The 141,503-nt window shown below is 38.2% G+C and overlaps 13 protein-coding genes, 3 long non-coding RNA genes, 3 other non-coding genes and 2 pseudogenes across 26 annotated transcripts in view; 9 read left to right on the forward strand and 12 right to left on the reverse strand.

Annotated features, from left to right (window-relative positions):
- The first annotated feature begins 3,967 nt into the window (after window positions 1-3,967).
- Window positions 3,968-4,701, forward strand: LOC114821524 (putative ripening-related protein 1). Its single transcript, XM_029093966.2, has one exon. The coding sequence runs from the start codon at window positions 4,015-4,017 to the stop codon at window positions 4,579-4,581; it is 567 nt and encodes a 188-aa protein (XP_028949799.1). The 5' UTR covers window positions 3,968-4,014; the 3' UTR covers window positions 4,582-4,701.
- A 15,970-nt stretch (window positions 4,702-20,671) lies between these two features.
- Window positions 20,672-21,407, forward strand: LOC114821529 (putative ripening-related protein 1). The gene has a single exon (XM_029094040.2). It carries the CDS (start codon window positions 20,717-20,719, stop codon window positions 21,281-21,283), a length of 567 nt encoding a protein of 188 aa, XP_028949873.1. The 5' UTR covers window positions 20,672-20,716; the 3' UTR covers window positions 21,284-21,407.
- Window positions 21,408-22,747: 1,340 nt separating this feature from the next.
- LOC114821545 (kiwellin-1-like) lies at window positions 22,748-23,317 on the forward strand (annotated as a pseudogene).
- Window positions 23,318-24,401: 1,084 nt separating this feature from the next.
- Window positions 24,402-28,945, reverse strand: LOC114821533 (AT-hook motif nuclear-localized protein 9-like). 2 transcript variants are annotated; one of them, XM_029094069.2, is made up of 6 exons: window positions 28,220-28,945; window positions 27,239-27,769; window positions 26,621-26,688; window positions 25,924-26,055; window positions 25,202-25,363; window positions 24,402-24,829 (listed from the first exon to the last, which is right to left on the reverse strand). In XM_029094069.2, exons 2-6 carry the CDS (start codon window positions 27,657-27,659, stop codon window positions 24,599-24,601), a joined length of 1,014 nt encoding a protein of 337 aa, XP_028949902.1. In that variant the 5' UTR covers window positions 27,660-27,769; window positions 28,220-28,945; the 3' UTR covers window positions 24,402-24,598. The 2 variants fall into 2 exon arrangements, with proteins under 2 accessions (XP_028949902.1, XP_028949930.1); XM_029094097.2 differs by having other exon boundaries at window positions 27,239-27,732; window positions 28,220-28,811.
- A 4,770-nt stretch (window positions 28,946-33,715) lies between these two features.
- Window positions 33,716-37,887, reverse strand: LOC139197609 (uncharacterized). The gene is made up of 12 exons (XM_070825453.1): window positions 37,665-37,887; window positions 37,253-37,328; window positions 36,701-37,075; window positions 36,529-36,634; window positions 36,101-36,220; window positions 35,899-35,992; window positions 35,446-35,595; window positions 35,165-35,232; window positions 34,967-35,029; window positions 34,667-34,840; window positions 34,398-34,531; window positions 33,716-34,103 (listed from the first exon to the last, which is right to left on the reverse strand). The coding sequence occupies exons 1-12, from the start codon at window positions 37,885-37,887 to the stop codon at window positions 33,716-33,718; spliced, it is 1,971 nt and encodes a 656-aa protein (XP_070681554.1).
- Window positions 37,888-46,035: 8,148 nt separating this feature from the next.
- LOC114821554 (uncharacterized) lies at window positions 46,036-47,852 on the reverse strand. Of its 2 annotated transcripts, XM_029094205.2 has the most exons (4): window positions 47,688-47,852; window positions 47,512-47,573; window positions 47,025-47,171; window positions 46,036-46,669 (listed from the first exon to the last, which is right to left on the reverse strand). In XM_029094205.2, exons 1-3 carry the CDS (start codon window positions 47,743-47,745, stop codon window positions 47,049-47,051), a joined length of 243 nt encoding a protein of 80 aa, XP_028950038.1. In that variant the 5' UTR covers window positions 47,746-47,852; the 3' UTR covers window positions 46,036-46,669; window positions 47,025-47,048. The 2 variants fall into 2 exon arrangements, with proteins under 2 accessions (XP_028950038.1, XP_028950001.1); XM_029094168.2 differs by lacking the exon at window positions 46,036-46,669 and having other exon boundaries at window positions 46,737-47,171.
- A 1,317-nt stretch (window positions 47,853-49,169) lies between these two features.
- On the forward strand, window positions 49,170-51,124 carry LOC114821565 (uncharacterized; annotated as a pseudogene).
- Window positions 51,125-52,450: 1,326 nt separating this feature from the next.
- LOC103455251 (serine/threonine-protein kinase BSK3-like) lies at window positions 52,451-80,432 on the forward strand. 3 transcript variants are annotated; one of them, XM_070823674.1, is made up of 12 exons: window positions 52,451-53,013; window positions 53,194-53,396; window positions 53,481-53,701; window positions 54,048-54,183; window positions 54,700-54,833; window positions 54,923-55,028; window positions 55,165-55,250; window positions 55,609-55,797; window positions 56,338-56,487; window positions 56,604-56,717; window positions 57,081-57,356; window positions 80,084-80,432. In XM_070823674.1, exons 2-11 carry the CDS (start codon window positions 53,315-53,317, stop codon window positions 57,333-57,335), a joined length of 1,473 nt encoding a protein of 490 aa, XP_070679775.1. In that variant the 5' UTR covers window positions 52,451-53,013; window positions 53,194-53,314; the 3' UTR covers window positions 57,336-57,356; window positions 80,084-80,432. The 3 variants fall into 3 exon arrangements, with proteins under 3 accessions (XP_070679775.1, XP_028950237.1, XP_070679780.1); XM_029094404.2 differs by lacking the exon at window positions 80,084-80,432 and having other exon boundaries at window positions 57,081-57,543; XM_070823679.1 differs by lacking the exon at window positions 80,084-80,432 and having other exon boundaries at window positions 52,519-53,013; window positions 56,604-56,631; window positions 57,076-57,543.
- Window positions 57,726-58,251, reverse strand: LOC114821618 (uncharacterized). The gene is made up of 2 exons (XR_003769253.2): window positions 58,064-58,251; window positions 57,726-57,900 (listed from the first exon to the last, which is right to left on the reverse strand). It is a non-coding gene; the product is annotated as an uncharacterized lncRNA (long non-coding RNA).
- Window positions 63,907-66,257, reverse strand: LOC114821610 (uncharacterized). The gene is made up of 3 exons (XR_003769238.2): window positions 65,842-66,257; window positions 65,064-65,109; window positions 63,907-64,318 (listed from the first exon to the last, which is right to left on the reverse strand). It is a non-coding gene; the product is annotated as an uncharacterized lncRNA (long non-coding RNA).
- A 644-nt stretch (window positions 80,433-81,076) lies between the features above and the next one.
- On the reverse strand, window positions 81,077-81,613 carry LOC139197614 (receptor-like protein EIX2). Its single transcript, XM_070825485.1, has one exon. It carries the CDS (start codon window positions 81,611-81,613, stop codon window positions 81,077-81,079), a length of 537 nt encoding a protein of 178 aa, XP_070681586.1.
- A 1,145-nt stretch (window positions 81,614-82,758) lies between these two features.
- LOC103433887 (uncharacterized) lies at window positions 82,759-83,976 on the forward strand. Its single transcript, XR_011582127.1, has 3 exons — window positions 82,759-82,897; window positions 83,043-83,114; window positions 83,846-83,976. It is a non-coding gene; the product is annotated as an uncharacterized lncRNA (long non-coding RNA).
- Window positions 83,977-87,263: 3,287 nt separating this feature from the next.
- LOC114821593 (serine/threonine-protein kinase BSK3-like) lies at window positions 87,264-90,256 on the forward strand. Its single transcript, XM_070823682.1, has 6 exons — window positions 87,264-87,419; window positions 88,220-88,355; window positions 88,904-88,988; window positions 89,127-89,229; window positions 89,362-89,446; window positions 89,677-90,256. The coding sequence occupies exons 1-4, from the start codon at window positions 87,345-87,347 to the stop codon at window positions 89,158-89,160; spliced, it is 330 nt and encodes a 109-aa protein (XP_070679783.1). The 5' UTR covers window positions 87,264-87,344; the 3' UTR covers window positions 89,161-89,229; window positions 89,362-89,446; window positions 89,677-90,256.
- Window positions 90,257-91,607: 1,351 nt separating this feature from the next.
- Window positions 91,608-94,827, reverse strand: LOC114821571 (receptor-like protein EIX2). 4 transcript variants are annotated; one of them, XM_029094355.2, is made up of 3 exons: window positions 94,383-94,827; window positions 91,973-92,924; window positions 91,608-91,875 (listed from the first exon to the last, which is right to left on the reverse strand). In XM_029094355.2, the coding sequence occupies exons 1-2, from the start codon at window positions 94,660-94,662 to the stop codon at window positions 91,993-91,995; spliced, it is 1,212 nt and encodes a 403-aa protein (XP_028950188.1). In that variant the 5' UTR covers window positions 94,663-94,827; the 3' UTR covers window positions 91,608-91,875; window positions 91,973-91,992. The 4 variants fall into 4 exon arrangements, with proteins under 4 accessions (XP_028950188.1, XP_070679770.1, XP_028950161.1 ...); XM_070823669.1 differs by having other exon boundaries at window positions 91,608-91,872; window positions 94,383-94,826; XM_029094328.2 differs by having other exon boundaries at window positions 91,608-91,872; window positions 91,973-94,748.
- A 6,293-nt stretch (window positions 94,828-101,120) lies between these two features.
- Window positions 101,121-103,880, reverse strand: LOC114821630 (uncharacterized). The gene is made up of 3 exons (XM_029094591.2): window positions 103,551-103,880; window positions 102,214-102,268; window positions 101,121-101,720 (listed from the first exon to the last, which is right to left on the reverse strand). The coding sequence occupies exons 1-3, from the start codon at window positions 103,761-103,763 to the stop codon at window positions 101,401-101,403; spliced, it is 588 nt and encodes a 195-aa protein (XP_028950424.1). The 5' UTR covers window positions 103,764-103,880; the 3' UTR covers window positions 101,121-101,400.
- A 6,693-nt stretch (window positions 103,881-110,573) lies between these two features.
- Window positions 110,574-113,705, forward strand: LOC114821648 (voltage-dependent chloride channel 1, chloroplastic-like). Its single transcript, XM_029094635.2, has 4 exons — window positions 110,574-111,424; window positions 111,865-112,032; window positions 112,308-112,514; window positions 113,236-113,705. Exons 1-4 carry the CDS (start codon window positions 110,720-110,722, stop codon window positions 113,410-113,412), a joined length of 1,257 nt encoding a protein of 418 aa, XP_028950468.1. The 5' UTR covers window positions 110,574-110,719; the 3' UTR covers window positions 113,413-113,705.
- Window positions 113,706-113,866: 161 nt separating this feature from the next.
- TRNAV-CAC (transfer RNA valine (anticodon CAC)) lies at window positions 113,867-113,940 on the reverse strand. Its single transcript has one exon. It is a non-coding gene; the product is annotated as a tRNA-Val (tRNA).
- Window positions 113,941-122,491: 8,551 nt separating this feature from the next.
- LOC114821659 (uncharacterized) lies at window positions 122,492-127,222 on the forward strand. Its single transcript, XM_029094679.2, has 2 exons — window positions 122,492-122,809; window positions 126,438-127,222. The coding sequence occupies exons 1-2, from the start codon at window positions 122,611-122,613 to the stop codon at window positions 127,004-127,006; spliced, it is 768 nt and encodes a 255-aa protein (XP_028950512.2). The 5' UTR covers window positions 122,492-122,610; the 3' UTR covers window positions 127,007-127,222.
- An 11,732-nt stretch (window positions 127,223-138,954) lies between these two features.
- On the reverse strand, window positions 138,955-139,057 carry LOC114826843 (U6 spliceosomal RNA). Its single transcript, XR_003775853.1, has one exon. It is a non-coding gene; the product is annotated as a U6 spliceosomal RNA (small nuclear RNA).
- Window positions 139,058-139,556: 499 nt separating this feature from the next.
- Window positions 139,557-139,629, reverse strand: TRNAK-CUU (transfer RNA lysine (anticodon CUU)). Its single transcript has one exon. It is a non-coding gene; the product is annotated as a tRNA-Lys (tRNA).
- Window positions 139,630-139,792: 163 nt separating this feature from the next.
- The window catches only part of LOC103416220 (F-box/kelch-repeat protein SKIP4), a 2,672-nt gene continuing 961 nt past the window's right edge, over window positions 139,793-141,503 (reverse strand). The window contains exons 2-3 of the mRNA XM_029094887.2: window positions 140,799-141,305; window positions 139,793-140,506 (exon numbers count right to left, since the gene is read on the reverse strand). Coding sequence (XP_028950720.1) covers window positions 139,909-140,506; window positions 140,799-141,280 — 1,080 coding nt within the window. The 5' untranslated portion in view covers window positions 141,281-141,305 and the 3' untranslated portion in view covers window positions 139,793-139,908. The remainder of the gene's footprint in view (window positions 140,507-140,798; window positions 141,306-141,503) is intronic.

The following is a 141,503-nucleotide window of genomic DNA, read 5'->3' on the forward strand; positions in this document are numbered from 1 at the left end:
CACAAGGGTAAAGGAACAGTACCACTGCTGGATAATTGGAAAGTCCATGTGTGTCAACCTCTGTGCCTCGTGGCAAGGTACACTAGCAAACATGCCCAACCTTTACCCACATTCGAGAAAACACTCCCAATAAGATTGCTTGCTCCAAAATCGAAGAGGCACCGTCCTCCGAATCTCGAGAGCCAGACTCCCAACATGACTACTTTCTAAAAAATCGAAGAGAGGGTAAAGGAACAGTACCATTGCTGGATAATTGGAAAGTCCCTGTGTGTCAACCTCTGTGCTTCGTGGCAAGGTAGACTAGCAAACATGCCCAACATTTACTCACATTCGAGAAAACACTCCCACCAAGATTGCTTGCTCCAAAATCGAAGAGGCACCGCCCTCCGAACCTCGAGAGCCAGACTCCCAACATAATTACTTTCTCAAAAATCGAAAAGACACTACTCCCCGAATCTCGAGAGCCAGACCCCCAGCATGATTGCTTTCTCAAAAATCGAAGAGGCATCGTTCTCCGAATCAATCGAAGAGGCACTCGCTTTCTCAAAAGCTGGGCTGCTCAGAGACCACGAGGGCCGATCTCAGAAATCGAAGAGGCACCTACTTTTCTAGCCTTGTCAGCACCTGTCACACGCACACTCAGCTTTGCGGAAATTATGGGCATTTTGTCGAAGACTTCTGGTGAAGTAGAAAGCACATGAATCTTACTGTTCAATCACCCACTTCCCACACGCAACAATAGCTCATGGGTACCACATATAACTTTGCCAAAGTCTCTGCCAAAGTTGAGCACGTGAAGCTTGCAGCTCCCACTACATCACTCTGACCAAGAAAGGTAAAAGAATAGCAAAGAAACAGCACTAACAAAGTTTAGACACATAAATTTTGAAGGTCTAGCTACCATATTATTACCCACAAGGGTAAAGGAACAGTACCACTGCTGGATAATTGGAAAGTCCCTGTGTGTCAACCTTCGTGCTTTATGGCAAGGTAGATTAGCAAACATGCCCAACCTTTACTCACATCCGAGAAAACACTCCCAACACGATTGCTTACTCCAAAATCGAAGAGGCACCGCCCTCCGAATCTCGAGAGCCAGACTCCCAACATGATTACTTTCTCAAAAATCGAAGAGACACTGCTCCCCGAATCTCGAGAGCCAGACCCCCAGCATGATTGCTTTCTCAAAAATCGAAGAAGCATCGTTCTCCGAATCTCGAGAGCTAGATACCACATACCACTAACTGACACAATTTATGGTGAAACACTCACACTCTCAACCTTGGAGAAGAACAACTCTTAGAAACTCTCACTCTCTCACTTGGAGTGGTATGCTTGCTTTTTGCGATGATTCACAATGGTGAAATGCCACCCCTATTTATATGCATGGATGGAACATCATAGTGAGTCCAAGAATTAACTCCACACTATCATTGGAAGTCAAAGCAATACCATTCAATGCACTAGCATTGGAACTTCATTTATTCATGCACCACATCGAATTCCTATGTTTGGTTAGGGTAATACTAGGAATGCCAAATTTTTAAACTAAATTTTGTAAACCAAATAATGTGGATGTTAATTATTAGATTATTACTCAAGTGTTAATTAACGTGCTTATTTCTTATTTGTGACACATCATTTAGTTTGAAATTTAGTTTAAAAATTTGGTATCCTAGCATTATCTATTTGGTTAATGCCATTTGCAATTCCAATGTATAAGGTAAATGAACCAACCATTACATCCTTTGAATGTAGTATTCTCCAATGCATCATTAATTCGCTAAATACTTGTAGAGATTCCATGCCATCCTTCATCAAGGGTTGGACCCGTGGTATGCTAACATTTTGGCGTGAGTTAACATTCTCGGTGTAATTAGTTGGATTTGCTTCCTAATTGTTTTCTTGTAATTAGGGTAGAATTAAGGCTAATTTGGTATTGTTGTACTTTAAAAAAAATTGCATCTATTGAACTGTGAGAATAAACAGCTATAAAAAAATATAGATATAAAAAATTAAAAAAAACAGTAATGTTTGGTAAACTTTTATATAAATTGTTGTGAATATGTTAAATGATTAAAAATGATATGATATTTAATATGATATAGTAATTGACAAAGACAATAAGATCGGTGATGTAAGAAGGCCCTATACCAAGAGAATGTCCCTATACCAATCCTTATCCTGACCAAGAAGATCGGTGATGTAAGAAGGCCATCGAAGCGTAGATCGAGACTGAAAAAAGTAACGAGTATTAGCGCTTCTCCGGAATGTGTTGGAACGTGAAATTCGGATAAGCCCAGTTCGACGTGATACCATTCGTTCAGGCGTTCGAAGCAGAATATAATACAGACGGAAGTATGAGTGAAATTGCAGAGACCAATTTGGAAATGCATGATGATCTCCTTCCACACCGGCAACAAGGGGAATCTCAACACCAATCGAGGTAACAAGGATGGATCTTAGTGCAAGGACGAAGGGGATCAATAGGTTGGTGATCACATCATCACTATCTTTCCACCAGACACGACACCCGTTGAGAAGGTGGCTGTGACTGCAAGAAAGCTTCTTCCTTACCCTTGTTACAAACCCTGACCATAGGGCTTCAGGGTTATCCAGAACAGCAAGTTGGGCAAAAGAACTGGCGGCTGTGATTTCTTTTGAATACAAGAAGGCTAACAACGACGAATGTAAAATTGAAGTGCTCTTTGGATGAGAATGGAGATTTGGGAATTCAGGAAGAGAGTGAAGGCAGTGGTACGACAGATATTTAAAAAAGATATTTCGAATCATCTTACCGTTAAATACGGACCAGTTCGCCTCGAGATTAACGAACTCGACTGTTGTGTCTTTAGAGGTAGGATGCTAAATGAGAATTCTTATTTTTTGTGCGCACGCAACAGACAGGACACATCATCATTACAAGGTCTTAGGTGCGGAGTCTAAGATAGCCCACTCAAGATTGAAAGAGCAGCCGCTTCAAAGCCAAAAGTCTGATAGGAATACAGTTGCCTTAGAAGTCCAGTCATGAACTCACCAGCTCTAAGCGGAGCTCTATCAGCAGACGGAGTAGCGATGCCACCATCACTTAACTTCGGGGCACTAGGCGGAGTCCTAGTGACTTCGCTGGATAACTATGCTTGTTCCGGAAGACACACGATTTGACTCGGATATGGACACAATCAAATCTTATAAATTTTGGAGTTCCTACAACCTAGGGATTGACATGCACTGCAATTAATCGCAACTTCTAAGAGGGTGCAATATCTACTTCTAGATATCCTCTAGGATTTTCCCATCCCAGAACGAGGATTCTATCCTAAAATAGGTCTCTCTTCCCCTGGTGTAAATACACTCATCTAGGGTTCATCTATGATAACGCAATCTAATAAACACTTCAATTCTCTTGCCCACTGCTTTGAGTCTAAATTCATTCACTAACTTGACCGTCAGAGAGCCTTTGGCCTTGACACACTCCCCCTCCCCCAGTCTTAGGCTTGCTCACGACTGTTTACTATTTTGTAGGTTACCCAAGTTTATTTGAAGGTTTGTTTCAGATTTGTGTCCAAGTAGGCTAGTTTGCTATTTTGTTCTCTAAACATTCTCCTCCAAGAAGAATTAAAGAATTCCAAGTGCATTTGAGATTAATCAAGAATTCTGAAATTTAACCCTAAAACTTTTATTTTTAGAAAATGCACATAATTAAACAGGATTTGGAAAATTTGAATACTTAAGTAGTGTGTTCCTTCAAAATTATTTTTACGATGCCGTTCCGTTAATGGAGTGTGTATAATATTATTATGTTGAATTGCGTTCTGGCAAAATCAAGTTGTAAAGAAACTAATTAGCTTTCTTCAGTGTCAGAATTTAATTTTGTCAATATTCAGCAAACATCCAAGGATAATATGGTTCGAAAGTTCCTATATATACCCCCACCCACAATGTCTTTTATGCATCAAACCAAGCATATTCATCACAAGAGCACAACTAGAGAGATAGAGAGAAACAGAGAAAATGAAGAGTTTCATTTCCAAAGAGTCCATTGTCCTACTAGTAATTCTTCTTTCGGCAATATGCTTGGTCGCTGAAGCTCAACAATGTCGTCCAAGCGGCAAAATCAGAGGAAGGAAGGCTCCGCCTGGACAATGCAACCAGGAAAATGATTCTGATTGTTGTAAGCCGGGCAAAATGTACCCAACCTACACATGTTCACCGCCATTGTCTGGGAGCACCAAGGCCACCCTCACCATTAACAGTTTCGAAAAAGGTGGAGATGGTGGCGGTCCATCAGAATGTGACAACCAATACCACAATGACAACACACCAGTTGTGGCTCTGTCCACTGGATGGTATAGCAACGGAGATAGGTGCCATAAACAAATCAGAATTAATGGTAACGGACGTAGCGTGTTGGCCATGGTGGTGGATGAATGTGACTCTACTGAGGGATGTGATGCAGATCATGATTACCAACCTCCTTGTCCTAACAACATTGTTGATGCCTCAAAAGCTGTTTGGAAAGCCTTGGGTGTGCCTGAAGACCAATGGGGTGGCCTAGATATCACTTGGTCCGAAGCTTAGTTACATTAATTAATTTCTGTCTTGCTTTGCGTATATGATCATTGTGGATTGTATTCTATAATATGTTACAAGTACTATACTATTTAAGAAGTCAATATATTTAAACTTGTTTTTCTTATACTTTGTTTATTGTAAATTATAAAGTAATATTACATAATCATATACATATCACTCGACTTCTGTTTTGTTTTAGTTCGTTTTCTAGGTCTTATCTCATACCTTCAAGCAGCTGTCTTTTTGGCTCTTCTTTCTTTGGTGTCAGGGCATACTTGCCTTCTTATTACAACAAGTTTTTAAAAAAAAAAGTGAGAATGTGTAAGTAAAAGAGTCTCACAGTGATGAAAGGAGAAACCTTATAAGAACTTATGAGAGGTTGGGGTATTCCCCATATTGATAATTGGTTTTATGGTAGAACCCCAATTTCTTCCTGGTTTCAGAGTATTATATCCCACGTGTGAAACCAAACTGCCACACGCGTTCCACGATACCCCATTGTGTTGTTCACATGTTAGGCTTGAAAATTCGTCACAAGTGAAGGGGCGTATTGAGAATGAATTCCACATTGATGGATGGAGGAACCTTGCATGGGCTTATAAGTAAGTTGGACTACTCCATATATTGTCAATTAGTTTTACGATGGAATCCTAACTTTTTTTATGGTCTTAGAGTAGCTTTGTCCACGTGTGAAGCCCAACAACCAAACGTGTTACACATCAATTCGTATTGTCCACGTGTTTAGCATGAAAGTTCGCCACACGTGAGGGGGTGTGTGAGAATGTAATGTTAAAAGAGTTCCACGTTGGTGAAAGGAGAAACCTTAAAAGAGCTTATAAAAGGTTTGGCCACTTCCCATATTACCAATTGGTTTTATAAAGGAATCTCAACAATCTTCACAAAAGACAAGAAGGTAAAATCTAAATTAAGCATGTGGTTCAATATCCTAATGGCTAACATGTTAGTTTTCTACCCATGCGTCCGGGTTGAAAACTTTCTCATTTCCTAAGTTATTATAATAGTTTCAAACCTTCTCCTTTCCCTTAATAATAGTAATTTAAAAAAAAATCTAAATCAAGGTGTACTAATTAATCAAAAATCTCCAAAATGGGCTTGTTGTCGTAACACATACAAGCATCATTTTTATTTTTACTGTTATGCTCCTAATTTGAATTTATCCAGATGAACTTGGTTGATTCCTGTACTAGAAAAACCCTTTATCATAAAAATATTTCTTAAGATGTTCAAAAAACAGTTATAAAAAAAAAGAGACGAAAAATGAGCCTAATCAAGCTAAATAAGAGACCTATTAATGCTTGGAACTTTATAATACAAAAACCATTTTCATTGGTATTAAAATTCACAGGAGCTGGCATTCAACTGTTCAGAAGATGGTACCATATTTGCAATCATGAATAAAGATGATCCTTCTAGTACCGGCTTAGGTGTCACGGTCTGCTGCGTTCCAAACTTTGATTATTCACCATCATAGTGTTATATAATTAACTTGCTTATAATTGCTTATGAGTTATTAGCTCCTTGGAGTAAGACGATGTCACGCTAGCGGCCCAATTTGGATTAAGTCATATTATGAGTCCTAACCTTGCTATCCTTGAATGGAAAATCAACTATAGATTCCCTATGCCGTTGGATTGATTATTACAGAGAAAACTATGAAAAATTATTGAGTAAGTAGACTGGACATCTTTGTATTCCGAGAAACAGTTCATGGTAACATATTTTACGAATTGGTAATGTCACTCTCAGTATGTCCCATTGGAGGGATATAATAATATGGATTATCTTTAATTAATTAAGATTTTGGTGCTTCGCATAATTGGGAAGGATTTAATTTCAAGATGATTCGGGCAGTGGACTTTGATGGAGTGTACAACAGCTTGCATAGCAAAATATTTTTATTGAATGTTGATTGTTATTTTTTTTCAAGAAAACTAATGAAAATAGTTTGAAAACTTTGAGTTTTAATAATAAGAACAAAATAAATGGTAAAGTGAATAGTACCAGGATTGACTTTTTAGTGTAAAAATGTGGTTTTTCGTTAAAGTGAACAGTATCAGGTGCTTTTCGTTAAAGTTCCCTTTTTTCCAAGTATATAGCTATATTATATATATATATATATATATATATATATGCCACCCTCAATTGCTTTTAGTAGGCCTGGCAAACGGGTCGTGTCTGTCGTGTTCGTGTCGTTTTCGTGTAACACGAGTTATTTTATCGGGTCGTGTCGTGTCACACCCGTTAAGAAAAAAAAAATTCTTAAATTTGCACATACCACACATTGCCACATAAATATTACTTCAAAACATTAAAACACATTTGTCTAGAGGTATTTTTCTCTAGAGGTATTTTTCTCTAGAGGCCAAAAAGATGGTATTCACAAGAAATCGTTGTGAATGGGTACTTGTATCCTCTCATTATTATTGTTGCTAGCCGACATCGTATCATCGTGAGGTGGGTTTGGTAATAGTGAGCCTCCCATAACCCGCTAGGAGCTTTCTTTGAAATCTCCCGGATTCCATTTTGGGGGATATGGAATTTGCCAAAAATGGTGGGTGGTGTCATTCGGTTTAAAGACCCGAATCGTTTGACTTAATCAACAATCAATCTAATTATTTTATTGTTTATGTATATAGATATGGTTGGAAGCACACTCGCGAAAATACTCGACAAACATTGCCTAGAGGGGCACAATTTCCCATCATGGTATCGTAATGTCAAGATTCTCCTAACCTTGGAGAAGATTGTTTACGTGCTAGACAAGGCTCCACCTCACATACCTCTTGGCCCAAACGCCACTGAGGATGAACGTGCTAAGTATGACAAGCACGTGGAGGATGATACACAAGCCAAGTGCTATCTATTGGCTTCCATGAATGAGGAGCTACAGAGACAGCACGAGGGCGTGGACAGTGCATCTTCCATAATACTCCATCTTACGGAGTTATATGGTGAAGGGACGCGCAATCGTCGCTTTAGCATTGTTTGTGAACTTGTGAAGACCAAGATGGTCAAGGGGGCTCCAGTGCATCAACATGTACTGAAGATGATAGGATTCATTGAACAATTGGAGAACCTTGGTACTCCACTTGACGGGGAATTGGCCCAGGACTTCATATTGGCTTCTCTTTCTGATTCATTTGCGCAGTTCGTAATGAACTACAATATGAATAAGATGGATAATACTCTCTCTGAGTTACTAAATATGTTAGTAACTGCCGAGAAGACTATGAAGAAAGAGAACGTTGTAGGGACTGCTGCAGTAGCCTACAACAAGCCATCCTCTTCCAAGGCCAAGCCGCAAGGCAAAGGCAAAGGGAAGGAGAAGAAGTCCCCCACTCCTAAGCCGAAAGGAGGAGTGAGGAAAAAGAAGGCAAAGGAGCCCAAGGGGACTTGCCACCACTGTGGAAAGGAAGGGCATTGGAGGAGGAATTGCAGGTTATATCTTGCAAGTCTTAAGGACAAGCCACAAGGTATGGTTTATGTTCTTATCTTCAATTATAAATGTTAGATCTTCTAAATATTTATATTTGATATAAAGAGTTAATCACTTGTATAATTATATATAGGTGGAGAAGCCAAGTAGAAGAAGGACAAGCAAGATAGAAGTGGAGAAGTGTTCGGCCACTATATTTTTTGCTTATTACTTAGAAGTTTGTTAGGCATTAAAGATTGTCTTTAAACTTTCTTATTTTGTTAAGAACTTATTATGTGGCTTCATATGATGGAAGACCACTATTAGTGCCTAAATGTATAAAGGTATTTATATTAGTCTCTAAATGTATAGAGCTAATACTTTTTGTATTAAACATTATGAATGTTTGAATTATCATATTAATGTAATATGAAGAATGCCTTTTAATTTACTATTTCCTTAAAGTAGTGTTATGAATTGAAAATTGTCTTGTTGTATCCTAGATGAGATACAAGAGTTATATCACTTATTATAATGTGATAACCAAACTTTAGATTTATCAATTATGGATAGATCTCACATGTAGGACATAAATGGATACAATGAATCTTTAGATTTGGTTCCAATTGTCTACCTATGAGTCCTATATGAATTGACAAAAGTCTAGAGATTCCTTTCTTGAAGAAAAGGAAGATCACATTATAATGATATAAGGAAATAGAAAAACGTTTCTTATATGGTTATCACTTGAAACACAATGATCAAGATCACTCTTGATTCAATTAGTAATTTTGAACAACTAATTGGGCATTCTTTAAAAGGTTTTAAAATGTCAATTATGTTAGTGATTAAACCAAGAAAGAAGTATCTAAATCTATAAAAGGTTTAAAGATTTTAGCTACTTAAATAACAAGACATTAAACTTAGTGAAGATTGAAACAAAAAGGCTTGAAATGTTTTAAAGCTACTACACAATGTCTTCTACCAATATAATCCACTTTTATACATTTTGTATGTATGAAATGATTTCTCAGTAAAGTCATAAGAAATAGTGGGAGGTGTGAAAATGGATATAAACTTGAATATGATTGGTTTATAGTTGTCTAAAGAGTAATAGTATTTGACTATTATTAAGAGTTTGCAATTTTAATTGTTAAAAGACTCAAGTTCTTCAAAACGTTAAAATTCTATGTTGTGTGACATTCTAAAGAATAGTCTTTGAATGTTGGTTTCGTCAACCTAGCATAAAATGGTTATATGTTGGGAGTTGTCCATAATTCTCTTTTATGAGAACAAGCTAAATTACCAAGCATATGGACAAGTTGATGAAACAAAAGGGAATAAGTTTCAAAATGAGTCACAACATATGGTTTAACAACAAGACAAGCCAAATTCAAACATCTCATGTAACAATATTGCTCTATGTAGTTTTGATAAAGAATTATATCAACCACCTAGAAGGAATGGTTGAGTTTCTATACCCTTAGTAGGAGCCATGCTTCCACTAAAGACTTGGATAATTCTTATATGATTACATTAAAGGTCTTGGTATGACTAAAACTTGAAGTATGGTGTATGACACCATATAATTTAAATGAATAAGACTTGATAAATCAAGTCACACATTTCAAGGAATTACTTGAGAAGGAATTCTTTTGTGTGTGATTCATTTAAGTTAGTGGGAGCAATATGCATTCAAATCAAGAAAATATAATTGTTATTTTTGAATGAATTCTAAGTTACAACAAGGCCAGTGGGAGTGATGTCACAATTTGAGCAAACAAGATGTGAATAAAGTCTATTCGATAGACTTGATAAAACATAGATGTTACTCGAGAAATGACAAAACATGACACGGTTAATTTTGAAGTAAAGACTTGAAATTGGACTTATTGATATAGCAAGGCTATCTCAATAATGTTATATGGGAATTAAATCTCAAATGTTGTAGATTTAAGAAAGCATTTTCCTATGTGATAGTAAATCACTTTCATAACCCTTATAATGAATGTGCCATAAAATCACAAAAGGGACACATGTATTGACTTGTGAAGTAGATATCCAAAGGTGAAGAAACCACTGAGTTTATCACTTTAAGATGTTACTATATCCCAGGATCAGAACCAAAGCAACTGATAGAGTATTATTGCCTTTAAGAAAGAAACATCAGAGTGGGACTCTGGAAGCGTGCATTCACTTAGGTTGTTAACCAAAGTGAAAATAAGTCATTTTAACAAATGGAACTTCATAATGGATGAAGTACTAATCATATGAATGAATTGTTAGTATTGTACTACAATGGTCTCAAGGTTGAAGCAAAGTTTGTATAAAGTATACAAACGAAATATATGTCGATATATAGTTTTAGAAACTGCTTCAAAAGGTGTTTTGAATGGAAGGGGTTCTTTTAGAACCAATGATTGAATCCAAACCATAAGGTCGTTAGTAGGGTACTACGACGTAATGGGGCGATAGCTCAAGCCATGGAATCAATGTCTCATCAAAGTATTCGAACACAATAAAGTGACATCATCAAATGTTTTGGAAACATTTGATAAGTAAATCCCTTTTAAATAATGAAAGGGATTAATACATAACCAAGTTAACCTACGAGCATAAGCTCTCTCAACTAGATCTATAAGATATACTAGTGATTGACTTTAGTGCAAGTGGGAGATTGTTGGAAATATGCCCTGAAAGTCAATCTTTGGAAGAAACCTTTCAGGACAAATGAATGAATGTATAGATGATTCTTATACATCAAATGGCAAAGACACGAGTTAGGACTATCTCAATAAATGATATATGTCTTAAATCGTGTATCCATGGACAATGGATCGATTGAAGAAGTAATCTAATGATGTTAGACTACAGAGACCTTTTTCACATAACCAAATGTCCAAAAAGGTTCCTGGTCATTAGATTGTCGGAGGGATACTGACAATGCTTAGACCGGTACATACTGTGTCTGCTTCAAATAGAAGGATGGAAAGTCTCATCCCATTCGTGTTGTGACACTAAGACAAGTATGTAGGTGCTCATTAAGGGAATGAGTTCACTGAACACAATCGAACGAGAGTACTTGCATGGAGGTCTACTCACATGTCAAGCAAGTAACTCAAATGGTTGGAATAATGTAAGTAGTCCTTTGACCTGAGACATCGTCGTTGTCTTGTGGTTAAGTACTTAATCTTTGATTATGTCAAACGTCACTCTATTAGAATGTCAACGGCATAATCGGGGTTAAGCCACTTAGTCATGAAGGCAAGTGTATGTGCAACAAGGAATCTCTAATCCTCGATAAGAGAGGAAGAATACTCTAAGATATGATTCGGGAATCTTCGGCCGAAGTATCGAGTGTATTAAAAGGAAAGTGTTCCTATACGACTCAAAAGAATCATATAAGAAGGAATAATCACATTAGGGGTTTGACATAACATATCCATACCCTAGTAATGTGATTGAGAGTATTGTATTAGAGAATGATCGAATTACATTGCAATTCCAACTGAATAGGTTCTCCGAATAAACTTCTACATTAGCTTGGGTAGCTATGACATATGGTTAGATGTCACTCATAGCTTGTGAGATCTTCTAGATGATTAAATGTAGTCATCAAAGAAGAAGATGAGTTGAAATGAAGTTTCAATTCACTAAGTGATTGAATTAAATTTAATCAAGTAGATTGGTGCCAATCACCTCACTGCCTTGCTAATTAGAACCTAAAAGATTGTTCACCATTACACTATTGTAGTGAGTAATTAATGGATGATGGAAACAATTAATTGGATTAATTAAGTGTTGTGATTAATTTGAGTCTAAATAAATCATAAAAGCGATAAAGATCGTTTTGGGCTTAAAGAAACGTTCGGGTTTAATTGGGCCCATTGGGCTTTTATTCAAGCATTGGATGACTTGAAATAAATGAAAGCCCAAAGCCCAAAGCCCAAACAACACAAAGAGGGCCGGCCACTTTAGATGGAAATGGTGAGATATTTAGCCAAGTTGTTGACTAGGTTTCTTTTGTCTATATAAGGAACTTTATAGAGATATTGTTCATTAGGGTTTTTGTGTGTTAAAACAAAAAAAAGAGGCAAAAGAAAAATAGCTCTCTAAACACATCAAAGGCCGGCCACCTTGGGGTGATTTTACTAACACATCTTTCACCCTTTGGTTAATCCTTCATCCTTCTCACTACACTAGTGGGTGAGGATCTTTAGAGGTTTCCTACTTTGGAAACTTGAAGAGAACCTAGGAGCACTCATTCTAACAAAGTGGAGGAGGCAAGGAGGGAAGCTAGGCGCAAGGCGTTCAAGGAACAAAAATCTTGAAGGTGGTTCATCCTTGGTCTCAAGTCTAGATCAAGAGGTAAAAGACTAAACCTTCACTTTGTTCTTCTCTATTAAATGTTTTGATGCATTATATATAAACCTATGAACCTTGAAGGGGATTTGCATGACTATAGTTTTGATTATTTGGTATATTGCTTCCATTGCTCATGTATATATAAATTTTGAATTGTATATGCATGCTAGTCATTAAGAAATCTCATTCATGAAACTCATAAATTTCCCTTCAAGGCAGTGGGCAATGGGCTTCCGTGGTGATTTTGGGTAAAACGTTCAATAAAACGGAGAGGGTTTAGGCGGCACTAGACGGTGCTAGGCGGTATGGTAGGCAGTTCCTCGTCTCTCTGCTCTGTGACTGTGCAAACTGCAAATCCAGAATCACTAGATGTCTCTCGTCGTACTGCAAACCCATGACTTTTGTGCATGAAAACGGAGAAGTGCGGTGGTGGATAGAGGGAGATGTGCGGTGGAGAGATGAAGGGATTGAGGGAGTTGTTTTAATTTGGAAGGATAGAGGGAGATATTTTCGATGTTTGATTTGTAGTTTTTTAGGAGAGAAGAAGATGGAGAGATAGAATCGGAGAAGTCTTCGATGTTTGATTTGTGGTTTTTCAGGAGAGAAGAAGAAGAGGGATAGAAACGGTAAAGACCACAAATCAGAGATGCTTAGTTTGGAGTGAAAGAGCGAGTATGGGCAGAGCAGGGAAACTTGGAACGTATGGAAAAGATGCCTAGTTTGGTGTGAAATCCACCAGCCTTATCATAAAATAAAGGGATAAACAATAATTACCCACTATCCCTTAATAAATAAATTACATAAATTATTTAGATAATATTTTATTACTTGTTCTTTTTAAAACAACATAATATTATACTATTGCATTATATTACTTTATTATTTTTCTTTTTAAAATCAGAATAAGATCAGCCTATATTATACTCTTATGTTAGATATGTATTTTTTTTTTTTAAATAACATATTCCTCAATGTTTAATCATCTACTATAAAATAAATTTAACTAATTTATATGGATTTCATACAAGTATATTTTTTTGTAAGTATCAGTATGCACTTATTTACAAGATATACAAGAAATTTACCTAAATCCGCCTAGACCCTGCCTAGCCGCCTAGGTGCTAGATGCTAACCCACCGTCCGACTAGCGCCTAGCATTTTTTAGAACCTTGGAATATATTGACAGTTTCTTACTCAAAAGTGTAACTGGTTCTATAGTTTTTGAGTGACAAAGAATCTTTAGTTTCTTTCCTTTGTCAAAACTCATGAATCTTCGAATCAAATCATGTCGGACAGGTTTTAACATGCTTAATCTCATGAACATTGAGAAGTTGAATAGGAATAATTTTAAGACATGGAAACAACAAAATGAGATGCATCTAGGTGTGCTGGAATTCAACATTGCATCTTCGTATGGATTAACTCTAAAAGATCAATACTTCTAGTTGAACTGGTTTTTAACGAGTAATTGTTTTCCCCTAAAACAATCAACATAGTTTTCAAAATCATTGAAATTTAGACTTGGTAACACCCTTTTCACCAATCCCGCCATTCTTTCCATTGAGATGTGCCACAATCGTCTATGCCCTAATTTCCACACTAGGTTGGCCGAGAGAAACACTACTACAAAATTATCTATAATTGGCGGTTCAAAAACTGACAAAAAACGTATATTACTGTCGGATTTTAAGCAAAATCCGACAGAAAATGGATGCAGTGACTGATATAATAAGGGACAGAATTGCCACTGGCCCGATCTTTCTCAACCTAGTAGCTATTAGCGCCGGTTCCAACTGCCCCATCACTGTTAGCTTTTGGTCTCTCGCATCCCAACTGGTCGAATGAACCCCTGCTCATCCAAATCACCCGAAAAATGAAGTGTTGTAAACAAAACTAGGCAAGAAAGATTAGAATACCCTTTATGGCGTGGACAACTTTCATGACTTCAAACCAACACAAACCAACAAGTTCAAAATTTCAACTTCAAACTACAAGTTTCACCATGCTCAATGTACAAAAAAGCAATCAAAAGATGCAAATTTCGAGTAAAAACTAAGTGATGAAAACATAAGCAAAGCGTACCTCAGGAGCAGGGTTCTCAAAAGTAATGTTCTCTGCAATAAAATCCTCTCCTTCCACTATGCAAAGTTCATTAAAGATTCTAGATCTCTATACTCCCATTCAAGAAATAGTTGTGTTTTTTAACAAATGGAAGAGATGGATCATGCTTCTACCGATCATACAGTAGTTTTGTCCATCCCAACAACCATTGCATCAAACAGTTCATTTACACAGCCATAAAGAGGTCCTTGGACAACAAGATACCACACAAGACATTGAACCAGTTCTCGTTTCTCAGGAACCTTTAGTTCAGCAACTAATACCAGTTCAAAATGAGTCTAAAGTACCATTAAATCCTACAGTAGTTGTCCCACCAGTTGCATCACTCAGAAAGTCACAAAGAACCAGAAGGCCTACACTGTCAAGTGATTATGTGGCTTATCTTACTGAAGTGGATATGACTTTGGTGATGATGATGATCCAACTAGCTACAAATAAGCCATGGAAAGTTCACAAGCACCACTATGGTATGTTGCCATGCAAGAAGAATTAAACTCAATGGAAAAGAATGGTGTTTGGAGTACATTAGTTGAAGGATCCAATAACATGAAGCCTATAAGGAACAAATGGGTTTACAAAACCAAACGAGACTCAAGTGGAAAATATTGAGAGACATAAAGCCAGATTATTGGCCAAAGGTTTCACACAGAATTACGGTTTAGCTTACACAAAAACTTTTTCTCTAGTATCAACCAAGGACTTTTTCAGAATCATCATTGCATTTACAGCTCATTTTAATCTTGAATTGCATCTAATGGATTGCAAAACTGCCTTTTTAAATGGCAGTCTTGATGAAATCGTTTACATGAAACAGCCACAACGATTCACTGAAAGGGGTAAGGAAAGTTTTGTATGTAAATTCAACAAGTCTATATATGGACTTAAGTAGGCTTCTAGACAGTGGTACAAGACATTTGATCAAATAATGACTTCATTTGGCTTCATTGAGAATAAAATTAATAACTGCATCTATTTGAAGATGGTAAAATCAGGTCTCATTTTCAAGGTACTATACGTTGATGACATACTTTTTGCAAGTTCAAATGTCCAATTATTGAATGAAACCAAAGCATCTTGCCCAACAGTTTTGACATGAAGGATTTGGGTGAAGCACATTTTTTCTTAGGCATTGAAATTGTAAGGAATAGTTCAAGAGGAACCATTGGTTTGCCCTAGATTAGACATGGCTTTTGCATTGAGTGTCTTTAAGAGATTTCAATCGAATCCTGGTGGGGCATATTGGAATGTAGGAAAGAAAGTTCTAAGGTACCTAAACAAGATCAGAAGCATTGAGGCTAATGGACATCAAATATCTGAAAGTTCAAGACAAAGTTAAAGAGAATGTGTTCGGGCTAGATTGACCCTCGCATAACTCCCCTTGTCTTGCATATCAGGCAAAGTTGCTTGGTTTTCTGCATTATACGTTTGTCATTAGTTTGAATGGTGCCTTTGTGAGGCCTTTTTTAGGCCTTGAGGCTTACAATCAAAACTAATATAAGTCTGAACGTGCCACTGTTCTCTTTATTGAACATATTGTCTTCTTGGTTATTAAATTAATTGTTTACTTGGGCCACAAATCACTTAAACTCTTTAGTTCATAAGGATTGTTCACAGATAGGTTAAGTCTATACTAAATTCTTTTCTTGCCTTTTGATCAAGGACTTTTATTTATAATACCATATGTTCATTTATAAAGGAATTCAAGGTCATTCAAGTTAGTTCCTTAGTTATCAGTTTGAGCTAACAATAAGGAAACAAGAGTGGTTAGTTTGGCAAGATTAATGATGGACAAAACTTGAATGAAAGTAGTTGAAAAAGATATAGATCTAATTAACGATGCATAAACGACAAATCTACTTTATATAAAGACAAATAAAGGAGACTCAGGCAAGATTACAACCTTGCCAGGCAAGGTTTGTCTTCTTGCAGCCACTTCTTCTTATATTTTACAATGACAATAGTCTTGGAAAATGAAATATAAACAAGGTTTACTAGAGGGATTCAATACTACAACAAAGGGAAAGGTAGCAGAGTTGTTGTACTTTTATGTGCAAACGAAAGCGAATTCTAACAAAGTACCAATATCAATGTCGTAGGCGTTAATACAAACAATCTCAAACTAACACGAGATTTATGTGGTTTGGCGTAAAGCCTACATCTACGGGCAAAGCACAGTGATGAATTTTCACTAAACAAACGGAGATTACAAAAGAGTGTTTAAACTCTCACAACCCAAATTCCACAAATTACAACCCTTAAATCGAACGATAGAGAACCCAAAACTAAAACAAACCCTAAACCAAACGAGTAGAGAACTCAAAACTAATGGAGAAGATTTTCTCAAATTGCTCTCTAACTCACAAACTCACAAATTGACTCTCACCAAATTGCCACACGAATGAGCCACACAAAATACACTAACCCTAAACTCCTATTTATAGTGCATAGGACATAGGTTACAATAAGAATCCTAATAGGAAGTAAATCCAAATCCTAATCAAATAGCTAATTAACAAAATCTCTCCACCAAGGAAACAAACTAAGAAGTCAAAATCCAAACCCAAATAGGACACCAAAACCAAATAGGTAACACAAACCTAAGTTTTTGCATCATCCTAATTTTGAGCCATAAACCCCAACAAAATCCACCTAGGCGAGATATTAACAAACTTCCAAATCAAATACAAACTTCAAATTTGGGATACCAAAATACAAACGCAAACGTGCACCAAATTCTTTCGAAACTGATCTCCACCTAGACTCAAAAAATCCAAAAGTCTTCAAACTTGAAATTTCCTCCAACGCCTTCTCCAACAAATTATATCACGGAAACTAACAAATACGAAACAAAATCCAAGCAAAAGCTTGAACATATGAACAAAAAGTGCGAATTACACTCCACCCAAGGAGCTTAAGTACTAACACTAGCAAAAGACTTATCAAACGGCTTCTTTTTGCCCTTGAGTTTAGGGCAATCTACTTTCCAACAACCCTCCTTATAATAGTAGCTACAAGTGTTCTTTCCAAGTTTTCCCTTTCCTTACTCCATCCTTGAACTACCAAAGCTTCATATTGTGAATCAGACACTTTATTCTTTAGCTTTTTAGAAGCGGCTTTAACATCTTCCAAACTAAGACTTTCTCTACCAAATAGCATGGTATCAACAAAGTGTTCATACGAATGAGATAAAGAACACAACAAAGTTATTGCATAATCCTCATCACTAAATTGGTCGTCCACACTTTTCAAATCCATCATAAGTTTATTGAATTCATCAACATGCTTATGAATTAACGTACCTTCATCCAAACGAAGAGTATGCAAACTTTTCTTCAAATACTACCGTTTAGCAAGAGATTCGGCCATATACAAGCTCTCCAATTTGAGCCACAACTCCGGTGCAGATTTGACATTACCAACTTCAAGCAAGACTTCATTAGATAAAGTCAGAAGGATTGCTCCAAATGCCCACTCCATAACGTCTTCTTTTTCCTCATCAGTCCACGAGTTTGGCAAGGCCTTCACACCCTTTAGCGTTTTCAAAATCCCTTGTTGAACTAACAAAGCATGCATCTTCAATTGCCAAATAACAAAGTCATTGCCATCAAACTTTTCAATATCAACTTTCACCGACGACACAAAAGGCTTCATAAGTGATTGCCAAGCAAAACCCAAGCAGAAACCTGGCTCTGATACCACTTATTGTACTTTTATGCGCAAACGGAAACGAATTCTAACAAAGTGCCAATATCAACGTCGTAAGTGAAAGTTAAAACAAAAAAATCTCAAACTAACACAAGAGATTTATGTGGTTTGGTGTAAAGCCTGCATCCACGGGTGAAGCACGGCGAGTGAATTTCACTAAACAAACGGAGATTATAAAAGAGTGTATAAACTCTCATAACCCAAATCCCACAAATTATAAACCCTAAACCAAATGAGTAGAGATCCCAAAACTAACGAAGCAGATTCTCCCAAATTGCTCTCTAACTCCCAAATTGACTCGCACCAAATTGCCACAAGAATAACTCATACAACATTCACTAACCTAAGGTCATATTTATAGTGCATAGGACTTAGGTTACAATAAGAATCCTAATAGGAAGTAAATCCAAATCCTAATCAAGTAGCTAATTAACAAAATCTCTCCACCACTAAGAAGTCAAAATCCAAACCCAAATAGGACACCAAAACCAAATAGGTAACACAAACCTAATTTTTTGCATCATCCTAATTTTGAGTCGTAAAACCCAACAAGAGCTTCTAAAAACTGACAAAAAAAGGAGCTTTCTATGGTGGTTCTGCAACTGAAAAAGGTAAGGGGTGAACAAACTAGGTTTTGCTTTTGAGTTCTGATTTGAGTGTGTTGAGAGAGTTCTCTACTTGCATCCCTTGCTGCTTGTATAGCCTTCATTAGCCCGAGTGTCCAAGCTTTCCCTTTTGGTGGTGGCTTATAGAGCTAGGTGGGTCATCACTTGCTTTTGTTATTTACCTACTTATGTCATAGAAAAGTACTTTTGCTGAGGGTGAGCTGCCATCTATACCTTGTCACTTTCATTATAGGCTTGCTGCCTATTTAGTTGCCAAGAATGATATTTAAATCCTTCATGGGCTACCGCCTCTTCCAGCCCAATCACAAAAAGACCTTTGCACTCCTGGACTCTATTACATTGAGCCCAATATTAAATATCCACCCAAACAAAAGGTCATTAAGATAGAACATCTTGGTACTTTCAGTATGATAGCAAACCCTTTGACAAAGGCCCAACATGTTACAGCCTTCCAAAGACATGTCACAAGCATGGGTTTGCTACCATGCCTTGATCACGTTTGAATGTGGGAGTGAGGTATGATATCCTTACTCATATTAATGATTCATATTTATGCTTTGATGTAGTTTCAAACATCGTTACAGATATGTACAGTATGCATTTTTTGTTACTTCATGATTTTCATGAAAGGTTTGGTAATGCAGAAGCAATAAAGGATATAGAAATGTATTAAAGGAGACCAAATGTGGGAGCAATGCTGGTAGCCTAGTACCATTGAAGCTCTCTAATGAAGTTCCCTAGTTTACAATGCCAGCAATTGTCTTGGTCAGTTTGTAATTTTGCAGTACTTATACACCATTTCTTATATAATGTTTTCTTGAGTTTAACTAATAAGTTTGTGGTTAATTGTAAGAGTCATTATGATTAACATAAGTCAGTGGTCACCTTGTTTATCTTGACATATGTTTCATATATGGTTTGATTATACTCATGAGTTGTTGAGTTCTATTATTTCCTTTATTTTTGTAATTTACCATGACTAAATTACTACAAGTTCAACATCAATCTTCATTTGTTTTCTACAATATACCCAAAACTATGGTTTATTATAAATATCACTGTGAAAAAAGAAAAAAAAAGGTATAGCCCAACGGCTGCACGTGCTCCATGTTATCCAAATTTGTGTTGCCCACTTATATGGCTTGAAAAATCATCACATGCACATGACGGGGCATTTGGGAGTATGAATCTCACATCAAGAGAAAGAAGGGACGGTACATGTGCGTATAAAGTAACGGACTTAGTCCCCATTGCCAAGTGATTTTATTGTCGAACTCCAACCTCCTTCAGAAACAAGCTTGACAGGTTAAAAATGCTACGTGCCGGTTTCAGATTTCCAATTTGCCAGTTGAAAACTTCTTGATTTTTCTATTCCAGTTAAAAAATTTGTGTTAGTTTCTAAGTTAGTTTTCTGTCTTGTGGACTAAAGGTTTGTTTCGGATTTGTTTCCTACATTCTCCTCCAAGAAGAATTAAAGTATTCCTAGTGCATGTGAGTCTTGTGAGATTAACAAAGAATTCTGAAATTTAACCCTAAAACTTTTATTTTTTAGAAAATGCACATAATTAAACAGGATTTGGAAACTTTGAATACTTTAGTATGTTCCTCCAAAATTATTTTTACGTTGCCGTTATGTTGATGGAGTGTGTATATATATATTATACTATATTGAATTTGAAAAGTGTTGCGTCCTGGCAAAACCAAGTTGTAAAGAAACTAATTAGCTTTCTTTAGTGTCAGAATGTAATTTTGTCAATATTCAGCAAACATCCAAGGATAATATGGTTCGAAAGTTCCTATATATACCCACCCACAATTTCTTTTATGCATCAAACCAAGCATATTCATCACAAGAGCACAACTAGAGAGATAGAGAGAAACAGAGAAAATGAAGAGTTTCATTTCCAAATCGTCCATTGTCCTACTAGTAATTCTTCTTTCGGCAATATGCTTGGTCGCTGAAGCTCAACAATGTCGTCCAAGCGGCAAAATCAGAGGAAGGAAGGCTCCGCCTGGACAATGCAACCAGGAAAATGATTCTGATTGTTGTAAGCCGGGCAAAATGTACCCAACCTACACATGTTCACCGCCATTGTCTGGAAGCACCAAGGCCACCCTCACCATTAACAGTTTCGAGAAAGGTGGAGATGGTGGCGGTCCATCAGAATGTGACAATCAATACCACAATGACAACACACCAGTTGTGGCACTGTCCACTGGATGGTATAGCAACGGAGATAGGTGCCATAAACAAATCAGAATTAATGGTAACGGACGTAGCGTGTTGGCCATGGTGGTGGATGAATGTGACTCCACTGAAGGATGTGATGCAGATCATGATTACCAACCTCCTTGTCCTAACAACATTGTTGATGCCTCAAAAGCTGTTTGGAAGGCCTTGGGTGTGCCTGAAGACCAATGGGGCGGCCTGGATATCACTTGGTCCGAAGCTTAGTTACATTAATTAATTTCCGTCTTGCTTGTTGCATTGCGTGTATGGCTGTTGTGGATTGTGTTCTATAATATGTTACAAGTACTATACTATTCAAGAAGTCAATATATTTAAACTGTTTTTCTTATACTTTGTCTATTGTAAATTATAAAGTAATATTAAATAATCATATACATATCACTCGACTTCTGTTTTGTTTTAGTTCGTTATCTAGGTCTTATATCATACCTTCAAGCAGCTGTTCTTTTTGGTTTTTCTTTCTTTCATGTCAAGGCATACTTGCCTTCTTATTACAAGAGGTTAAAAAATGTGAGAATGTGATGGTAAAAGAGTTTCACATTGGTGAAGGGAGATACCTTAGAAGAACTTATAAGAGGTTGGGGTACTCCCCATATTGCCAATTGGTTTTTATGGTGGAAACTCATTTCTTCATGATATCAGAGTAGATTGCCTCACGTGTCAAGCCAAATGGCCACACATGCTCCACGACACCCCATTGTGTTGTTCACATGGAAGGCTTGAAATTCACCACACGTGAGATGACGTGTTGAGAATGAATCACACATTGATGGGGAAGGGACCTTGCATGGCCTTATAAGAAAAAATATATATGTTATTGGACCCGTGGACCCGATCCGAATCGGCCCGTTTCAAACGGGCTAAGTTAGGTCCGGTTCCAAATTTAAAATTTTCATTATCCAACCCGGCCCGCCCCGTTGCAATTTAAAATGGATCCGGTCCCGTTCCTCCAAATTTAGGCCCAACCCGACCCATGCCCACCCCTAGATGATTGTACACGAATAACTTGGCTTTATGTCCTAAAATAAAAGTGAGGTTTCACGCCATGAAAAGTGAGGTTTTCAGCAAATTATGTTTGACAGTTCATGAAGCCTTGCAAAAAACTGGAGCTTCATCCTCTGAACAATGGCAAACCTGAACAAACAACTAAGATTGTAATTTTCATTTCTCTTCGTAAATACGTGAAGTGATCTTGCGTTCCCCTTTTCTCAGTGTACTCCTCCCTTTTTTTTTTTTTTTGTTCCTTCTAATCTTTGGATTGAATAAATCAAAGAGAGTCAAGTGACTAAAACAAGGATTGCAGAAAAGAAAATGTGGGAGTGTGACAATCACTACCAGACAATATCAACTCTTATTACAATATTGTTCGGAACCATATTAACAGTCATCATTATGTGAAGAATAGTCCAAACAATTAAACACTATTATAGTCATAGCAGTAAATGGGTTCAAAGATTTGTTTTAGCTCTAATTAATTAAGATTTTGATGCTTAAAATGATTCCGTTACGTTTTTGGAGTCTAATACATAACAGCGTAGCAAATCATATGTTGAAGTTTGATTGTTATTTTGGTAATAGGGAATTGCTATATATGCTACCCTCAAACGCTGTTATGCATCAACCATATCCCACACAACAACTCTAGAGAGAGAGAGAAACAGAAAGAAAATGAAGTTAGCGATTCTCTCAAAAGGGTCCATTGTTCTACTAGTCGTTCTCCTTTCAGCAATTTGCTTGCTCACTGAAGCTCAACAATGTCGTCCAAGCGGCAGAATTAGAGGAAGGAAGGCCCCTCCTGGACATTAATGCAACCAGGAGAATGACTCTGATTGCTGTAAGGCCGGAAAAATGTACACAACCTACACATGTTCACCACCACTGTCCGGCAGAACCAAGGCCTACCTCACTCTTAACAGTTTCGAGAAAAATGGTGATGGAGGCGGTTCATCAGAATGTGACAACAAGTACCACAATGATAACACACCAGTTGTTGCATTGTCGACTGGATGGTACAACCATGGAGGAAGGTGCCGTAACATCACCATTAGTGGTAACGGGCGCAGTGTGGTGGCTATGGTGGTGGATGAGTGTGACTCTACTGAGGAATGTGATGCAGATCATGACTACCAACCTCCTTGTCCAAACAACATCGTTGACGCCTCAAAAGCTGTCTGGAAAGCCTTGGGTGTACCCAAGGACAACTGGGGAGGATTAGATATTACATGGTCCGATGCTTAGTTAAATTAGTTTGATGTGTCTAGCTAGCTAGCTTGTTGCATTATGTCTATCTGTGTGTAATGTGTTGTGTAAAATGTTATGTATATTATAGACGTCAATATATAGCAATGACTTCTGGTTTTGTGAACATACCAAATCGTGTACTACCTTATCTTGTTTACGGGAAAGTACGAAACATGGACTTGTATATATAGATATACAACCCTCAAATGCTTTGATAAATCAAACGCTTCCCACACGAGCACAAGTAAACGACAACAAACGGTTGCGGCATTGCCAACTGGATGGTCGAACAATGGAGGAAGGTGCCTTCACAACATCACCATTAGCGGTAACCAGCGCAGTGTGGTGGCCATGGTTGTGGATGAGTGTGACCCGACTGCGGGATATCTGACTTCGATCATGACTACCAACCACCGTGTGCTAACAACATTGTTGACGCCTCAAAGGTTGTTTGGAAAGCATTGGGCGTTGCTCAGAAACAATAGGGTGGCTTAGATATCACATGGTCCGAGACTCCGATGCTTAGTTACTTTTTGTAGCTGTCTACCTAGGTTCATTTGTTCTTATCTATTTCTTCTGTTCTGTCTTATGTCTGTGGTGCACGTGTTTCTGTTTTTCAACCTGTTCCTGTCTGTTTTCTTAGATCGGCAAAAAGCATAACCAATGTTGGGAAAAAGTGGTTTCATCTTTTCTCCGTCGGTGGCCAAAATTTTAGAAAACACATGAAAAGGTAGAAAGGTGAATAGAGGGAATGAAAAACAACACAGAAGAAAAGGTCTATCAACGTAACATGTCAAACTCAAGAAATTTAATCATTGTTCATCCTGATTGAATCAGAAAAGTAAACTTTAGTTACGGAAATGAGAAGATCAACGTAGATCAATGTAAACGTTCCTTCACTACATGAAGCATAAACACTCTGTTGATCAAGAATGTGTGATCCTAATTTACAAGCACGTATGCCAATGCAGGAAAGAAACTTCGATCTGAATCTTGTTTTTATATCGTCAAAGAATAAAAGTTACTATACCTACAGATGAAAGTGAATTGAAATAATCGAAACTACGAATGGGATGAATGCTCAATTTCAAACTAAATTTTGATTAAACTAAATAAATATAGTACATTCCCAATGTCTATCATGGATAAATGAAGTTAGAATCATCGAAGCCCACAATCATCTGGCTTCTGTTTTCCGTCATCGATGCTTCAAAGAAAAATAAATGTAACTAGCAATGAAACTGAAATTTACACACAATGAACATGTAAACGAAATAGTTACCCTCGCATCAAATCAATGTCAACATGACTGTTATGCATATCCAGTGGCTGTGATGCCTGCCACGCGGCCAATGAAGCACTTTGGCTAAGACTTTGATCTGGTTGAATGCTGTTTAGTGCAACTGAATTGTCAACCGTCTCATGTTCCAAGTCTGTGACACCTTCTACAGCTTCCTTTTTCTTGTTCTTTGTCTTCAAACCACCCCATGTGAAGCTACCTAATATCACCTGGAATCATTCACCATGTGTTTCAGCCTCAAATTTAACAAAGGAGGCGAAGGAAGAAAAATGGTAACTCTTATAAGACATTTTCTCGTCTATTTATGTCTACTCCTATTGTTCAGACGACCAACGTGATGTTTTTTGTGGCAGTAGTAATAGCTAAAAATTATGCTGGCATGTTCCTGTTCTGGTGAAGTCACTACTCTATCTGAAGACCATTTACGGTCATGTCATAGTAACAATACTTGTAAAGAAAACAGCACTAACCCCATAAAATTCTTTTCCCGTTGACAATATTAACTACCAATTGATAGGGATGAAAAAGATTTACTGAGCAAACACAAGAACCGAAAGCAAAAGCAATGAACAAGTTACTACCTGAACAGGGGTTGCTGCAATAAGCATCCCTCCTACTCCACCACCAATGACACGACCATCAGGACTAGCAAGGGAGACGCTCAGACCGCCACTTCTGTTTCGGGAGCTACCAATTTCATTGAGCAAGTAAGAACCTGAGAGACATATAATCTCAAACCGTCCCTAAAGAAGTCGCAATCCACAAGAAAAAAAACTGTTTATTATTATCAGTAAAAAAGAAAAAAGAAGTTTCAAAGAAGAAAGAACAGTCAAACATTTTAACTAAAAAGAAAACAGAAGGATAATATGTAGAGCAACATACATAAAATGTGTGTCACGCTGTGTATGGTATGCATACAAGCACACAAAAGTCTGTGTGTAGAATTTCTGGACAAAAATTACCACAAACACAACACACGTTGATTTTTTCTGCAACCTATATTTTCTAAGCTGAATTTTACGATGGCTAACATATATACGAATGGCCTTCGCATTTGCCTCGGATAAACGCCAAGCATCAACCAACCATTCATGAGATGGCTCCGAAGTCGATGATACTAACTGGGCTCAGTTTTCAGGCATATCCTCATTCCTCATAGCTACAAACATTACTCACTCCAAATATACAAGAACATTTAAACCTTAGTGATTCTAGAACCTTCAGAAAGATCAAAAGTCTTATTACTCATCTACTAGACAGCTCATAACTTTGCAAGAATTGGCATATCACAAAGTGTTCATACCTCATATGTGACTGTACCCCCAGAAGTTGAGGGCTGACGAAGTGTCACAGTAGAGACGGCACCATTAGCTGACAAGATGCACACAGCTCTTGGCCCTTGCTGTGAAAACGCCATTATTTTTGTTGCAACGTCCTGCAAGAAAAGATAAAAAGGATTCAAGGCCTAAAGGAACTTCTCTCATTTGAGTAATGCAAGAATTCAATTGATAGTAGTAATAAAAAAATAACAATCACACCAGCGAAAATGATGAACCTTAATTTTTATCCCTTTTTCCCATCAGATTTAGAATTAATTTCGTACAAGTAATGATCGTCATAGTACTTTGGTAGTTCAGAACTCTTTTGAAACTTTGCTTGTCATAGGCTATATTGAAGCCAACCACATAAAAATGGCTACTCTGAACCTACCAAACTCAGGCAGACTCACAAGTATGGCTAATTTGGGTAAATACTATCCATCTACACAATTACTTATACGTAATAATCTAGAGGTATTATGTCTACATAATTAAGCCAACACATGACTCATGAATCAGGCCTCATCAAGCTCGGGATTCAGGACCACTCAATTCGGTTGCAGACCTAATCAGAATCCATGACACCATATCTTGCTAACCGTACTCTTAATGGAAAAAGAATTGAAGATTCATGCATATGTGAATAAATATATATATGTTTGGTGAGATATTAGGGCATACTTCTCCCACTGCAATGCTGATAATATGTGGAGTAAAACCTATCCCAGCCGAACCAGACAGCAATCCGCCTAGCAAAACAATCAACCATTTGCAACATCATTCTCATAACAAAAAGTTTCAATGCAGGGCAAGAAGCATATATTTAAACCATCTATGTAATACGAATCAACTTATTAAAAATGTGGCTGCTTTGCTACATTTATGTTTAAAATCAGCCGGTATAATTCCACATTTTAATGCCCTTGCGTATGTACCAAATGCATCAAAAATTACCAAAATTCTGTTTTGCCGTTAGAATCATCATGTCTGCCATATGTTGCAATAGTTTTGAGACAGTTTACATGAAAGTGGTGGGAATGTCAGTATATTTACTTCTGATACAATCATACAAGCATTTGAGTTATAGGCAAGGATTTCAGAACGCAACTAATCCCAGATAGTCATAGATTGTGAACTTTTAAAAGCAGATTATGTGACAATGTAAAAAGATGCATTACAATATTTAGGCTACTCTAACTCAGCAAACTTTTCTGAGGTTTCTTTTCACTTAAACGAATCAACAACATAAAATAAATAATTTCTTCAACAAGATATGGCAATACAGAAAATAAATTTTACCAAGAGATGCTAATTGTTGCTTCTTCCCAGACCCTGGTGGCCGCCCTCTACCTCGTTTTGGGCTTGATGATACCGTACCAGGATTAGCAGATGCTGCAGGAGACAATGCCAATGAAACAGTCCCATCAGGTCCATATTTTCGAGGCCTTCCTCTTTTCCTTTTCAAAGATTCGCCTGGTGGTGCCACAGTTGGTGCACCCACATTGACACCATGGTATGAAATAGCTGAAGAAGGCTCTACCGGCAATGTTGACCCAATGTTAGTTCCTCCAATATTAGATTGAAATGCTATATTTGGATTAGATAAGGGATGAATGCCTGGCGATCCATGTAATCCAGACAGTGTTCCGGACCCAGTTATTCCTCTAGATGTAAAGTAAGAGGCTGACCCCGACAATGCCATAGGGTCCCTACGATCCATGCATTTATTTCGGTTATCTTTCAAAGGCAATTTTGAAGCCCCAACTTTGCAACTCAATGCAAAATGCCCCCTCCTGCTCTAATACTCACTATTCAGTTCTAGGACAAGCTCTACAGAAACACAAAATTCAGCAGAATGTGAACCCAATTTGCACATACTAGACAATGTTTCTTCAAGGTATCGAAAATTTGAATGCCGAATATTAACACTGAATTACTACAAGATATACATTGGTTACAAAAAATGCAACATTTAACATCTTTTCAGGATTTGAGCATAACAAAACCAATAAATTGGTATCGAATTTCACAGATGAAGCATCTAAACTAGATTTGGAATTTAAAAACCATAACAAAAGAAGAAGAAAACCAACTTCCTAGAATTTCGTAAACAAAACAAAAGCTATGATATTTATATAAAATTGTAACTAAAATTAGAGCAAAAGCCACAAAACTTATAGCAACCAAGAAAGCAAGAGAGAAAAGAAAGTTCAGAATTCAAAGGCAAATAATAATTAAGTTTGAGAAAAGACAAAGATGGAAGCTACTTTTACAGCTTACCAAACCAAGGGAAACAACAAAAAGGCTTCATGCTTAAGGGAAAGAGCAAGAGAGACTGGAAGGAAACAGGTCCACTGTCACCAACTCATTATAAAGCCTTAGACACCAAGCATCTTCAAAGGCAACCCCATAACCATATGCATCCAATCCTAAGCTCTAATCTTTCAAACTCCAATAATTCCAAAAACCACTCTTCAGAAACTTATATTTTAAAAAGGCCACAACTTTGAGTCAATGCCAGTGTTTAAGCACAAACCCAGTTTTTGTTTTGGCACCTCAAAGTGGAGAATGCAAATGAAAAGATAACCCAAGTCAAAAAGACACGGAGAGAGAGAGAGAGTCAAAGTGGCATTTTTTTCAAAGAGGTTGAGAGGTCAGATTTTGTTGAAGAAGTTTGAATTGTGTAGGGGAGAAAGAGATAGAGAGAGAGAGAGAGAGATTTTTGAAGGGGCATTAAAGATCGAACTGTTTTTTGGGAAATGCAGGAAGGAGGTCATTTGGTGAGTGAGATAGAGAGAGGGGTATTTACTACTGGGTCTAGCACAAGTCCTTATCTGAATGCATTTCTCTAGGATGTAGTTCACTCTCTCTCTCCTCCTCTCCCTCTTCCTCTGAGAAAAGCCGTTTATCTTTCTCTGTTCAAAAGCACTACTCTGTGTGTGGCACAAGTGGAAGTGGGTCCTTTGCTTTGCTTTTGCTTCCTTTCCCTTGTTGGACCATTCATGGGATAGAGTTTGAGAAGCAAACAAAAACTTACAGAAAAAGCACTTTTTCTTTGGATAATACCGATTTTTTATTTATTATTTTCCTGGGATTTTCTTTAATTTTGGATATGTATGAACTCTTTGAGGTTGGGTTTGTGAGGAAGTCTATCCAACGCGCAAGTTAGTGATAAATGACGGTGGCACATAAAATTTTCTATACATGAAAATGTTACACGCAACTTAGTTTTTGAGTAAATTGTGTTTATTTTGGTTTTGTTTTAACCAAAAAAAAAAAGTTATGGTTTAAAATTATGTAGAATCGTAATGAATTCATTTGTGAAAAGTAAAAACTAATCTAAACCGACCACTAACAATAGTATAAAAATGATTTTATACATCTTGGTTTAATCATTCTCATTGTTTTAGTTTAATAACCATAAATAAAGATAGGCGTGACGAAAAATGGTGTTTGAAAATCAATTTCTTATTATTATTTATATGTATTACTTTACACAAGTAATTTCTTATTGGCTAATAACTAGGTAAGGATGTTGAATCTGATGATTGATGAAATATTGAAGTTGTTGATTTTTGAGTTGTAACTATATTTATTACTAAGAGGCGTTTTGATAACCTTTGTTTTCAGTATTTATATTTTAGTTATCAAACAAGTTTTCAATTATCAATTAAAAAAATTAAAAACTAAAAATGAAAACAAAATTGTTATCAAATTGCCCATAAATTTTGAATTTTAATGACATGTACCATGAATTTGGTGTACTAAAAATGAAAATATAGGCAACAAATAATGATATTTTAAGAGAAAATTGTAGCAATGGTTCATCAATTTTAACCTAATTTGAGCAATGGTTCCTCAACTAAAAATTCATAATCATCGGTCCTTTAACTCATCAAAACGTGCATCTATAGTCCTTTTCATCAACTCCGTCAGAATTCCATCAAAATAACTCATGTTGGAAGGATTATTGCTACAATTGGGTTAAAGTAGAGGGACAATTGCTCCAACTAGGTTAAAGTTGAGGGACCATTGCTACAATTTTTTCATTTGGTTTTCCATGTTTGCCCCTTGATACAACCTCATGTGTGTGGCACGTGATATTTTGACGAAAATTCTAACAAAGTTGACAAAAATGATCATAACTACACGTTTTAATGAGTTAAGGGAATACTAGATATGAATTTTTAGTTGAGGCACTATTACTCTAATTGGATTAAAGTTGAGGGACCATTGCTACAATTTCGTCATATTTTAATTGTTGTAATTCCTCTAAAATGCTGAAAAAATGAAACTGAAGAAATAATTGAGTTTAGACCTAATCCACTAGAACAAAACCGTTCAACATTAATTTAGTTTGGTTCGGTTTGGTTTTCTTAAAAACCTTAGTCAAAATCAAACCGAATCAAAAATTTAACACTGTATAATCGATTTAGTTATGATTTTGACGTGAAACTCATCCAATCTGAAAAGTCTCAACTGGTACATTATATCATATGCATCACCAATCTTTGGGGCCAGCGCGTGAGATGTATTAAAAGACCAAGTACAAAGGTGACCTCACAGGAAATGGGTTTGGTCCCCGGCCGCGTAGAGGGCGACTGTGCATGTGTGATGCTCATCTCTCTCACCTCACCACTATCCATGCCCGACGGTGGCCCATGCAACAAGGAGAAAATATCTACACAGGACTACTGATGGCACAAACCAATACATGTAGGACAATGCAGGCTGGAGACCTTTCCTGTAAAGTTAATGTACGTTGAAGCCTTGAAGATTTCTGCATAATGTGTGCACACGCGCGTTTAAGGCTTCATAAGTTCATATACATTGTCGGTTTATTCACTAATGTTTTAACTCTTGGGTTAGCCGATTAAACTTTCATATTATGTTTCTTTGTTTCTTTGTAAATGAGAGGTCTTAGATTCGATTCTCGCCAAAGTTGAATTTGAACAACATTATTGATAGCTTATTGTGAGGCTTAGCCTACTTCCGCACTCTCTTAGCATAGATAAATATCGTTTGTTCAAAAAAAAAAATTGCTGAGCAAGAATGCACCTATATATTTCTCTATGTACCCATCTCTATATATATGTATTATGAAAAAATGTAAACTTGATATGCGTTATTGCTTATTTTCTGACAACTTAAATTTCAAGATTAGCGATTGTCTAACTTTAACGTGGATATATCCACACTAATTCTCTATGTAGACCATGCGATATAATAAACCATATCAATAACATTAAGCAACATAAACTAATATCGAACAAAATTTAAATGATTAACAAATTGAGTTAAATATGGGAAATGCACTTTAAGGCCCCGTTTGGTGGGCAAGACAGGATGAGTTACTTACAATTAAATTGGACTTGCAGCCCAACCAATGTTTTGTGAGAAAAAATTGTAACACGAACGGGATTGGCTACAAATCCGAAATCGAGGCATGTTGGCCGTCACGTGAGGGTGACGTAGCTATGTGCACAGTGTGGAAATGATAAGGATGTAAAGAAAGGTGAATGAATAAAAACCAAGCTAACTAATTTACACTAAGGAAACCTAAGTGCAAATATGGTGTTTAGGTATAATTACACATAATCAGAGCATAAGTAGCCTACGTGCAGTCCAACAGGACGAATACTAATTATACAATACCAAGGGTGGTCCTACATTTGTGATAATCTGTCAAAGCTGCCTTGAATTCCTCGTAAGCCACCAACAAGCACTCCTAACTAGAACCTGGAGGGGCAAAAAACAGAAGGTGTGAGTGGGCAAAAACAAAGTTTTTCAAAACCGTTCATTATCAAAAGTAAATAACCCCTCGCCGTAAAACCTATATAATTCCCAGAAGAATATCATGCATATAAATATATCTCAAAACCATGTTTAAGATAGCAAATCCATAATCATGCCATGTCAAATATCTCAGCAAGGAATTAAGTAAGTCAGGTGAAAAAAATCAATATGAGATGGTACGTCAGTCAGAGTCACCTAATATGACATGTACGGCTGGATCTAGAACTTATCAACTAGTTCTCCGCACACAAGTCGGAACCACCTAAAATGGTATGTATGACAGGCTGGGTGTAAATAAATACGCTCAAATGCTACGGTCACATGAAGGCTGTGCGAAGTATCGCAAGTCATCTACGAGTCGGAACCACCTAAAGTGGTCTGTACGATAGGCTGGCACCTGCCTTGGATCCAAGGTGAGCATGTGGTGCAGGAGGTGAACGATCACGTGAAGGCTATGCCCTTCCTCGGGCGGAGTACTAACACCGAGGTGCAGGATAATAAGATCGAAATATATCTCAGCACTATTATACTTACTACCATCACTATCATCAATATACTCACCTGAAGCTTACCTGAGTGTCCGCAGCATCAAGCAACAATATATATAACCATACTAATGCACAATTAAACATAGAGAGCACTTAACATGGCATTTCAAAATATCAAACCATTTAATTAAGTTTTCTGGGAAAAATACCAAGTGTGTGTGTGTGTGTGTGTGTGTGTATTGAAAACTAAAAGTCCTCTCACAAATATGTGGAAAGGTCGTAACCCCCGAGCCTTGCTTGACTGCGCTCGTCCTCAGGATAGGTCTCAGCTATATGTGAAACAACTATTTAAACATTATTTTTGAGCGCATAAACAAAACTAGGTAATAACTTCTCATACATTGCTCAATTGGGGTGTTTGAATATACCACCGAGGCCTACTCAACCTCAGGAATATCCCCATATTTTAAGAAAAATTTTCTGATCACTCACGTGCCATCACGTGCCGGCCAAGGCACGGCCATACGCGCCGCCACGCGCAGGTACATGCCTGGCACACCAAATGTAATCCCTAACGGCGTTAGGAAATATTTTGTTAATTAATGGAATATACCATTAAATATACCTAACGCCGTTAATCGCCGTTAGGAATATTCCAAAAAAGTTGACGGAGTATTCTCCTTCTTATTTCTTGGTTCGCCGGCGCCATGGTGATCGCCGATTTCTGGAAAAACTTTAAAGCTTCATATCTCACTCATTTTTCAACCAAAATCCTTAAAATTTTCACCAAAATGAAGGTTTCAACGAGTAGAACAAGATCTTACCACTTTGGAGTCCTAACTTCGACGAGAAGTAGTCGGAAAATCCCTCGAAATTCCTGTTAAACCTGTAATCCCACTAATGAGCTTATCCCGATGACCAAATTTAACCAAAACTACTCCAAATCACTAAAGAAATAGAGTAAATACCTTTTTGAGTCTTAGAACCAAAGAAAACCTCGACGATCACATCGGGAAAACAGGACACCTCACCGGAGTTCGATAGTTCTCACAATCCCGATGTCTTTTTCCCGTACAAAGGGTATGGCTCTACTCCTGAGCTTGCATGGAGTATGAAAACAACTACCAAAACCCCAATCTGTGATTAGTGAGTTAGGTTCAAAGTTGTCTGTACGGTTGTACGGAAACGACAAAAAATCTGAGAGGGAAGGAGAGAAAGTCAATGGGAGAGTGTGAAAGTGTGAGTGTGTGGTCCAGGTTTTGTCACCAAACAAAACTAACAAATGTCTTAAGTTCCAAATGCTTAGGAAAATAAAAGGATTGGTCCAAATCCAAAGCTTAAACCACACAACACAACTCAACGATTAAAGGGCATAAAAGTAATCTCCACGCTCTCGAAGATAAAATAATATATACATTCAGGAAGGGCTGTCACAACCTACCCCTTTAAGAAAATTTCGTCCTCGAAATTTCACACATTAACATACAAACCACTAATAACCATAAAATAAGCGTGGATACATTTTCTTCATGCGATCCTCGGTCTCCCAGGTAGCTTCCTCCACTGAGTGATTTCTCCACAAAACGTTCACTAAGCGCACAGTCTTATTCCTCATAACCTTATCTTTCCAGTCCAAAATCGTCACTGACTTTTCATCATAAGTTAAATCTGGATTAATTTCCAATGGTTGAGGAGGTATCACATGTGATGGATCAGAAATATAATGACGAAACATAGAGACATGAAAAACATCATGCACTTTAGATAACTCTGGAGGCAACTCAAGCCTGTAAGCAACTTCACCGACTCGCTCGGTGATTTGATACGGTCCCTTGTACCTAGGACTTAACTTACCCTTTTTTCCAAACCGCACTACACCTCTTCACGGTGATAGCTTCAAAAACACCAAATCACCAACTTCATACACTCGGTCAATGGCATGCTTGTCTGCTAGATTCTTTTGACGATTCTGGGTAGCTTTCAAGTTAAACTTAATTACCTGAATATTCTGAGTAGTCTCCTCTATAATCTCAGGGCCCACTAAAACTCTTTCACCAACCTCTGACCAACACAAAGGTGTACGACAAGACTTGCCATAAAGAGCCTCAAAATGTGCCATACCAACACTCGAATGATAGCTATTATTATATGCAAACTCCATTAAATCTAATCACTGCTGCCAGGCGTCGCCAAACTGTAAGACAGAAGATCTTAGCATATCTTCCAGTGTCTGAATAGTCCTATCTGATTGCCCATCTGTCTGAGGATGATATGCCGCACTATAAAGTAATCTTGAACCAAGAGCCTCCTGAAATGCCACACAGAATTTAGAAGTGAATCTAGGATCCCGATCCGAGATAATACTAACTGGAACCCTATGATACTTAACAATCTCCGATATGAATAATTCAGCTAATCGGCTTAGAGAATATTTCTCCCTTACTGGAACAAAATGCACTGACTTAGTAAGCCGATCAACTATCACCCAAATTCCATCATAACCAATTCGTGTACAAGGAAGCTTGTACACAAAGTCCATAGTAATATCTTCCCACTTCCATTGTGGAACGAGAAGTGGCTGCATCAATCCAAATGGCTTTTTCCTCTCAGCTTTAACCTGCTTACAAATGGCACACCTACTCACGTACTATGCAATTTCTCTTTTCATACCCAGCCAATAATAAAATGGTCGAATGGTATGATACATTTCAATACCCCCAGGATGCATTGCATAAGTCGATACATGTGCTTCATCAAGAATTTCTCTCTTTAACTCTGCATTATTCGACACATACATTCTTCCTTCCTGCATAAGCATGCCATCCGATTATCTAATCCTTAGATCTTTCTTTTTCTCATCATTTCTTTCCTGAATTAATTCCTAGGTTTCCTCATCATCCATCTAAGCCTCGAGCACTCGATCAATTAATATTAGCCTGACCTGAAAAGTAGCAAGTAAAGCTTCATCTTGTTCTTCCACCCCTAACTTCACTCCAGTAGACCTCAAATCTGCAAGAAGACGAACATGACAAGCGTACAAAGCATTAATTCTCGCTTGAGGCTTCCTACTAAGTGCATATGTCACCACATTTGCACGACCAGGGTGATACTCAATCGTGCAATCATAATCATTGAGCAATTCAATCCACCTTCGTTGTCAAAAATTAAGATCCCTCTAAGTGAAAAGATATTGAAGACTTTTATGATATCTAAAAATCTTACATTTTTCACCATAAAGATTATGTCTCCAAATCTTCAGGGCAAAAATGATGGCTGCTAATTCAAGATCATGAGTAGGATAGTTCATCTCATAAGGTTTCAACTGTCTCGAAGCATAAGCAATCACCCTACCATGCTGCATCAACACACAACCTAGACCATTCAAGGAAGCATCACTGTAGATCTCAAAATTACCACTATCATCTGGAAGCGCCAAAACAGGTGCATGAGTGAGACAATACTTCAACTGCTGGAAACTTTGCTTACAGTTATCATCCCACTCAAATTTAACATCCTTCCTAGTTAACCTCGTTAATGGTAAAACAATAACTGAAAAATCTTTAACAAACCGTCTATAATAACCAGCTAGGCCAAGAAAACTCCGTACCTCAGTGACGGTTGGTGGCTACTCCCAATTTTCCACAGCTTCCACTTTCTAAGGGTCCACGAGAATACCTTGAGCTGATATAACATGTCCCAAAAATGCCACTTGATCTAGCCAAAATTGGCATTTGCTAAACTTAACATACAACTGGTGTTCCCTCAATTCCTTCAACACCAAAGTAAGATGTCGAACATGCTCTAATTTAAATTTAGAGTACACCAAAATATCGTCAATAAAGACAATGACAAACCTATCTAAATATTGCTAGAATACTCGATTCATCAAATCCATAAAAGCTGCAGGTGCATTAGGTAACCCAAATGGCATCACAAGAAACTCATAATGACCATAACGAGTCCTAAAAGCTGTCTTAGGGACATCCTCACTTTTAATCTTCAATTGATAATAACCAGACCTCAAATCAATCTTAAAAAACACATAGGCGCCTCGAAGCTGATTAAATAAATCATCTATACGCGACAATGGATAATGGTTTTTAATTGTTACCCGATTCAATTGCCTATAATCAATACATAGCCTCAAAGTCCCGTCTTTCTTCCTCACAAATAAGACTATAGCTCATCATGGTGAAGTATTAGGCTGAATAAAACCTTTATCAACTAATTCCTGCAATTGGATTTTCAATTCCCTTAATTCAGCAGAAGCTATTCGATAATGAGTTAAAGATATATGATCTGTACCTGGAAGTAAATCAATGGTGAACTCCACGTCTCGGTCTGGCGGCAATCCGGTAAATCATCAGGAAATACGTCAGGAAAATGCCTGACCACTCGAACGTTCTCCACACTAGTAGGAGTATTATCATTCAACACCACATGAGTCAAATATCCCTAACAACCTTTCTCTAACAACCTTTTAGCCCTTATGGTAGAAATAACATCATGTCTCACACCACTACGCTCACCCACAAATGTAACCTCAAGTAATCCAAGACGATGTAAAGTAACTGACTTCTCGTAGCAATCTATATTGGCACGATTATAATGTAACCAATATGTGCCCAAAATCACATCAAAATCTACAATATCTAACGAGATGAGATTAGCTGGCATAACTACATCCTCCACTAACACGGGACATCCTGGATGTACACAACTAACATAACTTATCTCCCCTCTAGGCATAGCAAACTCTAAATCATACCCTAGAGGTGTAGGATGAGGTTGTGTCAACTGAGCAAACGTATGAGAAATAACAGAGTGCGTAGCACCATAATCAATTAATACTCTAGCAAAATGACCAAGAATATTCAACGTACCTATGATCAAATCAGGATTATTCTAAGCATCTTGTAGTGTCATGTGGTGAATACGTCATTGGGCTTGCTGTCTTTCTCCACGACCTCTGTTAGCTTGATTACTTCAACCTTGCACATTACGCCCATGGCCTGGCTGATTAGACTACCTCAATGATCCCGCACTACTGGAAGCAACCTCTATGTGCTGGGACTGTCCTCCAGTATACCACTGAGACCCACTAACTGAATAAAGAGGATACGACGTATAGTCTTAGGGATACTGAGGATAATCACTCTGATAATATGGATCATGTGGATACTGATATTGCCTTGCAAAATAAGGAGCTACATCGCCCTGGTAATGATAAGCACATCCACGACCCGTCTAAACATAACCACAAGGTCATGAAACTTGTTGGATCGACACTAGTGTTGGCAAAAAAGGCTGCTGAGGCCTCTACTGATTTTGAGGACAATGCATAGCCCGATGCCCTAATTGACCACAAGTAAAACATCATCTACTACCCTGCTGGCAATCCCCAAAATGTCGATTATTACATCTACGACAAAACGGATTACCAGAACTACCAGAATCTCTCTGCCTTTGAAAACGAGGACCTACAGAAAATCTACCACCTTTCCTTAGACCAATGGAACCCCAACTCCCACTGGAAGAACTGGAACTAGCTCCACCTCTCTTAAAGCTCTGAGTCTTGTGAGGTCCCAAATATGATTGACCTTTACCTTTATCACCTTTCTTTTGATTTCCATCATTTTCTTCCTCCTCAGTCTCGCTAGGCATATTCTCTGAATCTTCAATCCGCAGTAAAATCTCATAAAACTCCTAGTAAGTAGCACAGGGAGTTGTGGTTGCCATAGTACGCCATTTCTTCCGAGTTCCCAACCTGAAACAACGAAGCTTCTCAACCGGATTAGCAGCAACCTCCGGGTGATAACGAGATAAATCAGTAAACCTTCTGCAATACTCATTAGCTGTCATATTTCCCTGTTTTAGGTGTGTGAATTCTTGCTTCTTGCTATCTATATACTTTAGAGGAATGAATCTCTTATGAAATAACTGCTTAAAAACTTCCCAATCAGCAGCTTCCTCTGGTGATAACTGATAAGACTCATGTCTCCACCAAGATGCAGGCTGCTTACCTAAAAACCAGGTAGTCGTCTCAACCCACCTATCCTCCCTAAGATTCCCCTGTCTATGCATCAAACGAAAAGTCTTCTCAAGATGATCAATCCATTTCTCTGCTCCTTCAGAGCCTTCATTACCCATGAAATGATTCAACTTCAAATTATACACAGTCTCCAAATGAGTCCTTTGGGGAGGAAGAAACGAAGACTGAATAACATTAGCTATAGCTTCCCCTAACTGAGCAATATCAGGGAAACTAGGCTCAGCTAAAGGACGTGGCTCTCTACGAGGCGGCATAGTTCTAACAGAAGACACCAAAATAATTAAAATATTCATAAAATATGCAGGACGACCAAACCTAGGCTCTGATACCAAACCAACACACCCCGACCTAAATTGAGGCATGTTGGTTGTCACGTGAGGGTGACGTAGCCATGTGCGCAGTGCGAAAATGATAAAGATGTAAAGGAAGGTGAATGAATAAAAACCAAGCTAACTAATTTACACTAAGGAAACCTAAGTGCAAATATGGTGTTTAGGTATAATTACACATAATTAGAGCATAAGTAGCCTAAGTGCAGTCCAGCAGAACGAATACTAATTATACAATACCAAAGGTGATCCTACATTTGTGATAATCTGTCAGAGCTGCCGTGAATTCCTCGTAAGCCACCAATAAGCACTCCTAACTAGAACCTGGAGGGGCACAAAACAGAAGGTGTGAGTGGGCCAAAACAAAGCTTTTCAAAACTGTTCATTATCAAAAGTAAATAACCCTTCGCCGTAAAACCTATATAATTCCCAGAAGAATATCATGTATATAAATATATCTCAAAACCATGTTTAAGATAGCAAATCCATAATCATGCCATGTCAAATATCTCAGCAAGGAATTAAGTAAGTCAGGTGAAATAAATCAATATGAGATGGTACGTTAGCCGAAGTCACCTAACGTGACCTGTACGGCTGGATCTAGAACTCATCAACTAGTTTTCTGCACACAAGTCGGAACCACCTAAAGTGGTATGTACGACAGGCTGGGTGTAAATAAATACGCTTAAGTGCTACAATCACGTGAAGGCTGTGCGAAGTATCGCAAGTCACCTACGATTCGGAACCACTTAAAGTGGTCTGTACGACAGAATGACACTTGTCTTGGATCCAAGGTGAGCGTATGGTGCGGGAGGTGAACGATCACGTGAAGGCTAGGCCCTGTCCTCGGGCGAAGCACTAACACCGGGGTACAGGATAATAAGCTCAAAATATATCTCAACACTATTATACTCACTACCATCAATATACTCACCTGAAGCTTACCTGAGCGTCCCCAACATCGAGCAACAATATATATATATATATATAATCATACTAATGCATAATTAAACATAGAGAGCACTTGACATGGCATTTCAAAATATCAAACCATTTAATTAAGTTTTCTGGGAAAAATACCAAGTGTGTGTGTATGTGTGTGTGTGTGTGGGGGGGGGGGGGGAATACCAAGTATATATATACTAAAAACCAAAAGCCCACTCACTGATATGTGGAATGGTCGTAACCCCCGAGCCTTGCTTGACTGCGTTCGTCCTCGTGATAGGTCTCACCTATATGTGAAACAACTATTTAAACGTTATTTTTAAGCACATAAACAAAACTAGGTAATAACTTCTCATACATTGCTCAATTGGGGTGTTTGAATATACCACCAAGGCCTACTCAACCTCAGGAACATCCTTATATTTTTAGAAAAAAAATTTAATCACTCACGCACCGGCCAAGGCACGGCCTGACGCATCGCCATGCACAGGCACGTGCCTGGCACACCAAACTGAAACCCTAACGGCGTTAGGAAATATTTCGTTAATTAATGGAATATACCATTAAATATACATGACGCCGTTAATCGCCGTTAGGAATATTCCGTCAAAGTTGACGAAATATTCTCCTTCTCCTTTCTTGGTTCGTCGGCGTCACTGCGATCGCTGGTTTCTGGAAAAACTTTAAACGAGTAGAACAAGATCATACCACTTTGGAGTCCTAACTTCGATGAGAAGTCGTCGAAAAATCCCTCTAAATTCAGGCTAAACCTGTAATCCCACTAATGAGCTTATCCCGACGACCAAATTTAACCAAAACTACTCCAAATCACTAAAGAAGTAGTGTAAATACCTTTTTGAGTCTTAGAACCAAAGAAAACCTCGACAATCACGTCGGGAAAATAGGACACCTCACCGGAGTTCGATAGTTCTCACGATCCCGACATCCTTTCCCCGCACAAAGGGTATGGCTCTACTCCTGAGCTTGCAAGGAGTATGAAAACAACTACCAAAACCCCAATCTGTGATTAGTGAGCTAGGTTCGAAGTTGTCCGTACGGTTGTACGGAAACGACAGAAAATCCTAGAGGGAAGGAGAGAGAGAGTCAACAGGAGAGTGTGAGAGTGTGAGTGTGTGGTCCAGGTTTTGTCACAAAAAAAACTAACAAATGTCTTAAGTTCCAAATGCTTAGGAAAATAAAAGGATTGGTCCAAATCCAAAGCTTAAACCACACAACACAACTCAACGATTAAAGGGCATAAAAGTAATTTCCACGCTCTCGAAGTTAAAATAATATATACATTCGGGACGGGCTGTCACATGTTATGTAACTCATCCCTGCCAATCCAATTATATCCCTATGACTCAATCTCATCCAGTCCACCAAACAAAAAGTTCAAATCAAGGATTTGATTTTCCATCTATAAATTAGAATAATGTTGGAAGAGAGATTTGCAATGCTTCATGCATCCAATAAAATATAGTGAGTGAGATTTTGGAAAGTTGCATATAGAATTTTGGAGGTCTCTTTATTTGGTCCAGCATGGGATCATGTCCAAAAATGGAAGTAGATTGAACTTCATTTTTAAGAAAAATTCCAATATTTTATCACAATTTTTTTTTTTGGTGCCTCTCCAATTAAGATTTTGGCCAATTATGGACGGCCAAAGGTTATGGGCGTCGTTGTCAATAATAATCATCAATTTCGAAATTTATAATTTCTATGTCATTTGATACAGTCTAGCTTTTCCCTTTTATCACCAAACACAACACTCTTAAAATCTAACAATGTTAATTTATGTTACTTAGTACTACGGTTTAGTGGTATTTCTCTTCACTTGTAAGTGGGAGATCTTAGATTCGATTCTCGTCAAAGGTGAATTTGAACCACATTATTTCTATCTCATTGTGAGGCCAAGCCCACCCCCTCCCTCTTAGTGTAGATAATATTGTCTCTTAAAAAGAAATCAATAATGTTAATTTGTATCTTAGTACTATTTGCAAACATGGGTTAAACCAATTAGTTAGATTAATGTGCATGCTTGCTCTTTGGCACTTATATCCGCTTCTTCATATTGTAGATTGGAATAGTTTAAAATATCGTCTAGCTAATTAAGAAAGTAACATTTTTTATTGTATTGTAAGAAATGATAGATTTCATTGAATAGGAAAGAACTTTACATCAAAATACTAACTATCACAACCCTCAAATAACAAATTAGAAATACAGTCGGGAAGTTCCTCAAATCAAGAGCAAAAACTATCAACATGAAGAGAATAGCAAGTAAAGGGATGAACAACACCAATAACTTGGCGGTGGACATGGGTAGAAAAATGTCCCTCTCAAACATGAAAGTAGCACTTAAATATCCAACCAAAGAAATTTTCAAAAGAGTAAAGATTTGGATTGCGAATTGTGAAAAGAAAAATCCCTTTTGAAAGGGATTAGCAAGATTGATCGTTTTCCAAAGTAGATTGGTCTCCCGACATGCTACAATTCTTGTAGCTTCTACTAAGCTAGGGATTCGAATGCTCGATAGTTCTTCATTTCAAACTATACCAATTTTTAAGACTTAAGATATCAACCACTCGATCATCTCTCATATTTCATACCATAAGGGATATTGAATTAGTTTTATTAATAGGATGGTCCAATTTCAAAAAATTATAAGCCGCTTTCCTTGAACATCATTCATTATTCCAATTGAAAAGAGAGGAGGAATATTTGAGAAGGACAATGACCTTAAGAGGTAAAAAGCGAAGATTATGTTGGTTGGTGGAGATACCCTCAACCTATAGTTGTTGAACAATAACTTGTACATATTTTCTGAATTTAAAAGAAACAAATACAACAAAAGGAATTATTTGTGCAAGTATTTTAAAGAAGTAAAATACTAATATCGACCACACTAATTCCGTGGCCACACTAATTCTCTATGTTGACCGTGCGATATAATAAACGATATCAATAACAATAAGAAACATAAACTAATATCGACCAACAATTAAAGTGTTAACAAATTGAGTTAAATTTGGGAGATACCCCATTTTCCTTGTTGTAGATAATATTCTTTGTTCAAATAAAAAAAAGAAGGGGAAAGGCACTCGAAGGACCCATTTGGTGGGCAAGAGATGGGATGAGTTATTTCCAATTAAATTGGACTTGTAGCCCAACCAATGTTTGGTGAGAAAAAAATTGTAACACAGATGAGATTGGTTACAACTCCGAAATAAGGGGAAAATGATGGGTTTTGCATCCCAACTACACACATAAGTTATGTAACTCATTCCTGCTAATCCAATCATATTCCAAGATTCAATCTCATCAAGTCTACCAAACAGGAAGTTCAAATCAAGAATTTGATTTTCCATCTGAAAATTAGAATAATGTGGGAAGAGAGATTTGCTTCATGCATCCAATAAAATATAGTGAGCGAGAGATTTTGGAAAGTTGCACATAGAATTTTGGGGGTCTCTTTATTTTGGTCCACCTTGGGATCATGTCCAAAAGTGGAAGTACCTTGAACTCCAATTTTAGAAAAATGCCAATATTTTACCACAATTTTTTATTTGTTTTGGTGCCTCTCCAATTAAGATTTTGGCCAATTATGGAGGGCCAAAGGTTGTGGGTGTCGTTTTCAATAATAATCATCAATTTCGAAATTTATAGTTTGCTAGGTCATTTGATACAATCTAGCTTTCCCTTCCAAAACAACTCTTAAAATCTAATAATGTTAATTTGTATCTTAGTACCATTTGCAAACATGGGTTTAACCAATTAGTTAGATTAATGTGCATGCTTGCTCTTTGGCACTAATATCCGCTTATTCTTATGGTAGATTGTAGTAGTTTAAAATATTATCTAGCAAATTAAGAAAGTAGAATTTTTTATTGTATTGTAAGAAACGATAGATTTTATTGAAGAGGAAAGAACATTACATCAAAATACTAGCTATCACAACCCTCAAATAACAAATTAGAAATACAGTTAGGAAGTTCCTCAAACCAAGAGCAAAAACTAACAACATGAAGAGAATAGCGAGTAAGGCGATGAACAACACCAATAACTTGGCGGTGGACATGGATAGAAAAATGTCCCTCTCAAACATGAAAGTAGCATTTAAATATCCAACCAAAGAAATGTTCAAGAGTAAAGATTTAGATGGCGAATTGTGCAAAAAAAAAAAAAAAATCCCTTTTGAAAGGGATTAGCAAGATTGATCGTTTTCCAAAGTAGATTGGTTTTCCGACATGCTACAATTCTTGTAGCTTCTACTAAGCTAGGTATTCGAATGCTCGATAGTTCTTCGTTTCAAACTATACCGGCTTTTAAGACTAAAGATATCAACCACTCGATTATCTTTCACATTTCACACCATAGGGGATATAGAATTAGTTTTATTAATAGGATGGTCCAATTTAAAAAATTATAAGTCACTTTCCTTGAACATCATCCATTCTTCCGATTGAAAAGAGATGAGGAATATTTGAGAAGGACAATGATCTTAAGAGGTAAAAAGCAAAGATTATGTTGGTTGGTGGAGATGCCCTCAACCTATAGTTGTTGAAAAATAACTTGTACATATTTTCCGAATTTAAAAGAAACAAACAAAAGGAATTATTTGTGTAAGTATTTTAAAGAATTAAACAAATGTTGCTTTTGAGCCTTTGACTAGGAAGTTGTACTTGCTATTTATTGGTGACCATATCCTTTTATTTCTTAGCTAGTTTCTATATTTACACAACAAGAAGAGAATTACTATCCAAAATTGTGAGGAAAATTACCTAATCTTAAAAATATAAAACACAGAATAAACAAATGATTTCGAGTTAGCCATAAGCAGTGTTCTAAAAAATGCCCTAGGCGCCTAGCAACCGAGGCGTTTTTGGGCAAATCAGGCGGAAAAATCGGGTTGGGCCTAGGCGGGCTAGGTGGCTAGACGGGCTAGGCAATCCTAGGAGGTTTTTTATATTTATTTTTTATTAATTGCGTGTTTTTTTCTTTTTTGGTTTCATGGTGGTATACTTATGGAAATGGTGTATCTAATTTGCAAATGACGAATTTACTACAAGTTCATCCAATACTTATGGAAATAGTGTACCTAATTTGTATTTTATCATTATTTTATTATCCATACAAGTATAGTTTTTTTTAGGTGTCAATATACACTTATTTACAAAATATACAAGAAATTTACTTAAATCTGCCTAGCCGCCTAAGCACTAGCCCGCCGCCCGACTAGCGCATAGCGTTTTTTAGAACCTTGGCCATAAGTAAGTATCAAACTTAACACAAATCTTTAATATTTTTAAAACTGTATTGAATTTAAAATCTCTTTTCTTAAATATAAATATTAAAAGTGAAGATAAATATTGAGTATTAATCGATCACAATCAATAGTTTGAAAGTCATCAAGAGGACAATAATTCTCTCCAGATCCTCTTTGTGGGGATCCAAAAATTAATTAATCGTGTTTGTTCATCGTAAATTGTGCAATCAATTTTCGTTAAGTACTATAAAAATTTAAAATGATTTATAATCTCACGATATACGATGAACGAATACAAATGATTGATCTTCCGGATATCTACAAAAAGAATCCGGAAAGGATCCTATTCCGCAGCAAGAGGTCATGATTATCATGGAGAAAATGTCCATCTTCATCTGTACCTTGAAGTGACCTGAGCAGCTAGTCCGTCGGTGCACGATTTACGTTTCCCAAAATGCCCTTACTAGTAGTTTTTATTTCATGAGAATAAAACACTTGGATATAAGTACGAGATTCCCATCTCAATTTCTTTTTCTTTTTTAAACAAGCGACACTTAGAAAAGGAGAAAATGAACGAGAGACCTCATAAAATATCCTAAACTAGTTGAACTACAAATTAGTAGTCATTTCCCATATCCGAAATTCTACTGATCTAGTTCGGTGTATGACATGCACTAGATGAATGAAGAATTGGATGCACGGCCAAGGATTCCAGCGGATATCATACACCAATGCATACTAGAAAATCCCTTCAACTATTCATATTGATAAGAAATTCTTTTAGAAGTAGAAGCAAAGGTCAGACCCCAGAACTCTACAAGATGAGGCTGCTCGGTTTCCCACTGCCCTAAAATTGTTGGTGTCCTAAACGCATACCCTCCATGCTCCTCAATACTCAGACCTACCCAAATCCATGCCCTCCACTACACTCTTGATAATTGAAAACTTATAGCCAACACCCAAAACGGAAGATGTGCCAATCTTCCAATAAGGGCACAGAACCTGTATCTTGCTATATAATCTTTGTTGAGGCAATTGTCAAAGTATTAGCATACAGAAGGAATGATCTTATCATAAATCGACCTAAACCATTAGAGAATTACCAAGAACTAAATACTTTAGAGCACTTAAATTCTAGGAGTCGGGATTGAAAGTGACACCCGTCCAGCCAAAAGATAGTTTTAAGAAAAATACCTTCAAATAAGTTACACAGAAGCTTCTGCAAGAAGAGTAAATTGGTTGATGGCTGAACCATTCAAAGAAGCTGTTCAAAATCAGGCTGTAAACTACAGGTTAATCAACAGTTACAATGAGCAAATTAATGTGAATCAGTACCTGACTCAAATGTTTGCTACTATTTCTAACAAACATCACATATTGCCTATAACAGGTGGTTGAATTGTCCATCAATATGCCTTTCAGACGAGATCAACATTATAAAACAACAGTTTGTTGTATAGTCTCCACTATTGCAGAATCGAAATCACAACCAACTTGGGTTTATTGTTCTTGTGATCACTCGATTTTCCACTCCTAGCTGATCTGACCTTTTGTAGTTCATAAATATACATTTGACACCAGATTCTTGACTGCTAAAACATTGTTGAATATATAGTTTCATCACAATCTAAAGCTTTTGCTAAACTGTGTCAAGAGTCGACCCAAATCAGCCTACACCATGCATCTCACTGAACCTCCTTTATTCCTTTCACACACTTCTACCCAACAAGTCCTGATATAACCTCCCTTTCTTCTTTTCATGCTTGTCTCGCAACAATTCCTTATATGCCTGGTAACTATCTATAAAACATTCCAGTCCAATTATCCTTCTTGGGGATATGCATGGGAAGCCTGTGCAAAAAGTATTCTAATTTAAAACATTGATTTTGAACTGGGTTCTTAGCAAGATCAAAAGGAATTAAGATACTAAATCACAATCTTCACTTTTACGACATACAAGCCATATGTCCTAAGACATTTAATGTCTTTGCTCTATCATCGTCAACATTCTAACTATTAATTAAGCCACAAACACACTGGAAACAGGGTAAGAACAATGTTGTGGCATTGTCTAACAATACGAATTTTCCAACTAAAATTAGAAATTGTACTCGTAATCAAAGGAGCAAAATTGTGACAATGACCAACAACATAAATATCAAAAAGGCAAATTCATAACCATTTCTTTCAATACTTCTTAACATACACATATAACCATTGCGACTGAACCTCATTTGTCAACCTCCATTGCTTGGGCGGCTTTAGCCTTATTCAGCGCCGTCATTTTGGTCTTGAACTTTTTCTTGCCTACTTTAAAACCTCCACCCTTCTTTTTCTTCTCATTACCATCAACCTGTTGTACATAATTTAGTTAAAAACAAACTCTCCACGAAGGTTTACTTCAAAAAAAAAAAAGGATAAATCTTCCAAAAATGACCGCAAGTCTATAATACAACAGAGGGAAAGTTGAATTCACAAACATTCGTTAAAAATTAAAGCAACCACCCAACTCTAACATTGTTCTACTGGGGAACTCTAATTAGTCTCCTACCTACAAATTAATGAAAAACCGCGTAAAATTGAACAATTTCCGATTTCAAAGTTAGAACTTTTCATAAACCCAATAAACCAAAAGTAGCTAATAGTTCAACAAAAAAAAACCCAACAGATTATACAGAGAGGGAAAAACTCACTTTCATCTTGCTCTTCTTTGCCTGAAGCTTCTTTGCCTTCTTTTCTCTTTCTTCTTTCTCTCCTAATTAAATTACAGATAAAATTTGAATATATATATACACAACAAATATATATAGGAATCTAGAGAGAGATTAGAGAGAGACAGAGTGAGAGAGAGAGAGAGAGGGGGGATTACTTTTGAGTTCGAATTCATGCTGCCTTTTTCTACGAGCTAGATCGTTCTTCTTCGACATTTTTCTCTCGCACACCTCTCCCACTCTGAATCGCTGAAAAAACAAAGAACCACCAAACCCTAATCCCGACGGAGGAGAGATGTTTTAAAGAGGGACTATTGAATATTTCAATTACAAATGTACCCGCTCAATTTTGTGCTTCTTCACTTTGGTCCTCCATCTTTTTTTTTTACCCAAATCTTCCATCCTTTAAGGGTATTTTTGGACGGATCGAATTGCAAACAAGGCTTCCAATTTTCATTCTAAAAATTCAGAATTGAAGTAATCTTGAAATTTCGTAACATAATTTGAAAATTCTTATATTTTATAAGTTTTTGAATGTTCTTAAACATTTTTTTATATGCAATTTATTGCTTTTTTTTTCTTCATATTCCGTATGTGCCTTTGTATAATCTAATTAATTTTTTATATACTGATATATTATATTTATCTTTTTAGCATAGTGTATGGTTAACATAAAATAACGAATAAAATACAAAAAATTAATCACACAATAAATAATTTTAGTAAATAAATATAAAAATTCTGATCGAAAATTAGGAATTCTCAAAATTTATAAATAGGTACAAATGCCCATTCCAACTTTTATGAAATATATATTTAGATTCAAAATCTTTTGGGCTCGGATCGAAAATTTTAATGACAGAATCGAAAACTCTATTCCAACTTGTACTCTAGACGAATCAATTTGCGGTGATTGACTACGGGCTTTCTTCTGTGGCCCAAATAAATGTGCAGTTTCTTGGCCCTTAAAATTTTAATTCTCTTTTTGGGCCGTAAGTGGTTTCATGAGTCGTAAAATTATTTTACGAAAATACCACAACCTTCAAGATTATAGTTCTTTCCTCACTGGAGTTCTGAGGCTATTTCAAAAGCTTCCATCTTCCATCCCTCAGCGTGAGGGAGGGAATGTTGGATTGGATCAAGACGCAGAGAGCGGAAGAACCCAGTAAAAGGTTATTAATTTGGTTCAATCGACAAGTTTTAATTTCAGGGTTTTGGGCTTTTGGAATCTGGGTCGTGGGTCGTGCTGTTTCTGTCGATTTCAGCTTCGCCAAGCTGCCTCAGGTGCAAGTATTTGATCTTCGAAGTCCCGGCATTGCAGATGATTGTCATGCAAAGAGAGACTATAATTTTGGATACAGAAATCGGCCCATAGAATTCCAAATTTCTGGAAAAAGTACGTTTTGATTCTGGTTATTGATGAGATGTTTTTTATTTTTCTGTTTATGGTTCTTTTGATTGCATTGAAATGTGGCTGTAATGATCGTTGAATTCCCTCAACCGGGTAGTATCGAATCGTATCGAATTCTGCGTGTATGGACTCTGTTTGAATGCTCGCAAAGTTATGTGGGTATTGGAAATTCAGTTTGGAACTGAGAATTTGGAGTTGTTTTCTATGTCGGTTATGAGTTTGACAAAATATTTGGCCATTTTCTGTACTGAAATCCGATTACCTGAAAGTATCGAATGAGTTGGTGCGCAAACTCCGAATACCTGAACGCACGAAACAATTTGTTTACGCAGTTCGTGAGCCTGAAACTCAGTCTGTAATTTACATACTTTCTGCTCAAAGTTTATCAGAGTGGTCAGCAACGGATGCTGATTGTCTAATTAGGGAGATTAGACCTGATGCTGTCATTGCCCAGGTGGGTCATTCAACCCTGACTGAAATTCAATCCGAAGAAAGTGTATTATGTGATGGTTTTGATAAATCATTTCCCACTTCAACGTTACGAGTTCTCAAACGATGTTTTTTAGAGAAGGTTAACAAGGAGAGGTATGAAGATATTGCAGGAAACTTGGTTTTACAAGAGATTTTTGGGGTTGGTTTTCATGGACAATTTTTGGCAGCCAAGAGGGTGGCTCAGGAGGTTGGATCATCATTCTTGGTGCTTGAATTGCCATTCGTAAAAAGTTCTGGTGCGGAGAATACCCCTGGTGAACTTGAAGCAGTGAGCAAGTTCCAGGGTTTAGTTAGTGGCTTGGTTCCACAGAAAGTGGGTTTAGTTGCTGCGTCAAGTTCGATGAGGTTATACATAACCAATGATTTACAATCACAGATGATCCAATTACGAGGCCCCACAGTTTGCTCAGTCGATTTATCCATTTCTTTTGGATCTACATAATATTTTTTCTGATCTCCCAGCAATGGGAAAGGCTCTAGCTAATGCTCAAAAGATGCTCTACGATGTGAACAGAGGTGAAGCTGTAGATACCAATGTTATATCTGAAGTCTATGCCCTTCGGATTGCAGTCGAGGGGCTGAGAATTTCTCTCAACAATGCTGGTCGCCTTCCCATTAATAAAATAAGGGAGCCGAGCTTAAATCAGGCTGAGCTTTCTGATCTTCCAGTTGAGGACAAGTCACATGCTCTGCTGGTAGAGGCCCTTCGTGGCCAGACTAAGAAGTTCAAGACCATAGTGGCAGTAGTGGATGCTAGTGGCTTAGCAAGTCTTAGAAAACACTGGAAAACTCATGTCCCTTTAGAGGTCAAGGAAATGGTCGGAAAGCTTGTTACTGATTGTGAGGGTGAGGGGGAAATGTCAAATGATACTGACAGGAAAAACTGCTAACTGATAAACCTTTGGTGGCCGTAGGGGCAGGGGCAACAGCAGTTTTAGGAGCATCTTCACTCTCCAAAGCTGCAACACTCAAATTTCCGGCTTCAACCTTGATGAAAGTGGTGACTTTCAAAGTTCCAGCTTCACTTGGCCCCTCAAAAATGGTAGCTCCAGGTGTCAAATCAACAACTTTACTGAAAGCAACTGCTTCTGCTGAGAAGATCCGGGTAGCTGCCCATAGTGTTACAGCTGCTGCAGAGAAGACTAGCTTTTCAGCCATGAGAACAGCAATCTAACAAATAATGAGGAAACAGCATATCCGGAAAATTGGTGTCCTACCGTGGGCTACCTTTGGGTGCAGTATTGCAACTTGTGCCGGATTGGTTGCGTACGGAGATGGGATTGAATGTGCTGCTGAATCTCTACCTGCAGCTCCATCAACTGCCAGTTTGGGTTGCGGGATTCAAAGTTTACACCTCGCATCTCAGGAAATAGCACGGAGAGATAGCATGAAATTACTAAAATCTATTGAGTCCCTCATGTACAGATTGAAGAAAGTCAGAACTCAGTAGTAAGAATGCAATTCTTATCTTATTTGTATACTAGTCGTTTCTCTTTTCAAAGTGGTTGATGGATAAAAGATAAGACTTCATGGAACTTGCTGTAAATGTAGAGTATATAACAATCTTCGTAGAAAACTGAAAGAAAAAGTGTCTAGAGCAGGGGTTATGTGTATCGTCATTTGTGTGTTTTCCCTGTTCTGTATTGGGAATCTGTTTCTAGAAATACATGCCTATACGCAAATTTTGCAGGACCCTTTTCGAGTTTATTGTAAGCATTGTGAGTTCTTTTGGCCAGAGTTAGCTTAAAAAAAATGGCGGTGAATACATTTATATGTGAACAAAGAGTTGTCTCTATATATATATATATATATATTTGAGCAATACACATGCAATCTCACAAACCTAGTACTCCTCTCTCACACGCTTTGGTACTGATCTTTGATTGCAAATTATATGTATTGTACTCTGTAACATATATTAACAATTGTAAAGAAATTCTGAACCTTTAGTTTGAGAAAAACAATAGTGAGAGCTGCTCTCTGGGTCCCAAACTGAAAGTGGGATAACCTTGGAGGAAGTTTGAAAAAGCGTCCAATTCGTTGAAGAAATAGGGGCTTTCAGTCTGATGTTGATTGGGATCTCAGAGAGACTGAAATGGATTCTAATGACATTGACCGAAGTTTCGAAATCAAGGTGAGTTTCACACTGTCGTAGGCTGTATCATTCATTGTTTTGTGCCTGTTTCTCTTTGCTTTACTGTTTTTTGCTCTGTTTTGGGAGATTCATGTGGTGCCTATTAAGCTTATCGTTTCTGTAGAAATATATTTCTCAATTCTTATTTAGTGTCTGGTGGTTGTTTGGCAAGCAGGTGCAGTTCATGTACAAGCAAAGGTGGAGTCTTGAGTAGAACAAATCCATGTAAACACAGTAATTTCCTGCTTATGGTTTAATTTGTGTTAATATGGTGCTTAACAAACACTGTGTTGATATAGTTAAAAGTAAAATCACATTCGTTGGAGTTCATTTATCTTTGTGAACAACTTTTTCGTACAAGTGATATTGGAATTGAACTCAGGAATTTGGGTGCTAGAATCTCGTTTCAGCTTTTGTTTTTTACATGCAGCGCATTGTCGAAGACGGACATCATTCTGGTGGGTTCATGGATTTGTATCTCAACATTTTGTGTCCAAAAGATTCATATATTGACCAACTTACCAACTTCACAAAGATGCTCAATTCAAATTATTTGTATCTACCTGTATTTTCTTTTATTTTTATAGTAATTTTAAGGATAAATCAAGTTTTTTTTTTTTGAACAAATGATATTATTTGCACTAAGAAAATGAATTGAATATGAGACATTTCACTTATAAGTGAAAATAAATACCGTTAGATTGTAGTACTAAGTGACATAATAAATCGAGATTAAATTAAATCGTACGGGCCCACTTTTTTAGTTTTTGGTATAGAAACGGCGCCGTAACGATAGCAAATGATGAAAAAGTCTCAACTTCAGTCGGCCGTTGGCCACTTGGCCCCACTCCCATTCATTCCAAACAACAAGATTCAATTCAAATATCTCACCAATAAACTCCACACCATTGGCCCAGCTAATGTAAAACAAAGGAAATTTAGCAAGCTGGTCAAAATCTTCACAATTAAATAAATACAAGAATGATTTAATTGGAACTTAGTTTAATATCCTTGACTCTTGTGATGTTTTTGATAGATTGATGCTAGATTTGTTTCTATATAAATAATAAATAAAAACAAACAGTGTTAGCAACTCGGATTTTTGAGCCATTTTTTCAACTATCACGTTCTTTTTTCTCTGATTTTTTTTCGATTTGGGTTTTGTTTAGAATTCAAATTCTGGGGTTTGTGAGGCAAAAAGGTTGGATCTTGTGAGGATTTTGATCCGATCAAGAAAGGGAGGATAAAGACGTAGAGTGAAAGTAACCCAGAAAAAGGGTTTTGAGCATTGGAGAAGCAGCTGAAAGGTTTAACAACTTTTGTTTTTGGGTCATCTGAAAAAGTGCTTATTGAGTTTCGGTGCTTATAGCTTTTCTGGTGAGCTGTGAAGGTTCTGCTTTACTGGGTTTTGGGTTTTGGTGTTTTCAGCTTCCCCAAGTTGGTTGAGGTACTGAAAGAACTTTTAAAGCTGTTTCTGGTTCATTTCATTATTTTCTAGTACTAGTTTAGTGGATAGAGAGAAAATGCTAATGCCCAAATATATATTTATAGTCGAGTTTATTTTTCGGTCTTATGATTCTAAGGAAATGAGATTCAACAGATGACTTCTATTTCGATAAATTTTCAGGAGGTTTTGAAGTTTAGTGGGCGAGAAGTCAGAGGAATCTGGATTTAGTTGAGGTTGGTTTTCTTTAGAGGCAGAGATTGAAAAAGGGACTTGTGGTTTAAATTGACACCGTGGCATTGAGATGGGGGGTCAATGCTTCAAATTCATACCATGTTGCTGGAATTCACAAATGAAGGCAGCGGTTCTCGAAACTCCTGACATTGGTGGGTTAAAATATGTCTTTGCTTGGCTGTTTTGATGTAGAAGCAGATCATATCTGATGCTTGTGGATTGTTCTCCTTTAACAGATAATGAGGAGAAGAGCGAGGTTGATAACTTACCTGCATTTCGTGAATTCACATTTGAGCAACTTAAAAAGGCAACATCTGGTTTTGCCGTGGAGTATATTGTGTCTGAGCAAGGAGAGAAGGCTCCAAATATTGTTTATAAAGGGAAACTTGAAAATCAGAAGAGAATTGCTGTTAAGCGCTTCAATAGGATGGCCTGGCCCGATGCTCAGCAATTTTTGGTAGGCATACTTTTATGTATCATAAAACTCTAAACCAGATGCTTTGGTGACGAAAACTAGTCTACATTTTCTGCAGAACTATTGTTTCTATCTTTATGTTTTACACTAATGTAATTTTCTGTTGGGATCTTATGTGGTTTTGCAATTCTGGTCATAGGGTGCTTTTGGCATGTAGAATTCACGAATGCATAGCTGTATTTCTCTATGACTGAAATTTACAGTTATTTTTGGACCAAATGATTCCTCATTAACGTTTTATCTGCTCCACTAAAGGAAGCACATCATTTTCTGTCTTCTCTATTTACAACCACTATTCTGAGATGATTTTCATTTGCCCCAACTGCAGGAGGAAGCAAGATTGGTTGGTCACCTCCGCAACCATAGATTGGTCAATTTGCTTGGTTGTTGTTGCGAAGGTGATGAAAGGTTGCTTGTGGCGGAATATATGCCCAATGAAACACTTGCAAAGCATCTTTTTCATTGTAAGGCTTGCTCCTTATACTAGGTTTTTGGTTAATGAACTATGTTGTACTCATTTTTATGGTTGGATATCGGATCCATTTGGTCTTGCAATTGCCCTGCTTAATAGTTTCATTTTGGGTTTTCATTCGAAAAGGATATATTAGGATATTAAGCATCACATTTATTTTAGAAATGAGGGTCACATATTATATTAGAACTTCAAACTATAAATGTCTCTTTTCTGGTATAATTTATCACTTCTTCACCCTGAATTCCATCGCCAAATTTTACTTAAGAGATGTTGGTGTGGGGATCTACATTGAGACAATGGTTGAGGGTTATTACTCCCTCCCCCCTTTTGGGTGTTAGAAACTTTTGTTAATACCGACTTTCGTTTATAGCACAGGTTCATGTTTGACAACTGAGTGGTCTTGTTTCAGTTTTGCCATCTTCTCGAATTTCGCTAATGTTTCCGCTGATGAGTACTGTTCTTTTGTTTAGTGGAAAATAACTTTACTACCTTCTTGAATCATCAGGGGATGCACAGCCTATGAAATGGGTAATGCGATTAAGGGTTGTGTTACATCTTGCACAGGCTCTAGAATACTGCACAAGTAAAGGGCGTGCGCTTTATCACGACCTTAATGCTTACAGAATTTTATTCGATGAGGTAACTATATTTTGACTCCATCTGTTTGGTATCCTTTCCTAAGTATATTCTAATTGTATTCGTTTACTTTATTCATTATAATTTTTCAGGATGGCAATCCTAGAATATCCACCTTCGGACTGATGAAAAATAGTAGGGATGGGAAGAGTTATAGTACAAATCTGGCATTTACTCCACCTGAATATATTAGGAATGGTAGGTAGATCATGGAAAAAAAAAAAGCGGCGTTTTTGCTCCAAACATCTCATTCAAGTTTATGATTTACTTGACAAGCATCCATTAAGTATGTAGTTCAGCAATTATTATACACTGCATATCCCTTGTCTTGCAGGGAGAGTAACACCAGAAAGTGCAATATATAGCTTTGGGACTCTCTTGATTGATCTTCTCAGCGGAAAGCATATCCCCCCTAGCCATGTAAGTGATTGTTCCAGTGGTGAACGGAACAAAAATGAAGAAAAAACCATATAAATTAGGGAAACTCTTGTAAAGATCTAATGATTACTCTTTTACCTAAGATAAAATATAGTTTACTTTCAATTGTTTAAGTGATTGTTCGAGTGGTGAACAGGTGAAAAATAAAGAAAAAACCATTTGTAGGAAAAGTTAAATTAGGGAAACTCTTGTAAAGATCTAATGGTTACTCTTTTACCTACAATAAAATATTGTTTACTTTCAATTGTTATGAAATCTGCGTGAGAATTTATCCTTCTTAGGATATGTAAACACAAAGTAAGCAAATGTATTCATCTGGTGGTTGATCATTATGTGCCAGGCCCTAGACCTGATTCGGGACAGAAATCTTCAGATGCTGACAGATTCTTGCTTGGAAGTACAGCTTTCTAATGATGATGGTACTGAGTTGGCACGCTTGGCTTCACGATGTTTACAATCTGAACCCCGAGAGCGACCAAATCCAAAGTCATTAGTTGCTTCTTTGACTCCTCTTCAGAAAGAAGATGAGGTTAGTTCTTTCTCCTCTGTTTCTCTAATTAAGCATTCTATTCCCAACTTTACCAGGGGAGCATAGTTTGACTGTTTAAAATCTTCACACAATTGTTTTTAGATCTATATCTTGGGCCAGTCTTGTAAGCAATATATTCATATGTTGTCTTCTTTTCACCGAACTCAATCTGAGCTAATTGTGTAAGCTCGTATCTACTGATTCACTATTTGTTAATACTGAACCTTGTACCAATCGGAAATATTTGAAAAATTGGGAAAGGGATATGACTCTAATTTGTTATTAGTGAGGACTTGAGAGAGTTACACTTTTGTTTAGTGCCTTTCATGGTGAATGATACTCTATAAAATATCAATCTCTTATGCCCCGAAATTGAGGGTAGTTAATTACAAGGGTTTTCAGTGATACCGTACTTGTTGGGTGCCAATTAGAAGCACTCAGATCTGCACCATCGTAGTAGTTTAATCATTTATAGATGCTTAACATGATGCTGGTAGCTGTATCCTGAACTTCCTTTATTCTTTTTGCTCACCTCTGCAGGTTCCTTCTTCTGTTTTGATGGGTATCCCACACGGTACCTCCGGGTCTTCTCTTTCACCGCTTGGCGAAGCCTGCACAAGAAGGGATTTGACTGCTATACATGAGATCCTAGAGAGTATCGGCTATAAAGATGATGGAATGACAAATGAGGTTCTATATTCGCTTAATTAATGGAGAAAACTCTAAGTTGTGTTGTGTGCATATTTAGCCTTCTCAATAGTTTGGTTGTGTTACTGAAACATTTTCTCTCTTACGTTCCACTACAGCTCTCGTTCCAAATGTGGACTGACCAAATGCAGGAATCATTAGATTCAAAGAAAAAGGGGGATTCTGCTTTTAAGCACAAGGACTTCAGAACCACGATTGAGTGTTATTCACAGGTTAGGTTCTTATTATGATACTTGTGGGAAATTCTGAGTAGAGGTTTGATAAGAGTTGCTTTCATGTTCATACCAATATCCAAATTTGACCTTCAATAGGATGTTCTTTATCTGACCTGTTAAAATAAATTACTAGCACAGCTTCGTACGAAGTTTGTTTGGCGTTACATCTTATCTTCTAATTCTTGATAGAAGAAACGAAATTGGTAGTTTAAGGTACCTTAAGAATATCTGAACCTAGTAGCTCTACTTGCATGACCAATAAAAAAGAAAAAAACTGAAAGAAAAAAAAAAATATTAAATCCTGAATTGCTGCTTTCTCTGCATTTGTTATCGTCGCCAACTGTTTTATTTTGCTTGCAGTTCATTGATGTTGGAACGATGGTTTCTCCAACAATTTTTGCCCGGCGTAGTTTGTCTTATCTCATGAGTGACAAGCCTCAGAATGCTATAAACGATGCAATGCAAGCACAAGTAGTTTCCCCAGTTTGGCACATTGCATGTTATCTTCAGGCTGTTGCCCTTTCAGCCCTTGGAATGGACAGTGAAGCTCAAGCAGCACTTAAGGAGGGTACTACGCTTGAATCCAAAAGGAGTAAAGCAGTTGGACAAAAGTGAAAATCTAGGCCGCTCGACCAGGTGCCCAGTTTTCCACTTCTTTTGGTTTAAGACCTTATGAATTCCTTTGACAAAATGGAAAGGAAAAATAGAAAGTTGTTAAAAACAGTGGTAGGGAGGAAATCGTTCAGAAGCTTTATAATTTGTGTACAGAAAGCATATAGGATTCCTACTTGGATAAATAAATAATAATTATTAGTTTTTCAAACGTCGTCTTATGGTTGTCAGACATTGATATAAATTACTACTTGGATAAAAATTAAAAATTAAAAGTTAAAACACTTTGTTCAAAAATTTACGACGAACAAAACAATCATATACAGTCCAGAATTAACTGAATTTCTTTAGTAAATATCATGATACTAAACATATACTGCAAAAAGGTATTGATAAAGTAAAAGTAGCAGTAAACTTCTTACAAACAAGTGACACTAACAAATCATCTGCCAAGGAGATGTAGTAGTAAAGTTCTTTATTATGACAGATCAATACTTGAAAACTTAAAATAGATAAGGCCCGTGAAGCTCTTCCAATGAAGTGAACCTTATGTGCTGTCTCAGAAACGCTGAAAATAAAAATAGACAAGCACACATAATTAAGTTCTAAAAAAGACAGCCAAATTAACCAGAAAAAACTTTATAAAGAGATGCATGCATATAGCTTAATTTAAGAAAGAAAAGTAAAATCACAGCTTAATTGAAGTGCCGCTTAATCGAAATCACCCTCACATAAGGCCAATCATTCAAGACATTCAAGAAGCTGAAGTACTAGTATCTCCATGGCTTGATGAAAATCAGGTTGCCACAAACTCCTCAAAATCCAATAATAAAACCAAGCGCCATGCTGATGTAAAATCCCCATGTTATAGGCTCATCCTTTTCTTCTGCATTGCTTGAGATCACGGTTTCATGTTGATCATCACACATCTTTGGAATTAGAGGTCCGCACAGTTGAGAATTTTCAGCATAATTAGAGGGATCAGATAGACCCAGACGTGTGAGAAATATGCGTTGCACGACAAAGTTAAATCTCACCGTTCGTTATGATCCAAAGGCTGATACAAGAAGAAAATAATCACTGACGGGAAATGTGGACATGTGTCTTTAACAAAACACAAAAATAAAACACCCAGAAATTTGTTTTTGTTATGAATAATGCTAGAGAAAACAAAATTTTAAACCAAATGACATGGTGGAAGATAAACACGGTAATCAAAACTTAACTAATAATCTAATCATTAACAATCCTGTCATTTGGTTAGTAAATTTGGTTTAAATATTTGATCTCTCTAGCATTATCCGTTTGTTATTGTGGGGTGGTTTGTGGTTTGGATTAAGATCCATTTTTACTCCAATAGTGAATCATCATATATTTCTTGGTCACCAAGTAACCAAGAGAACATTTTTGGATTTTGGGCATCCAAATTTTGTTCAATAAATAGTAAGAGACTTGTTGAATACTTAGATGAACACACATTATACGCTTGTTCTCCATATTTTCATTATGTTCTAATACCTTATAATCTATAAGCATGCACTCGTTCATACGTTAATAATAAATTTACTTAAAATCGCCTAGGCGCTAGGCCCAATCCGTCACTCAACTAGCGCTTAACGTCTTTTTAAAACCTTGGCAAAAGTACAATAATTCCCCCATCTTAAAAAAAAAAAAAAAGTTTTTTGATATGGGTCCAAAGTAACTAAAAATTGGACCTATTTCAAAAGTCAAAAGTCGTTAAAAATTGAACCTATTTCAAAAGTATGCTTATAAAATTGGACTTATTTCAAATTTTCCCTAAAAACAATTACAATCAAGATCAAGACGCAGAAACACAATTAATCAAGAATTCATCACCTTTGCCCCTGTTAAGTCTAGTTTTGAAAAGTTAAAATATGTCGAATTTATTTTTCAATCGTGCAAGTTAGTTGAAATTTCGAATGGTAGTGACGTCGCGAAGTCTTTTCATATGTAACAAGTAGGAATGGGCAAATACCCATTGGTTATGGGTAATCACGGTTACCCGCTCATTTAAATTAAACGGTTACGGTTATGGGTAACCGTTTAGATAAATAAACGGTTATGGTTATAACCGTTTACCCGTGAAATTTAAATTGGCGGTTATGGGTATTAACCGCGGTTATAAACGGGTAACTGTTTACCTATTTATTTTATATATGTAAAACTAACACAAACCATGTTCTCGATCCAATAATACTTAGCACCCAATAAATTAGCAAGGAATTCATCTGTCATTCTCTCAATAACACTGCTACAGGAATGATGATTCTCATCATCAAGGAATTGGCCAAATTAATTTAAATTATTTACGGGTAACCGTGAAATTGACAGAAATGCTTTGACAAAAATGTCTTCTAAACAATTTTTGTAACCCAATAATACTTAGCAAATATTATATTTACCTTCATTGGTAACAGTTAAAAATATCGTCGGTAAACTATTATTTCAATTATTGTAATGGTATAAGGACTTAAAAAAATTAAAATATGGAAATGTATTGATGAATGTACCTATAACGGTGTTTAATTGTCAAAAAAAAAGAAAAAAAGAAAATTATGACAAATTTTTTTTAATTTTCAAGTTGTTAAAAAACATGTAGACGGGTGAAAAAATGATAAACGAGTTAAAAAGGATAAATGAGTAAACGAGTATTAAACGGTTACGGTTAAATGAGTATGCGGTTATGGGTATGATTAACCGTTTATAAACGGTTATGGATATGAGTATAACCGTTTAGGCAATTACCCAACGGGTAAACGGTTATGCGGGTATGAGCATAAACGGTTATAGGTAAATAATAGCGGTTACCCGCCCGCCATAACCGTTGCTCATCCCTAGTAACAAGTCTATTAACCTAACCTATGTGATCGGGCAAACTTTTGTAAGACCTGTGTGGAAAATATCAACCATTAAAACCAGATCGTGCGGTCAAAATAAATTTAAACTTTTTTCATTTATTTTCTACGTGCAATGAAACGTCTTTCTTTTGCCGCTTTCTCTTGTTCCTTCATATTCTTTCTTTACTTGTTAATTCGGTTTACTACGGTTTGATTTTTGTCAAAACCGAAGTTAGTATTATTGAAATATTTCACATCAATCGTATGCATGATAAAAGAAGAATTTAAACATCCTAACACACTCCAACTAATACCGAGACCTTTTGTGATAAAACTCCACATCTGACATATTGTGCATGTGATAATTAATTGCCAAGTTGAGAATTATATCGATGTTGCTAAAGTGGGCCTTTGGCCCATCTCTTTGATAGTTCTACATGGTACCAAAGCCAGAGAGCGGGTCCATATTACCACGTGATGGTTGGGTCCCATTGGCCCCACGTGATGATGGTGGGTCCCTTGACACCGCGTGTCAGGTAAGTCCCCTTAGCTCCATGTGGTACTTGTGATCCACAAATTTGGTTCCACGTGAGAGACATGTTGAAATATCATATATCGATCATATTCCTGACAAAATGAAAGTTTAAATATCTTAACCCCACATCTGACGGATTGTGCAGGTGGTAATTACCAAGTTGAGGACAATATCGATGTTTTTGGAATGGGCCTTTGGCCCATTTCTTTGATAATTCTATATGGTATCATAGCCAGGAGCGGGCTTGTACTGCTACGTGATGCTTGGGTCCTCTTGGCCTTGATCAATGATGGTGGGTCCTTTGACCCTGCTTGTAAGGTGAGTCCCCTTAGCTCTGTGTGGTTGTCGATATGTGGATCTCCCACGTGTGACTCGCAAATTGGGTCCCACATGAGGGACGTGTTGAAATATCTCACATTGACCATATCTCTGACAAAAGGAAAGTTTAAATATTCTAACTCCATACCTGACGGATTGTGCATGTGTTAATTACCAAATTTGGAACAATATCGGTGTTGTTGGAGTGGGCCTTTGGCCCATCTCTTTGATAATTCTACAACTATTTGATTCGGTTCAGTTTGATTTTTTTTTATTCATAAAGAATAAATAGAAGTAATTCGATTTGGCTGATTTCAGTGTGGTTTTGATGATGCGACTGTGGTGTTAAGAGCATATCCAAAGGAGATGTTAAAAGATAAATGTCAAATGTTAATTTGATGGCTAACATGGCAATGTCAAATTTTCTCTACTTCCAACCGATATGTTTTTTTGTTATAAATGATATTTGTATGACCCATTTTAAAAACAAATCAATTAAAATAAATTTCAAAGATCTATAATTGGTGTATTAATAGGACCCACAAAATAAAAAAATTAAAAATGATTTGACATCACATTTTTTCATATGTCAATCCACATAGGATTGACATATTGGTTAGAACTTGTTCTTACCTTCAAATTTGATTACATGACATTCCACTTATGATTTGACATCTCCGTTAAGGAGATGATCTAAGATCTAAATTAATATCCCGCACGCACAGTACCTCCTGTTCTTGTCTTCACTACACGGCAAACCACTTTCTATAGCATTCAATAATTGCTATAAAAAGTGTTGCATAGCATTTTCTGCAAAGATATAGTAAGGCAACTAGGCATATCTCCACGACCTAAAAAGATGCATCAACTCCACTTTCTATAGCATTCAATAATTATATGCATAAGCTAAAAAGATGCATCTAAGCATTCTCCGTCGTTTGATCAACTCCACCCTTACTTAAACCCAATCGATCGTTTACAACATTTAAGAACTTGAAATATGCACATCTTCAGGACCTATTGATATCAATTTGCCACAAACGCTCCAAAACCCAACAACAAACCCGATCCCCTTACTCATGTAAAAATCCTCTCTATGCATCCAATGCAAGATTGCAGTACGACCCTGTTCTTTAGAGTCAAATTAAGACCAAGAACCACAATTACTTAGGAAAGCAAAATAATTCCACTTGATAAACTACATCAAGTACCAAGAGCATCTCCCATACCGTCTTCATATTTGAGGATTTTTTTGAGATATTTGGCGATTTCTTATATATTGAGATACTTTGAGACCTCTATTCTGGTTCATTAGAAAACATTTATCCCTATATTTAGGTGATAGGTAATCCTAAGGAGACCAAATTTTTTAAATCAAATTTGCAAATCAAATGATGTAGTTGTTGATGATTGGATTATTATTTAAGCGTTGATTAACTTGCTTATTTCCTATTGATGACATATCATTTGGTTTGCAAATTTAATTTAAAATTTTGGTCTCCCTAGCATTACCCTTAGGTGATATAGGGATGTGAGGACTCCATTTATAGTCCCTATTGAAGATGCTCGTTTTACAATAATTCCACTAGACAACATGATTGATAAAGTGAGACTTTTGGTGCCCCATTGAAGAAGCTCGCATTACAATAATTCCACAAAACTACTTTCTTTTTGTTCACAAAGGTATTGAAAATCCTAGTGTAAAGCCCCTTTAACCTATAAAAATAATTTTAGCAAGACCAAAATTTTCAAAAGTGATTATCTTTTTTAAGTGAACCATTGAATCAGGGATGAAAGTTAATCCCTTTAAAATTGAGGCACTCAACACACGCTTCAGTAGATGTTATGGTTAAAAAATAAATATTATTTGAACAAGTGCTTACACCAGAATCATTGGCCTTGAATTTGGGGCTGCGTCTAACTTTTCTAATTCGAGCAATATTCTAATTTAAACTAAACTATAGGGAAGGAAATTCGAACTTTGGGGGCAAGTTCAAGGGGGAGCATAATGCACTTTGGGTGCAAGTTCAAGGGGGAGCATAATGCTCTAAACAACTTGGCTACACCCAGGTATGGTGGGATGACAAATGGCTTAAGTTAGGGGAAAAGGATCCTCTCCGAATCCATTTTGTGAGGATCCTAAGGATCCCCACATCCTAACTGTTTATCGTACATCGTGCAGACAATTTTCTTCAAATACTATTTATGTTTAATTTTAAATAATAAAAGTCAAATGATTTCTAACCGCACGATACACGATGAATGACTAAGATATAAGGATCCCTAGGATCCCCACGAAATGGATCCGGATGGGATCCAATTCCTAAGTTAGGGACATTTGTTAGATTGTGAATGAATCTGACAATGTCTAGTTGTTTTCCTTACGAAAATAGTGATTCAGTGGACACCCGAGAATTGTCCCTGGGCACCCAAGAATGGTTTATGAACAACTAAGAATTTGTCTTTATAGTTGGGTGTCCGCAGAATCATCCTTGTGCAGAAGAATATATTTACAGAGAGAGGAATATCCAACTTTTGGGGGTCACTGTTGATTGTTAAAAGCCTGTTCTGCAACTGGATCTGCAAGGGAAGGAAACATGGCAGCAGATGGCTTACCTTGGTCTGGGTTTGCATTTGAGACTTGACACACTGCAACTGTTTTAAGTTGATGTCCTAGCAGATGTCTGGTCCGACGTCCGGATAATAGTACCATGTCTCCAGCGAAGATACTACTCAAACAACCTGTCTTTCTGTAATAAAATTGCTGACATAAATTTCAGTTGATCAAATCATTACATCCATTCTAATATTACAAATTTATAACATCCACTTATCCCGCTTGAAGAATCAAGGTGAATAACCATTCTAATAAAATCATCAATGAAATCCCCTTTTTCTTTTATATAATGGGGTAGGATTAATAATTTCTGCTAGCAATCACAGTCTATGGTAACGGTAGGACTACAGAACTGTTTCTTTGCTGCCATTAGCTCAAAATGACTCCTTTGTTATTCCATAGTAGACTGGTTCTTCCCCCACAAATATAATGAAATTCCAGCCAAAAGCAGACCTACCAACAATATATGTCCCTTGAGTCTGACCATCTTCAGCCCGCTGCTTCTCACTGGCTACACCTGATGGAAACTTACTTTCTGATGGCTTCCCAAAAGCCCTTGTATCTTGGGGCTTTTCAGCTGGTGCATTCTTACTTCTTGTTGCCGAAACTTTTTCTGCCGTCATCTGTTGTTTGCAAAGTTCCATCAGAAGCTTCACATCTGCAATTTGCAACATACATGATCATAAGCACATCCCATGATCAATCCATAAAAAGTCACTTTCTACTTGTCTGTCAAATGGCAAGTAACAAACAACATCTCATGCAATTGGCTCCGTCAAAAAGCCTTGAACTCAAAAGTGTCCAAAGGGATACAAAAACTGGAGCAAAGGCATACATGGAGCTCAAGAAACTCAGGACAGAACCATGCGTCAACATAAGAAGATGAGTGAGACAGATATCTCATCGTAAAGGAAGCAAAAGGCCATCAGAATGATACTAACAATATCTAGTATTGGGTGGCCAACAATAAAATTATCACAAACTGAGTTTAAGGGTGAAACTCAATATGATCATTCACATGATAGATTAATAAACCAAGTTAGCATGTCAAGGAACGTCGGAAGTCATAACCATAGCATTAATAAACCATTTGCGTTAAGATTAATAAATCAGGTCAGATTTAATAATCCATCTGAATGCTACTAACAACATTCTAGGATTGGGTGGCCAACAATAAAACTATCACAAACTGAGTTTCAAGCGTGAAACTCAATATAATTATTCACCCGACAGATTAATAAACCAAGTTAGCACGTGAATGAAAGTCGGATGTCATCATAAGCACCGCATTAATAAACCACCTATTTTAATATTAACAAATCAGCTCAGGTTTATCATACAACTCAAGGGATAACTATATGTCATTGTGTGAAAAGATGAAAACAAAATCTTGATGAGCTTACATTCTTGAATTTCTTCGGATGGCTTGCATGTTCCAAAGTGGAGAACCTTCAAGATAACAAAAGACAGCAAGTTACTTCATCCATACTTCAAATAATGTGGTAAACAGACGAAGCAGTTCAAAACAGCAGAATTTAGAGTGATTACATTGACAACCTTGATAGACGAACAATCTACAAACCAAGTTAACACCCAAAGGCCTCCCCAACAGTCTCAAGAGGACCTAATCAACTTCTAAATTCTACCCATGGCATACAGATTACATAATGATATAACATACATTTAACATATTACACTTGGTCTGCAGCCTAAAATAATCGAACACTATCCGAAATGTAGCAAATAAAAACTAATTTTGACAGCTTCACGTAATACAAAATAGAAACACCTCAATTCACTAGAGAACATAAATCATATATGCCTTCATTCTTCACTTAATAGTTCAAATATTAGAATTTTGCAACCGAAAACATTAATTTCAATCATTACTAACAGACATTTCCATCAAATTCATTACTTAGACAAAGTTTTCAATGCAGAGCTACTAAGGGCGCCTAAAATGTAAGTACAAGGCAGCGGAATTACAAAGATTATACATTTATTTAATCTTATTAAAGAAAAATGAAATATCTAGAAAGGTTAAAGACATGCAAATTGTGAATCCAAACAAACCCAAATCCACAATTCAATAAAAAGAAAAACCAGATCACAAAAATCTTCAAAATTTACAAGAAATTCACATATAGATGCAAAACTTGGGACATGGGTTTTTAGCTGTACCTCGAAATGAGGACGCTAGAGGGTGGATGATTTGGAGAAAAGAGCATCATTTTCAAGAGGTCTCTTCTTGGTCTTGGGAGGAAGAGAAGACGGAGGAGGCTATACAGGGAGAACTTCGGCGGAGCTCAGAGGGGTTGGGAGGACTTGGGTAGCTGTGGACTCAGCTGGCTTTGCTTCTTCTTCCATTGGTGCTGTTTGTCTGGGGAGTTAAAGGACTGATGGGTTTTAACTTTTAAATTGCACAGGAGGAATAAAGTATAATGTTAAGGAGACAAAATTGATAAATATAATCACGAACAACGAACTTAAGAAAGCGGACTCTCCTTTATACCAATCTCTTGTAGAATCAAGTAGATGGATTAGGCTCTTCCATTCTCTTTCCTCTATTTTCTAGTGCCCTGTCTTTCTGTCTCCTTAAATTCTAACTTTCAGGCGAAAAAATGAGCTTAATAACGTTTCATGATTTTGCATTCCATTTACTTCAGAAGAGCTTAACACCAATTTATACAATTTGGTTGCTAAAATTTGCAATTGACAAGTTGATGCAATGTGGAGTTTTCTCAAAATCCAAGTTAATCAATATCACTTTTAAGCTAAGCACTTGACCACTTTGTACATCACTTTTAAGCGCATCTTATACTTTCATCATGCTTGTGCTCTCATCATTGTTGTCCTTATTAAATCTATTTTTAAAATTTTCATTATTAGCACTTCAAATTTTCTATATTTAGAAAGAAAAATAAACTTGTAAGTAGGGTGCAACTTGGGCAAATTGGGCGAGTTAGATAGTTGACCAAATCCTAACCCAACATTTCTAATTTGGGTATGGGTTGGGTTTGGGTTCCTAGGGGTTTACTCGAGTACGGGTTTAAATTGGGTTCGGCTTACTCAAGTTAAATTCGGGTTTGCCCAATTTTATCAAATTCAATCTTCTTAACACATTATTTATAAGATAAATCTTAAATTTTGAACCAAATAATGCAACATTGTTTAAAATTCAATTTTACACATCACCATCCGTGATAAAAATAAACCAAATATCATGGAACGCATATCAAAAGTTCCAACCATGCAAAGTTGAAATTAAATGACAAGACAATATCAATGCTTTAACCAAAAATAAAACGTAAAAGCAACTAGGGCCGAGCCGGGCCCAATTTTGAAGGAACTAAACCTTACCCGTTTTAAACAGTAATGGGGCGGGCCGGACCGAGTAGAGGGTTTTTAAGTTTGGGAACCGGCCCTAACCCAGCCCGTTTCAAATGGGCCGGTTAGAGGCGGGTCCACAGGTCCAATTAACTTCTTTTTTTTTCTTTTCTGGTTTTGATACAGAGCTCCAGAATGTTCCACGGTTCCATATTGCTCCCACTGCCAACGAAATTGACGGGTTGGAAGCTACCCACACTAGCAGTTGAACCACCGGTGGTGAATCAGTGAAGGTGGTGGTCCCCGTCTTTCTTGCTTATCTCTCCCAATCCCAAATCAAGGTCTCTGTCTCTCGACTCCGATCGACGACGATGGCGCAAGGCTCCAATCTGACTCAGATCGACGATGGCAGTCTTTTGTATGTACTCCGTGAACTGAACCCTGTTGGCGGAAAACGTCGCTAGCTGCGATGAGGTTTTGGGTGTTGAGCACCATGATTCTGTATGCTTTGCACGACGGCGAAGCCATCGCCTACCAAACAGAAGATGAATTCCATATCCTTATGATAAAAGGCAAAAAGTCCTAATTTTTAATTATGTTTTCCACTAAGATGAAACCTTTTGTCAAAAAATGTACACGTGGGGGCAATGCCTTTGTGTTCTTTGAATGGGTATTTCAGAATCTGATTGATCTTCTAGGTTTTTTTAATTTTGATGCTCTATCCAGTTCGGTTCTGTAGAACTCTCGAAGCAATCGACACAATCAATTCAAGGGTGGGAGGGAGAAAAGAATGAGGAATAGGTGGTGCCGTCAAGGGAGATTGATAGGATCAGACATGGTATAAAAGGGAAATTGCAAGGAAAGTAATGCAGGAAATAGAAAAGGAAATCAAAGGAAATTCATATCTTCATTCATAGTCTCTTTACATCATAAAAGAGGTTTAAATACACCCAAGGATAGCTAGGGTTTGAGGTATGGATGGGCCTAATAGTATTACCTAGGTAATGGCCCTAATGGATAATAATGACAATAGGTGGTCTAACTAGTCATAACCAAAGCCCACTAGTTTAGAGTCGCATCAGAGCTGAGCTGTCGTGGTGGTGGAGGAAATGACTCGAGTGGGAGTCTAGTTTAAGTCCAGGAAGGAAAGGGACGATGGGATGGAATGGATAATGAATTAGGTTTAGAGAATTAGTAAATGATTTATAGTTAGAAACGGGCCGTCCAGTGTCCCGTTATTCCAAATCCTAGGACTCGGCCCGCCCCTTAAATACTATGGATCCACCCCGCCCCATTTCAATTCTCAAAAAATTGGAACTGGTTCGTACTTGACACACCCCGATCCTAGAATCAAGGCGTGCTGGGCATCACGTAAGTGTGACGTAACCGAAAGTGCGATGTAGAAGCAAAAGATAAAAGAAATACGAAGGAATAAAAACCAACTACTAGCAATAATATCCAACTAACATGCTAGAGTGAGTTTAAGTGTGAAACACACATATTCAGAGCATAAGTACTAAGTGCAATCAAGTATGACCATAACTAAATTACAACACCCGAAGGTGAGTCCTACATTTAAGTAGTCTGTCAGAATGCCGTGGGAATCCTCGTGAGCCTCCAACACTGCTAACTAGAACCTAGAGGGGCGCAAAACAAGATTGAGTGGGTCAGTAAAACAAAGCTTTTCGAAAATATTTCATTTAACAACACTTCTAACCCTTCTCTGTAAAACTTATATATTTTCCCAGAAAAATAGTATATACATAATCATATATCACAGCAAAACTCAAATCACAAGTCTTTAACACTTTTCAAGAATATGCCATGCTATGATTCAAAACATGATAAGGATGCATCAATATAACCGGTGAAATAATGAATCAACCGGAAACCTTGCAGCTGTCTTGTACGGTTAATTCTATAGCTCAATATCTAACCCAACCGAAGTCACCACTGTGACATGTACGGCACTACTTTGCACATAAATTGGAACTACCTGAAGTAGTCTGTATGACAAGAATGGTGTAAGAATACGCTCTAGTGCTTCTCTCATCAACAGCTGTATAATAATCTAAAGTCACCTACAAGTCGGAACCACCTCTAATGGTCTGTACGACATGTCGGAACCACCTCTAGTGATCTGTACGACATGCACCTACTTGGATCCAAGGTGAGCGTGTGGTGCGGGGTGAATAATATAAGCACTAACACCAGGGGTGCAGGTTATAAGCTCTCAACACAATTCACATCATCAATAAACCATATGAACAACATAAAACTCACCTGATACTCACATGTGCGTCCATAACACCATTTCACATAAATGCATCAAATACTAATTCATATATTTCATATAATATGCATGCATGGCATTTTAAAACATACATTCATTTATATTCAATTTCTGGGAAAAATCAGTAGTATATAGGTATAAACAAAAAATAACTGCCCACTCACTGGTATGTCGAGGGGTCGTAACCCCCGTGATGCCCTTGAATGCGCTCGTCCTCATGATAGGTCTCACCTATATGCGAAACAACTATAAAAACGTTATTTTAAAGCACATAACCAGCAATACATAATAACTTCTCATACGATGCTCAATTTGGGTATATGAATATACCACAGTGATCTACTTGACGTTACGGACGTCAAGATATTTTTAGAAAATTTTTTGGATCAGTGACGTGCCCTCACACGCCAGGAATGGCACGGACCTACGCGTGTCATCCCCTTCCTCCAGTCGCTGGACTGGTTTCGCCGGCGACGGAAAAGTCGCCGGTTTCTGGGAAATTTTCAAACTCCTTGTTCTCCATCAATTCTTAACCATTTTTTATGAAATTTATACCAAAATGAAGCCCTAAGCATGTAGAATCACGATGTACTAATTTAAGGCTAAAAAACACACGAAATCTCACTGGAGAAAATCCAAGAAAACCAGCCAACTTCGAACCCTACGATCCTGACGTCCAAAACCTTCAAACTAAGTACTCCGAGCTTCCTTGGGACCTCACTAAGCTCCCCGTAGGCTGGGACCTCACTAAGCTCCCTGTAGGCTTAGAATTCCCTGAAAACCAACATTTCACATGTGCATGAACAGTGACATTAAACTGGGTTACGGTTTCAACGTGATTTCGAGGGTTTCCAGTTCTAAAACTAGTACCAATCGATTCAGGAGGTCGTAAGGAGGAAGGAACTCACCTTTTTGACATCGATATGTGAAGTTTTGAGGGTTTTGGTTCTTGTCCGTACGAGTTCGAAAGGGAGGGAGAGAGAGTGAACTGAGAGAGGGCACGAGATGAGTGTGTTTGTCCCTTGTGTGTGTGGTCCACCCAAAACAATCACAATCCAAATTTCTTAAGTCCCTAACCACACAATTTGTATAAAATTTTAATCCACTTAAAATTTTCCAAGAATTTAGGAGAGTATGCAATATTCAAAAAACATGTCACACGTACCTTAGCAACCGTTAAGGGTAATTCCGTCATTTCACATTCGCGATAAATGAGATTTCGGGACGGGCTGTGACAGTACCCGCCCCGACCCGCAATTCCTGTACCTGTTTGCCCATCCCTAAGCAACACTTGTTCATTGTTCAAATGCAAAGCAAACAACCAACTCAAGTATAGTCCTCCCAAACTTTTATCTAGTTATAATAATATGAAGTGGGACGGGTAACATGTGCATAAGCAATTTAGGTTAGAAATCAGATTGGATTTGGCTTGACATGGACAAGTAAACATCAACCCAACCCAAAAGGGGTGGATTCGAAAAATCGAAAACTGAAAACAAACCGAACTGAACAACAAATTGAAACCGAAATAAACTGAACCAAAGAAAAACTGAATCGGATTAGAAAAACCAAATCGAACTGGATTATATTGATTCAGTTTCGGTGTCAAGAGTTCGGAAACCTAACTAAACCAAACCGAACCGAATTCTAAACCGATTTAAACGATTTTTATGATACATAAGTAACCCTTACTAACTAATACATTACTGTGTACATATGCAATGGATCAGGATCCTCTCCTGAGCAAATGGAGAGGATCCTCCTGACCAGGTCCATCGGGCAGTTCATTTTTTATCCAACGACTATAATTATTATAACTTTTAGAGGGGCCTCCTATTTGTAGCCGTTTGATAAAAAATGAACGGCCCGATGAGCCTGGTCAAGAGGATCCTCTCCATTTGCTTAGGAGAGGATCCTGGTCCATATGCAATTAATTTAAGGATTCGTTATTGTTTTTTATTGTACGATTAGTTTAAGGATTTGTTATTGTTTTTTATTGCCAAGTGATGAAATGGATTTTGGCAGGAGCCAATTACTTAACTAAGACCCGGTATGAAATGGATTCTATGTTAATTTCCCATTGCATATAATTATTAGAATTCAGTTTTTGCATTATAATTATTTGAGGTCAGTGCCTTACAATTGAATAAGGCTTTTGCCCAGTTGTTTTATTTGGTACTGGAATATATGCATCTTCCCTTATTTTTGGTAATGGAATAAATATGCATCTGCCCTCTCTTTGAAGTTTCAACAATGCATACATTAGTGATGTAATGTACCATGCAACACTGTTAGTACTTATTGAAAAAATATATATATAAAAAACCGAACCAAATCAAACCGAATTAAAAAAATAAAAAAAAAATCGAATCGAATAGTAACTACAGTTTTGGCAAAAACCCAAACAAAAAGGAACCGAACCCACCCCTACCCAATATTAATCGGGTTGAGATTGGGTTGGGTTTAGACGAGTTTTTCCTTCATTCTAACCCTCTCAATTGGGTTTGAAATCAGGTTGGGTATGATCTAACTCATGTTGCACCCCTACTTATCAAAAGTACAAATGAAAATTTTAAAATAATAATAACAGTTCTCAAATTATTTTTATAACCTCCTCATCATTGCATTTTAATTTTAAAAAAATAAAAAAAATCATTTCTCTCCCACTTCTCTCCTTTTCATATATTATATATATTTTTTTAACTTTTATATTTGAAGAGAATCAATCTAGAAAAACTAACGAAAAATTCAAAAAAAATTTCTTTTAGCGAAAAGTTATTTTTAAAGATATAATAAATAATGATAGTTAAAGGTAAAAATATGATTTTTCGTTAAAAGTAAAGTGGAAATGGTTTTGTAAAAACTCCATTTTCTTCCAATTCCATCTTGTGCTTTCTTCCCCTCCCAACAATGAAAAGCCCTCACTTAAAACTTCATCACTTTCTCTAAAACCAACCCTCAAAAGTCTCCATCTTTAAACCCTTTTTCTTTCCAGAGAATCCAAGCGAAAGCAAAAGCATGGCGATTAACTCAAAAAGCGAAAGGCTGGTGAGGAGGACGACCGTGGTAGCCACTGCACTGCTGCCTATTTCCTCTTGACTGCTGATTACGGCTCCGAGCCCAACGCTCTTAACCCTGTAAGTTCCTTTTTCTTCCCGCAATTTCATCTTCAGAATTCAAACTTTGATCCTGTTACGAAAAGGGTAGCGAGAAAATGAAATATTAATATTTGGGTTCACAATTTAATTTCTCATGTGTGCAATTTGAGCTCACAAATTTGGGGGTCTTTCCATTTCGGGTTTGATTTACAATTGTTAGTTGTAGAATGAAGGTGGGTTGTGTAACTGGACTAGTTGGGAATGTTTTGTTTTCGCTTTTTGTCGATTTTGTTCTTGTCTTTTTAGCAAAATGATAATGTGTGCGAGATTTTGGGTGGTTTACTCTTCTAGTGTAGTTACCACTCTGTAATTACAAATGTTTTGGTATTTGATTGCTCAAGACACCCAAAGCGATCTTTCTATCACTTAGATTGGATTGTTTACGACGAAGCCAAAGTTGCGATTGTAGAAAGCTGGAGAAAATGTGATATAGGAATGCTTTTGGACTGCTATGCTTTGTAGATAATTGAGCACTTTCTCTTTTCTTCTCTGAATGTATAGAGAAGCATTTTTAATCATTTAGGAACGACGTGCTTTGCGAAAATTGGTAGTTTAAGGTACCTTAGAGTTCCTGAACCAGGTAACTCTACTTGCATGACCAACAAAAAGAACAACAACAACAACAACAACAACAACAACAACAACAACAACAACAAAGCCTTTTCCCACTAAGTGGGGTCGGCTATATGAATCCTAGAACGCCATTGCGCTCGGTTTTGTGTCATGTCCTCCGTTAGATCCAAGTACTCGAAGTCTTTTCTTAGAGTCTCTTCCAAAGTTTTCCTAGGTCTTCCTCTACCCCTTCGGCCCTGAACCTCTGTCCCGTAGTCACATCTTCGAACCGGAGCGTCAGTCGGCCTTCTTTGCCCATGTCCAAATCACCGGAACCGATTTTCTCTCATCTTTCCTTCAATTTCGGCTACTCCTACTTTACCTCGGATATCCTCATGCCCAATCTTATCATTTCTCGTGTGCCCACACATCCCATGAAGCATCCTCATCTCCGCTACACCCATTTTGTGTACGTGTTGATGCTTCACCGTCCAACATTCTGTGCCATACAACATCGTTGGCCTCATTGTCGTCCTATAAAATTTTCCTTTAAGCTTCAATGGCCTACGACGGTCACATAACACGCCGGATGCACTCTTACACTTCATCCATCCAGCTCGTATTCTATGGTTGAGATCACCATCTAATTCTCCGTTCTCTTGCAAGATAGATCCTAGGCAGCAAAAACGGTCGCTTTTTGTGATCTTCGCTAGATTGCTCCGGTCATTAGTGTGGATAAGTATATAAATAAATAGAGATAGGAAAGCAAACACAAGATGTACGTGGTTCACCCAGATTGGCTACGTCCACGGAATAGAAGAGTTCTCATTAATTGTGAAGGGTTTACACAAGTACATAGGTTCAAGCTCTCCTTTAGTGAGTACAAGTGAATGATTTAGTACAAATGACATTAGGAAATATTGTGAGAGAATGATCTCGTAATCACGAAACTTCTAAGTATCGGAGTGTGGTATCGTCTTGACTTGCCTTATCTGTCTCATAGGTAGATGTGGCATCTTCTCTGGAAGTACTCTTCCTCCATCCAGGGGTGGTATCTTTAACTGGTGGAGATGCACAAGGTAATGTATCAATTTCACTTGAAGCTTACTTGTAGTTTCAGGCTTGGTCAAGCGCGATACAAACCATGTAGTAGGAGTCCCCCAAGTCGCCGAGCTAGGGGATCTGCTGAAAGAGGTGACAAACAAGGTAAGCAATCAGAGCTCCGGCTGATTATTCACCTTCTCCCCATCTTGCAGCAGCATGAAGGATAAAGAGAAGAAAAATGAGAAGAGATGATATGGGATACTTTTACTTTTGAAGAAGTAACTTTCCACAGGCTTATTCTTGAACTGAGCTGGAGGGTTTTCTGGTTTCCTCCAGAGCCGACTGAAGAATTTGAGGGTCAAAACAAGTCCATCAAATCTAGAGTACGTTCGACCCTGCTGATATGGGATACTTTTGCTTTTGACAGAGTAATGGATGTATCGGCACGTATGTTGTTACGCTTGTCTTCACATGCTTCCTTGTATCCTTCGCACTTGCCCTATCTGTTCCTCAAGCAGATGCGGTATCTTCCCTGGAAACATAAGATGTTGAAGATGAGTACTCGAGAGCAATGCCAGGTAAGTAATCAGGTAAGGGGTTCCAGGCAGTCAGTTCCTGGTTGGAAGCTTGATTCCAAGTGCTGACTGATTGCTCTCTTTCTCCTTGTCTTGCAGGCAAAAACAAGGCCAAAGGAAAAGACAGGGAAAAAGCATGATATGGGATACTCTTGCTTTTAACCCTGATGATATGAGATATTCTTGCTCTAGTATAGCTTGTTTGCAGAGGTATTATCGGGGGGAAAGAAAGCTGAATATTTCGAAAGGCTTCGTTGGGAGTGCCCTCTCAGATATGAGGAAGGGTTGAGCATTTTTGCAGGTCTGCCTGTCCGTTGGGGATGGAGGTCGACATATATAGGAGTCTCCCTAACAACAAGTAGTAATGCTATTCCTTTACCCTGCTTGGTCATAGCACGGTAGTGGGAGCTGCCAACTTCACATGTTTTAACTATGTCAGAGCACTTTGAAAAAGTGGTCTGTGGTATCTGGCTCTCGAGAAGTCTTCGACAGAATGCCCATAATTTCCGCAAAGCTGAGTGTGCGTATGACAGGTGCTGACAAGGCTAGAAAAGTAGGTGCCTCTTCGATTTCTGAGATCGGCCCTCGTGGTCTCTGAGCAGCCCAGCTTTTGAGAAAGCGAGCGTCTCTTCGATTGATTCGGAGAACGATGCATCTTCGATTTTTAAGAAAGCAATCATGCTGGGGGTCTGGCTCTCGAGATTCGGGGAGCAGTGTCACTTCGATTTTTGAGAAAGTAATCATGTTGGGAGTCTGGCTCTTGAGATTCGGAGGGCGGTGCCTCTTCGATTTTGGAGCAAGCAATCTTGTTGGGAGTGTTTTCTCGAAAGTGAGTAAAGGTTGGGCATGTTTGCTAGTCTACCTTGCCACGAAGCACAGAGGTTGACACACAGGGATTTTCCAATTATCCAGCAATGGTACTGTTCCTTTACCCTCTCTTCGATTTTTGAGAAAGTAGTCATGTTGGGAGTCTGGCTCTCGAGATTCAGAGGACGGTGCCTCTTCGATTTTGGAGCAAGCAATCTTATTGGTAGTGTTTTCTCGAGTGTGAGTAAAGGTTGGGCATGTTTGCTAGTCTACCTTGCCACGAAGCACAGAGGTTGACACACAGGGACTTTCCAATTATCCAGCAGTGGTACTGTTCCTTTACCCTTGTGGGTAATAATATGGTAGCTAGACCTTCAAAATTTATGGGTCTAAACTTTGTTAGTGCTGTTTCTTTGCTATTCTTTTACCTTTCTTGGTCAGAGCGATATAGTGGGAGCTGCAAGCTTTACGTGCTCAATTTTGGCAGAGAACTTTGGCAAAGTTATATGTGGTACCCATGAGCTATTGTTGCGTGTGGGAAGTGGGTGATTGAACAGTAAGATTCATGTGTTTTCTACTTCCTCAGAAGTCTTCGACAGAATGCCCATAATTTCCGCAAAGCTGAGTGTGCGTGTGACAGGTGCTGACAAGGCTGGAAAAGTAGGTGCCTCTTTGATTTTTGAGATCGGCCCTCGTGGTCTCTGAGGAGCCCAGCTTTTGAGAAAGCGAGCGCCTCTTCGATTTCTGGGATCGGCCTTCGTGGTCTTTGAGCAGCCTAACTTTTGAGAAATCAAACGCCTCTTCGATTTCTGATATCAACCCTCGTGGTCTCTAAGCAGCCCAGCTTTTGAGAAAGCAAACGCCTCTTCGATTTCTGAGCAGGCGCCTCTTCGGTTTCTGAAGCTCCGTCGAGTGCAGATTTTTATAGGGGCTGGCATTAAGTTCCAAAGCACACTTGAATCTCCACCAGTAGAAGCTCCATTCTTGCACTTCTAAGATCTTGATTTGTCCAACCTCTTCTCTCTTCAACACCTTTGAAAATGTATGGCCCATCCGACCGTCGTTTTGACTTGAACCTTGTTGAAGAGGCAGCCCTGCCTTCTCCATACAACATATGGCGCCCATCATTCGTCTCCCCTACTGGTCCTCTTACCGTTGGGGATTCTGTGATGAAGAATGATATGACTGCTGCGGTGGTGGCCAGGAACCTTCTCACTCCCAAAGATAACAGACTACTTTCCAAACGGTCTGATGAGTTAGCTGTTAAGGATTCGCTGGCTCTTAGTGTTCAGTGTGCAGGTTCTGTGTCTAATATGGCCCAACGCCTATTTGCTCGAACCCGCCAAGTTGAATCATTGGCGGCTGAGGTGATGAGTCTCAAACAGGAGATTAGAGGGCTCAAGCATGAGAATAAACAGTTGCACCGGCTCGCACATGACTATGCTACAAACATGAAGAGGAAGCTTGACCAGATGAAGGAAACTGATGGTCAGGTTTTACTTGATCATCAGAGATTTGTGGGTTTGTTCGAAAGGCATTTATTGCCTTCGTCTTCTGGGGCTGTACCGCGTAATGAAGCTCCAAATGATCAACCTCTGATGCCTCCTCCTTCTAGGGTTCTGTCCAGTACTGAGGCTCTGAATGATCTCCCTCCGGTGTCTTCTCTTTCTGGGGCTCTACCGACTGCTGAGACTTCTCCTAAGCAACCCTTGTGAAGGCTCCCTCTTGTTTGTTTATTTTGACTCATGTATATGTACATATTTGTAGCTTGTCGGGGATATCAATAAATAAGTTTTCCTTCATTTCAACGTATTGTGTTAAATACACCAAAACCTTCTTCGCTAAGTTCTTTGAATTTTCTTTTGTTGAAGCTTGTATGTTGAAGCTTTCTGAGTGAAGCATGTAGGTTGGGGTAGTGTTCCCTTAATTTCCCGAGTGAGGAAAACTTCTCGGTTGGAGACTTGGAAAATCCAAGTCACTGAGTGGGATCGGCTATATGAATCTCAGAACGCCATTGTGCTCGGTCCTGTGTCATGTCCTTCGTTAGATCCAAGTACTCTAAGTCTTTTCTTAGAGTCTCTTCCAAAGTTTTCCTAGGTCTTCCTCTACCCCTTCGGCCTTGAACCTCTGTCCCATAGTCGCATCTTCTAATCGGTGCGTCAGTGGGCCTTCGTTGCACATGTCCAAACCACCGTAACCGATTTTCTCTCATCTTGCCTTCAATTTCGGCTACTCCTACTTTACCCCGGATATCCTCATTCTTAATCTTATCCTTTCTCGTGTGCCCACACATCCAACGAAGCATCCTCATCTCCGCTACACTCATCTTCGCCACTCATTTGGCATCTTCTTCGTTTTCAAAATCCTATTGAAAAGGTCAGTGAGCCATGTTATACCTGTCTCTCCCAAAACTTTCCACACTTCGATTGGTATATCGTCTGGGCCTACTGCTTTTCTATGCTTCATCTTCTTCAAAGCTACAACCACTTCTTCCTTCCGGATTCTACGATAAAAAGAGTAGTTTCTACACTCTTCTGAGTTACTCAACTCCCCTAAAGAAGCACTCCTTTCATGTCCTTCATTGAAAAGATTATGAAAATAACCTTTCCATCTGTCTTTAACCGCGTTCTCTGTAGCAAGAACCTTTCCATCCGCATCCTTGATGCACCTCACTTGGTTTAGGTCCTTTGTCTTCTTTTCCCTTGCTCTAGCTAATTTATAGATATCCAACTCTCCTTCTTTGGTATCTAGTCGCTTATACATATCGTCATAAGCCGCTAACTTAGCTTCTCTCACAGCTTTCTTCGCTTCTTGCTTCGCTTTTCTATACCTTTCACCATTTTCATCGGTCCTATCCTTGTATAAGGCTTTACAACATTCCTTCTTAGCCTTCACCTTTGTTTGTACCTCCTCATTCCACCACCAAGATTCCTTTTGGTGTGGGGTAAAACCTTTGGACTCTCCTAATACCTCTTTTGCTACTTTTCGAATACAACTAGCCATAGAATCCCACATTTGGCTAGCTTCCCTCTCTTTATCCCACACACACTGGGTGATTACTTTCTCTTTGAAAATGGCTTGTTTTTCTTCTTTTAGATTCCACCATCTAGTCATTGGGCACTTCCAAGTCTTGTTCTTTTGTCTCTCTTTTGATATGTACATCCATCACCAACAAGCGATGTTGATTAGCCACGCTCTCTCCTGGTATAACTTTGCAATCCTTACAAGTTATACGATCCCCTTTCCTCATTAGGAGAAAATCTATTTGTGTTTTTGACGACCCACTCTTGTAGGTGATCACATGTTCTTCTCTCTTCTTAAAGAAGGTGTTGGCTAAGAAAAAATCATATGCCATTGCAAAATCCAAGATAGCTTCCCCATCCTCGTTTCTCTCCCCAAAACCATGGCCACCATGGAAACCTCCATAGTTGCCTGTCTCCCTGCCCACGTGTCCATTTAAATCTCCTCCTATAAGTAACTTCTCCGTCTGAGCAATTCCTTGCACCAAGTCTCCAAGGTCTTCCCAAAATTTCTCCTTCGAACTGGTATCCAACCCTACTTGAGGTGCGTACGCACTAATCACATTGATAAGTTCTTGTCCTATTACAATCTTGATTGCCATGATTCTATCTCCTACCTTCTTGACATCTACAACATCTTGTGTCAAGGTCTTGTCCACGATGATGCCAACACCGTTTCTCGTTCTATTTGTGCCCGAATACCAAAGTTTAAACCCTGAGTTTTCTAGATCCTTTGCCTTACTACCAACCCACTTAGTTTCTTGTAGGCACATAATATTTATCCTTCTCCTCACCATAACTTCCACTACATCCATAGATTTTCCCGTTAAGGTTCCTATATTCCACGTTCCTAAACGCATTTTGCTCTCTTGAACTCTACCCTTCTGTCCTAGCTTCTTCACCCTCCCCCGTCTAATAGGATCAAAGTACTTCTTTTGTGTGTCCCGTGTAAAGTTGATAGGAGCATATGCTCCCAAACAACTTTGAGTGGAGTCGTTCGAAAAGAAGTTTCTATGGCCCCCTTGCTCATTTAACACTGCATCCGGGTGCCGATGGAGATACAGCGACCCTTGCTCATTTATCACTGTGCTCGGGCCACACAGCGCGCCACTTACGGGTGACGCCCTAGCTTTAGCGCGATTTTGTTCTGGATTCATTTTCATAAGGATTCGACGTGATCATGGAGTGCCGGCTGTCGACTACCTGACGCCCTCCCCCTCCTCCTTTATCCGGGCTTGGGACCGGCAATGTAAGATACATAGGCGGAGTTACCAACAAAAAGAACAAAACCGGAAGAAAAAGCTTAGTAAATCCTTGATTGCTGTTTTATCTGCATTTGTTATCGTTGCTTACAGTTTTATTTCGCATGCAGTTCGTTGATGTCAAAACGATTGTTTCTCCAACAACTTTTGCCCGGCGTAGTTTGTCTTATCTCATGAGTGACATGCCTCAGGAAGCTATAAACGATGCAATGCAAGCACAAGTAGTTTCCCCAGTTTGGCACTTGCATGTTATCTTCAGGCTGTTGCCCTTTCGGCCCTTGGAATGGATGGTGAAGCTCAAGCAGCACTTAAGGAGGGTACTATGCTTGAATCCTAAAGGAGCAAAGCAGCTGGACAGAAGTGAATATCTAGGCCGGTCAACAAGGTGCCTAGTTTGCCACTTCTCTCGGTTTGGCTCTCAGCTTATATAGTCGTCGATCATAAGGTTTAAAACCACTGGGGCCAAAGCTTCATCATTTCCACGGTATTAGATTTTGTCATCTTCCAGCAGTATATATTGTATTTGAATTGTTTTATTTGATTTGATTTCCCGTGCATCAAATGGTTCGAGTATATGAATTACTTTGACAAAATAGAAGGACAAATAGAAAGTTGTAAAAAACACTGGTAGGGATGATGTCATTCAGAAGCTTGTAATTTGTGTACAGAAAGCATATAGGATTCCTGGTGTATTATTTCTGAATAATAATAATAATAATAATTACTTTGTTAAACGTCATCTGATCATTGATAGACATACACACAAGACTGCAACCAATCCATTGAACTAAAATTTACGACGAACAAAACAATCATATGCAATCCAGAATTAATTGAATTTCTTTAGTTTATATCATGAATCAAAACATATACTGCAGAAAGGTCTTGATAAAGTAAATGTAGCAGTAAACTTCTTACAAACAATTAACACTAACAAATCATCTGCCAAGGAGATTTAGTAGTAAAGTTCTTTATCATGATAACTCAATACTTTGAAAACTTGTACAGATAATGGTCCGTGAAAGCTCTTTCAGTGAAGTGAAGCCGTCTACACTGTCTCAGAAGACGCTGTAGATAAAAATAAACAAGTACATGCAATTAAGTTTTGAAGAAGACAGTGAAATTAATCCGAAAGACTTTACAAATAGATGCATGCATATCGCTTACATTTAAGAAAGACAAATAAAATCACATTTACATACCATTGCTTAATTGAAGTGCTGCTTGATGGAAATCACCCTCACATAAAACCAATCTTTCAAGACATTCAAGAACATGAAGTACGAGTATCTCCATGGCCTTGCAAAAATCAGACTGCCACAAACTCCCCAAAATCCAACAATAAAGACAAGTGCCATGCTGATATAAAATCCCCATGTTATAGGCTCATCCTTTCTTCTTCGTTGCACAAGATCAGAGTTTCCTGTTGATCACCACACATCTTTGGAAGTGGAGGTCCGCACAGCTGAGGATTTCCAGCATAATCAGAGGGTTCAAAACTTTGGAGCTGAGTGCCAGTTGGAATTTTGCCAATAAAGTTGTTGTATGACAAGTCCAAGACACTAAGACCATATATCTGAGCAAGGCTTGTTGGAATTCTGCCATCTATCTGGTTTCTTGACAAATCAAGTGCATCCAATGATTGCAACTTTCCAATATTTGCAGGTAACTCACCTGTCAATCCGTTTCTCGACAGGTTTAAAGAAACTAACCCAACAAGATCCGTGACTTCACTTGGAATCTCCCCCGTTAATCTATTGCCTGAGAAATCAATTCTCTTCACAAGTCCCAAAGTGTTTTTGTACGAGTACATTCTTCCCTTCCATATAAATGTTGCATCATCCATATAATTAACCGCAGAGAAAGTATCATCTCTTAGGTACGAATGTTGAAGGGTCGGAGATGAGTTTCCCATCTGTGCCAGTAAAATTGCTGAGGCATTTTGGTATTGTTCCAGAGATGTTATTCGCAGACACATCCAAGTTTTGAGTGTTGGATTGGCTCAAGACGCAGAGAGGGAAAGGACCCAGTAAAAGGTTATTAATTTGGTTCAATAGGGAAGCTTTTAATTTCGGGGTTTTGGGTTTTTGGAATCTAGGTCGGGCTGTTTCTGTCGATTTCAGCTTCGCCAAGCTGCCTCAGGTGCAGGCATTTGATCTCTGAAGTCCCGGCGTTGTAGATGATTGACATCCAAAGAGAGAATGTAATTTTGGATACAGAAATTGACCAATTAATCATGTACTTACAAGGAGGCAAATTCAACCACCGTGTTCTGGAAAAAGTAAATTTTGATTCTGGTTATTGATAGAGATTTTTTTATTTTTCTGTTTAGGGTTCTGTTGATTGCATTGAAATGTGGATGTAATGTCCCTTGAATACCCTCATCTGGGTAATATCGAATCGTATCGAATTCTGCATGTATTGGGTCTGGCTATGCTCTGTTTGGATGCTCGGAAAGTTTGGTGGGAATTGGAAATTCAGTTTGGAGATGAGAATGTGGAGTTGTTTTCTATGGCGGTTATGAGTTTGACGATTTTCAGCCTCGTTTTGGCTAAGAAAGAATTAGAGTGTTGCTTGTTAAGTTGAGTTAGGAGGATTGCGGTCTCGAAAACTAAGAAGGGTTAGTGCTATTGTACTGGCACTTGCATTTGTGAACCTACAAAATATTTGGCCGTTTTCTGTACTGAATTACAGGCACTGGTTGAATTTTGTTACATGTTGCAGAATGCAAGAAAGTGGCATATTAAGAGTCTGTTTGTTTGTTTGTATCTTTAAGAGCGTTTTGATGACTAGGATTCTGATTAAGTTTTGACGGTTTCTTTTCGAACTTGCCTTCTTACACTCACAATTTCCATCCCACTCCTGTCCAACCCTCACTCGTCATTGTTGTCAATGCTCGCAAACCTAGTACTCACTTATCTCTCACACGTTTTGGTACTTAACTTTGATTGCAAATTATATATATTGTACTCTATAACATATATAAACAATTGTAAAGAAACTCTGGACCTTTGATTTGGAAAACCCAATGGTAAGAGTTGGTCTTTGTGTCCCAAACTGAAAGTGGGATAAACTTAGAGGGAGTTTGAAAAAGCGTCCAATCCGTCAAAGAAATAGTGGCTTTCAGTCTAATGTTGATTGGGATCACAGAGAGACGGTAAGGGATTCTAATGACATCAGTCGAAATTTCTAATACAAGGTGAGCTTACACTGCCTTTGTGCCTGTTTCTCTTTGCTTTAGTGCTTTTTGCTCTTTTATGGGAGATTCATATGGAGCCTGTTAAGGTTATCGTTTGTGTAGAAATATATTTCTCAATTCTTATATAGTGTCTGGTGGTTGTTAGGGAAGCAGGTGCAGTTCATGTACAAGCAAAGGTGGAGGCTGTGTATATGTAGGTATACCGTCCCAGGAAAAGGTAAGTTTGCAATTTTTTGTCTCGAGTAGGTCAAATCCAATTAAACGGTGTAATTTTCTGCCTATGATTTAATTTGAGTTAATATGGTGCTTAACTAACACCGTGTCGATATAGTTAAGTAAAATCACATTCATTGGGTTCCTTCATCTTTATGAACAACTTTTTCGCACTAAGTGATATTGGAGAGTGGGGAATCGAACTTGGGACTTTGGGTGTTAGAATCTCATTTCAGTTTCTGTTTTTAACTTTTTACATGTAGCGCATCGTTGAAGATGGACATTATTCTCATGGGTTCATGGATTCGAATATGTACATTTTGTGCCCAAAAGATTCATATCTTCACCAACTCTACAAAGATGCTCAATCATGATTTGTATCAAAACATTCTGTATTTTCTTTTATTTTTATGGTAATTTTAAGGATAAATCGAGATTAAATACTAAATCGTGCCCAGGGGCAACTTATTAGTTTCATATAGAAACGGCACCGTAAGGATAGCATATGATTTTATTGTTACTTAGTTTAATAATCCTCGACTCCTGGGATGTTTTTAATAGATTAATGGTAGATTTGTTTATCTATAAATGATAAGCAAATAAATAAAAACAAACACCGTTACCATCACAGGGAGAGCCTTTTCCCCTCTTCTTGTTCTATACGGATTTTTGAGCTATTTTTTCAACTATTACATTCTTTTTCTCTAATTTTTTTTCGATTTGGGTTTTGTTTAGAATTCAATTCTGTGGTTTGTAAGGCAAAAAGGTTGGATCTTGTGAGGGTTTTGATCTGACCAAGAAAGGGAAGAGAAAGACGTAGAGTGAAAGAAACCCAGAAAAAAAGGGTATGAGCATTGGAGAAGCAGCTGAAAGGTTTTACATTTCTTTATTTTTTTTCTGGGCCAACTGAAAAAGTGCTTATTCGGTTTTTGGTGCTTATTGCTTTTATGGTCAGCTGTGAAGCTTTTGCTTTAGTGGGTTTTGGGTTTTGGTGATTTCAGCTTCCCCAAGTTGGTTGAGGTACAGAAAGAACTTTTAAAGTTGTTTCTGGTTCTTTGCGTTATTATCTAGTACTAGTTTATTGGATAGAGAGAAAATGCTAATGGCGGATGTAATCATAATGTTTTCTTGATAAGTTTATAGTGGAGTTTTATTTATTGGTATTGTGATTATAAGGAAATGAGATTCAGTAGATAATTTCTATTTTGATAAATTTTCAGGAGGTTTTGAAGTTTAGTCGGTGTGAAGTCAGAGGAATCTGAATTTAGTTGGGTTGGTTTTGTTTAGAGGCAGAGATTGAAAAGGGGATTTGCAGCTCAAGTTGATACGTGAGTGACATTGAGGTGGGGGTTCAATGCTCCAAACTCATAGCATGTTGCTTGAATTCACAAATGAAGGCAGCGGTTCTCGAAGCTCCCGACATTGTTGGGTTAATATCTATGTTTCTTTTGTTCTGGGGTTTTATGGTTTGATGGAGAAACAGATCATATCTGATGCTTGTGGATGGTTTACCTGTTATACAGATGATGAGGAGAAGAGCAAGGTTGATAACTTGCCTGCATTTTGTGAATTCACATTTGAGCAAATTAAAAATGCGACATCAGGTTTTGCTGTCGAGTACACTGTGTCTGAGCAAGTAGACAAGGCTCCAAATGTTGATTATAAAGGGAAACCCGAAAATCAGAAGAGAATTGCTGTTAAGCGCTTCAATAGGATGGCCTGGCCTGAATGCTCGGCAATTTTTGGTAGGCATCCTTTAACTTGGTACTTTTCTATCTCAGAAAGATATTATTCAGATACTGTGGTGACGAAAACTGGCCTGCATTTTCTGCAGAACTATTGTTTTTATCTTTGTGTTTTACACTAACGTAACTATCTGTTGAGATCTTATGTGGTTTAAAATTCGGGTAATAGGTAACTTTTGGCATATAGAATTCACGAAATGCAGAGCTGTGTTTCTCTATGACTGAAATTTACATTTATTTTGGAACCATACGATTCTCATCAAATGTTTTATCAGCTCCATCAAAGGAAGCACGTCATTTTCTGTCTTCTCTATTTACAACCACTATTGTGAAATGATTTTCTTTTGGCCCAACGGCAGGAGGAAGCAAGATTAGTTGGTCAGCTCCGCAGCCATAGATTGGTCAACTTGCTCGGTTGTTGTTGTGAAGGTGATGAGAGGTTGCTTGTGGCGGAATATATGCCCAATGAAGCACTTGCATCACATCTTTTCCATTGTAAGGCTTACCCATACTAATACGAGGTTTTTGGTTACTGATCTATGTTGTACTCATTTTTTAATGGTTGGATACTGGATCCATTTAGTGTTGCAGTGAATCATAACTAAAAAGTATGAATGTGAAACAAAGCTATAGGAAAAATATGATTGAACCTATAAATCATAACTAACATTCATCAATTTGAAAAATAGAATAAATCAGTAATTCTATTGAACATCCACAATGTATAACTGACATTGAAACTCCTAAATAGAATCAAAGTAATAATAAACTACATAATCGTAGTAAAGGTTTTCTCTTTAGCCTTAGCTAGAGAGATTATTTCTCCATAAACGAAATTAAACAGAGAATTCTAAAGATTGAAAACTAACCTTTTTTATAACATAATTGTTTTCAAATCCCACGAGAGAAATCAGGACATGGAATAATCCCACTGAATTCCTATTTGGCGATGTCCTCTTATTTTTTATGCGTCAATTGCAAGGAGTGAAGGATCCTCCTCTGCTTTTGCTTTCACACGTGAGCAGCATGCCCCTTTAACTTGGGCACTTTATTCCTAGCCCATTTGTCATCTTCTTTTGCCTAGAGTCCAACTATTCCGTTTCTCATCTTTTGACAGTGCTACTTAGTACTATGACATATTGATATTCTTCATTTATAAATGAGATGTCTTAAATTTGATTCTCGCTAAATATTAGTTTGAACTACATTATTACTAGCTTATAGTGAGGATAAGCCCGCCCCTCTCTCTTTTAGTGTAGATAATATGATTGTTCAAAAGAAAAAAAAAGTTCAAATATTATAATTTTGCAACCGAAAACATTAAATATCTCATTCATTACTAACAAACATTTCCATCAAAATCATTATTTAGACAAGATTTTTAAATGCAAAGCTACTAAGGGCACCTAAATCTTTTCATTTACGAAGGCAACATTTATTTTATCTTTTTAAAGATAAATGAAATCTTTAGAAATGTAGAGCTTTAGTTCGGGTGTCCGCACCACCACCCTTGTTGGTCCTTGACTTTCGTTGCTCGCCCTAGTCGGTGATGTTGCTTGTGGGTTTTTTCTACCTTCGTGCTTCTTTGATCTCATGGCGGCTATACTGGTGTTGGTCTTTGGAGGATGATGCGACCTTCGTCTTCACCAATTCTAGGTTTCTTGATGGTCTAATCTCAAATGATCATGGAGGGTGGTCGATCGTGACGATCGTGATGTTATTGTCTGGCGGCGTCGGCGTCGGCGTCGTATGCAACTTAAAGAAGCATAGTTGTCTAGGGTTTTCTGTGTGGTTTGTTTGCATGTGTTGGGCTCCAATGTTGGTCTTGGGCCTTTATCTTCTGTGTGTTGTGGCCCTTTTTCTTGGGATTACAAAAATGACTAATTTTCTTCATTTTTGGACTTAAATAGAACAAATGGGTCATGCACAAGCCATGAATTAAAAAATGCTACTTTTATCATCTATTTGCACCATCATTTGTATTATTTCTTTAATAGAAATGAGACCCTCATGCGTTTGTGAGCCCTATTTATATTAGAAAGCTAGTACAACTAGGTGGTAAGTGTAACATTACTCATATAAATATCTTTTAGCAAAATAAATTATCAAACAAAATTAAGAGAAAATTAGAAAAATATAAAGTAAAATCTTAACTACTTATTCACAAATTCTCTTTATCAATTAAAAGAGAATAAACAGACAATTTAACCTTCAATCATAGAATAGAATCTCTAATTTCGCACAATTCAATTAAAAGAGCAGAATGTAATTTTGAAGAAACCTCACTCACAAGTCACCATAACATCTCTAATTTTTTTATTTTTTTTAAACATTTTTCTCTGACTTCCCCTTTTTTAAACTTTTGATATTTTCATCTAGTAAATTATTATTATTATTATTATTATTATATTCTTAACAGAGAATCCAAGCGAAAGCAAAAGCATCACACGATTAACTCAAAAACCGAAAGGCTGGTGAGGAGGACGACCATGGCGGCCACTGTCGCTGCTGCCTATTTCCTCTTGACTGCTGATTACGGCTCCGAGCCCAACGCTTTCGACCCCGTAAGCTCCTTCTTCTTCCCGCATTTTCATCTTCAGAAATCGAACTTCTGATCTTGTTACCAAAAGGGTAGCGAGAAAATGAAAAATTAATCTTTGGGTTCACAATTTAATTTCTCAGGTGTGCAATTTAAGCTCACAAATTTTGGGGTCTTTCCATTTCGGCTTGGATTTACAATTGTTAGTTGTAGAAGGAATGTGGGTTGTGTAACTGGAATAGTTTGGTATATTTTGTTTTCGCTTTTCATCGATTTTGTTCATGTCTTTTTAGCAAAATGATAATGTGGGTGAGATTTTGAGTAGTTTTCTCTGCTTGTATAGTTACCACTCAGTAATTACAAATGTTTTGGTATTTGATTGCTTAAGACACCCAAAGCGATCTTTCTATCATTTAGATTTGATTGTTTATGACGAAGTCAAAGTTGCTATTCTAAAAACCTGGAGAAAATGTGATTTAGGAATGCTCTTGGACTGCTATGCTGTGTAGATTATTGACCACTTTCTTTTTTCTTCCCTGAATGTAGAGAGGAGCATTTTTAATCAGTTAGGAACGACGGGTTTTGCAAAAATTGGTAGTTTAAGGTACCTTAGAGTACGTGAACCTAGTAACTCTACTTGCATAACCAATAAAAAGAACAAAACCCAAAAACAACTTAGTAAATCCTTAATTGCTGTTTTATTTGCATAACCATACGATTCCTCATCAAATGTTTTATGAGCTCCATCAGAGGAAGCACGTCATTTTCTGTCTTCTCTATTTACAACCACTATTGTGAAATGATTTTTTTTTTACCCAACAGCAGGAGGAAGCAAGATTAGTTGGTCAGCTCCGCAACCATAGATTGGTCAACTTGCTCGGTTGTTGTTGTGAAGGTGATGAGAGGTTGCTTGTGGCGGAATATATGCCCAATGAAGCACTTGCATCATATCTTTTCCATTGTAAGGCTTACCCATACTAATACGAGGTTTTTGGTTACTGATCTATGTTGTACTCATTTTTTAATGGTCGGATACTGGATCCATTTAGTGTTGCAATTGCCTCTGCTTAATAGTTTCACTTTGTCTCACCGATGATTTAAATATGGGGTTTTCATTCGGAAGGGATATATTGGCATATTAAGCATCACATTTATTTAATAAATTAGGGCCATGTTATATCAAAACTTCAAGATATAAATGTCCTTCTTCTGGTATAATTTATCACTTCTTCACCCTGAATTCCGTCATCTCCAGATATTACTTAAGAGATGTTGGTGTGAGGATCTACATTGAGACAACGGTTGAGGGGTTGTTACTGCCTCCCCCTTTTGTTAGTATTCTCTTTTGTTTATAGCATCTGTTCACGTTGACAACTGAGTGGTCTTGTTTCAGTTATACATGTTCTTGAATTTTGCTAATTATCTTGTTAGTTGCATGGATGTTTCCGCTAATGAGTACCGTGCTAATGTTCTGTGGAATATAACTTTATTACCTTCTTGAATTGTCAGGGGATGTGCAACCTACGAAATGGGTAATGCGATTAAGGGTTGTGTTACATCTTGCACTGGCTCTAGAATACTGCACAAGTAAAGGGCATGTGCTTTATCACGACCTTAATGCTTACAGAATTTTATTCGATGAGATAGCTATATTTTGACTCCATCTGTTTGATATCCTTTCCAAAGTATATTCTGATTGTATTCTATTATTTTATTTATTATAAATTTTCAGGATGGCAATCCCAGAATATCCACCTTTGGCCTGATGAAAAATAGTTGGGATGGGAAGAGTTATAGTACAAATCTGGTATTTACTCCTGAACATATTAGGACTGGTAGGTAGATTGTGGAAAAAAAGCAGCGTTTTTGCACCAAATAACTCATTCAAATTTATGATTTACTTGACATTCATCCTTTAAGTATGCAGTTCAGCAAATATTATACACCGCACATCCCTTGTCTTGCAGGGAGAGTAAAACCAGAAAGCGCAGTATATAGCTTTGGACTCTCTTGATTGATCTTCTCAGCAGAAAGCATATCCCCTCTAGCCATGTAAGTGATTGTCCAAGTGGTGAACTGAACAAAAATAAAGAAAAAACCATTTGTAGGAAAAGATAAATTAGGGAAACTCTTCTAAAGATCTAATGGTTACTCTTCTACCTACGATATAATATAGTTTACTTTCAATTCTTATGAACTCTGTGTGAGGATTTATCGTTCTTAGGATATGTAAACACAAGTACGTAAATTTATTCATCTGTTGGTTGATCATTTTGTGCCAGGCCCTAGACCTGATTCGAGACAGGAATCTTCAGATGCTGACAGATTCTTGCTTGGAAGGACAGCTTTCTAATGATGATGGTACTGAGTTGGCACGCTTGGCTTCATGATGTTTACAATCTGAACCCTGAGAGCTACCAAATCCAAAGTCATTAGTTGCTTGTTTGACTCCTCTTCAGGAAGAAACTGAGGTTGGTTCTCTCTCCTATGTCTCTCTAATTAAGCAGCATTCTGTTCCCAACTTCACTCAGGGAGCATAGTTTGACTGCTTAAAATCTTCACACAGTTGTTTGTAGATCTATATTTTAGGGCAGTCTTATAAGCAATATAGTCATATGTTATCTTCTTTTCACTGGACACAATCTGAGCTATTTGTGTAAGCTCTGATCTACTGATTTATTATTTGTAGTAATACTGAACCTTGTACCAAGCGGAAATATTTGAAAATTTGGGAAGGGGACATGACACTAATTTGTTATTAGTGAGGACTTGAGAGAGCTACACTTTTGTTTAGTGCCTTTCATGGTGAAAGATACTCTATAAAATATGAATCTCTTATGCCCCGAAACTGTGGGTAGTTAACTACAAGGGTTTTCATTGATACCATACTTTTTGGGTGCCATTTAGAAACAATCAGATCTGCACCATCGTAGTAGTTTAATCAAATATAGATGCTTAACATGATGCGGGTAGCTATATCCGGTTCCTTCTTTTGTTTTGATGGGTATCCCACACGGTACCTCCTGGTCTTCTCTTTGACCACTCGGTGAAGCCTGCTCAAGAAGGAATTTGACTCGTATACATGAGATCCTAGAGAATATCGGCTATATAGATGATGGAATGACAAATGAGGTTCTATATTTGTTTAACTAATGGAGAAATATCAAATAAGCTGTGTTGTATACATATTTAGCCTTCCCAATAGTTACGTTCCACTGCAGCTCTCGTTCCAAATGTGGACTGACCAAATGCAGGAATCATTAGAATCAAAGAAAAAGGGGGATCCTGCTTTTAAGCACAAGGACTTCAGAACCGCAATTGAGTGTTATTCACAGGTTAGGTTCTTATTAGGATACTTGTGGGAAATTCTGAGTAGAGCTTTGATAATAGTTACTTTCATGTCCAGACCAATATCCGAATTTGGCCTTCAATGGGATGTTCGTTATCTGACCTGTTAAATTAAATTACTAAACACAGCTTTGTACGAAATTTTGTTTGGCATTTAGATTTCTGGTCAGAATATGATTGTTACATCTTATCTTCTAATTCTTGACAGGAAGAAACGAGATTGGTAGTTTAAGGTACCTGAACCTAGTAACTCCACTTGCATGACCAATAAGAAAAAACAAAACTGAAAGAAGAAAAAAAAAGTAAATCCTTAATTGCTGCTTTCTCTGCATTTGTTATCGTTGTCGACAGTCTTATTTCGCTTGCAGTATGTATTGTATTTGAATTGTTTTATTTGATTGGATTTCTTGTGTGTCATATGATTCGAGCATATGAATTACTTTGACAAAATGGAAAGAAAATATAGAAAGTTGTAAAAAACAGTGGTAGGGAGGATGTCGTTCAGAAGCTTGTAATTTGTGTACGGAAAGCATATAGGATTCCTGGTGTTTTATTTCTGATGAAGAAAATAATAATTAGTTCGTCAAACATCATCTAACCGTTGTTAGAATCAGCGGTGGAATTAAATCTCATATATAATATTAATTTTATCTTTTGATTCACAAGTTCAATGAACACTTTTGTCAATGTAAATGAATCGACATTTCCTAATATTTTTTGCATGTAAATACTCAAAAATTTTGTAATCTTTTGTAAAAGTATTGTTATTGATAAAAAAAAACGACAGAAACTTCCCTAGTGGAATGTATCTATCTAATCTTTTGTGCATGTTCATGATCTTTTGTATGTAAAAGTGTACCAAACGTTTTCAATGCAAATAGTAATATCTTCTGTAACACAATCTTTTATATCTTACAAACTAAATAGAAAAGCAAACAACTAAAAATCAATTTACAATAATATCTTTCTTACAAACAAGGCACGGTATCAAATCATTTACCAAGGAAAACATATTCCTAGTACTTTTCTGCAATCTCGTTATAACTGGAATTAAGCAGCATCTAACACTTGACAGCTTATGCAGATATGGAAGCCACGCAGTTGAACTCAAGTGAAGAAGATGCCTGGAGCTACTCATAAAAATAAACAAGCACCGGTAAGTTCGAAGAAGACAATTGATCATAAATTCCAAATTAATCGTGATGAATCGATGAGAGAGAGATTACATACCGCACATTACAGCTTATCTATTAAGCATCCGTTAATTTCCGCTTGATCAACACTACCCTCACATAAAGCCAATCATTCAGCGAATTCAAGAACTTGAAGTATGCGTACCTCCATTCCCTGATGAATATCAGACTTCCACAAACTCCCCAAAATCCAACAAAAAACCCGAGCCCCATGCTGATGTAAAATCCGTAGCGTATAAGCTGATCATCCTTGTCTTCTTCGGTACTAACTTGATCTGGACCCGTTTCTTCGATATCACATGGCTTTTGAAGTGGAGGTCCACAGAGCTGTGGATTTCCAGCATAAACAGAGGGATCAAAACCTTGGAGCTGGGTGCCGGTTGGAATCTTTCCAATCAAGTTGTTGTGTGACAAGTCCAAGACACCAAGACGACTTATCCGAGCAAGGCTTGTTGGAATTCTTCCGTCTATATGATTTCTTGACAAATCAAGTGAATCCAAGGACTCCAATTTTCCAATGTCCGGAGTAATTTGACCTGTAAGTTGGTTTCTAGAAAGGTTTAAAGAAACCAACCCAACAAGATGACTGATTTCGCTTGGAATCTCCCCGGTCAATCTATTGCTTGAGAAATCAATACTTCTCACAAGCCCCAAAGTATTCCTGTAAACCTGCATGCTTCCCTTCCACGTGAAGATTTCATCATCCACATAAATATCCAACCAGGATATTTGTTTATCATATCTCTCGTAAGAATGTTCAACGGTTAGACTTGAATTTCCCTTCTGAGCCAGAGTAGTCAACTTTTTTAGGCAATTCGGTATTCCTCCAGAGATGTTGTTCACAGAGACATCCAAAATTTGAATGTATATTAGATCGCATAGTTGCGGGGGCAAGCTTCCATTGAAGTGGTTAGAGGAAAGCATTAGGATAACCAATTTCTGAAAGCTAGCCCCTAACCATTTAGGTATTGATCCCGTCAACTGGTTATCTGCAAGATCAAGAACCATTAAACTTGTGCAATTCTTCAAGGATAAAGGCAACTCTCCCACAAACTCATTGCTTCTTAATTTCAGTGTCTCGATCCCAAACAAGGAGCCTATCGTCGAAGGAATTTTTCCCGAAAGAGCATTGGAACTCAAATCAAGCATGACGAGATTGCCCAAACGTGTCATGCATTCTGGAAGTTCTCCAGAGAGATTGTTGTATGAGAGATTAAGAAAACGAGTTTCACTTGCACACAAGAAAGAAATCGACCCTGAAATGTTATTATTAGAGAGATCCAAATATGACGCATGCGATAGAGTTGCGGGAATTTGACCTTCAATTTCATTCGAACGCAAATGCACTTCAGGGTATTTTGCAAAATCCATTGTCAAATTTGTAAACATTTCTCCAATTTGGTTATGGGAAAGATCGATAGATGTCACGTAACGAGTCGTACCCCAAAACCAGCTTGGAAGGATATCCACAATTCCGGCATTAGAAATATTGAGGAATGAATACTCATTCTGAGTTTGAAGCCATTTCGGAAAATACGGACCCATCTTGCAAGACCCCAAACTTATATAGTCCAGTTGAAAAGGAGGAGTCTAATTAGACTGGAAGTTTAAAACTAGTGAGTTGGAGGACAAATCTAAATATGATAATTTGGAGAGTTTAGAGAAATGGGAATCTGAAATCACCCCTTCCAAAGCATTCATACCAAGGTTAAGATGCTCGAGCTTTGACATTTGTCCGATACTTTCAGGTATTCTTCCACTTAATTGATTTCCATGGAGCCACAAACTCTCCAAGGAGTTTTGAGCACATGTAGGAACAAATCTGGAAAACTGTCCACTCAAATTGTTGCCGGAAAGATCCAATGATTGCAAACTACATAACGTAGAGAAAGAATGGGGTTCTGCTCCTTCAAGTTGGTTGAAAAAGAGATAAAGATCAACAAGGCTGGTACTGTAGTTGGACATCCACAGAAATATTGAAGAAGTTGAGAGACGGTTCAAGGAAAGATCAATGCTAGAAAGAGATTTAGAAGAATTTATGTTTGAAAGAGTGGAACGAACTGGAGGAGAAGGAAGACTACAGTTCTGTAATCTCAAGGTTGTTAGTTTGGGGAGTTTATTAACTGCTTCCGGCCAATAAAAAACATTACTGAGATTGTTATCACTCAAGTCCAAATATGTCAACGAAGAAAGACGAGGGAGCCAATCGAGATTTTCTACATTACCGCTGAAGTCAATATAGCCGAGATCAAGGTGCTGCAAGTTGGTAAGGTTTCCAACCTGAATTGGAAATTTTCCACCCAAAGAACACCAAGAAAGATCGAGATATCTCAAATTGGTTAGAGAACCAATGAAATATGGAACTTGGCTCCCACCAAAGTCAATCCTCGAAAGGTTCAAATATTTCAAATGCTTCAACTCAATCAGTTTAGGACTAATCATCGTACCTTGCAAATAGTAATTGCCTCTGAGATCAAGCTGCACAACATGGCCAGTTTGGTTGTCACATGAGACTCCTTCCCATCGGCAACAATCTTGTTTTGCGGCTTCTGTTCCCCACGAAGAGAATATTACTTGGCTGTGCTCGTCCATGATGAGGCCTTGCTTGAATGCAAGGAGTGCTTCCCTTTCCTTGTCTGTGCACCTCATCGTCATGTTAGCATCGTCGTGGCCAAGGTTCACATGTAGGGTGATGATTAATAGCAAAAGCACCATAATTCCCCCCATCTTAAAAACAATAACAATCAAGATCAAGAGGCAGAACACACAAATGTTGTAATAAAGATATGAAGCTACCACCACAAAACATGCATAAATGCAGCACACAGCACCCCTCTGATATAAATACAAGTCCAGTTTTGAAAAGTCAAAATATGGCGAAATTTTTTGTTCAACCATGCAAGTAGGTCGAAATTTCGAATGGTAGTGGAGATATATTTTGATGTGATCGAAACTCGGGATGGTACAACTATACAAACAGTGGGATATGTGTGTTAAAAAATTAATAACATAAAAATAAAAATTTTCACCACTTATATAAAAACACATGATGTACCACCGTGTGCCGATCACAATGAAAAGTTTCTCATGCTGTTGCAAAGTCTTTTCACATGTAATAAGTTTACTGACTTGACTTGTATATGGAAAATATCAGTTGTTGGAAACAAATTGTGCGGCCAAAATAAATTTGAACTTTTTCAATTGTTTTCTATGCGCAACGAAACGTCTTTAGCCCCTTTCTCTTGTTCCTTCGCATTCTTTCTTTACTTTAACAATGTTTTGATTTTGCAAAAACCGGGGTTACTCTTTGGTGCGGCTTTTAATTCTTAGAAAGTAAACAAAAGTAATTCGGGTTTGCGTATTTCAAATTCAGATTGGTTTTGATTTTTTATTTAACTTAAAAATTGGACAGAAATGAAGATTTTTTTTTACAGATTTGGGAAAGATAATCCGATTTCAAGTTTCACAAATAACAATCAATCCTAAATTACATATTATTAGTTTAAGTATCCAATGAATGGTTTTTATCGTAAATGATCCTTGAAATTGATCCACCTTATCAAGATGGTCTTTGAAATTCAAAATCGATCAATGTAGTCCTTGAAAATGGGTGTCGCAAATCAATGTGGTCATTCCGTTAAGATTTCGTCAAAAATTATGTTATGTACTGATATGACACATAATTAGGCCCCACAAGTTTAATTAAATATTCCTTAAGCGAACTTAAACAATATTATTGCTAGCCATGGCTTAGCCCACTCCCAACTCTCTTAGTGTAGATAATATTGTTTGTTAAAAAAATAACATATAAAATTTTAATAGAACCACCAACTGACAATCAAAATGATAATCATATTAAATATGTGTAACTATGTAAGTATTATAGCAAGGGCTTTTATCACAAACAATCTCTAAAATTGACCATCTATCAAGATGGTCCCTAGAATAGAAAAATCGATTAATGTAGTTCCTGGAGAGTGTCACAAATCAATGTGTTCATTATATCACAATTTTGTCAAAAACTCAATATTCATATATGAATTAAAATATTAAAAATAAATTTTATTTTATATAATTATAAAAAAATAAAAAAAATAAAAAAAATAGAGGTAGATGGGGAGCCACCGCCGACTCGCTAGGCGTAGCGGCCGATCTTCAGGAATCAAGTGACGCAGCCAACGAGGAATTGGAGGCCACCCTTTTGGGATCAGGAGACCAATTTGATGGTGGCTTGCTGATAGGATCAAACATGATAAAAAGGGAAATTGCAATAAATTAAATGCAGAAATAGAAAAGAAATTAAAGTAAATCCATATCTTCATTTATTGTTTCTCCGGATAATAAAAAGGGTTTAAATACATTAAAAAATAAGTAGGGTTTGAGATCGAAATTGGCCTAATAGTATTACATATGTAATGGACCTAATAGATAATAACAACAATATATAGTCTAATTGGCCTAATAGAAGTCTAACAGCTTAGAGTCAATTTCAAAATAACAACACTATAGATAATAACAGCACTATAGAGTCCCATCACTTGACCTAATAGATAATAACAACACTATAGAGTCCCATCACTTGCTCGAGTGGCTTTAGTGGTGGTTGCAGCAGTGGATCTCATGGTGTCGATTTCAGAATTTTAGTTTTCCAGTTTGAAGGTGTTCGAATTTTGGAATGGTTCTGGACTGGGTAAGGTGCAACGGAGTGATTTGATTGGTCGAAGTTGAAGGGCTTTCAAGGGACTGTTCTTCTTTTTTTTCTTCTTTTTTCTTTTTTATAATTATATAAAAATACATTTTGTCTCTTTTTTTTAAAATATTTTTAATCATATGTCAATATTTAATTAGATTTGTAGAACCTAATTATGTGATAGGTCAGAACATAACCGAATTTTTGAATTTTTTTTTAGAAGGACCCATTATTTTGCAACATCTATTTTCAAGAATTATATTGATTGATTTTCAATTTCATGAACTATTTTGTTGGGCTATGTCAATTTCAAAAACCCCTTGTGACAAACCTTAATAGCAAATACTGAGTTCACAATACTATTCCATTCATCTTGAGAAGTGTCACAGCCCGTCCCAAATAATTAATTTTTCAATAATGTGAAATTACGGTTTTATCCTTGGACGAGGAAATTGTTGTGTGTGTGTGTATGACCTATTGAGACTTAAAGATTATTTTGTGGTTTTGGATGGGTGACCCACGTGGATCACACACACACACAAACCTCATTATCTTTCTTCCTCCCCGTACACTCTCTCTTGGTTTCACTCTCTCTCTCCTTGCTATTCGTACAGACAAGCTTCAAGATCACCCCAAACTTCACAGATCGAAGGTTTTGGGTGCACCATTGTGTTCCTCGTGGTGCTACGAGTTGATTGGTGCCCATTTTAGGGAATTCTAAGCTTATAGGAAACTTAATGAGGTCTTCACGAGTCTCGGGGTAGCTCGTTCGAGGAATTTGGACGTCGAGATCACGAGAAACGTCGAGTTGCAGTTTTGGTTGGAATTTCGAAGCTTCCCCGACGTAATTTCGTGATATTTGAAGCTTCAAATATGTGAGACTTATCCCAAGGACAAGCGTATCCACGAGCGACTCGGGGGCTACGACCCTTCGACTTATCAGTGAGTGGGCTTTTGTTTTCAGTATATATTTATATACTTGATTTATTTCCCAGAAATGTGTTTTAAATTAAAGTATGCTTTGAAACAATATGCCAAATGCCTTTATATTTTGAATATGCATTTCATGGTTGCATATATATATATATATATGTGGTGCTGTGGAGGTACAAGTAAGTTCAGGTAAGTTATGTTTGATTAGGTGAACTACGAACGGCTTGATCCCTATTTAGGGTACGTAGGCAGTCTAACGAAAGGTTAGATGCAGCCTTTCAATAAATGAGATGAGCATGTTAATTGTCTATATGAGATGTGATTAAGACAAATACCTTAGTTGTGAATAGAATGATTATAAAGGTATTGATGAACATTGAACTCATAACTTGCACCAGGGTGATTGCGATTTAGCCAGAGAGAGTTGGCACAGGCCTGTATATTATGTCACCTCCCACACCATATGCTCACATTGGATCTAATTTAGGTGCACAGTCTTGTCGTACAGACCACTATAAGTGGTTCCGACTCGTAGGTGACTAACGATTTATCGCACAGCTAGCATGAGGGCTTATCATTGAGCATAGCTATATTACACCCAACCTTGTCGTACATACCCTTTCTAGTGGTTCCGACTTATGTGCAGTATATTGCCGTATAAGTCATAGTAGTGACTCCGACTAGATTGAGTTTGAGCTATGAATTCAGCCGTACAAACTACCACAGGGGTTCCAAAACATAGCCTGATAAAGTACATCAAGTACCAAGGGCATCTCCACCATCACTCTTGAGGACTCTTTCAAGGGCTTCAATAGAATATTCAGAACCCTAAATGAATATTGTGGCCGTTGATGAAAACAAGAAAAAAACCAAAAAATTATTTCTACCGTTGGTTTCCCAACGGTTAAAAATATGGAAAATGTCACAAGTGTGGTATAGGGCCCATGATTGACGTTGTTTCAGTCTGGCGGTGAAAGAAGCTATTGTGCAACATTATCAAGCGGGTCAGGCTTGTTTCCCACTCAAAATCTACATTGGTGCCCATTTTTTGAGGATTTTTTTGAGTTATCCTGTGAGTCCTTGTACGTTGAGATAATTAGAGGACCTCTATTTCCCCATATTTAGGGGCTATAGGGTTGTGGGCATTCCATATAAGGTTCCTGTTGGAGACGCTGGCTATACAATAATTTCACTAGACACCATAATTGATAAACTGAAACTTTTTGATGCACCAGATATGAGATATAGGTGAGTCTTTACCTAATTTGCTTTCAACCAATCTACTTTTTTTCGATTCACCAAGGTATGGAAATCCTAGTGTAAAGGACTTTGAAGCACTACCTTCCCTCAAGTTCAACCATGTTCATTAGAGTCAAATTAAGATTACAATGATTCCACTAGACTGCATGAATTATAAAATGAGACTTTTTGAATCACCAGATACAGGTGTCTCTTTACCAAACTTTGAAATAATATAATTATGCCCACCCGCTAAGTTTTGATAAACTATAATTACTATATAATAATTCTTCCAAAACCATATCACTGGTATACGTGGGACAATAATTTCACTAATTTTATCAAAACCGCAAATTTCAAAAGTGGTTATCTTTTTAAGTGAACCATTGAATCTGGGATGAAAGTTAATCCCTTTAAAAGCGAGGTACTCAACACATGCTTCAGTAGGTAGGATGTTATGGTAAAAAAGATCAATATTATTTGAACAAGTGCTGACACCAGAATCATACTTTTCATGTCCATCTTAGGGCTAGAGTTTGGGGGTTACATCTAGCTTTTATTATTGGTTGAGCAATATTCTAATCTAAACGAAACTATGGGGAGGGGGATTCGAACTCTGGGTGTAAGTTCAAGGGGAGGCAAACTGCTATAGCCAACTTGCTACACCCAGGTATGTTGGGGCGACAAATGGCTCAAGGTAGGGACATTTGTCATATTGTGATTCAGTCAGATTGTGTCTAGTTGTTTTCCTTACGAAAAAGGGTGATCCGATGGACACTCGAAAATTGTCTCTGGGCACCCAAGAATGGTTTATAAACAACTAAGAATTTGTCTTTATAGTTGGGCGTCCACATAATCACCATTGTGCATAAGAAGAATGAAACTTTAACGAAAAGCTCCTGATACTGTTCACTTTAATGAAAAACCACATTTTTACACTAAAAAGCCAATTTTGTATTATTCATTTTACCCTTTATTTTGTCCTTATCGTTAAAACTCAAAATTTTCAAATCATTTTTATTAGTTTTCCTTAAGAATATAGGTGAGTCTTTACCCATTTGAAGCACTTTCTATAGGACTATGGAGACACTGTTTAGGTCCCCATTGGAGATGGTGGCTTTATGGGTAAGTCTTTACCTAATTTGTTTTCCACTAAACTACTTTTTTTCGATTCATCAAGGTATTTGAATCCTAGTGTAAAGCACTTTGAAGCACTACCTTCAAGTTCAACCACGTTCATCAAATTTAGACCAAGAAAGCAAAATAATCCCACTTGATAAACTACATCAAGTACTAAACTTAGAATTTTGACCAAAGTCATAATTTATAAATCAATATGCACCAATTTTCTTGTTTGTATCATAAACAAATAAATTTAGAATTTCCGTGTGATAAAAAAAATTAGAATTTAGGACCTCTAATTCCCAAATTAAATTTCATATAAATAGATGTCATTTTTAAATTTCTTTGAGTAGGAGTTTAAAAGTAAAATAAAATAAATTTCGTAATTAAATTTCATTGTTCTTTTATGTTAACCAAACAAGAAAATTTTCAAATTCTAGAAAATATAATTATGTCATTTTGAAATTTCATAGTAATATTAAATTTCTTCATCCGTGTAAGATATACTATTCCAATAGTCAACATGATTGATAAAAGGAGAATTTTTGATGCACCAGACATATCATATAGGTGAGTCTTTACCAAATTTACTTTCTACCTAATTTACTGCTTTTTCTAGTTTGCCGTATATAATTTAGAAATAGTATAATTAGTTGAATTATGCCCACACTAGTTTTGATAAAATATAATTACTTTACAATAATTCTACAAAGACCATGTCCTTGATATATATTATATTGAAGTGGGCATTTTTAATGAACCATTGAATATATAAAAGTTAAGGAAAACTAATAAAAATAATTTGAAAATTTTGAGTTTTAACGATAAGGACAAAATAAACAGTAAAGTGAATAGTACTAGGATTGACTTTTTAATGTAAATGTATGGTTTTTCATTAAAATGAACAGTATTGGAAGCTTTTCGTTAAAGTTCCGTAAAAGTTAATCTATTTAAAAGTACCGCACTAAGAGCACGCTTCAGTCAGTGGGATGTTATGGTGCTTACAGCAGAATCGTACTTTTCAAATCATGAGGGTTAAGTTTGGGAACTGGAGCCGCAAGGGAAAGAAACATGGCAGCAGATGGCTTACCTTGGTCTGGGTTTGCATTGGAGCCTGCATGCACACTTGACACCCTGCAGCCGTATTAAGTTGATATCATAGCAGATGACTGGTCCGACGTCAAGATATCAGTTCATTACATTTACATAAATTGCTGACATAAATTTCAATTGGTCAATTCATTACATTTACATCCATTCTAATATTACAACGTCGGCTGATCCCTTTTGAAGAATCAAGGTGAATAACCCATTCTAATGAAAACATTACATCCATTCCAATTGATCAAATCATCAATGAAATCCCCCCTTTTTCTATATAATGGCGTCGGATTAAAAATTTCTGCTAGCAATCACATTCTATGCTAACGGTAGGACTACAGAACTGTTTCTTTTCTGCCTTTAGCTCAAAATGACTCCTGTTATTCATCAGTCTGAACTGTTTCTTTGCTGCCATTAGCTCGAAATGACTCCTTTGTTATTCCATAGTAGACTGGTTCTTCGCCTACAAAGGTAATGAAATTCCAGCCAAAAGCAGACCCACCGACAATACATGTCCCTTGAGTCTGACCATCTTCAGCCTGCTGCTTCTCGCTGGATACACCAGTTGGAAACTTATTTTCTGATGGTTTTACAAAAGCCTTTGTATCTTGGGGCTTTTCACCTGGCACATTCTTACTTCTTGCTGCCGAAACTGTTTCTGCCGTCATCTGTTTGCATAGTTCCATCAGAAGTTTAACGTCTGAAATTTGCAACATACACACGACCATTAGCACATCTCATGATCAATCCATTAAAAGCAACATCTCATGCGATTGGCTCCATCACAAAAACGCCTTGAACTCTAAAGTTTCTAAAGGAATCTAAAAACTGGAGCAAAGGCATATATGATGCTCAAGAAACTCAGGACAAAACCACGCGTCAACATTAGAAGATGAGTGAAACATATAAAAGGCCAACTGAATGCTACTAACAATATTCTAGGATTGGGTGGCCAACAATAAAACTATCACAAACTGAGTTTCAACGATGAAACTCAATATAATCAAATCATTCACACGAAAGATTACTAAGCCAAGTTAGCACATGTATGAAAGTCAGACGTCATAACCACCGCAATAACAAACCACTTATGTTAAGATTACCAAATCAGGTCAGCTTTATCATACAAATCAAGGGATAACTGTATGTCACTGTGTGAAAAAAAAATGAAAACAAAATCTTGATGAGCTTACATTCTTGAATTTCTTCGGATGACTTGCAAGTTCGAAAGTCAGGGGTTCGGAGAACCTACAAGATGACAAAAAAGCAAAACGTTATGCCCTCCACACTTCATATAATGTAGCACACAAAAGAAGCCAGCGGCAGAGTAACTAAGAGACAAGGGTAGTCAGGGGCCCATCCTGCAATTTTTTTTCCTTTCAAGTATAGGGATATAGCAGCTACTTAGCGAAGTATTAGTTCAAGAAGAACATAGAACGCAAGAAAATATTGGTAAGCCTCAATGAATCTCAGAAACGTGTGAATTGTATCTAATACATGTATTAGTTACATCAGGGGAGTCCTAAGCTATGTAGTATGTACTGTCTATCATCTTCTATTTCTTGATTACTTCAAGTTCATCTTTGGGTGAAGGAGAATTAATCTGGGTGAATTTTTAGATTTGTTTTAGCAATAATTCAACTTGAAACTCTTTTTTGTTTCCATGTATTTATTCTTTTGCTTTCTTGGTTTGAACGTCTAGTCCACCATTTTCCCCATTTCTTCCCTTATTTTTCTTGGTTTGAACTTCTAGTCTCCAATTGTAATCTACTTCTATCTTAGACTATTTATCAATCTATGATGTATAATTTCTCTCCATCTATGAGTTGGAGAGAGAAAAAATGTAAATATCATCAATTTATGCAGTACTTTGCTGTAATTTAGATGTCAAAATGTAAAGTTTCATATTTGTGAAAGACCACCCCCCATCCGCATCCATGTTAGACTAACAACCTAATGCACTTTAAAGCAGTCATAATCTTCTAAATTCTAGGCATCGAATACAGATTACATAACAATATAACATGCTTAACACATTACACTTTGCCTGCAGCCTAAGAGAATCGAGCAATATCAGTAATGTTAGCAAATAAACACTAACTTTGACAGTTTCACTTGATACAAATTAGAAACACCTCAATTCACTTAGAACCATATATCACTTGCCTTCATTTTCACTATATCCTAACAATGGTTACAAATAGTTCGAGTATTAAAAGTTCTGCAACAAAAAATATGAAACACCACAATCATTGCTAATTCATTATTTAAACAACATTTTTCACTACGGAGCCACTAAGGGCACCTAAAATGTAAGTACAAGGCAGAAGAATACAAAGATTGCACATTTATTTAATCTTTTTAGAGAAAAATGAAATCTTTAGAAATGTTAAAGACGTGCAAATTGTGAATCCAAGCAAACCCGAATACACAATTCAACAAAAAGAAAACCCAGATCACAAAAACATTAAAAAATTACAAGAAATTCAAATCAAGATGAAAAATTTGGGAGATGGGTTTTTAACTGTACCTCGAGAAAATGAGGACGGACCTCTTTGAGGACGGCGCGAACCTTGTAGAGGGTAGATGAGTTGGAGAAATGGGCATCATTTTCGAGAGGTCTCTTCTTCGTCTTGGAAGGAAGAGAAGACGGCGGAGGTTGTTGAGGGAGGACTTCGGCGGAGCTCGGAAGGGTTGGGAGGATTTCGGTGGCTGTGGACTCGGCTGGCTTTGGTTCTTCCATTGGTTCCTTGGTGGTGTTTGTCTGGGAAGTTGAGCGGACTGTTTTTTTTTTTATTGCAGGAAGTGAGTTGCTTGAGGTGTGTTTGGCTGCCAGTGTAAGCTTAAATGCTTAAAACAGAACTACATAGAAAAAGTTAGCCATTATATTCACGTTAACATTTTATATTATTTTTTTATAAAAATAATAAAACAAAAAGAAATAGTAATATAAAATGTTGATGCGGCTTAACCATAACCACACAAATAGGAGGGGACGAGGAGGACACCAAAATGAGAGGGCAGACAATCCAAGTCCATATCAAAAACGATCACTCTGATTCACATAATTTTTTATTTTTGTTTCTTAAATTTAAAATTAATAGAATTTTTTCTTCAGATTTTTCAACGTCAATCATTTTGATCATTCTGTGAGAACTTTCCGTTTGATTGAGGGTATTTTTATCAAATCAACCATTCCTCTTGAACTGGCGGTTTCTTCAATTTAATAGATATTTTTCACAAAATGACCAAAATAATTGATGATGGACAATCTCAGAAACCACTTTTATTGAATTTAAGTTTCAGGGACAAAAGTGGAGAGTTATGTCAATCTTAAAAATCATTTTAGCTAAAAATCCAAAAAAAAAAATGTTTGAGAACTTACCTGGCAAAAATATATCACTGTTGTGATTCGTGAAGCTGCTAGACCTGTGTGGCTTCAGTGAAAGTTAAAGTGTTTATAATAAAAAAATATGTAATTTTTTGTCTACATAAGGTTTTGTACTAAGACTAACTCCAATGGCTGCGTTTGTTCAAGTTTTAACTTTGCCCAAAGCTTCTCTAATCATTGGGCTAAAACACATTTTGGGTTAAAACTTATTTTTGGGCCAAACTTAATCCAGAAAATGAGCCAAGGTAGTGGTTGGGATCGAGTTATTGACGTTGTCGATTTACTTGCATAAAGACCAATGACCATTTTTTTACCAAAGAGCCCACATGATTGGACCATTGGTTAAATTCAATTTTGTTTTAAATAAATCAAATTTATAAATACATTAAATTCAATGGTTGAGATCTAATATGAGCAAATTTAACGGTAAAAAGAAGATCTAACAATGCAAAATTAAATCCAAACGGCTAAAACAATTAAAAAAAATTTAATCAAAAATTTCCCAAAAGCTCTATAATTACCTATGTATTTGTTCAAATACCCACACAAAATTCACTTTCGTCAAACATTTTCCCCCCTTTTTTCTTTCTACTCTCCTATGTATCTGTGTTTAAAAATGAGGTAGGTTGTGTGGTTTTCTATTTTCTTTCATGTGGTGTTTATGTGTAGAATGAGGTAGGTTTAATGATTTCTCATTATTTAAATATTTTTAGATTAAAATATCTATAAAAATAAATTAGAATAATCTACAAAAAAATTATTTTTTTAAATTACAAAAAAAGAAATTAGGCTAAAATCATTCATTAATAATTTCGGACTAAAACTTTAAACCAAAACTATTGGAAGAAAAAAGTTGTTTATGTGTTAGAACCAAAATTTTATGGGCCAAAAATTTAGATTTTAACGCATACCATTGGAGTTAATCAAATTGACACACGATATACCGGTGTCATGTACCAATGCATGTTTATAATATAAAGATATGACATCCACTTGTAACTCTTGAAATTGTGCCATCGTTTCTGTTAAAAATACACACACACACACATACAAACCAAATGGTACATTTTGATATTTTACTCGAAGGGTTGATTACAAATTTTGTCCTTCAACTCTTTGAGAGTTTTACTTTTTAGTTGGTCCTTAAACCTATGCATATATATATAGTATAGTATAGTGAAGACAATTAGTGACGTCAATCACAAAAACCAATAAAAAAAAATCGCCAACAACATACTTAAGGAAAGAGAACAACCTCAGCCATGTTTAGTGCCAGAGCAACTTGAGGACTAGAATGGGCACGAGTCCTTCTTGGATTTTGTTTTTTTAAATTGGTTCACACTTATACCACTAGATAGAGAACACCAATTAGTAACTTGACCTTTCAATAATTACCACCCACCCTCCAAAAATCTCAAACCATCCTTGGTGTCTCACGCAAGGACCAGCCACTCCACCAATTTTGTTCTAATATGTTGGACCTGTATCTTCTCTCATTGTTCTGTATTTTCTTCTATTTTCGATTCATCTATTATTTTTAGACTCGTGAAACCAAAATTAGAATAGAAATAAATTTTTTTAGACTCGTAAAAACAAAATCAAAATTTCTTCTCTCACTTCTAACACGTTTACACACACACACAAAACGGACAATATTTTCTCTGCCTATCCTTGTATTTTCTATGTGCGTTTAATTCTTTTATATGATGTCACTTAGTACTACGGTATAATGATATTCTTCTTCACTTGTAAGTGAGAGGTCTTAGGTTCGATTCTTGCAAAAGGCAAATTTGAATCATATTATTGATAGCCCATTGTGAGGTTAAGCTCACCCCTCCTCCTTAGTGTAGATAATATCGTTTGTTTCAAAAAAAAAAATCTTTTATATGATGTTGACTCCTATGGTGCCCCTCTTAAAATAAATTACTAACTCTGTTACTGGCCATGTTATGGCAACTCAGGGCCGCGCGCTGAGGGGGTGCAAGTGGTGCTACCGTACATGGCCCCCAAATCGGAAGGGCCCCCGATTTTTCAATTTTGCATGCATTTACTTATATATAGTAATATATGTAAAATATTACAAACTTGAGTCTTAGTGCAAGTGGAATTATTGCTTCTTTACATCGGCTTAGGGGATAGGTTCAAAACTCATCTCCATCATTTTTTCAGTTTATATTTTTATTAAATGCATAAGCTTCCATAAAATAATATAAAAATTCCACATAATAACATACAAATTCGAACCCTAACCCTCTAAATAGTTAAGGAAAAACAATACGCCACATTTCCACTAGTTGATTTGTTGAATTTGTTTGTGCTATTAAAGTTTATAGAAGCTGAATTGAAAACTAAAATTATTATTTTGAACAAAAAAAATATAAAAAAAATTAAATTCTTAATACTTTTTAGGGCCTCCAATTCACTTTCGCACAAGGTCTCTGAAATCTCAGGACCGGTTATGTGGAACCTTGTAGAATGATATTTCGGTCAAATAGATGGATTACGCCCTTCCATTCCATTTCCCCCATTATCTAGTGCCCTATCTTACTGTTCCTACAAAAAAGCTCAATAACAATTTATGATTTTGCAATCCCTTTTTAGAAGAGGTTACCACTGACTTATACAACCATCATGTACATAACTTTTAAAACACGCTTTACAACTTTCATCGTAGTGGTGCTCTCCTCATTGTCGTCATCATTAGACACATTTTTAAATTTTGAAGACTACTTGGGATGAAAAACATTGAGGACCAAAATTACGCAACCCTAAAAGAGGAATTTTCTTTAACTCCACGACTAATATCTTTAAGCACAAAATTTAGCACTGGTTTGAGGTGCCACATAATATAATTCTTTATCTCGTTATAGAGGAATGGTAAAACTATGTAGATTTTTGTGTGGGGATAAGTTTTTCTCCGAGTTGAAATCTCTAGCAAATTTTTTATCAAGAGTCTCATCTAAAAAAACCCTACTATGTTAAAAAAATAAAAAATTTAGCAAAATGAATAGTCAAAGGAAATTAAGACAAAAGTAAAAATAAAAATAAAAGAGGTAAATAGTGTGCGGTATCAAATGTTACCTCATGTTTAGTTTCGTCTCTAAACTCTCATATTAGTTTTCCCCGTCCTCCAACTTTACTTTGCATTGGGTGAGTGGTCTTTTTGTCTAATATGTCTTCTTTTCCTACAAATTTAAGAGTATAATGGTCTTTTCATACCAAAAAAAATGTATAATTTATTTAAATGCTTAATTGTAGGCGTAGCAATGATTTCTGAACTTTATCCTAGTTTAATTTTAGTCCCTGTATTCACATATTAGTTTCTTTTAGTCCTCGAACTTAACAATTGTTAGACTATTGGCCCTTGAATGCCGTCTTTTTCCCGTTAAATCTAAAAATATATTAGAAAATTTTAAGTTGAAGTCCGTAATATATCCTCAAATTTAATGGAAAAATATTCGGCGTTGGTGGAAAAAAACTAATGCTGACAACACATTGTTAAAGGCAATGCTAGCCATCAACACATTGTTGTGAAAAGGGTAGGAAGAAAGTGAAAATTTAATCTTTGGGTTCCAACTTAATTTCTCGGATGTGCGATTTTAGTTCACAAATTTTGGGGAGCTTTTGATTTCGGGTTGATGGATTTGCTGTTGCTGATAGGATCACTCTTCGGATATGGATGGGAGATTGTTTAGATCACTGGGAGGGGATCCGACCTCCAAATCGAACAGATAGACCCATTTAACCCTCCCAACTTAAATAATAACTCACAGTTCCTAGTTGGAGAATGAATATGGGTTGTGTAATTGGACTAATTGGGTATATTTTGTTTTCGCTTTGCATCGTTTCCATTAACAAAATGATATTGTGAGTGAGATTTCGGGTTATGGTTTGAAGTAACAGCCAGAAGACTTGATAAAGATCGTGAGTAACCTGTAGGCTTTCGGGGTTGCCAAAACTGTTTAATGTTTATACGCATACAAACTTGATCATGTTTTGCACATCATGGAAGGCATTTGCAGAGAGAACTTTTACCCAACTTTAGTAACGTACCATGCCGTCTAGACTGTTACGAACTACTCAGATATAGTTGTCATTGGCTGTATAATGTTTTGAGGTCTAATTGCTCCAGTTTGTGATGGCAGATTAAGGGCTGGTTTGGTATTGATGTGCTTTGAAAAAAAAGCTGTTGTGAGAATAAGCGGCTGTGAAATAAATCAGCAGAGTGTTTGGTAAATTTTTTTGTAAAAGTGCTTTTGGAAAGAAAAAAAGCAGTCTGATAGTGGATCTTTTCATTAAAGGAGCACTATAGCTCTGTGTGCTTTGAAAAAAAACCAGTTTTCCAAAGCTGTAAATAGCTGCTTCAACTTTTTCCTTTGATTTCAGCTTATTCTCACAGCAGCTTTCAAAATAAGCTTTTTTTTTTTAGTTTACCAAACACCTAAAACCCGCACAGATTTTTTTCGTGGGTGCATTTTTTTTTAAGCACATCACTCCCAAACCACCCCTAAAAAAGCTATAGAGTCTGCACAAAGTTCTATGAAAGACTTCATGTTCGGATCAAAGAGTCAACCTCTGGAAAGCAAAATTGAGAAGCTGGGAGCTACTGGTGCAAAGGAACATACTTAGTGTAATATGCAGTTAACCATGTATAGAAAGATCGTCGGTCTGAGAATTTTACCGTTTTGTTAAGTTTGTATGGGGTTATTTTTGGAAGGGGCAAGTTTTACTCAAACTCCAGCCTGAACGCAGTGGGAAGGGGCAACCTATAGGCTTAATTAAGATGATCGGTATTATGTATGACATATATGAATACAGGTAAAGGCTTTGCATGCCTTGATGGGTTCACATTATATTGAACTTTAATGATTTTTTTTATATTTTTGAGTTGCATATTTTGAGGCATCAATTTGAGTTCAAAGAAATTAACAAACACTTTATTCTAAGAAAACACTTAAATTTCATTGTGATAATTAAATAAACAAATGGCTTCGGATTGAATTGAATTTTTTTGCAAGGATGATCTATAAATCAAGACTTACAAAATAAACGGTTCAGATTATTAAAGTTTGATGTGGAGTGAATCACAATAACCAGCTCAAGGAAAAATTTTATAGGACGGCAAATAAGGCCAGCGATGTTGTATGGCACAGAATGTTGGGCGGTGAAGCATCAACACGTACACAAAATGGGTGTAGCGGAGATGAGGATGCTTCGTGGGATGTGTGGGCACACGAGAAAGGATAAGATTGGGAATGAGGATATCCGAGGTAAAGTAGGAGTAGCCGAAATTGTAGGAAAGATGAGAGAAAATCGGCTCCGATGATTTGGACATGTGCAAAGAAGGCCGACTGACGCTCCGGTTCGAAGATGTGACTACGGGACAGAGGTTCAGGGCCAAAGGGGTAGAGGAAGACCTAGGAAAACTTTGGAAGAGACTCTAAGAAAAGACTTAGAGTACTTGGATCTAACGGAGGACATGACACAAAACCGAGCGCAATGGCGTTCTAGGATTCATATAGCCGACCCCACTTAGTGGGAAAAGGCTTTGTTGTTGTTGTTGATGTGGAGTGAATCACACAACTAAACATTTTCATTAAAGGAAAACTAATGAAAAGGGTTTGAAAACTTTTAGTTTTAACAATAAGGACAAAATAAATGGTAAAATGAATAGTGCCGTGATTGACTTTTTAGTGTAAAAATGTGATTTTTCGTTAAAGTGAACAGTACCGCGAGTTTTTCATTAAAGTTCTCTTTCATTAAAGGGTCTGTATGTATATATTGCTCCCTCTATAGAAGCTGAGTGAGCACCTTTCAGAGTCACTCAAAATTTGGAAAGGGATGGATCCCTTCCACCAAAGTCACCAAACAACAAATTCGGGCTCTTAAAATTTGATCCAACGACTAAAGTTATTATAATTTTTAAAAGAATTCCCAATTTTTAGTCGTTATATCAAATTTCAAACGTTCGGATTTGTTGATTGGTAGGCTTTGGTAGAAGGGATCTGAAGAGGATCTCTGGTCTCAAAATTTAGCCTAGTGATCCAGCATGGGACCCATCCTCCCATATAGACGGTTCAGATGGGCCTGTCACTCTTGTTGGGTCCCACCAGCATCCCCACTTCAGCTGTAAAAGCATCAAATTTTCAGTCCAACTAAAATATGAACGTGTAAAAACCTCCTTCACACATAACGGTTATTTAACCAACTCATTCACTCCTCCCTCTCCAACTAACACTCCCCCACTCTGTGAAACCCTAACATGCCCCTTCCTTCTTCCCTCTCCCTCCAAACCCTAGCTCCTCCAAATGCTGACGCAATCCCCAAACCCCATCAAACCCTCCCCCAAAATCTCACTCTCTTCCAACTTCTCCCCCTCCAACACTTTCTCACCATTACAATTTCCAAACTTTCCCTCCAAACCAAAAACCCTAAACTTCAAGCTCCTCTGCTCCCAATCCCCAACTCCAAAGCCGTCAGCACCACCGTCTTCCTCTCCAGTCGAAACCTTTATCAATGTATTACGGATCATACCCGACTGGGCAGACCGCACTCAAGAGCGTGGAATGAGACAGCGCAGAACACTTTATGACCATGAGAAATGGATGCAGCACAGAAGCTCCTACCGCCACCTCCGCCACTTGCTTTCCAGCCTTTCGTCCAGAGTCATCCTGTCTTTGATACCCCCGGTGATTGTTTTTACTTTGGTGGCTGTGGTGATTGCTAGCTATAATACAGCAGTTGATTTGGATTTGCTTCCGGGGTTTTTCCCGTTGTTGAGGTCCTCATCTTTGCCGTACCAGCTCACAGCGCCGGCATTGGCGCTGTTGCTGGTGTTCAGGACAGAGGCTTCGTATTCGAGATTTGAAGAAGGGCGGAAGGCTTGGACTGAGGTGATTGCAGGGGCTAATGATTTTGCGAGGCAGATCATTTCTAGTGTTGAGAATTCGGGTGATGCACAGCTCAAGAAGGCACTTTTGCAGTATATTATGGCCTTCCCTGTTGCGCTGAAGGTTTGTGGCATTCGGGTTTGAAATGTGGTTTTGTTAGAAGTTTTGCATGCCTCGTTTGTATTTGGTTGTATTGCATTATTAGTAATCTCATACTTTGTGTTTAAAGAAATAGATTTTAAGGGAATCATGTAACTAAGGTAAATTTAGAAGGTTTTCATATGGAACCAGTGTACTAACTTTGAAGGTGTTTTCCAATTAGTACATTGATCAATGTTTTAGAACTTCGGAAACCATTACATTATTTGAAGGCCCAAAGTGAATGTGTAATTGGTAAAGAAATGCTCAGTAAACATGAGTTATAGCCTTACCTTTGTTTCATTTATTTTTCCAAGCTGAAGAAAACACAATGCTGTTTCTTTTTTTTTTCCCTTGAAACTGTAATTTGATCAGATTGTTATTGGTAACGGAATCATTTGATATATGTTAACTTTTAAGTGCAGTGTCATGTCATTTATGGCTCAGACATTGGACGAGACCTCGAAGATTTGCTTGAAGTAGATGATCTGCTAGTTGTTTTGAACTCAAAACATCGACCCAGCTGTATTATTCAGTTCATCTCCCGGAGCCTTCAATTGCTAAAGTTGGAGGAATCGAAGAGAATTATGTTGGTAATCCCTTCCCTTCCTTGATTAATAAGAGTCTCAGATTACTACTTGATATGTTTTTTTTCCTCTCATGATCTCCTTCTGGTGCATAAGTTCAATCAAATTTACTTGACATAGTATCTTAAATAGATTTACCGTAAACAGTTGGCAGCTGTAAATCAGTATTATTTTCGTTCTTAAACAATCTGCAACTTTCCGTTAGAAATAGTTTTGTGGAACTACATTCATGGCTTATCGATGAAGAAACTTAATCAGTATCTTACCTTATCATTAAGCAGCAATCAAAGATCTCTTGTTTCCATGAAGGAATTGGCGTATGTGAACAGCTAATCGGTACACCCATCCCTCTGTCATATACACGCTTGACCTCAAGGTTTCTAGTCCTCTGGAATCTCACTCTCCCTATCATACTATGGGATGATTGCCACTGGATTGTGGTTCCTGCTACTTTCATCAGTGCCGCTTCTTTATTCTGCATTGAAGAAGTATGTTCCTTTCTCTGCCTGCTTTCCAACATTTATATTTATGCTATTTTCCCATTTTATTGCTGCATATGTCGTATTTGTTTCTTCGCCCATGAGCGGTAGGTCTCGGGTTCGAGACTTGGGAGCAGCCTCTCCATAAATGGGGGTAAGGCTAGCCGACATTCACCTCTCCCAGACCCTGCGTAAAGCGGGAGCCTTGTGCATTGGGTACGACCTTTTATATGTCGTATTTGTTTCTTTAATACGGTTAAGAAAGTCATTCTTGGTATGAATAGAATGGAAGCGCAATGGTGTTCGACATTGGTTTTGATGAAACTTTTAAGTTAAATCTAGTTTAGTAAGTATGAAATTAGGAAAGATGCAGAAGGATTCTGATTTTTAACTTGAAAGTTTCTGTTGGCCTGTCTTTTAATCTTGTATTAGACCATAGAAAGACACATCCTGGGTCGACTTTCAGTATTAAACTATTAATCAGAACTTCATCCGTATATGTTTCATTCTAGAACATTGGCTTTTACATGGGAGCCAACTTTGAAGCAAATTGTGGAATTCTAATGTAATACTTAGTCCTGTAGTCTTTCATACTCCCGAAAATTAATGAACTGGATTCTCGAAAGTGGCAGACCTCTGCTTGACTACTTATACTACCCCAAATTTGGATTTCATTTTCCAACTAAATGGAATACTGATGCCACTTGTGTTCATTTTCCAAATTCTGCAGGTGGGTGTTCTTATTGAGGAACCATTTCCGATGCTAGCCCTTGATGATCTTTGCAACTCAGTTCGGAACAATGTACAGGAGGCCCTTGCAAATGAAAGAGCAATCCATGCACGGCTTGCTGCAAAAGGAAAGATCCAGTCAGAGCCGCAGTTCCAAAAAGGCCAGCCTAGACCTTGACCCTTGGATGAGAAAGTCAGCTACAATTATCTTCACAAACATTATACAGGCACCCAAACATAACTCCACGAGTCTACAGACCGACAAACTTTCCTGCACTTTCCGTCATCTGTACGATGCATTACAATTGAGCCTCGGGGTTGAGATTTGTAAATATAGAAATTACGAGAAACAGGAAACCTTATTAGTTATGTCATGTTTGTTTCAACAGAAGATTATGTTTCACATGTATATGTCATCTTGTCATACTTTGGCTCTTCTGGTTTTTTGAAAGAAAGAAATAAGTTCTTAAACCATGTTGCAAGTTTGAACGGATCACATGAAGAAATTTTCAATTTATATCGATATTCCCTCCGTCACCTGTCAGTTGAAAATATAGGAGAGCCTAAAAAAGGGAAGGGGAGAAAAGAACAATTGGAATATAGGATGTCCAAATAAAAATGAATAATTGGAATGTCTGAGCCCGGGTTCGAACCGGGGACCTCTAGTGTGTGAGACTAGCGTGATAACCGACTACACCACCCAGACAGGTTGTTCTTAACAATATTTTATAACGCTTTCGCTACTATTTGTAGGAGTTTCGGAAGGTAAGGAACCTGGTTCCGATAAATAAAACAGTACTGCTACACTCACCACTTATTTGTACCATCATTTATATTATTTTTCTAATAGAGATAGGGCCGACCAACGCATGCAGGTTCTATTTTTATTAAAGAGATGATACAAATAGATGGTAAAAGTAGTAATAAATTGGTAGCTGTTAATCTTGTAAACAAGTTTGTACAGAAAATGCTACATGCATGTACACATACCCACAAAAGAAGAGTAAACTTTCTCGACATATTTGACTTCCATAAATTCCATTTATGAGATGACACAAGCACCACTGCAGTTTCCCATTTTCATCTTGTCCTGAAAGGCAGCTTGAATTTCCTCCAGCTGCAAAATAATATCTTGGAACGTCGGCCGGCAATCTGGATTCTGGTGCCACCATGCTTTAAGAAGCCTACATTACGCAAAGCAGAAAACATTTAATTTGTAATCATGCAACCAAAACGCTTAACTATTTTATTTTACAGTTGATTATCCTCACAGAGAGCAGAAGCAATGGTCTTTTTAAAACATAATAACGTCAAACTAACCTCGAAAACACTATGTTTAGCTTCTAAACTCTTGCATTAGTGGACTGAGTTTAGTTTTAGATGCAAGTTTAGAAACAAATTCGAGAGCGATGAGTTCTTTAAGCGAACAATTTGTACATGCAGACAACATATTTTAACTGCAATTTCTTAGCACCAGAAACTATTAGAAGTTCTTTGTTTTTTTTAGTAGTGCTTGTGATATATGTAGCTGTAAGGTGTTATCGTTGTTCAAGAATCTGATACGGTGAGATATTTAAAGTAGTCCAAGAACACTCACGTCCTGATTGGTTCGGGTGCAGATAAGAGTAGAGAGGTGGTCGAGAATCCTCGTATGCTCGCTTGTCTGTGTTCGTCGCAGGAATTTCCGTCGGGGAAGTCTTCCTGGCCAATGAGCACACAGCTCCCCTGGGAGGTTGGCGCCGGTTGAGGGCTGCTGTCAGGCTTCTGCTTTCCTATTGGGCTTTGTCGGGCAAGTCTTGATCGGGCAAGACTCTTCGGGCAAGTCTCGTCGGGCAGTGCTGAAAGAGAAGGACAGAGTTAATTTGAAAGGTGCCTTTGTGGGGCCTTAGGTATAGGCCTTGAGGCTCACAATCAAGATTAACTTTTGAGATGCTCAGGCGTGCCACTGCCATCTTTAGTATGGCAGATGTCGAATGGATGTCGAGTTTTAGTTGTGAATATGCATATGCCCGAGAAACCGTGTTTAGACATGACAGGTGCCTTTGTAGGGCCTTAGGTGTAGGCCTTGAGGCTTCCTCTCAAACTAAACCAGTGCTCGAACACATCATATTTGATCTCGTGATTGCAGGAGTCTTATCACTATTATATTTCTGATTATCCGAGTCCGAGAGATAGAGCGAACCCAAATAGGTGCCTTTGTGGGGCCTTAGGTGTAGGCCTTGAGGCTTCCCATTAGAGTTCGTTCTTATACTAGAACAGTCTAGACCGCAGAATAGAATGAATCCAAATAGGTGCCTTTGTGGGGCTTTAGGTGTAGGCCTTGAGGCTTCCTATCAGAATCCATTCCATACTTAAGCGTTCTATGATAATCATGATATAATAGAAACAAAACCAAGAGGTAGGTCGATTACTTGCACCCCAAGTAACTTCGGACTTCTCGTTTATCAAGGACTGTCGTGGATGGGTTAAGTCCACATAAAGTTCTTTTTTATGCCTTGAGGCCAAGGACTTTTAAACTGATCAGATTTACATGCCCGAGGGCTTAGGACTTGGATCTGATTTGAACACTGAAGATATATTCAAATCGGATCCAAATACTGAGAAAGCCTTTTCATCATTATTTTGCTAGAAACAACTTGCATATAACTGGAAGTATACAACATATTGCTAGGCTTTAAAGAATGAAAAGACAAAAACAAAGCAAAGACGGTCGGGCAAGATTAAACCTTATCAGTTAAGGCTGATCGTCTTGCAGGTCCCTATCTTTGTAGTTTTGTCAAAAGTCTGAAAGCTTAGAGGGAGAGAGGGGGAGAGGGAGATACAAAAAGTGAATCGATACTACAACAAGTTCGAACAAGGTAGCAGAGCTATTACAGAGGTTGGAAGAGAAGGTTATCCCGCGGGGGATAAAGGCTTGTCCCGAATGGGATGAAGGCTTGGGCTGACTACAGCTTCGTTTTGAAGGCAAATCTGGCTTTTGAGCAGAGTTTGGGCTTGCATTTGTTTGTTTGATTGAGTGTCCTTATTCCTGTCTTCTCTTCCTCATTTTAAAGACGACTCGGTTTGGCCTCCTGTAGCAACAGCTTTGCCCGAATGCGGTTTGAGGGTGATGACTCATCAGCTTTTTTACATGTAATGCCACCATAAAGTACTTTATGGGCTGTGCAGTCTGGTCAGTCTACACCACTTGGTCCTTGGGTAGGTAAGCAAGTGGTCCTTATGAATTGTATCAAGTCAGAAAAGGCCCTTTCCTGCTTTCCTGGGTTTCGGCCGGGCCTTGATCTTTTATTCCTTCAGGCCTCCTTTTGGGCCAACTCCTTTCTTGAGCCCAAAGTCAAGTTTTAATCCAAACAGTCTGCAATTTTTTCCGGATCCTCTGCCTGATTAGGTGGTCCTCCGAGAAACATCTATATATATATATATGCAAAAGCCATTGTTATGTATGACATTCTGTAGGGGCAACTTCGATATTCCAGGAATAACTTTCGTGTTTATAATGACGATTACTTGAGCCTTAAGTTTCTAAAGCTCACCTCATGGACTATTAGAGCGATCGAAAAGATATCAATACTCATTCCATATGATTCTCGACGATAAACCTCAGGTGCCATATAACGATCTAGCAAATATCACAAGATCAAATCAGAGAAAGCATAGAAATATTTAGGGATATATACTTGATTTTGAGTGAAATGCATGTCTTACATGAACTTGTTCGTCCAGTCATCGTATAACCCGATACATCATTTTCCTGTGCAATTTTGCTTAATCCAAAATCTGTTACCTTGAGTCACCCAGCTCCATCTTGTATAACATTTCTACAGAACAAAGAAGAAACATTAGCAGAACAAAATCCGTAGCACTTTGCTAAGCAGAAAGTCGTGTATTTTGACTTACAAAATATGTTAAACAATTTTTTTGAGCTGTACCTTGGTGTCAAATGCCGATGAATTATAGGGTGCGGTTTATGCTGATGAAGATAATTCATACCTCTGTAATGTAAGGTTACTCATTGTAAGTATGCATTATATAATCAACAAAGTTCACCCGTGAACACAGTACAAGATGGTAAATTATATTACAGATCCACATAGCAGTAGTGTAAATGCGTACCTAGCGATATCTAGAGCAAAAGAAAGTGCAGTTTGCAGATCAAGCCTTCCTTTTCTTTTTAATATATCGTGCAAACTTCCCTGTTGCATTCACATTGGTGTAAGAAACATGAACATGAATTTCGAAGGAAAAAAGTTAAATGTTGGACAAGATAACTGACATTGCAAAGATACTCAGTAAGGAAGACCAAGGAATTGTACGATATTAGGGTGGCGAAGATTTTGCCACAAAGTGAGTTCCTTCATAAAGATATTCCTGCATTTAGAAATTTAGTTCAACTTCCTTGAATCGAAAATAAAGATACAGAGTTAAATTTACAACTCTCCGCAGCTTTATATCGAATTTATACATGTTATAATCTTATGGCTGACATTTTTACTTTAACTGATATGATCCATTTATTCTGGCATCTACAAGATGATGACAAACCATCAGATCAAAGATATGCAGAGAGAAACTCATGTCAATTTCGGATTGGAAGCAATGGAGGAACGGATTGTTTTAGCAGCAACTTCTGTACCGCGCCACCTCACTAAATAAATCTCAACATATGATCCCTGCAGGGCTATGTAATTTAAGTAACTGCAGTATCAACAAGCGGGATATAAAACCAAGAATGTGTAGGTCCAGAGGTTAGATATTTCACATACATGGACAAAGTTAGAATAGAAAATGCACCGAGGTCAATTCGTGTTGATTATTTGCCAAAAGAAGATGAATTAACGAAATTTACCTCTCCGATAAGTGCTGCTTCATCCATGTTCACCTCAGTGTGATTAACTTCATAGCATGGAAGCTGGGAATCAAGCCCTACCTTTAACATAAAAAAAAATTACATTTTCCAATAAGTTCATACATTCAAACAATATGTAAGAACACTTATATATAAATTATTAATCATTTCAAAAGAAATGCAGATTGCAGGCTACATAGAAAACAAAGATGTTGGTCATCGGTCAAGACAACACAAGTGTTTTAGGAAAGTTAAGTACCGGATCTATGCCACCCTTAGCCTCCAATATCTTGCAAATCACCTCTTGACTGAGGCTACGAGCGTCTGACAGTGGCTGCAAAATATCATTTATATCAGCAAATGCCGCAAACCATTTGTATTAATTGGAAGACAGTAAGATTATGATGAAGGAAAAAAACCATCACAAAGATATTCGGAACATCCTCAAAGTAAAATATAATTTTTCTTTTGATTATATTCTGTGTTCCTTTATTTTGATCATATTTCTAACTAAACAAATTGTGACAATCAATATATTTATGTATGTTTATAATTTATGTAACCCTATGTCATAGAAAATGCTTTAGTACTTCTTATGAGCCAAATTGACAAATTCGCGCATCAATGGAAAAAACACGGTTGAACTTACAGTGCGGCCCCAACGATATGTGGAGTTCACATCAGCACCTTTCTGAAGAGTGAAGAAGCAGAATAACAATCTCAGTGTGGCCTTCACAGGATGCCAAGTGAAGAGCTGTTCTCTTATTATAGTCAGCTAAATTCGGCTCCACGCCTTTCTCTAGCTCGCGCATCACTCCTGCTTTGTCACCCTTGCCCGAACAATATAGCAGCCGGTATGGACCTTCAAATCCAACAATCTTTTGAGACTTCTGCATGATGCAGCAGCAAGTAATGTTTTCAACATTTTTCTTACAATTGTTAGGAAATTAAAATCCACGCACCAAAAAAACAAAAATTTGTGTCACCAAAAAAAAAAATCACAAGTTCCTATCAGAAAGATGTGAATTTTTAGTTGGATTTTAGATTTTAATCCGACCCTCTATTTGTTTCCTAGGAAAATGAACGAGACTAAAACTAAATACTAAAAACGAAAATTTTTACGACAATAAATTGATAAAAAAAATGCTGTCAGACAAGTGAATTGAAAAGATGAGAATCAGAATGACCTTAGATGATGACAAGCCATCTTCCATGAGATGAAATAAGAAAAACTCTGAAAGCAATCAGAAAAAAGAAAAAAACAAATAGAGAAGTGTGATTTTTAATTTTTGTTTTAAGGGAATTAAGAGTTGGATTAGGGATAATGCAGCTGATTAATTAGTACGTTCGAAATATATGTGAACACTTATGATGTTTCGGAGTCGACAAGGTCTGTCAATTGTCTGTTTCTGGGGTTTTAGAACGAGTAGGCCGGAGAGCAACCTCGTACTCTTCGTTCGGTAAAGTTAGGATTTTGTCGACTTCTTGTTTGGTTACTGAGAAAGTTGAATAGGAAAATAGTGTACTTTTCTTGGTTGATTTTGCAATTGTATTAATTTATACATTTTATCTACTTGAACGTCTAATTCTCTACTAAATTAATAAGTTTTTAGTCAATTTGGTACAAATCTAGACTCCATGTCAAACCAAGTACGGTTCTTTTTCTTTTGAAAAAACGATATTATCTACCTTAAGACCAACTACAATGGTTAGGCTAAAAGTCAAATTTTTTAGCCCGGAAAATTTAGAGCCCTGTTTGGTATTCTACTTGAATCCAACTTTTTTGACTCAAAAACAATTTTCAAGTTTTAGACCTTAAAAACTTGTTTGGTATGACTAGTTTCAAAAACTGAACTCAAGACTAACTCAAAAATATAGTCTATTATCTAAAAACATAAAAAGTGAGTTTTTAGAATTTTTAAACTTAAACTTACTCATTTCTTTTCTCTTCCTCTTTCCCTCTCACTCCAAATCTCTCTCTCTTTTCTTCTTTCTCTCTACTTTTTTTTCTTCTTTTTTTACCTTTTTCGTCTCTCCTCCAATCCACTCTATTCATTTTCTCAATTCTTTCTCTCACTTCTCTTCCTCTCTATCTCGTCCAATCATCTCTCTTCTTTCTCTTTCCTTCAATAATCTCTTACTTTATTTCCTCCTCTCTCTCCTCTTTCTCCTTCTCTTGTGACTCCCTCTTTTTAGATTTCTTTGTCTAGTTTAAGTTGTAAGATTTAAAAATTTTAAATCGCAAACCAACTAAGTTTTTGAGTCTTGAAGAAAATTATTTTTAAGAAATGTTTTTAATAAATGTTTTGAGAAATGATAAAAAATTTCAAATAAGATACTAAACAGGCCCTTAGCTTTTAGCCAAGAAACAACTTTTCAGCTCCAACTATTTTGGACTAAAATTTTAGCTCGGAATCATTAAAAAATGAACTTAGGCTATTTTTTTCTTAAATTAAATTTAAAAAAAAATATGTAGACTATCGTAAATTAATTTTATGAACATTTTAATCTAAAAATATTTAAATTCCGATAAATATTGAAAAATCACTAAATTTTCCACAAAGCAAGCCTTCAACTTTCCACTAATCTTTCAACCTTGAGCTAACTTTCAATTCACCAACCGTTCAACACCAAATTTTCAATTCACCAACTGTTTAACACCAAACTTTCAACTTTTATCAACCGTTCAACACCAAACTTTCAACTTTCACCAACCGTTCAACTTTCATCAATCATCCTCTGTATAAACATATGTCCAATATTAGTTAATCGCACAACCTTTCAACCTTCAATCATCCTCTATATTCACCAATCTTTCAACTTTCAAAGAGTTTTTGTGTGAATATTTGAACAAATACATAGGTATTTATAGAGTTTTTGGATGAATTTTGAGTTAAATAATTTTTTTTTAAATTATTTTAGCCGTTGGATTTAAATTTGGGCCGTTAGATCTTTTTTAACCGTTAGATTTGATTATATTCGATTTCAACCGTTGGATTCAATAATATATAAATATAAAATAAAAAAAATTTGAATCTAGGCCGTTGGATTAGCCAATGGCCTGATGATCACAGTCGTTCGATCGAAAGAGCCGTTGGAGCTTTGGGGAACGTGGCCGACAGGCTCACGTGGGTGGGTCCTAGTCTGTCGGAAGGAGCGCGTGTTAGGCGCGTTTGGCGAGTCCACGGGCTGGGTTTGGAGCCCAAACGCTGAAAACCACTCTCTTCGGTGGGGCCCACTCCAATTTTGGGCTAAATTTTGGGCGGTTTCTGGCCTACTTCCCCTTTTAGCATCTAGCCCACATTTTTCCCTTGGGTTGGAGTGAGTGTGGGGAATTTAGCATTTAGCTCACCATTGGAGGTGGTCTAAGACCATCTCCAACCCTTGGGCTAAAAGCCAAATTTTTTAGCCCGGAAAATTTGGCTTTTAGCCCAAAAACATCTTTTCTGCTCCAACCCTTCTGCCGTAAAATTTTAGCCGGTAATTATTAAAGAATGAACTTAGGCTAATTTTTTTCTTAAATCAATTTTTTTTAAATAAATATGTAGATTATTGTAAATTAATTTTATGAACATTTTAATCTAAAAAAAATTTAAATTCCGATAAACATTTGGCATTTAGCCCGGGGGGAAAGCTGGGGGGTATTTGGCCCAGAAATAACATTTGGCATTTAGCCTAAAATTTTAACATGGGTTGGAGAGTGTTTGGGGGGGTAATTTGGCTTTTAGCCCAGGTTTGGAGATGGTCTAAGGGGGAGAGGTGGACTTAGCCTTATAATGGGCTAACAATAATGTAGTTCAAACTTACATTTAGCTAGATCGAACTTAAGACATTTTACTTACAAGTGAAGAAGAATACTTCACTAGATCATAATACTAAATGACTATGAGTACATCAATAATGAATTAAATAATTAAATAATTTAATAAAGAATCAAATAATTCGAAAGATAAAAAAATAAATTAATACTATTTTAAAATCTCAAAAAGCAGTGTGAAAAATTAAAATTTCATGGCTCAATTTAAAAAACACCCGAAATATATAATAAAGGGTGTAATAAGTGAGAGATCTTAAGTTTGAATCGTGTAGAGACGAATTCGATACCAAATTAGGTTGTTTATTGTATGGCTTAGTCGAACTCCTACATCCTCTCAATGTAAAATATATCATTGTACCTAAAAAAATTGTAATGTATAATTAGCCCAAAAGAGCTAGTTACTACTATAGTCTGGTAGTATTTCTCTTCAATTGAAAGTGAGAGGTCTTAGATTCGAATCTCGTAGATGATAAACTTGATACCAAATTAGGTTGCCTATTGTATAACTTAGTCGAACTTCTCTGTCTCTTAAATGTAAAAATATCAATGTACTAAAAATTATTAGCCCAAATGAATTTTAAATTCGGAAAAACCCTTACATTGAGATTAAAACACAATTACCCTCCAAAGAGAAACCCCAACCTAATTCGCGCACAGAGTCTCACTCTCCTCACTCGCTCGCTCGCTCGCTCACCACCACCTAGATTTGAGGCATGGCGCTGAACGAAAGCGGACCCGATCCGGAAGATGAGGAGCTGGAGCGCCAAGTGGATGAAATGGCGAAGAAGGTTCTCGAGTACAGAGCAACTTTACCAGTTCAGCTCAAGAACACCGTCGCCTCCATTCTCGCCGTCCAGCCGCCCGTATTTTTGGATGGGTCGGGACCAGGGACGTCCGGAGCTCCAAATTTTGGTACGGTCCTCTTAACCTGTTGGGTTTTGTAAAATTTATAGGGTTATAGTATAATGAATATCGTTGTTATCAGATTGATACTGTTTGAAACTCTGTAAAGTCTGTTCGGTAGCTGAGAAAATTATAGGTTTGAATAGAAAATGAAAAGTTGGGGTCTTTTTATAGGAAAGGTGGAATTCTAATTTTGTTTAGGTGGCTGCAAAGAGATTTGGATGGATTTTTATGTTTCTGGACAACAATGGTGTTAGGATCCTAGATATGGGGTTTATATATATATATGGTATTTTGTCTTATCTTTGTAGTAGTTGGCTTCATCCAACGGTCTGAAGATAGAGATGTGTTCCCATCTGGGCACTCCTCTACTAGGGTTGTATATAAGCCTCCTTTTCACCATTTGGGAAAGGCATGAATAAGAAGACTTGTTATTTTATTTCTTACTTTCCTTGCATTTTCCATTCCTTCTCCAGTCCTTTGGAATGGGTCCTATCATTTGGTATCTAGAGCCCAGGTGTGCTTCCATGGGCAAGCGGCCGGCATCGGTGCCCGTGGCCGACGTTTCGAAGGCGGTACACGACTGGCGGTTTCCGCAACAACAAATCATCACTCAACTCCAGAACTTCCGTGACAAGGTCACGATGATGAACCACCAACTCACCGATCTGCAACACTCTCTCGCAGATCTGGCCATCCTCAGTGCTCGGCAGGAGCAATTCCGACAGACTTGTCTTGAAGAGCTCCGTTCTCTAAAAACCCAACCCACCACCCTCCCTCAGCCTACATGGAGTACACCTCCGCCACAGCTCATCGCTACCTTCCACCCGTCGAGGACCCCTTTCGCTGCTGGTCCTTCGTCCCCCTCTCCTACCACGTCGCCATTCCACTCCTCTTCCCATTCCGTTTGTCATTTCTCCACCTCCCGATATTTACCCCAGTCCTCCAGCGACTCTGTTTTCCATCCATTTGACTATGACCCACATTCCTTCCACCACTACCCGCCCCCTTCCCCAACCCACGACCCCCATTTCACCCACGCCTACTCAACCCCTCCCCATTCGCCCATGACCATTCCAGCTCCAGACTTACCAGGGCCGACGACGTCCACACTCGCCGTCCTGGAGTTCACAACAGCATCGCTCGAGCCGACTCTTCATCCCGTGAGTCTGGACAAGTAGGTTCAGCGGGTTACGGCATCCGTGTCTTCTCTGCGTGTTTGCCAAGACAGGTTGCAAACTCAGCCTACGGAAGGTGAAGACGGGATAGAGTCTCAATTGGAGGGTTTGGATTCAACGCTTGGATTGAACCCTTCCCGTGCACTTGAATCGACGCCATCAAACCCTTACCCGAGGCTGCTTATATACTCGACACCACTGACCTCCATTCCGCACTTGGAGTCAGTTACGAAGGCTCCTTGCTCCTTGTCAACCATTTTGATTCCCTCAATTTTGCCAGGAATTGGGTCTTCGCCTAGTGCCCATGGGCTATCTTCAAACCACACCATATCTTCCATTGCAGATTCCATCATCTGCACCACCGCAGCTAAGACACCATCGTGTTCCACCGTTACCTTCGACGTCTCCGTTGTTGACAGCAATGGCGACTCCATCCAGAACCCGTGCTTCCGTAACGGTTGAGCGCTCCTGCACAAAGACTCGTTCTGGCCATGCTTCTACGCAACTCAAGTGTTTCCTGCAACTAATTTCTTCCGTGGAGATGAAGAGGAAGCCTACGTCAGAGATCTTTGGCTACCGACAGTCCAAGACCTCTTTGAATTTTTCCTCCTCCTCTGTAGGATCAACTTTACGCTCTTACTGTTGCACTAAGGGTCTCATCCATACCGTGCTGATTAATGATGTTACCTCATCTTGCTGGAAATGTGGCTCTCAGACTAGCTGCAATGGCAGTCGAGTTATGCCACCATTGGGTAACCCTACTCATGCGATTAAATATCTCTCTCCTAAGGAAGATTTTATTCAGATTGCTCACCGAGTCCCCCGACCACAGGAACCCGACAAGGCCCTCTGTTGTCCGGTACCCATATTGCGTTATCCACTGAAAAATGCACGGTTGCATTTGGAATTTCTTACACACCATATGACCGTTGAAATGATTGTGTTTCATTCCTGTGGGAGCCGCATAAACATATTTGTTGTGTTTAAAAACATGCTGAAGAGAGAAATGGCCCAAACATATGTGCCTGACCTTTTACTTGATCCACACCATTGGATGGAGATTACTAAATCGATTCTTGACTTTCTGCTTGTTGAAATTAGGGAACGTTGTACCATGGATTTGTTTCTTTATGCATTCGAATCCTTTGGTATTGGGAACAAGGTGTACCCTGAATTCTCACTTCATTGTCCTAATTGGTGGTTCCTAATGAATTCTTTCCTAACTAGAAATGTTCAGAGTGATACTGAGACCATTTTGGTTTCTCCCACTACCTTGTTGACTGGCACTTTTGGATGGGTGAGTTCGTGTTCTATGGATACTTTTTTAAGGATGATTGTGAAGGCACCGAAGTGGGAGTTTACTAGTAGAGGTTCCATTATTTGTTCTACAATTTGGCACAATAATTTAACTCTGATAGCCAATGGTAGTTTTTACCCTTTCATGAGTGGCTTGACTAAAGTAATTTCCACTTTTCCTTTATCTAGCCATATGATTGATACTATGACATCAGTTTGTCTACTTGTCTCCTATTGCAACACATGTGTTACTAGAACCATTATCAGGCTTTTGGAAAAATTTGCCAACTTGAAATGGCCTACAGATGGATCTTTTCGACAAGAAGAGGAAGTGTTTGTTGTTCTTATCCGTGGACACATACCTGATCCTCTCCAAATCATGGCAGAGTCACTTTCTCTTCATTTTCAGAAGTTGATTTCTATGGTTCTTTCTCTAGCAGTGGGTACTGAGCATCCTTCTTTCTCTAGCAGTGGTTCTTTCAGAAGTGTTTGCTCTTCTTTTTCTCCTAATCTTGTTGAGATTGAGAACTTCTATTGGATGATCATCTGTCCCACGTTGCAGTCTCTGCATGCGACTGAGCATCCTATGCTCATGGATAATGCATTGAAAATTTTCATAGCAATCTGGTATGCTACACTAGAAACTATGCTATTACAGTTTTCTCTAACTTTGCCTCAGTTCATGAGTGTCGAGTCAACAGTTGTGCATTCCTTTGCTATCAATGCCCTTGCCTCGTCACAAAAAAGCAAGCACAATATTCTCCGGGAGCAATTTGGTAGTTTAGGCCCTGCTTACTTCAATTTTCATGACAATGAGATTACTGCGCTTCTCCAATTCAATCTGGCAATCTCTTTTCTAAGCTCTTATTTCCTTTATGTTCATCGATGGCACATACTTTTTTGGAGCCTATCAACAAGTTATAAACTATGTCTGCTTGGGATGTTTAAGGCTGCTATGTCTTACACAGGAACATGGTGTTTTGTGCTAATTATCATGCTGGTGAGACATTTTGGGGTCCAGCTGGACCACACTATATATAACCACGCCATTTTGGGACTTTGGACTGCCAAGAGTCTTGAACAAACCTGTCCTGTGATGTATGGTGTTTTGAGCCATTTTGGAAATGTTCTTAATATCAAGACTTGTGCCATTTTGTTTGCAGATCATTCCTTCACTATCAAAGAGCTGTTACGTTTGGCCGAGTTGATACAATATTGTGTGGCTAATGCCAATTTGTCTGATGCATCGCTACATACTACGAGGATGCACGATTATTATTCGATCAACACCAAAGTTGATGATACCTACTTGCAGAATGTATCACGGTATAAATTGCCGATCATTTTGGGTCTTTGTTCAGTACCATTATATGCATCAGGATCATTAAGGCCAAAGTTCTTCGGTTATTTCACTTTTCTGGATTTTTTGAAGCTAGTGTGCTTGTGGAATGCTAGAAGATTTGGAAATTTAGCATTTTCACTAAGGGTATATGCGGCTACATATCCAGCAATTAAGGTCAAGATTGCTATGATTGAATTGAGATCATGCATGGTAGAAGCACAATTTTGGCCGGCTTGGTTCAAAATCTGTGTGGCAACCAATTTTCTTGTGGTATGTTGGGAGATTCACACTGCGATGGTTTTGGAGGCATCTTTCATGATATTGTTTTGGAACTCAAAGGCTTGGGTGAACAAGCAACGCAATCCTCTACATGCCAACTTGACGACATGAGGACATGCCTTCTTTTAAGGGGGAGGGAATGTTAGGATCCTAGTTATGGGGTTTATATATTTATGGTATTTTGTCTTATCTTTGTAGTAGTTGGCTTCATCCAACGGTTCTGAGGATAGAGATGTGTTCCCATATGGGCACTCCTCTGCTAGGGTTGTATATAAGCCTCATTTCACCATTTGGGAAATGCATGAATGAAAAGACTTGTTATTTTATTTCTTACTTTCCTTGCATTTTCCTTTCCTTCTCCATTCCTCTCGAATGGGTCCTATCAAATGATATGGATGGGAAAAGTTTGCATTGACAATGACATAGTGTTTAGCAACCCATCTTTGTAGGTAGTGATCATACAGTTCATACTAGCATATCGGCGCTCACACGCCGAACATGGCTGATAATGCGATGATGTCTGCTTATTTTTCCATCTCACTAAGGGAGACTCAATAGTGGAAAAGCTGAAGTGAGAGAAAATTCCTCACCCTTCCATGGTGATCACTGAAGAGTGGAGTAAATTAGTGAAACAATGGTATGTTGCTATGTTGCATTGCATAGTGATGAACAAATGTTATTGGGGACAACATTGGTGGTGGTCATAGTGGCCATCTTAGTGTCGGTGTCAATGGAAACGCGAAGGTGGAGATGATGTCTCTGGTTATGTAGTTGATACTGTAGATATCGAAATTTCGGTAAATAAATGTTGACCGATAAATCAAAGTTTCAACGCTCATGTATTACATAAATTTTACACGTAGCGTGTGTCTAAACAAAAAATCAAAATAAGTTTGAAAAGTCATCAAACAGGACACGTGTCAACACCTGGCAGAAACGACTTATTTCATCTGGAATATTATATTCAAAATTAGGCATTGGAAAATTCTATAAACAGAAGCCAATTTCATTCATTTAATGGAGGAACTAATTCATATTACACCTTGAAGTTCTGAAGCTCTGAAACTCCGAAGCTCTCAAACATCCAGGTTCCCGAAGAATCAAGAAAGTGTTATTCGTTCTTCGTTCATCGTTCATCCTAAGATCAAGCCCAAACGGCCCTTTGGATCAACAAACATCCACCAATTCAAGATCAAGCCCCAACGACCCTTGAAGAAAGTGTTCTTCGTTCTTCGTTCATCGTTCTTCCAAGATTAAGCCCCAACGGCCCTTTGGATCAACAATCATCCACCAATTCAAGATCAAGCCCCGACGGCCCTTGAAGAAAGTGTTCTTTGTTCTTCGTTCATCGTTCATCCTAAGATCAAGCTCCGACGACCCTTTGGATCAACAATCATCCACCAATTCAAGATCAAGCCCCGACGGCCCTTGAAGAAAGTGTTATTCGTTCTTCGTTCATCGTTCTTCCAAGATCAAGCCCCAACGGCCCTTGGATTAACAAGTAACCGTTCTTCAAAATTGAAGATCCGTTCATCACTGTTCTTCAAGATCAAGCATCCGTTCATCACTGTTCTTCAAGATCAAGCCTCAATGGCCCTTGAAGAAACACTCATCCTCAAGATCAAGCCCCAACGGCTCCTTGAAGATTCGCTTAAATCCACCTTCAAGAATCAAGCCCACGGCCCTTAAAGAACGTTCATCCAAGATCAAGCCTCAACGGCCCTTGGATCAATCACACATCAACAAATACACACCTTACGGAGATCGAATCAGAGGATCAAAATTGAGAGAGATTGTAACCCAAAATCATCAAATACAAATATTATTTTGTGCAAGTTGTTCTTGTCTCTTTCTTTTCGGGAATTTTCCGTGTTCACAAATTGGCACGCCCAGTGGGACCATCTCTGCCTCTCATCTTTTTCTCCATTCAAGAAATTCAAGCGCACTTCCAAAATTAATGGCATCAAGGAAGGCTCAAACTGTTCCCGCAACCGGCGCAAAGAACAAGAGCGTCTTTGTCGCAAGTGGTGTCACTTTGGGTATCACGACTCGAAGCATGGCAAGAGCTACTTTTGCCGCCTCTTTCACCTCTGCATCAACTCTGCCAAGGGAACAAGAGCACCTAAGGCACGAGCCTTTGATCACCTTAGCCTCATTAAGGGCACCAAGGGGGGAAAGCCCAAGGATATACTCTGAATCCATGCTCTCTGATGCTGATTCAAGCGGCAGTTCCGCCATGTCATGACCATTGGAGCAACTTCAATCGATGAGCAGTTGGCTCAAATGAATGAAGCAATCGCAAGGCTAACCCGAACTGTGGAAGAAAAAGACTTGCAAATTGCAGCACTCGTCAGCCGACTGGAGCCACAGGACGACGAAACCCCCGACCCAGAGAATGATCCACTAAAGAGAAGAGATGACGAAGAAGATGAGCCTCAGGTGGAGAAAAACGATGTGAAGCCGGAGCCAGACCAAGCAGCGGCACTCATGAGATCTCTTTCTATCCAGCAGCTGCATGAGATGATCACCAACACCATCAAGGCACAGTACGAATGGAGCTCACATACCTCCTTGTTCTACTCGAAACCCTACTCTAAGAAGATTGATGCCCTGAAGATGCCAAGGGGTTATCAACCACCAAAGTTCATGCAGTTTGATGGAAAAGGAAACCCAAAGCAGCATGTTGCACATTTCGTCGAAACTTGCAACAACGCAGGGACCAAATGGGACTACCTCGCCAAGCAGTTTGTGCGCTCGCTGAAAGGAAACGCCTTTGAGTGGTACACGGACCTAGAGCCTGAGTCCATTAACAGCTGGGAGCAATTAGAGCGGGAATTCCTTAACCGCTTCTATAGCACCTGCCGCACTGTGAGCATACTAGAGCTAACGAGCACAAAGCAGTGGAAGGACGAGCCAGTCATTGACTACATCAATAGATGGCGCACTCTAAGCCTCAACTGTAAAGACAGGCTCTTGGAAACCTCTTCAATTGAGATGTGCATCCAAGGCATGCAATGGGGTTTGCAATACATCCTTCAAGGCATTAAACCACGGACCTTCGAGGAATTGGCCACTCGCGCCCATAACATGGAGTTGAGCATCGCCCATCATGGGAAGAAAGAACCAATCGCTGACTACAAGAATGACAAAGTTGTTGGGCCAAAGGAGGAGAAGACTGCGTGGAAACCCACCAAAGAGACAATGACGGTCAACACAGCTCCCGTCAAAATCTCCACACGAGGCAAGGCGATTCAAACTGAAGCTTTTCGTGATCAAGAGATGCGTAGACGCACTTTGAATGAGCTTGAGGAGAAGACTTATCCATTCCCTGACTTTGATGTGGTTGCCATGCTGGATGACCTGTTAGACAAGAAAGTGATCAGTTTGCCTGAGTGCAGACGACCGGAAGAGATGAATTGTACCGACAGCCCAAGATACTGTAAATTCCACCGCTTCATCAGCCATCCAACGGAAAAGTGCTTCGTACTGAAAGATCTCATCCTGAAGCTAGCACAACAAGGGAAAATCGAGCTTAACCTTGAAGACACGGTTGCGCCACACACTACTACTATCGTGTTTGGATCACTTGATCATGTGCCTCTCCGAAGCATGCATGACCATTCCCGTCAATATTCAAGTCACAAGACACTTCCTACACAACCATCACCGGGGGCAAGCAACCAAGATGCATCTACTAGTGATAAGAAAGGGTGGACATCGGCGACCTAAAAAAACGAGGAAGCCAAAACCACAAGCCACAAGGCCAAAAGAGGAGCCTAAACCCGCCCCTCGAACTTCAGTCTTCGAAAGGCTGGATTATTCGAAACCTAGAATTTCGGCACTTGATCGCATCAGTGGTCGAGACCAAACTTCCGTCTTCAAAAGGCTTGAGACGCCAACACCGCAAAGATCTGTCTTTGAAAGGTTATCAAAACCCAAGAAACAAAGTGGCACAACTAGATCTCCTCCGCAACGGTCGGCTTTGGACAGACTTGAAGAAACTAAGAAGCCTTCTAGAAACAGGAAGACAACGTCAAATGGAGAAAAGCTCGACAGTCTAGCAGGAAAAGACGATGTTCAAAGCTTGATTCCTTCAATGATGAAGCGCTAAGCAACTTTGGAAGTCGACACAAAAGGACCATTGAAGGTAAGGAGGCGCACCATCATCTACACTGGCCAATCTTCACGGCAACAAACCCAAGAGGACCGCACTGAAGAGGAGGCCCAAGAAGACAAAGAAGATGAAATCCTGGAAGAAGACGTCACTTCCGGCTCTGTCAACTCAAAATCTTCACCTCAATCGCTGGGGGCATGCTCCAAAAACATGCCAGTCAAGCGGAGGGAAGTTGAAGGATGGACTTACGTCACTCCGAAGAAACTGCACAAGAAGCATATGTCTTCTCCACAAGTTCACCAATGGGAAAGGGGGCAAAGCAACTCCTGTTCACCTCCAGAACAATGTGAAAGTGTTGGAGATAATGAAACTTTGACACGAAGATCATCCATCCCCATCACGATGCGTGACATCTTCCCAGAAGACTTCTTCAACTACTCAGTCAAGGCTCCTTGCTATGAAGATTGCGAGGAATGACTCTCTCAGATCGCTTGACGAACCAACAAGGCTCCTCGCCTGCACGAGCCTAAACTGCATGGCACTGAGCTCCTGGTCTGCACGAGCATAAAAGGCAACACCAACGCTCCTTGCCTGCACGACCTGAAACTGCAACACGGCACAACACTCCTGGTCCACACGAGCCTAAAAGGTGACAACTAAAGCTCCTGGCCTGCAAGAGCATAAACTGTGTACGGTAAAATCATCATTAAAATCACTGTTAAATTCATCACTCATTTGAACTACGTTATGACTTGATCTCTTCTTTGGAAGAGTACGTAGGCAACTTGAAACTTCAAAACTTCAAGTACAGTCACATCATCATCAAAAACACAAACACTTTGAAGAATAAAAAGCAAATTCAAAATATGAATACTTTATTTCTTTAAAGGAATGATTTGGTTACAAAGCCGTATTACAAAGGTGAGCATTACGCCAACGTCACCACCGAGGAAAGTTGTGATCAAAAGACACTACACAGCATAAACTCACTGCAGTCTTTTGCACAACCCCACAAGGTAAAGGTGACGCACTGGAAGAAGCTCGGAGCAGCAGCGGCAAAGAGCTTACGACAAGCAGCAAGGTCAAGGTGCACAACGTCTCCACCGAGGAAAGTTGTGACCAAAAGACATTTCACAGCGAAGCCCCGCTGCAGTTTCTTGCACAGCACCACACGACAACGCACCACCGAGGGAAAACTGTGATCAAAAGGCACTACACAGCGAAACCCCGCTGCAAATCTTTTGCACAACCCCACATGGCAAAGGTGACACACTGGAACAGGCTCCAAGCAGCATCGGCAAGGAGGGGCAGCTACAAGACGGTTTTTCCAAGCGGAGGCAAGAAGCACATCAACGTCTCCACCGAGGAAAGTTGTGACCAAAAGACATTTCACAGCGAAGCCCCGCTGCAGTCTCTTGCACAGCACCACACGGCAGCGCACCACCGAGGGAAAAAGACTGTGACCAAAAGGCACTACACAGCAAAACCCCATTGCAGTCTCTTGCACAAGCACTACCACGTCTCTAGAAGCTTTGTGAGGCCCAGTCTGACCACCAAGCAGCAGCAAGCCCATCCTCACTTGTGTCTCGGCCCAGAAGCAGAAAGCTCAATTCACAAACCCAAGTGACAGTGACCAGGCCCAAGCCTATTGCCCAAATCAAGCCCCGGCCCATCTTCCAAAAGCTGCTATCTCCAATCTTCTCCTTTTCTCCTCCCTGCTGTCCTGTGATGGTTGGTGAATGTAAGCTCCAAACGCCCAGATTGACAGTCAAGAGTAGAGGCCAGAGAAACTTGTAAAGACGAGCAAACGACTCATTCGGCGGGCCGACGTGGCGATGGAGACGAAGCCGAAGCCGCAACCATTGTCGACGACTCTACTTGCTACGAACGGTTTCATATGCAAGATCTGTCGTTCGACCAGCGAGGCACAACCTGCCATGGAAGCTAAAGCAGCGGACGAGCAAATAAGTATGGAAGCGGGGCTACGTCTGCCTCAAAACCTCCTATGTGCGCCCATAGTTGCACCAGTAAGCAGCTTGTCAACATTTCCCCCTGTTGTTGCTCCAGTTCCTGCCCCTGGATCTCAAGCATTCCTAGTAAATGGTGGTAATTTTCACGTTGAAGATCCTGCTTCCGGGCAATGGCCTACCATGCAGCACCAGCAACCTTCTTTATACCCTGCTACCAGGATTCAGTCTGCTGGATAACAATATATGCCCTCCATTGATGGAACTTCGACTGTTGCATCACAATCGTCAGCTCGGGAAGCAAAGTCTACTGGAAGAAGAGAACTTCCTGCGGATATTTTTTGCAATGAATTATTCCTCTTTTCCCGCATCGGTTCCTGGCCAGACCTGTGCCCTCCATTACTGAAGCTCCGCTGCTCTCGAACTTGCTCATCGCCCAGCACCGCACCTTCGCTGCAACTCCAGCGAGTTTGGTCTAGATCCATCAACCACCTTCTTTTCTCTTCTAGCGCCGGCTATTTCCGTCCGCGCGGACATGGCTTCGAGGATGCTCGACGGAGCAGTGAGGCTGCCAAGGTAGTTAACGGGTAAGGTGACAGCTGTGACGGATGTGAATGAGGCTGTACAGCCAGCCAAGGGCGACAGGAATTTGCTGAGGATCTTCTCTCAGTCGGAGCTCCGCGAAGCTTTCAGAGAAAATGGTAGATATGCTCTCATCTCTCCCTGCAAATCAAATTTCAATAAAAAAAATCATGCATGTCGGTCCAGTAATGCAGCGGACGGTGAGAGTGCAACGGAGCGTAGCGAGACAACCTCCTTTGCAGCAGACAGCCACCCTAGCAATGGGCATCCTTCCGTGCAGCGAGCATAGCAAACATCAACGAGCAGCAGCCACGTCACCGACTCGTCCTCGACCTCGTCCTCCTCTGCAAGACCTTTCCTTCTGCCCAGCAAGGATGATCAGCCACGAACTCCACACCTCCGGCTCCCTTTCTCCGTCCATCTCCGTCGATGCTCTCTGCAAGCCCTCTATCCCTATATATATATATATATATATAAAAAATAAAAATAAAAATAAAAAGTTTCCAAGTGGTTGCCAGCACCGAAGGCAAAGAAAAAAAAATAGATTAGAATTTTTTAAGGGGTATGTTGCTTTGTGTGCGTGTTTATATGTGTGTGTATATAAAAAATATATGTATATATATGTATGTGGTGCATCCAGCACGAAAGAAAAAAAAATAATTAAAAAAAAAGAGTGGTGGATCATCACCATGTGAAAAAAAAAAAGAAGGAATTAAAAAAAATAAGGGGCTTCATGGTGCGTCTGGCACCATGTGCAGAAAAAGAAAGAAAAAAAAAATATATATATATGTGTATATATATATATATAAAGAAGTAAATGGATTCTTGGTGGCTAGCACCATGCAAAAAAGGGGGAAAGGGTTTTGGAATGGTGGATCAGTCCACGTGAAAAAAAAAAAAAAATATATATATATATATATATACCTAAAATACGTATGTATACAACAAAAAAACAAAAAACAAAACAAATGCATTGAGAGAAATAAAGTCCATTTTATTTATTTTTCTGGAAATTTTACATAAATTTGCATTATACATACCTAAAAAAAATAATAATAATAAAAAAAGGGTCAAATCAAATTTACAGGAGGGGATTTTCAAGGACGATCAAGTGAAGCCTCACCACTCGGCGAAGCTCTAGGAAGAAGAGGCGCCGGAGGTTGGCTGTTTGGCACCTCATCACTCGACGGAACCCCAGGAGGAGGAGGCACCAAAGGTTGATCATTTGGAGCTTCATTACGCGGTACAGCCCCAGAAGACGAAGGCAAATGCCGTTGGAACAAACCCACGAACTTCTGATGATCAAGTAAAATCTGACCATCAGATTCCTGCATCTGGTTAATCTTCCTCTTCATGTTTGTCGCATAGCTATGTGCGAGCTTATGCAACTGTTTATTCTCCTGCTTGAGCCCTCTAATCTCCTGTTTGAGACTCATCACTTCAGCCGCCAATGATTCAACTTGACGGGTTCGAGCAAATACGCGTTGGGCCATATTAGACACAGAACCTGCACACTGCACACTAAGAGCCAGAGAATCCTTAACAGCCAATTCATCAGACCATTTGGAAAGTAGTCTGTTATCTTTGGGAGTGACAAGGTTCCGGGCCACGACCGCAGCGGTCATATCATTCTTCATCAACGAATCCCCAACGGTAAGAGGACCAATAGGGGATATGAATGATGGGCGCCATATGTTGTCTAGAGAAGGCGGGACTGCCTCTTCACCAAGGTTCAAGTCAAAACGACGGTCAGAGGGTCCAGACATTTTCAAAGTGTTGAAGAAAGAAGAGATCGGACAAATCAAGATCTTAGAAGTGCAAGAAGAGAGTTTTCACAAGCGAAAATTCAAGTGTGCTTTGAAACGAACTGCGTGCCTCTATAAAAATCAGCACTCGACAGGATTTCAGAGATCGAAGAGACGAGCTCAGAATTCGAAGAGGCCAATTCAAAAAATCGAAGAGGTGCTAGCTTTCTCAAAAGCTGGGCTTGCTCGGAAACCACGGGCGATCTTCCTTTCCAGACTTGTCAGCACCCATCACACGCAAACTCAGCTTTGCGGAAATCACAGGTAATTTGTCGAAGCGCCGATCCCAGATATCGAAGAGGCGCCAGTCTTTTTCAGCCGCGTCAACACATGTCATGTGCACACTCAACTTTGCGCAAATCACGGGCAATTTGTCGAAGATTTTCGGTGAAGGAGAAAGCACGTGAAGTTTACTGTTCAATCATCCAACGGTTGCCGACAAGAGTGAAAGAACAGTACCGGTTATTAATCCATATAAATGTCCACCTTCACCCTTCATAGCAAGGCTGACATACAGAACCTTTCTTCATATCCGAGAATGCCTTCCCAACGAAGCCTCTCGGGTCACTCAGTGTTCCTTATTCCTTGGGGTACCTCTGCAAACAAATGACACCAAAGCAAAATTATCTTATATCACCAGGGTAGAAAGTAAGAGTATCTCATATCATGCGTTCTCCCTGTCCTTTCCTTTGTCCTTGTTCTTACCTACAAAGACAAGGATAAAGAAAACAATATGCCGGAACCTCCACTCAAACTCGGGTAAGGAACCGACTGCTTGGAACCCTTCCCTGATTGCCTACCTAGCACTGCTCTCGAGTACTCGTCTCCCAATGCTGCTGTACTTCCAAAGAAGCTGCCACATCTGCCTGAAGAACAGATAAGGCAAGTGAAAATGATACCTTGCAGCACGTGGAGACAACGTGCAGAAGAAACAAGCAGAGAAGAATACAGCATGCACAGTCAACTCAGCAGAAGGAGTCTGAGATGAGGAACTCGAGAAGATGCCACATCTGCCTAAGGAACAGATAAAGGAAATGAAAATGATACCTTGAAGCATGTGGAGACAAGTGCAACAAAGCACGTGCTGATTCATCCGCTACTTTTTCAAAATCAAAAGTATCTCATATCATCAGGGTTGCAATCACTCTGGACGGTGAATTCGTTTTGACCCTCAAATTCTTGGGTCGGCTTACTAGGCGTTGTGGGCTGCACGTGCCGATTCACCACCCTTGAATCAAATCCTTAAAGATCATGTCACCAACTGGAAGAAGAGCCCATCAATCTTGAAGATCATATCGCTGACCAAACTGCTCAGGTGTGAATTAGAAAGATTGAACAAAGCAACAAGTCGTCACCTTCATCTCGTGCCTGCTTGCCATATGTTCGAGTCAACTTTCAAGAATCAAGCCTCAACGGCCCTTGAAGAAGCTTCCAGCCAAATTCAAAATCAAGCCTCGACGGCCTTTGAGGAAATCACAAGTCCAATTCAAGATCAAGTGTCTACCACCCTTGAATCAAAACCTAGTTCAAGAATAAGCTGTGGAAAGTCAACAACTGGAGGAATCCAGAAAATCCTCCAACCCAATTCAAGATCAAGCCTCGACGGCCCTTGAAGAAATGTCAAACAAAGTTCAAGAACAAGCCTCAACGGCCCTTGAAGAAATCTCAAGCCCAATTCAAGATCAAGCCTCAACGACTCTTGAAGAAATCTCCAGCCCAATTCAAGATCAAGCCTCGACGGCCCTTGGATCGACATCTACATTAAGGGACTTCAAAACGCATCTCCTACACGTGACAAGCACATGTATACAACACGCCTTGAAGTGGGGGCATTTGTAGACATCGAAATTTCGGTAAATAAATGTTGACCGATAAATCAAAGTTTCAACGCTCATGTATTACATAAATTTTACACGTAACGTGTGCCTAAACAAAAAATCAAAATAAGTTTGAAAAGTCATCAAACAGGACACGTGTCAACACCTGACAGAAACGACTTATTTCATCTGGAATATTATATTCAAAATTAGGCATTGGAAAATTCTATAAATAGAAGCCAATTTAATTCATTTAATGGAGGAACCAATTCATATTACACCTTGAAGCTCTGAAGCTCTGAAACTCCGAAGCTCTCAAACATCCAGGTTCCCGAAGAATCAAGAAAGTGTTCTTCGTTCTTCGTTCATCGTTCATCCTAAGATCAAGCCCAAACGGCCATTTGGATCAACAAACATCCACCAATTCAAGATCAAGCCCCGACGGCCCTTGAAGAAAGTGTTCTCCGTTCTTCGTTTATCGTTCTTCCAAGATCAAGCCCCAACGGCCCTTTGGATCAACAATCATCCACCAATTCAAGATCAAGCCCCGACGGCCCTTAAAGAAAGTGTTCTTCGTTCTTCGTTCATCGTTCATCCTAAGATCAAGCCCTGACGGCTCTTTGGATCAACAATCATCCACCAATTCAAGATCAAGCCCCGACGGCCCTCGGATCAACAAGCAACCGTTCTTCAAAATTGAAGATCCGTTCATCACTGTTCTTCAAGATCAATCATCCGTTCATCACTGTTCTTCAAGATCAAGCCTCAACAGCCATTGAAGAAACACTCATCCTCAAGATCAAGCCCCAACGGCTCCTTGAAGATTCGCTCAAATCCACCTTCAAGAATCAAGCCCACGGCCCTTAAAGAACGTTCATCCAAGATCAAGCCTCGACGGCCCTTGGATCAATCACACATCAACAAATACACACCTTACGGAGATCGAATCAGATGATCAAAATTGAGAGAGATTGTAACCCAAAATCATCAAATACAAATATTATTTTGTGCACGTTGTTCTTGTCTCTTTCGTTTCGGGAATTTTCCGTGTTCACAGATACATAGCAAAAGCGATTATGAGTCACAATGAACTTTGTATGATCATGATGGAGACAATGACGAGTCAAAGATTACAGTGGTTGCAAGGTGATATGAAAATAAATAAGTTTTTTCAACTAGGTTTGCACCTATTGGTGCTGCAAGATTAAACTTTTAAAACAAAGATGTCTAATTTCTGGTGCCGGTGAATCACACGAAGGTGGCTAGGTGTGGCTGAAATGCCTTGTGAGTCTTCTTGGCTTGCAGAAGGGGACTATCGTGGCTCGGCCACCAGTTGGTCCCCTTTTCATTCAAAAAAAAAAAGGTCTAAAAATTTGTTATATTGTTTTTTGCCCGTAAGATTGGTGCTTTATTTGTACCTGGTGTAGAATTTCTTGTTTCTGTCCTAAGACTTGAAAAAAGTAGCATGTGTTTTCCGTTTTTTACCGATAAACTTCCTGTTGCAATGGAAGCACTTCTTAACGTGTGTATGGTACTTGCGATCGAAGAATAATGTTATTAAGGCACACAAAGCTGACCTTATTTTTAACACTCGGTTACATGTAGATCTCACGTACCACGGTTAGGCATACCTTTATCAAAGAGTCGCAGATGAAGTTAATTTTGTGTGTCCAAATGATCTTGTTTTGCAATCAAATAAAGTTGTTTCACACAATAAATTGAGAGATTAATGCTGTTTAGTTTTAGTTGAACAAACGAGATTCAAAAAATCCAAAAAAATTTGGACCATTTCTCGATTTATGCGTGTCATCCTTGCGCAGGGGCCATGCTAATCTTCTCTATATCGTTCCAATTTTATCGGATGTCCCCGAAGGGACAAATTCATAGCCATCAAAACATGTATAAAGGGGTTGATATCACGGCGTTTAGTCCATGTGGGATTGCTGTGCTTTGAAAAAAAGCTGCTGTGAGAATAAGCGGCTGTGCTGTGAGAATAAGCGGCTGTGAAATAAAGCCAGTAGAGTGTTTGGTAAACTTTTTTGTGAAAGTGCTTTTGGAAAAAAAAGCAGGATGATAGTGTGTTTTTTCATTAAAGGAGCACTGTAGCTCCGTGTGCTTTGAAAAAACTGGCTTTTTTACAAAGCAGCAAATAGCAGCTTCAGCTTTTCCTTTGATTTTCAGCTTATTCTCACAGCAGCTTCCAAAATAAGCCCTTTTTTTTCAGTTTACCAAACACAAAAATGACCCTCAGCTTTTTTTCACAGTAGCTTTTTTTAAAATCACCTCAATCCCAAACGGAGCCTTAGTCCACGCTTTTTACAAAACGCAGCGTATTGGTCCTTTTTGGGGATTTAAAAGTTTAAAAATATAAGCTGACGCCCACCGTGGGGCTCGAACCCACGACCACAAGGTTAAGAGCCTTGCGCTTTACCAACTGAGCTAGACGGGCCGTTTGACTACTCCACTCTTGGACGCATATTTTACAGAGTTCCAATGTTATCCTTCCTACAGAGTTCCAATGTTATCCTTCCTAAGGGATGGAAGTTGCTGAACCGTATTGTCGACTTAAAAATTCACAGCTTCAAACTTTAAGAATGGTAATCCAGAAAACCTTATAAATAATTTAATTAAATTCTTTTTTTATGAGACGTCCAAATACATCCAAGCATGTACAGTACAGAGTATTATACAATGGTAGTTTCCGAATACTCCTTCGGTTTCAAGAATTTCAAATCGATAAACATTTACAGCCGATTACATCAATGTTTGAATTCAATTTAGGTATTGAAGAACTAACCATTACCCCTTCCATATTCCCTGCATTTTCAACATCAAACATGACTGTGCTAAGCCCCTTTCCCACAACATAAAATTTCTTTCCAATAGCTACGAGTTGACAGGGCGGTCTAGTAAGCAACGATGACAGCCTCCCGACAGGGATCCACTCCCTAGTTTCCTTCTCCCACATCATCAGCCTCGTTCCTGAACTCTGATCCAACACATAGAGGGTTCCGTCTACGACAACTGCTGGACCTCGCCAGCCTGAAACCATTTCAGAATCTGCATGCTGCCATGTCCCACTTGACGGTTCATAAACAACTGCGTGCACATGAGAAGTTACAGCAGAAGTGCCACAACGAATGTAAATCTTCCCGGCCATGACCACAGAATCCTCAATTTCAGGAACGATGTTTGGGTCTGAGTGAAATTTCCAACTATTGGTGCAAGGGTCATATATGTCCCAAGAATGCGGATAGCTTGAAATTGAACCCAACCCGCCAATGGAATATATTTTGTCATCCAATATTTCACAAGCAAAGTAGCACCTGCATGCACAAATCAAATAAACCAAAAGCTCTTTAAGATTACCAAAACAAACAAAAAGACGCATAATTATTTGCAAGAGCTTTTACTACCATCCAGACAGCATTCAACAATGAGCAATCAACGTGCTCAGAAAGTTCATGAGCATAAAATAATCGCTACTCCTTAGTATTGCATAAAATACAATGCCCCCTCAGCAGGTGAAATATATTTGAATTTTGAACCTGGGAGAAATCAAATTCCAGCTTTACCCGTGCAAATAACTATGCAAAAAGTATAAGTGAGAAGTATTACCTAGCAGTGGACAAGGGAGAAGCTTCACTCCAAGCATTCAGGGAAGCATCATAACAGTAGACCTCATCAGTAGCATCTTCGCACCAACCGCAACCACCCAACAAGTAAACTTTATTTCCTATAACTTCAAAACCCATTCCCTTTCTCTTCATGATACGAGGCGGAAGCCCATGAACAAGCTTCCAAGACCGTCTCGATGAGTTTGGATCCAACACATAAAAGCATAGGCGGTCCAACTTGTCTCGGCACAAAGCATAGATCCAAGTCTCATCAAGTTTATGCTTTCTACGGTAAGAATGCCACTCTTCACTACACACCAAGTCTCTCCATCTTTTTGAGACACACTTTAGGAGGGTATGGTACTTCCGAGGCACCCTTGCTAGGCAGAAAAGAGCAATATCATCTGGAAGTCCACATAAAAGTGGCTCTTGGGTCAGTTCCGTTTGACTGATCACATCTGATCCATCACCTGGCAGTTCCATTCTAATGTATGGCTGAGTGGATGCCCTGCAAAATTATATAAGAACCATAAGAATTTTAGATAAGTAAGCCTGATATAACCCAACAACAATGTTGCACGCTGAAAATTGAATTCACTGTAGCAATCGCGCCCCTGGTAACCATGTCAACCAAAGACTAGAACTAGCAATGCTAAACTTCCTTCCACTAACAAAACTTGGCATTGTCAATAGGTTGTTCCATAAT

This window comes from Malus domestica, chromosome 01, assembly GCF_042453785.1.
Source record: "Malus domestica chromosome 01, GDT2T_hap1".
NCBI lineage: Eukaryota > Viridiplantae > Streptophyta > Magnoliopsida > Rosales > Rosaceae > Malus > Malus domestica.

Bases quoted from the DNA above. Each gene is read 5' to 3' on its own strand.
- LOC139197609 (XM_070825453.1), bottom strand. From the start codon at position 37,887: ATGCCTAGCGAGACTGAGGAGGAAGAAAATGATGGAAATCAAAAGAAA. The intron at 36,221-36,528 runs GTACAGATCATA...TATCAATTGAAG, and splicing joins CACCATTGATTTACTTCCAG to ATTAAAAGTGAGGATGTCCC. The intron at 34,841-34,966 runs GTATCGACTTAT...ATTTGTAAGCAG, and splicing joins AAATTCTTGATGAAGCACAT to GTTAAAGCTGAGAGGAAAAA.
- LOC114821524 (XM_029093966.2), top strand. From the start codon at position 4,015: ATGAAGAGTTTCATTTCCAAAGAGTCCATTGTCCTACTAGTAATTCTT.
- LOC114821533 (XM_029094069.2), bottom strand. From the start codon at position 27,659: ATGGATCGTAGGGACCCTATGGCATTGTCGGGGTCAGCCTCTTACTTT. The intron at 26,689-27,238 runs GTAAAATTTATT...TTGTTTTGCTAG, and splicing joins GCAACAATTAGCATCTCTTG to GCGGATTGCTGTCTGGTTCG. The intron at 24,830-25,201 runs GTAGTAACTTGT...GAATGATTCCAG, and splicing joins TTGCAGCAACCCCTGTTCAG to GTGATATTAGGTAGCTTCAC.
- LOC114821554 (XM_029094205.2), bottom strand. From the start codon at position 47,745: ATGTCGAAGAAGAACGATCTAGCTCGTAGAAAAAGGCAGCATGAATTC. The intron at 47,574-47,687 runs GTAATCCCCCCT...TAATTTAATTAG, and splicing joins GCATGAATTCGAACTCAAAA to GAGAGAAAGAAGAAAGAGAA. The intron at 47,172-47,511 runs GTGAGTTTTTCC...TATGTACAACAG, and splicing joins CAAAGAAGAGCAAGATGAAA to GTTGATGGTAATGAGAAGAA.
- LOC139197614 (XM_070825485.1), bottom strand. From the start codon at position 81,613: ATGGGAAACTCATCTCCGACCCTTCAACATTCGTACCTAAGAGATGAT.
- LOC114821630 (XM_029094591.2), bottom strand. From the start codon at position 103,763: ATGGAAGAACCAAAGCCAGCCGAGTCCACAGCCACCGAAATCCTCCCA. The intron at 102,269-103,550 runs GTACAGTTAAAA...GTCATCTTGTAG, and splicing joins TCCGTCCTCATTTTCTCGAG to GTTCTCCGAACCCCTGACTT. The intron at 101,721-102,213 runs GTAAGCTCATCA...TGCAAATTTCAG, and splicing joins ATCCGAAGAAATTCAAGAAT to ACGTTAAACTTCTGATGGAA.
- LOC114821571 (XM_029094328.2), bottom strand. From the start codon at position 93,480: ATGGGTCCGTATTTTCCGAAATGGCTTCAAACTCAGAATGAGTATTCA.
- LOC114821659 (XM_029094679.2), top strand. From the start codon at position 122,611: ATGGCGCTGAACGAAAGCGGACCCGATCCGGAAGATGAGGAGCTGGAG. The intron at 122,810-126,437 runs GTACGGTCCTCT...TTTTGTTTGCAG, and splicing joins GTCCGGAGCTCCAAATTTTG to ATCATTCCTTCACTATCAAA.
- LOC114821648 (XM_029094635.2), top strand. From the start codon at position 110,720: ATGCTGACGCAATCCCCAAACCCCATCAAACCCTCCCCCAAAATCTCA. The intron at 111,425-111,864 runs GTTTGTGGCATT...TTTTAAGTGCAG, and splicing joins CCTTCCCTGTTGCGCTGAAG to TGTCATGTCATTTATGGCTC. The intron at 112,033-112,307 runs GTAATCCCTTCC...ATCATTAAGCAG, and splicing joins AATCGAAGAGAATTATGTTG to CAATCAAAGATCTCTTGTTT.
- LOC114821593 (XM_070823682.1), top strand. From the start codon at position 87,345: ATGGCGGCCACTGTCGCTGCTGCCTATTTCCTCTTGACTGCTGATTAC. The intron at 88,356-88,903 runs GTAAGGCTTACC...TTGAATTGTCAG, and splicing joins TGCATCATATCTTTTCCATT to GGGATGTGCAACCTACGAAA. The intron at 88,989-89,126 runs GCATGTGCTTTA...ATAAATTTTCAG, and splicing joins GAATACTGCACAAGTAAAGG to GATGGCAATCCCAGAATATC.
- LOC114821529 (XM_029094040.2), top strand. From the start codon at position 20,717: ATGAAGAGTTTCATTTCCAAATCGTCCATTGTCCTACTAGTAATTCTT.
- LOC103455251 (XM_070823674.1), top strand. From the start codon at position 53,315: ATGGGGGGTCAATGCTTCAAATTCATACCATGTTGCTGGAATTCACAA. The intron at 55,251-55,608 runs GTAAGTGATTGT...ATTATGTGCCAG, and splicing joins AGCATATCCCCCCTAGCCAT to GCCCTAGACCTGATTCGGGA. The intron at 55,798-56,337 runs GTTAGTTCTTTC...TCACCTCTGCAG, and splicing joins CTCTTCAGAAAGAAGATGAG to GTTCCTTCTTCTGTTTTGAT.